The sequence below is a fragment of the Budorcas taxicolor genome, chromosome 3 (assembly GCF_023091745.1).
Source record: "Budorcas taxicolor isolate Tak-1 chromosome 3, Takin1.1, whole genome shotgun sequence".
Taxonomy (NCBI): domain Eukaryota; kingdom Metazoa; phylum Chordata; class Mammalia; order Artiodactyla; family Bovidae; genus Budorcas; species Budorcas taxicolor.
In genome coordinates, this window is record NC_068912.1 from 105,466,575 (window position 1) to 105,608,925 (window position 142,351).

At 50.5% G+C, this 142,351-nt stretch overlaps 3 protein-coding genes across 4 annotated transcripts in view; 1 reads left to right on the plus strand and 2 right to left on the minus strand.

Moving 5' to 3' along the window:
* The first annotated feature begins 8,834 nt into the window (after positions 1 to 8,834).
* On the plus strand, positions 8,835 to 10,154 carry CITED4 (Cbp/p300 interacting transactivator with Glu/Asp rich carboxy-terminal domain 4). The gene has a single exon (XM_052637745.1). The coding sequence runs from the start codon at positions 9,069 to 9,071 to the stop codon at positions 9,624 to 9,626; it is 558 nt and encodes a 185-aa protein (XP_052493705.1). The 5' UTR covers positions 8,835 to 9,068; the 3' UTR covers positions 9,627 to 10,154.
* A 24,496-nt stretch (positions 10,155 to 34,650) lies between these two features.
* On the minus strand, positions 34,651 to 91,897 carry KCNQ4 (potassium voltage-gated channel subfamily Q member 4). Its single transcript, XM_052637073.1, has 14 exons — positions 91,584 to 91,897; positions 60,112 to 60,202; positions 59,261 to 59,387; positions 58,862 to 59,037; positions 58,103 to 58,228; positions 57,628 to 57,738; positions 57,357 to 57,452; positions 54,078 to 54,166; positions 52,236 to 52,397; positions 45,167 to 45,387; positions 42,887 to 42,986; positions 40,603 to 40,734; positions 35,666 to 35,795; positions 34,651 to 35,005 (listed from the first exon to the last, which is right to left on the minus strand). The coding sequence occupies exons 1-14, from the start codon at positions 91,895 to 91,897 to the stop codon at positions 34,793 to 34,795; spliced, it is 2,088 nt and encodes a 695-aa protein (XP_052493033.1). The 3' UTR covers positions 34,651 to 34,792.
* An 11,987-nt stretch (positions 91,898 to 103,884) lies between these two features.
* Positions 103,885 to 142,351, minus strand: part of NFYC (nuclear transcription factor Y subunit gamma) — a 43,709-nt gene continuing 5,242 nt past the window's right edge. The window contains exons 2-10 of one of the 2 annotated variants that reach the window (XM_052636657.1): positions 133,894 to 134,006; positions 126,038 to 126,109; positions 124,569 to 124,784; positions 121,138 to 121,233; positions 115,939 to 116,112; positions 112,440 to 112,598; positions 108,436 to 108,543; positions 105,991 to 106,050; positions 103,885 to 104,734 (exon numbers count right to left, since the gene is read on the minus strand). In XM_052636657.1, the coding sequence (XP_052492617.1) occupies positions 104,618 to 104,734; positions 105,991 to 106,050; positions 108,436 to 108,543; positions 112,440 to 112,598; positions 115,939 to 116,112; positions 121,138 to 121,233; positions 124,569 to 124,784; positions 126,038 to 126,109; positions 133,894 to 134,006 (1,115 nt within the window). In that variant the 3' untranslated portion in view covers positions 103,885 to 104,617. The remainder of the gene's footprint in view (positions 104,735 to 105,990; positions 106,051 to 108,435; positions 108,544 to 112,439; positions 112,599 to 115,938; positions 116,113 to 121,137; positions 121,234 to 124,568; positions 124,785 to 126,037; positions 126,110 to 133,893; positions 134,007 to 142,351) is intronic. The other variant, XM_052636658.1, reaches the window with a different exon arrangement.

The following is a 142,351-nucleotide window of genomic DNA, read 5'->3' on the forward strand; positions in this document are numbered from 1 at the left end:
AGTCAGTTCTTGGCATTAAGTGGCCAAAGTATTGGAGTTTCAGCTTCAGCATCCGTCCTTCCAGTGAACATTCAGGACTGATTTCCTTTAGGATTGACTGGTTGAGTAAGAGCAAGGAACAATTAAAAAAAAAAATCAAAAAATGAGCAGAAGACCTAAACAGGAATTTCTCCAAAGAAGACATACAGATGGCCAACCAACACATGAAAAGATGCTCAATATCACTAATTGTTAGAGAAATGCAAGTCAAAACCACAATGAAATGTCACCTCACACCAGTCAGAATGGCCATCATTACAAAATCTGCAAATAATAAATGCTAGAGAGGATGTGGAGAAAAGGGAACCCTTTTGCACTATTGGTGGGAATGTAAATTGATTGATGCGACCACTGTGGAGAACAGTATGGAAGTTCCTTAAAAAACTAAAAATAAAAAAATATATATAAAAAAATATAAAAAAATAAAATTAAAAAAAAAAAACTAAAAATAGAATTACCATGTGACCCAGCAATTCCACTAGTGAGCATATACTCAGAGAAAAACCTAATTCAAAAAGACACATGTGCCCCAGTGTTCACTGCAGCACTATTTATAACATCCAGGCCATGGAAACAATCTAATTGCTCATCAGCAGAAGAATGGATAAAGAAGATGTGATATATATATCAGTGGGATATTACTCAGCCATAAAAAGGAATGAAATTGGGTCAACTGTAGAGATATGGATGGACCTAGAGATTGTCATATAAAGTAAGCCAGCAGGAGAAAAGCAAATATTGTATATTGACACATATGTGAAAAGAATCTAAAAAAATTGGTAAAGACAATCTTATTTACAAAGCAGGAATAGAGACACCGAGGCAGAGAACAAACATATGGATACCAAAAGGGAAAGGGAGGGAGGTGGAATGAACTGGGAGACTGGGATTGACAGATACACCCTCATGATACTACGTATAAAATAGATAACTAGTGGGAATCTGCTGCATAATACAGAGAACTCTACTCACCGCTCCATGGTGATGTAGATGGAAAGAAAATCCAAAAGGGAAGGAGATATGTGTATATATAAGGCCGATTCACTTTGCTGTACAGAAGAAACTAACACAATATTGTGAAGCAACTCTATTCCAAAAAAAAAAATTTTTTTTTTAAATGAGAACAAGGAGAAACCCACAGTATCTTCTACAACCTAGTCTTGAAAATGACACTGTCACTTCTGCTGGACATTCTAGTCCTTAGGAGTGAGTCATATGTCCATCTCACAACAAGGAGAGGAGAATTTGAGGGCCTATCGAATAATTTGTGGACATTTTTGGAAACCACTACAATGAAATGGAGTTGTAGGAGAAAGGTAGTATTTGAGCAAAGACTCAAAAGGAGGTGACAGAATTAGCAGATTGCTCTGGGCAGAGGAAAGAGCTGGAGCTGTTGGGCAGCTTACCTGGCGTGTTGGTAAAGAAGAGAGAGCGATACTGAAAGGAACCTAGCGGAGCTGTCACACTCCGTTCCTCCAGGACTAGCTGTGTGACCTTGGGCAAGGCACTTCTCTGTGAAATGGGAATGATAGTAGCAGCTCACAAGTTTATCATGAAGCTTAAATAGAATACTCCATGGGGCTTTCCCTGGTGGCTCAGATGGTAAAGAATCTGCCTGCAATGTGGGACACCCAAGTTTGATCCCCGGGTTGAGAAGATCCCCTGGAGAAGGGAATGGTTACCCACTCCAGTATTCTTGCCAGAACAGAGTTAGCCTGACAGGCTACAGTCCATGGGGTCACAAAGAGTCAGACATGACTGAGTGACTAACACACACACACACACGCACACACACGCACACAGAGCATCCAGGCCATGTCTGGTCCATAGTGAATGCTCAGTGTTGTTGTTCAGTTGCCCATTTATACAATCGTGAGGTTCTCATGGCAAGTATACTGGGGTAGTTTGCCATTCCCTCCTCTAGTGAATCACGTTTTGCCAGAACTCTCCACGAGGACCCATCCATCTTGGGTGGCCCCACATGGCGTTGCTCATAGCTTCATTGAGTTATGCAAGCCCCTTCACCACAACATGGCAGTGATCCATGAAGGGGAAATGCTCAATAGATGTTAGCCAGTACAATTCTTGTTAAGATCTGGTGCAGTAGCTTCATTCTCATCATCTGAGCATCAGATACAGAGGTGCAAGTCATCACCCGGGAGCTCTTGGAAGACATGACTTTTAGGGGACCTGGACAAAGGTCTCCCCTGTTCAGCAGCCTTGAGGAAAAGCTGCAGAAGAGATGAACTTTACCTGGAACTTTACCTGCTCTGGAACTCAGGTCTCAGAGCAGTCTCCAGGGTTGAGTGCCAGTCTGCCAAGCTGCTGACTGGGTAAGGCTGGGGGCTCTGCTCAGCCAGGAACTAGGGAGCCAGCTGAACAGTTCTAGAGTGAGGTCTCACCAGGTATCACTCCTGAGCCCTCCAGTCTCAGACAGTCTTTGCCTTGGGTGCTAGAAATGGGCTGTCAGCAAGAATAAAATCCAAAAGGTCTTCCCAACCAGCACCTGGGGTCTTAGGGAGAGCTTCAGTTCAGTTCAGTTCAGCCACTCAGTCGTGTCTGACTCTTTGTGACCCCATGGACTGCAGCACGCCAGGCCTCCCTGTCTATCACCAACTCCCGGAGTTTACTCGAACTCATGTCCATTGAGTTGGTGATGCCATCCAACCATCTCATCCTCTGTCATCCCCTTCTCCTCCTGCCTTCAATCTTTCCCAACATCAGGGGCTATTCCAATGACTCAGTTCTTCACATCAGGTGGCCAAAGTAGGGAGAGGTGGAAGCCACTTGGGCTTTCTATAAGTCCTCAAGAAGAGGGACTGGACACAAGGAAGAAGAGGGAAGAATCACATCCTTACTCGGTGATACAAGATGGTCCCTAGGAGCCAGCAGTTCCCTTCCACTGGTGACCACTGGTCAAGGATTACTGCGGCCCTGTCAACTCTTGCCAGGTGGGCTCAAGAGCTTCTCCTCCTGCTCCCCAGCATGGGCTCTTGAACACATGGCTTGGGGTGAAAGCAGCTTGAATCAGTGGGGATGGCTCTGTTGCAGGACTTCAAAAGTCCCTTCCAGCCCTGGCTCCACCGCACACAGCTTGTGACCTCAGCCAACTTCCTGAGTTATTTTCTGGGCTTCAATCTCCTTCTTTGTAAAAAGGGTAATAACTTCTGCTCTGCCTAAATCATTCATTCAATGAATACTTAAGCCTCTCCGATATACCAAGCACCATTCTAAAGCCTCAGAAATACCATGCAGAACAAGAGAGGCAAGGCCTCTGCTCTTAGGGGGCTGACCTTGTGGTGGGGAGACGTTCTCTGAAACAATGCCACATGGTGGGAGGTCCTGAGAAGCTAAGCGGAAGCCAGTAAGGAAATAGAGAGGGATAGAAGTGGTCAGAGAAGGTCTCGCTGAGCAGGGGAACTTTTAGGAGATCAGAACCAGGAGAAGGAGTGAGTCATGTGGATGTCTGAGGCAAGAGCAGCCAGGCCGAGGGAGCAGCAGGTACCCAGGCAGTCCAAGACAGAGCAAGGAAGCGATTCTTGGAAATGCTGGGAACAAATGAGGTTCAGCTAGTGCAATGCTTTCACAGCATAAATTAGATCACGTCACTCTTCTGCCAAAGCCCTTAAAGGGCCTGTGTGCTGTTCTCTGTCACTCAGTAGTATCTGACTCTTTGTGACCCTATAGACTTGTAGCCCATCAGAGTCTTCTGTCCGTGGGATTTTCCCAGCAAGAATACTAGAATGAGTTGCCATTTCCTCCTCTAGGGGATCTCCTGACCCAGGGATGGAGGCTGTGTCTCCCAAGTCTCCTGCATTGCAGACAGATTCTTTACCACTGAGCCAGCAGGGAAGCCCAAAGTGCCTAACTAGGCCCTTCCAAGGCCCTACGTGATCTTCTTCCCTCTGTCTTCTCTGACCTCCCCCTACCCCAAGCTCCCTCTGCTCTAGCCACCCTCCTTCCAGGCTGTGATTCACACCTGCCTCCAGGCTTTCCCCGACTCAGGAGCTCAGAGTCACCTGCAAGGCTGACTACAATGCAGACGACTGGGCCCCAGCCCAGTTACTAATTCAGGTCTGGGGCGGGGCCCCGGATGTGCATTTCTATCAAGGTCCCTGGTGATGGTGATGCTGAAGACCCAGTCCCCGGTACGACAGCTTTAGCAGGACACTCCAGACGTCTCCTCTGCTGGGACCAGTTGGCCCCAGACACCACTTGGCTACTGCCCTCTCCTCCTGCAAGTCTTTGCTCAGATCTTATGGTCTCCCTGAGGCGCACCTTGACCATTCTATGCAATACTGAACACTGCCACCTGCATCCCCAATCTCCTCTCTACTCTATTTTTTCTTTTTTCTGTAGTATTGACCTGTCTAACATGTGGATAATTATTTTACTTAGTCTGTTGTTAACTATATGTCCCCATGTACCTAAGAGTGATTTTAACCCTGATCCTATGAAGCCGCGTGTGTGTGTATGTTAGTCACTCAGTTGTGTCCGACTCTTTGCGACCCCATGGACTGTAGCTTGCCAGGCTCCTCCATCCATGGGGGTTTTCAGGCAAGGATATGGGAGTAGAGTGCCATTTCCTTCTCCAGGGGATCTGCCCAACCCAGGGACTGAACCTGGGTCTCCCGCATTGCAGGCAGACTCTGCCATCTGAGCCACTGGGAACTGTTATGAAGCCCTGAGGATCCCATAAATCTCCCAGGGATCTGCTAAACTCATCAAATATATATGCAATGGTTTGTGAACCGTGATGTTTACAGTATAAACTAAAACAATAAAACAGCCAGCCATTTTATCAGCAAAACAGGCTTATTCAGGCTCCTTTTGCTTATTCAGCAAAGAATAGCAGTTTAGGACAAACGACTATGGTGAGCCACATGCAAGTCCAGGTGACACAAAGGAGAGGAAACTCTTTTATAGAGGAGAAAGGGAAGTCGGAGGGGTTGTTATACACAACAGGTCCATTGGGGGAAACTGGGAGTTTGAAGTATAGTCACTTTTCATTGGTCTTTCATTGACTGAACTGTTACCAGGCAAGGAGAAAAAAAATCTTCCTCTACGGGAAACTAACGTCACTTCCTGCTGGAGATGGAAGGTGTGTCTCTTCCTGTTGGGAATCTGTACTGATGCCCCAGTGGTGCCTTAGTGAGAGCTCCCCTTCCTGGGCCCCTGACTCCATTTTAGTGAGGTTTCCCTTTATCAATTTTCAGTCAGTAGCTTTCATTAGATTCTCAAAGACTTACTTGATCCCCAAAGCTTAAAAACCACTTGCAGATCAATATCTAGCACAAAATAGGTGCTCAATAAATATTTGTTGACTAAATTAAAGACCCTTTAAAGCATTATTTGCACACACTTTTATAAAAAGTTTTATTGATTGATTGGTTTGGTTGCATCGAATCCTAGTTAACGCTGGATCTTCATTGCACCACGGGGGATCTTTCTTTTTTGATGTGGCACCTGGAGTCTCTAGGTGTGGCACACAGGCTCAGGAGTTGCAGCTCATGGGCTTAACTGCTTCTTGGCATGTGGGATCCTAGTTCCCTGAGCAGGGATCAAACCCACATCCCCTGCATGGGAAAGCAGATAAACCACTGGACCACCAAGGATGTCCCTCACGCACACTTTTTTTATAAAAGGAAAACTGACGGCGCACTGGGTCCCAAATGTTGATGTCCTCAGGCAACTAAGTCAGGACGACAGGGTTCCTTTTTAAAAACACAAATTTATTATTTAAAATACCCTCAGAGAATCTGAGTCAGGGGTTTGGGTGGGGCCAGAAATTTGGGATTTTTCAAAGCCTCCTGCTTCCCCCCACCTCCACTCCTCCAAGTGAGTCTAAGATGCAGCCAGGTGTAGGAATTTCTGTGTGAAATCTTTATTAGAGAGAGACTCAGGAGACTCGATTACCGTTTGCAACTTGTTACTTTTTCAAAAACCGTGATCATACCCATGGTCACTTGTGACCTTCTCACGAGCTCTCAGATGACAGGGGAGGGACTATAATCTCCCTTTCCCTAAGTAGCAAGCTGAGGCCCTGGGGAGCCAAGTGACAGCCCTGACACTCAACGGCCACACTGCCTGCGGGGGTTAGAGATACGGTTAGAACTTGGGCCCCTGGCCTCTCACTCTAGGGCTCTCCTCTCTGTACCAGCTGGATAAACCCAAGTTCCAGGAAATCCCAAGGACACTACCAGGGGAGGGGAGCCAGGGAAGGGAGGGGCAGAGTGGCAAACACGTGGAGGGCAAGGTTCAGGAAGTTGTCTCCTGGCCACCAGGAGAAACTCCAGCTGCTCTAAGGACATAGGCAGTCACATGCTAGCTCTGACTGTGTATGGCCAAAGGACAGTCACTTTCCCTGTTAGTACCTCAGTCTCATCTGAAAAATGGGACTGACGACTGTGGCAAATTCTTAAGGAGATTGAAATACCAGGCTACCTTACCGGTCTCCTGAGAAACCTGTATGCAGGTCAGGAAACAACAGTTAGAACCAGACACAGAACATCGACACTGGGAAAGTAGTACGACAAGGCTGTATATGGTCACCCTGCTTATTTAATTTATATGCAGAGGTGTTGTCGTTCAGTCACTTAGTTGTGCCCGACTCTTTTCGACCCCTTGGATTGCAGCACACCAGGCTTCCCTGTCCTTCACCATCTCTAGGAGTTTGCTCATACTCATGTCCAGTAGGTCTGTGATGCCATCCAGTCATCTCATCCTCTGTCACCCCCTTCTCCTGCTTTCAGTCTTTCCCATCATCAGGGTCTTTTCCAATGAGTCAGCTCTTCATATCAGGGGGCCAAAGTATTGGAGCTTCAGCTTCAACATCAGTCCTTCCAGTGAATATTCAGGGTTGATTTCCTTTAAGATTGACTGGCTTGATCTCCTTGTAGTCCAAGGGACTCTCAAGAGTCTTCTCCAACACCACAAGTCAGTGTATATGCAGAGTACACCGTGAAAAATGGATGCATCACAAGCTAGAATCAAGATTGCCGGGGGAAATATCAACAACCTCAGATTTGCAGAAGAAACCACTCTAATGGCAGAAAGTGAAGAGGAACTAAAGAATCTCTTGATGAGGGTGAAAGAGGAGAGTGAAAAAGTGGGCTTAAAACTAAATATTAAAAAAAGTAAGATCACAGCATCATATCACTTTATAGCAAATAGATGGGAAAAAAGTGGAAACAGTGACAGATTTTATTTTCTTGGGCTCCAAAATCACTGCTAATGGTGACTGCACCCATGAAAATAAAAGACACTTACTCCTTGGAAGAAAAGCTATGACAAACCTAGACAGTGCATTAAAAAGCAGGGACATCACCTTGCTGACAGAAATCCGTATAGTCAAAGCTATGATTTTTCCAGTAGTCATATATGGATGTGAGAGTTGGACCATAAAGAAGGCCAAGTTTTCAAATTGTGGTGCTGGAGAAGACTCTTGAGAGTCCCTTGGACTGCAAGGAGAATAAACCAGTCAATCCTGAAGGAAACCAACCCTGAATATTCATTGGAAGGACTGATGCTGAAGCCGAAGCTCCAACACTTTGCCCACCTGACGTGAAGAGCCAACTCTTCAGACAAGACCCTCATGCTGGGAAAGATTGAGGGCAGAAAAGAAGGGGTCAACAGAGGATGAGATGATTGGATGGCATCACAGACTCAATGGGCATGAGTTTGAGCAAACTTCAGGAGATAGTGAAGGACAGGGAAGCCTGGTGTGCTGTAGTCCATGGGGTCACAAAGAGTGGGACATGACTTAGTGACTAAACCCCAAGTAAAACTATTGTTACCAAGGAAAGATACAACATCCCAGAAGATCACCAGGGATTTACCTCTAGGGACAAAGGTAAATCCAGCCTTTCATTCATTTGAGGCACATTTTCAAGCTACCTAGTATGCACCACGCATTTTGCTGGGCATTGTGCACTCTGCACACATGACCTCATTTAACCCTAACCACATCTCAGTGGGATTGGTGCTGTCGTTATCCCCGTTTTACAGAGGAAAAAAACAAGCTCAGAGGAACCAGTGGCAATTCATTTGATCATTTGTTCATTCACCCAACTTTTACTGAAAACCTGCTCTGCGCCAGGCTCTCGGCCAAGTGCTGAGGACACGAAGCTAAACAAGTCCTTCAGAAGACATGCCTATAAATTACTTTAATAACAACTCAGTACATGCTTCCACAGACAAGTGAGTGGGAGAGAGGGGAAGAGCAATTGACTCTCCTGGGATTATGGGGAGGGGCAACTAATCTTCCCCGGGGCCCTGCTCCACTAAGGCACTCGTGCTGTGTGCAGAGGTGGCAGTTAAAAAGCCTGGGTTCGAGGTTCGCTTCTGTCAAGGCTTTGCTGTGCATTCCTAGGAAACCCTCTCCAGCCACTGAGACTTGGCAGTTCTCTTAATCTGGAAAATTAAGAGGGTAAGAGGTTGGGCTTGTGATACTGAAGTTCTGGGGGGTCTAAACCTCTAGCCCTCCCACCCCACCTTCTGGTCCATTCAAGCTTGGCCCCAGCCAGGCGCAAGACTGGAAGTAGAGCACCCAGAGCTGACGATCATTTGAAAAGTGCCAAACGCCCTGCTCCCAAGACAGAACTCAAAGCCGAAGGCGTGGCCTGAGGTCCAAAGGGCGAATCTCTGACAGGGGCGGGGCTGAGGCCTCCCGGAGGTGCGGCGTGGCCCGCCCAGAAGGGACTCATCCAGCCAATGAGCACCTGGGGGCGGATCAGCCCCGCCTCCGACTTTAAGAGGGCGCCGAGTCCGGGGGCGCGGCGCAGAGGTCTAGCAGCGCGACTGTGTAGGTGTGCAGGGTCTTTGCTGCCCATAGCTGGGGTGGACAAGAGCTCTGAGTTCTGTGTATACTGGGTTGCGCAGGAACCAGGGCCGGCCTCGGTTTTCCCTTGCCCGGCTGGGCTGCGGAGAGAGCACGAGGCTCGTATCGCTCGCCGCAGAGGAACAGCTGGCCGGGACCGGGGGACGCGCGCGCTGACCATCGGTCCGCCGCCGGCAGCCGGACCTCCGTCATGGCTGACCACCTGATGCTCGCCGAGGGCTACAGCCTGGTGCCGAGGCCGCCGCCCGCCGCGCCCGCCCACGGCCCTCACGCGCTCCGGACGCTGCAGCCGTACTCGAGCCCAGGCCTGGACAGCGGGTTGCGGCCGCGGGGGGCTCCGCTGGGCCCGCCGCCGCCTCCACAGGGGACCGTGGCTTACGGGGCCTTCGGGCCGTCGCCCACCTTCCAGCCCTTCCCGGCTGTGCCACCGCCGGCGGCCGGCAACGCGCACCTGCAGCCCGTGGCGACGCTGTACCCAGGACGCGCCACCATGCCCCCCGGCGCCCCAGGAGGCCCCTCAGGCCCGCAGCCCGCACCGGGAGCCCCGGCCCCGCCACTGCAGCCGCCGGCGCACGCCCTGGGCGGCATGGACGCCGAACTCATCGACGAGGAGGCGCTGACGTCGCTGGAGCTGGAGCTCGGGCTGCACCGCGTGCGCGATTTGCCCGAGCTCTTCCTGGGCCAGAGCGAGTTCGACTGCTTCTCGGACTTGGGGTCGGCGCCGCCCGCCGGCTCGGTGAGCTGCTGAGCGAGGCCAGGCGCCTGCCGGGCCTGCTGGAGAGAAGGGGCCCAGCCTGCCTGCCGGACTCCGCCCCCAGCGTCTGGGCCCGGCACGCACCCTCCGTGAGGGTGGAGGCCGCGGTGAGTGCACCGAGCCGACGCCGGCCTGGGACGCCTGGCCTCACTCCAGGCCCTGCCTCCTGCAGGATGACAATTTGAGTTCATCTCTCTGACCCGGAGCCTCAGCGGTAAAATGAAGCGGGAAGGAATCCCCTTTTCGGACTCCCAGTTCTTAGATTCTGTATCCTCTCCTCTAGGACTCTCCCCGGCCCCAGCCCCCAATCTGAGCCAACCCAGGCCTCTGCCTGATTCCCCCTCTCCTTGTGAAGCCCACTGTCGTCATTGGGTCCCTGGAGCCACCCACCCGCCGGGTCCCCAGCCCTGCGGCCTGGGCCCTGAGGTCACTGGGCACTCCGCCCTGGGGAAGGGCAGATGGTCCAGCCCTCACGCCTGTGGAGTGGAGCAATGCCCCATCTGGCCTCCAACACCAAAATAAAACTGGGTCACTTTCCAGTCTGGCGTTTTTATTTCCTCATCACTCCAACTATATTTGGCTTCTAGAGTCCTGAGGCTGCTAGGGGTCCTGGGTGAGATGGAGGCCACAGGCCCTGGCAGTGGCCGGGAGAGGAAACTGACAGTTTCTCGAAGATATCTGTGAGTTGTGCAATGGTTCTGTCATAAGCTGGAAGGCAGAGGCTGCCGCCACCACCGGGTGGCAAGGTAACTGAAGGTGGACTCCCTGCTTCTGGGAGGGATGGGGGAGGTGGAGCTTAGGGGTACTGCCTTCACTGTTCACTCAGCATGGAGGCCAGAGGGTAACCTGAGGGTCCAGGCTCTGGTTTTGAACTGGGACTCTCTTGTTCGTGATGCCATCCATTCAGATTTCTGAAGCTATTTCCTCAGAGACAGATACAGATGGTCCCCATCTTAGGCGGCGGTGAGGCTCACATGCAATGTGAGACCTTTAGCACAGGGCCAGACCCCTAGGCAGCAGTCAAGACATGATAATAATGACTACTCCACAACAATAGCCATGCCTCAAGGAGTCACGGTCCAAGCAGGAGTGGTAGGGGTAACAGGCCTGGAAAGCTGTCAGGATGAGTTGGTGCACAGAAGAGTGGGATGAGGGCTAGGAATTAGCTAGGACGGCCCAGCAGGCAAACCCAGAGAAGGGAGTGGTTTCCGCTGGTGGTAGTGATGGTGGTGGGTGGGGGTGGGCAGGAGTGGTCAGGTCAATACAGGCTTCAGGAAGGTGGTGACATTTGATGTAGTGAGAAGAGCCTTGAAGGATGAGTACATCCTTAGAACTTGGAGAAAATGGCATGCAAGTGGAAAGTCCATTCAGAGGCAGGGGGGGCACACGTGTACAGGGCCTGTATGGGAAGGAATGGGGTCTCTAGAAAGGTCTATTCAAGTTACGGGGATTGGGGAAGTAGTCAGAGCTGCTGTTCTACAGACAGGGATGTGGGGCTGGCCCAAACCTGGCAGATTTGGCCTCAGTCCTGCCCACCAGCACGGGTTCCTGGTCACGCTGCTGCCTCTCTCTGGAAAGGTCCATAGGTGCTTCAAGGGTGTAGGAGAAAGGGATGAAGAGAGGAATGGAAGGCATAGAGGAGAGGCTGGGGACCAGGACAGGACAGGGCAGTGGCGCTGGAGAGGAGAGGATGAGTTCCAGAGACTCTGTGCAGGACGTAACACAGAGCTGTGACGTGTGTCCCATGGTTGACTTTACCTTTGCGCCAAGCTTGACACAACTTTCCCTCCAGCCCGAGCTCACCCAGCACACACTGTAAACACCAACTCAGGAGTCACCAAGGCATGGAGTGGGCCACAGAGGTGTCTGATGAAAAAAATGAAGGTCCCTCCCTAAGATACCAAGGGTGTTCTGGGACAGAATAGGGAGGAAGGCAAAGAGGCTTCTAGGCAGGGACTGGCCTGAGCTCTGAGATGAGAATGGACAATGTTTGCTCTACTTTGGCCAAGATCCCAGGCCAGAGAATAAAAGCAAAGCAAAGGGCTGGATTGGGATAGAAGGGCCTGGCTCTGGTCTAGCCTCAGTTTCTCCACCAATAAAGTAGGGTTAATAACCCTGCCCTACTATTTCACAAGACAATAAGCCTCATGGTGGGTGGGGAGCAGATTCAGGGGTGGGATGATAAGCAGTAGATCAGCTCTGAAGTGCCCGCCGTATGTAAGTGGTTACCGTGAAAACCCAACACCCACCTCTTCCTAGAGTTAAGAAAGAGGAGAAGAGGGAGTCCAGCTCCTGAGCGATTTCCCACCCACTATCCCTCCCAGAGGGACTGCTGACAAGTTGGACAGCAGACAGATGGACAGAGGAGAAGGTAAATCTGGGGCAGCCCACCACATGGATCCCCAAATCACTGATAACTTTGCAGGATTCTGACCCTCCCAGCTGGAGGGGAAGATGGAGTGTCCTTCCTGCCAGGAGGCTTGTAGTCTGATAGCTTTGGGGTCCATTTCCAGAAGCAGCTCCTACTTGCTGTCTGACCTTCTGAATCTTGATTCACCTACAGTTATCTAACCAGCTTCCTGTGGTTCTCACCTCTTCCTGGGGCCACCTCCTAAAATAACCCATGGCCCCCTCCCCCGTCCCCCATCCTGTGAACTTCATTCTCCTACCAGGACTGGCTGTTTGGGATTGGGAGACAGGCTCCCTCAGGGTTGGGAACTGACTCATGGCACTGGCAAGACATTATTTCATCTTTTTTTTTTTTTTCTTTTTCATATGCAAGTTCCCCTAGGCTGAAGTTTGAATCATCTTTTGGTTGCCTGGATTTCATTAGCAAGTAGTTTTTTCCAAGTATGACTTCTCTCAAACTCATCTACAAAATGGAGATGCTAATAGTACCTCTCTCATAGAGCTGCAGTGATTAAACTAGTAAATTCCCATGAGGTGTTTAAAACAGTGTAGCTTGTAGTTTATCATCCCTGAGCCCTGGCTTTCTGGGGATGCCTTCATATATTAGTGTTTAGACAGGCTGTGTGGTAACCAGCTAGGAAGAGAAGGTACTCCAACACTGTTGCTTATTGGAATTCCCAGTAGCCAAACACCAGTAAACAATGGTGTTTATTTATTTTGCTGTTTAAAAAGTCTTTACTGAATTTGTTACAATATTGTTTCTGTTGTTTATGTTCTGGGGTGTGTGTGTGTGTGTGTGTGTGTGTGTGTGTGTGTGTGTGTGTTTGTCTAGCGGGCATGTGGGATCTTAGCTCTTTGACCAGGGATTGAACCCATACCTCTTGACTGGAATGTCAAGTCTTAATCACTGGGCTGCCAGGGAAGTCCCTCAGATGGTGTTTAGCTTGCAAAAATTTTATTAGGGAAGAAAGGGTCCAGAACGGAAGCAAGCAGAGGAAGCTACATGACAGACCCAACAAGGGCCAAACCCACGGGGAGGTTTGGTGCTTGAAGGGCCCTTCAGAGTCCTCCCAATCCTTTTTACTCCCGCCCCCATCAGTCATGCTTCCCAGGTGGCACTAGTGATCAAAGAACCTGCCTACCAGTGCAGGAGACATGAGAGGCGGGTTCAAGCCCTAGGTCAAGAAGATTCCTGGAGGAGGACATGGCAACCCCTTCCAGTATTCTTATCTGGAGAACCTCATGGACAGAGGAGCCTGGCAGGCTACAGTCCATAGGGTCGCATAGAGTCAGACACGACTGAAACAATTTAGCATGCATGGACGCACCATCAGTCATGGGATGTGGCTGCCCCGGGAAGTGGTGTGGCTGTGGGTGGGGTGGGGCAGCTCTCCCCTGCTGAGCCATCCCTGGGGGAGCTGCTGGGGAAAACTCTGCTGGCTGCACTCCTGGGGGCCCAGGGAGAAATCTGATGGAAGCAGGGACTGGACAGGCCATCACAGTGTCCTCCACAAGCACTGGAGTGGGAGCTAGGTGAGGCCAGTGTCATAAGAATGCCTCCTTACCTTTATCTCTGGGCACCTTGTTTGCCTCCGTCTGCTTAATCTCAGACCTGACTAGCACCTTCCCTGTTAGAGGGGGGAATATTCTTTTTAAGGAATATAGCTTCTAGGGTAGATCTGATGAGATTCTACACGACTTCCTGGTACATGGTGGATGCTTGATAGAGAGCTGCCACCATCATCATCCTCACCATCACCACTGGCATCATTCCAGCTCAGCTAAGTGTCCAGCAGACATTTATTGAGTAAATTAAATGAGCAGTCTGAGCCTGGTCTTTTCCCAGGAAGCTTAGGCTGTTTAGCTGATTACTGTGTAATCCTCTTGAATTCCTTAATCCATTCTTGCCTAACTCTTTATCCCACCCTGCTGTTAAAAGTGCTGGGTCAGGATTACTGCTGACTGGGGGACTAAGTCAAACTTATTGAGTGTCTACTGTGAGCAGGCATGGTGGGACCGAACAGCACCCAGTAGGTGCTTTTTCTCTTCTAGCCCCTACTATAAGTATCACCCAAACCCATGGACAGAGGAGCCTGGTGGGCTGGTCCATGGGATTGCAAAGAGTCAAACACGACTTAGCGTCTAAACAACAACGACAACAAAGCCTCTTGATAGCACCGCTGCTGTGTGTGCTAAATACTTCAGTCGTGTCCGACTCTTTGAGACGCTATGGACTGTAGCCCGCCTGGCTCCTGTGTCCATGGGATTCTCTAGGTAAGAATACTGGAGTAGGTTACCATGCCCTCTTCCAGGGGATCTTCCCAACCTAGGGCTCAAACCTGCGTCTCTTATGTCTCCTGCGTTGGCAGGTGGGTTCTTTACCAGTAGCGCCCCCTGGGGAGTGCCAAATAGCACCACTACGTGGTTTTATTCCCGTTCCTGACGTCAGAAAATGGTCTCAGACAGTGAATTCCTCCTCTAAGTTACACCCCAGTACGTGATGGGGGTGAGCATGCCCATTCCCATATATTCAGGGCCCTGTCCCTCCCCAAGCTGGGGCTGACCAAAGACCCAAGCCTGAAGGAAAGAAGAGCAGAGCTTCAGATTTGGGGCTGCTACTCTGTGTCCCTGAGATGTAGAAGTCACGCGGTGCCACTCTCAGCCTCAGTTTCTCCTTCTGTACAATGGGGAGAATAATCCCAGCCTCTGAGGTGTGTGTGTGCGACAATTCAAATGAGACTGGGTTTCTAACAGCACGTTGTAAACAGTGCAGCGCTAACTGGTTGGGTTGAGCTGGGGGTTAACAGTCATGGTCTGGAGGGAGGAGACTGGCAGACACTTTGGGACTTGAGATCCAGGCCAGCTGGGAGTGTGCAATGCAGAAACACACACACGGGGGTTCTGGGCAGATGATACCAAGCAGGTTGGGGTCTGGGAAACCCTGAGAGCTGGTGGTGATGAAAAGGCAAGGTGTGCAGCAACCTGAAGCAGAGGGAGCATCCAGGTAAAGACCCAAGGCCCTCTATGTGGCCTGGCAGATGGAGGGAGTAACAGAAGCTGCTCTCAGCTCAGTCTCCTCATCTGTCAACTGGAGACACCATTGGCTCTCTTTGAGAAAGAACTAACTTGAGGTGAAGTGCCTGCCCCCATGAGAGGCTCAGATGGAAGCTGTTGCTAGGAAACCTGACCATAGGGGTACGGACCAGAGAGCTTGTCTCAGCCGACCTCCAGCCACCACCCGACCCTCCACTCCAGCCACCCAGCTCCCCATACGCAATGCTCCTTATGCCTCACACCTCTGCCTGTGCTGTTTCCTTGGCCTGAAATGCCCTCCCCAGTGTCTTTCCCACCTTTCATCACATACCAGGTTTGATGGTGAATCTTACCCCCTAGACTGTTAGGTTCTCAGGAACAAGAACCTGATCTCATCATCCCCACTTCCAGCCCCTGTGTGGCTCGAAGTGGGTATTAATATTAGCAAGTGCTGGAGTGAAGTGCTGAGCTGGGAGCTGAGGCTGAAAGATGGCCAGGGCTTTTGTTTGAGTTAGCACTGGGAGCTCTGAGCTCTAGTCCCAACTAAACCGTGAATTCGTGACCCTGGGCGTGTGATTTGAGCTCTCCAAGCTCTGTATAATGAGGACTATGTTCCTCGCCCCTCTTCCCTCACAGGTGCTGGGAGGCAGTGAGGCTGGCCTGCAGGAGGAGGGCAAGGAAGTGTGATGCTCCCCTAGCATTGTGATGGGGCAGCAGGCTTGATGGGCACTCTCTCCTTCAGTCCTCTTGACTCCAGAAGGTGGATGTAGTTACTGGCTTCATTTTATTCCGCTGGCCTCATTCTAGGCAGCCGAGGCTCAGAGAGGTCAAGCAACCTGCTTAACCACACACAGCCAGTGCAGTGGATGGACAGGCACGTGGTGAAACAGGCAGGGCTATTTGGAAGAGCTTCTTTTTTGGCAGAGTGGAAGCGGGTTGAACATGAATAAGTGTGCAGTCCAGATACGCGACCAGGAAGCAAGAGTGTGGCTGGGAGGGGACAGAGAGACCTACACAGCTGCTTAGAGGGTGGTCTCCAGAGAGACTTCGCCTCTTCCTGGTAAGCAGCTCTGGCTGAGGGTTCCGCCATAAAATTGGCACATCCATGCAGAGGGCTTTCTCTTGGCACCCCAACCTACGCTGGCTGGGGAATCTGAGACTCTTGAGCCAATCATTGTTTGTTTGTTTTTAAAACAAATACATTGTCTCTAGTCAAAAATAATGCATGCTAGAGGCAAAATACTTTAAAAACAATTTAGAAAATGTAAAGTCAAAAGTCAAAGACCTCCCCCGACTTCCCCCTCCAGACATGTATAATGTGTACATTGTGTTACATGTTATATACATAATATGCATCACTTTCTCACAAAAATGGAATTATGTTTTCTATCATTGGATTTTTTTTTATTTAACATATTTTGGAAATCTTCCATGTCAGTAACTTTTTTTTATTGACTCCTTCTTTTTAATGACTGCACTTTGCATAACCCATTAACCCCAGACCCTAACTGATGGAGATTTAGCTTGTTTCCAAGTTTTCACTGTTACAGATAATGCTACAAGGAGCATCCTTGTATACCTACCCTGGAACACTTATGGGAACATCTCTGTACAGTGGCTTCCTCGAAGGGGAATTACTGAATCAGGAGAGATGAGCAGATAAAATTGCAACAGCCACTGCAAATAGTTCCCTAAGTGGCTGTAAAATTAGTGTAAGGAATCCCCCAAAGTTCTTCTATTTTCCATGACTATTTTGAAACAGCAATGCTTTATCTCCTCCTCTTCCTTTTCTTCAAATCAAAATCATTCAAATTTGCAGCTAGTGCCCTAACCACATGAGCTGTCTGCTGGTTAGGTCACCCAGTGCTGACGCAGAATATCTCACCTGCCTCTCATGGGGATCTGACTTTATTATTTCAGGTCGCATAGAGGTGAGGAAGCAGAGGCTCACAGAGCTGAAATGACTTGCCTACTACCACAAGCTAGTCATTTATTGAGTTAAAATATTTAATGGACTTCAGATGGTGTACGTAGTAAGAGATATTTAAGTGTTGGTTCAGCTTCTTTTACAAAGGGGAAATTTTTTATGTGGCTTAAAAAGCAGAAAATATTTCCTCCTAGTGCCACCCAGTCATTTAGACCCAGATTGCTTCCTTCTTGTTTCTCTGCCTTACCTGACCCCAACCTCCACAAGTGTGATGGCAGCTCAAAGTCCAAGCTCGCTTTCTTTCTGTTTTTTGTTTTTGCTCTTTGTCTGTGAAGTGGAAGCTGGGCCATGCCCAGCTCTCAGGAGGAAGATGGTAAGGAGGTGAGCACAGCAAATATTTGAAGATTCTTTTGACGAGGATTTATTCATGTGATCACCTTTGGCTGCAGGAGAGACTGGGAAATATGACTTCTAGCTGACAAACATGTGTTCACCAGCAACTCAGTTACTCTGGAAGATGGGGAGGATGGATTTTGGTGGGCAACCAACAGTTTCTACCATGGCAAGTGGCTCAGTTGAGAAACATTTCTCAACAGTTGAAAACATTTGAGAACCGCTCTCAATAGTTGAGAACCACTTCTCAACAGTTCTCAATTGCGAACTCAAGTCTCCTCGGCCCCATGGCACTTGGTGGGGGAGGGGGAGATGTAGGAGACCTGGGTCCTATATAAAGAGAACTGAGTTATCAGGTCAGTCATCACTGGGCATGTGAATCCTGGGTAACTCACTTCCCTTCTTTGAGTCTCAGTTTCCTTATCTGTAAAATGGGGATAATAATGGGACTTACTCTCAGATTGCTAATGTGAAAACACTTACCAAGGTTTGTAACATACTAGGTGCTCATGTGGTTGATGAGTTGGGGTAGAATTTGGATTTGATCACGTGAAAGGAAGAAATTCCAGGGAAGATGACAATCTGTGCAATGGCCAAGTGGCATGAATGAATAGGACTTGACTGGGAAAGGGAACAAGTCCAGTGTAGTCACCATGCAGGGTAGTGCTCAGAGCAGCAAGGGATCTACTTCAAGCAGGTAAGAGTCAAACAGGAATGACCCTTGAGTGACAGGCTGAGGAGCTTGAACTTGATCCTGTTGGTAATGGGGAGTCATGGATTTTATGAGCAGAATGGGAAAAGAGCAAGATTGTTGCTTTGGGAAGATCACTGATGAGCACAGAATGGATTTGAGAGGGGCACACTGGGAAAATGGAGAAGGCTGAGAATATGGTCACACTGATTCAGGGAGGGATAAGGGCCCTAGGACGAGTGGTGGCAAGGCAGGGTAGGAGGGAGCAGGGGTAAGGAAAGAAGTCTCAAGCCTTAAGGGAGATTTGGTTTGAAAAAGCATGAAACACAACGTCTGGTATAAACAAACACTCTTATTGAATGGACTTTATACCTTGGTTATTTCGGATTAAGTGTGGGAGGCACAATAAGAACAGCTTAAATGAAATGAACAAGATAGGTGTCTCAAGATTACTGTGGTTATAATATTGTCAATATCCGAGCTTCTACCTTATTGCTTTGTCATTTTTGAGTCAGATCTCATGGTCCAAAAAGGCTGCCCTAGCCACTGTATCAACATTCCAGCCAGAAAGGAGAAGACAAGAGAAGGAGAAGGGCATATTCTGGAAGCTGCTCATACCTGACCTCAAGAGAGCATCGGAAATGTGGTCTTTTTAAAATTTTTGTTTATTTATTAGAGTATAATCACTTTACAATGTGAAATATCTTTGTTTTGGGGGACCCATATGTCTAAATAGAATTTGAAAGTTCTCCCACTAAGGAAGAAGGTGAGGACGGATATCAGGGACAACCTGCAGTCCTAAGAATGGCCTGTTGAAGTGGAGGCTACAGGAAAGAGAAGAGCCAGAGATGACTCTCAAGAGTGTGGATGGAGGACAGGGTGGGTCTTCCCTGAGGGGGTATCCAGGAGGAGGACCAAACTGGGAGAGTGGGATAAGGTCAGGATGGACATATGGGGTCATCCCGGGTTGACATCCAGGTGGAGGAGGCCCAGGTAAATGGGCCACGCCCTCAGTAGTGAGGTCTAGACGGAGAACAAACACCTGTTCTTGAGTTACTAGCGTATCCATGGTTGCCATAGGGATGATAATGGCGAGTAATCGAAGAAAGTGGCCGAGGACAGAACACAGACCCTAAAGGGAAGGGAGGGACGGAGACGGAGAAGAAACAGCTGGGCAGGTAGCAGGAGCGCAGGCAGAAGTGTCCCGAAGGCCGAGGGCGACGTTTCCTGAAGCAGGTGTGGTCAGCAGTGTCGAATGCTGCTAAGAAGTCAGGTGAAATGAAGGCCGAAAAGAGGCTGTTCAGTTTATTAACCAGAAAGTGAAAACTGGCTTTGCCAGAGCCGCTTCAGGGGAGCAGAGCAGCTAGTCAGGCTGCAGGAGGTCAGAAGGAGGTGGGAAAGAGGAAGAAGTGCCAGCAAAGTCCATGACTTGACTAAGTCATCTCCTTGACCTCAGTGTTTTCTCAAGCGACCCAAGTCTGTCTGGGTTTGGCCCATAGGGTTCCAGCTCCTGATGAGGATGTAGTACCCCCTGTGCCCAGGAGGTGGCAGCACCACACCAACTGACACCACCTGAACCAACAACACGGAGCACATACCAATGTATTTTCAGAAAAATAAGGTTAGCTCCCTGAACACTGAAGCTTTGGTGGGAGTGGCGGGGGTGGGGTGACGGAGGTAGCAGGGCTGGGGGGAGGCGGTTCACCGTCTTAGATGAGGGCCTTAAGCAGAGGAAACTGAATGGAACTTTGGGTTCAAATCCTGGCTGTAGCTTACTGGCTGTGTGACCCCGAGGAAGTCCTGTTTCCTGGTTGGCAAGCTGGGGACGCTAACCAGCTTGAATACACCTCTGGGGCCACCAGGGATCACGAAAGGAGTATGGCTGTGTCTGAAGGTCTTGTGGGCAGATCCAGGGCAGGAGGGGGCCAGGGGGAACAGGAGGAGGAGCTGATGGAGGGAATCCAGACTAGATGAACCCAGGGTGGGGGTAGGTGGGTGCAGGGAGGGTAGGCAGCGGTGTGTGTGGTTCTACAAAGACTGTGGTTTTGGAGTCAGGAAAGATGGGTTCATATTTTGCAGTTGGGGTACCAACGCTCATAGAGGAGGGGAAATGACTTTCCCAGGGTCACACCCCTCAAACAGGCAAAGCAGAGGCACCACAACCAAAATCTGGGAAAGAATTTGATGTCTAATATAGTTTTTAAAAGCACTGAAGCTGTATCATGGGAAGAATCAGATCTCTGGGAATCAGATCTCTTTTTTTAACCACAACAATGTGGTTCTGTGTTTCCTACACTAGGAACTTTTGATGGTGTCTCTTCTGATCCCTGTTTGACCCTCACGTTCTGAGAGCACCCCACATCTGCTCCTTCTTCCCAGAGATGACATGAGAGCCGGTTAAAGATTTGAGAGAAGGAAGGCCACCCAAGGACAAGCCTAGAGGTCAAGAGACTCGCGGTCAGCTGTGGGCTCTGCCCTGACCTACCGAGCCTCAGTTTCCCCATCTGCAAGATGCTTCTGTGGGGCCAGCCTAGCAGCTGGAGCTGGAGCTGCCTGGGAGCCTTGGCAGCTCTGATTATTTTCTGAAGGTTCTTGTTCCCACTTTGAGCCTCCCTGCCTGCCCCCTGAAAATCGCTCCCCCTCAGTGTTGTCACTGTCCCACTTCCTTTTCATTTTCTTCATAGCTCTTATCACTCTCTGATATTATCTTCTTTCTTGTTTATTTTCCGTCTAGACAGTAATCTACTGTCTACGCCATGTGAGCAGGGGCTTCGTGAGTTTGGGAGAGCCTCTTTGACCTTGGCACCTCAAATAGTGTTTGGCATGTAGTAGACATGAATAAACAGTTGTAGAATAAATGAGCGAAGGGCAGACAGTGCAACCCATCACTCTCTGAGTCCTGGAGTTCCTGTTCAGCTCTGCCACCCACCTCTCTCTCTCTCCCAGATACTCTGGCCCTAACTACTTGGCCTTACGGTGGGGTGTACTGGTCCCCAAAGTCCAGCCTCCCTCCTGGCCCCAGGCCAACACTGCAACACCAAGCCAGGGTCTTGGTAAACACGCTGTATGGCCATGGGGACACATAACAGGGGCTAGGAGGATTCCCACAGGGAAGATGATTGGTTCCAGGTGACCTGCTTCCCTCCCTTCCTGCCAACCAACATTTCTTAACCACCTTGTATCCAGCCTTGTTCGGGGGCGGAGTGGGGGGGGGAGGGGAGAGGGGAGGGCAGGTGGAATGGTGATGACCATGTTCGGGGGTGGTGGGGGCGGCGGGTGGAATGGTGATGACCGTAGGTGAGAAGCAGGTGTGCTTCTTGCCCTCCAGGAGCTGAAGTGACACCTGGGGAAGGGGCAGCAGGGAAGGGGTCAAGAGATCCAGGAGAGGAGCTGAGGAGCCTAGTGGGAATGAGGGTCAGAGGGAACTGCAGATCCCACTCCAGTTCTGAGCAGGCAGGGAAGCCTGCATTTCAGGCCTTAGGACCCTCCACCCAGCTGTCTGTTCTCCAGCAGTCTTCACCCTTTCTTCCAGGAAATTCTCCATGTGTCCCATCCACTCTATAGTCTGTGTACAAAAAGGAGAAAAAGGGGAGGTGTCTGGCAGCCAGAGAAGCCACTGGGACAAAAACAAAGATATTAGTGTGTGTGTGTGTGTGTGTGTGTGTGTGTGTGTGTGTGTGTGAGTTGCTCAGTAGTGTCCAACTCTGCAATCCAACGGACTATAGCCTGCCAAGTTCCTCTATCAGTGGAATTCTCCCAGCAGGAATACTGCAGTGGGTTGTCATTCCCTTCTCCAGGGCATCTTCCACACCCAGGGGTTGAACCCATCTCTCCTGCACCGCAGGCAGACTCTACTGACTGAGCCAGTAGGAAAGCCCAGAGATGTTGGAGGAGAGTGTTAAGAACATTCTGTTTTGTGATGGATAATGTAAACCTGCCACTAGCTGTATTAGTCAGGTCTTGCTGTGATAATGCTGTGAAACGAGCAAACCCCAATTCTCAGGGGCCCATAGATTCAAAGATTACTTCATACTCCTGGGTGTTAGTTAGATCAACTGCAGTTCAGCTGATACTTGGGCCAGGCTGGACTCTCAGCTCTGAATCTGGCTGAGGTCTGCTCCAGGAGTCTGCATTCTGGACCCGGGAAGAAGGAACAAGAGCTATCCAAGTATTCTCATGCAGGAGGAAGGAAGCACCCGGAGGTCTGGCAGACTTACCATGCCTCTTTTGGCTTTATCTTGGAACAAATACACTGTCCTTTCACCCAACATTCCACTGGCCAGATTAAATCCCATGGCCAAGTCCAAGGTCAGTGGGGTAGTAGAGTGGGAGCTGTGCAGCTCAGATCCCCCCTTAAAAGTCTATACACTCCTTCCCCAGCAGTTGGGAGTCTCCACTGTGGGCTCACAACTGTCAATCCATGGGAACCGCCTCATCTAAACCCACGCCCCTCCCAGGGGCTCTTGACCAGTGACTGGCTGATGCATAGAAACAAAAGCCGGCCTCCTTCCCTCGATTTGGCCCAGTCTGAAGGGCTATCTGAGCTCCCGAGCACCTGAAGATCTGAAGATGCCTTGCTGAGTTCACATTGCACGCCAGCTTCTCCCCATGCCTAGTCCTGCCTTGCTACTTCTGTCAGATGAATCTCCTGAGAACACGCCCTGATAAACCTTCTGCACACCAGTCTCATGAATAGGATGAAAAGGCAAAAAGATATGACACCGGAAGATGAGTCCCACCAGGTGAGTTCAATATGCTACTGGGGAAGAGCAGAGAAATAGCTCCAGAAAAAATAAAGAGGCTGGGCCAAAGGGGAAACAGCGCTTAGCTGTGGATGTGTCTGGTGGTAAGAGTAAAGTCTGATGCTGTAAAGAACAATACTGCAGAGCAATCTGGAATATTAGGTCCATGAACCAGGGTAAATTGGATGTGGTCAAATAAGAGATGGCAAGAGTGAGCATCAACATTTTAGGAATCAGAGAACTAAAGTGATGGGAATGGGCAAATTTAATTCAGATGACCATGATATCTACTACTGTGGGCAAGAATCCCTTAGAAGAAATGGAGCAGCCCTCGTAGTCAACAAAAGAGTCCGAAATGCAGTATTTGGGTGCAATCTCAAAAAACGAAAGAATGATCTCCTTTCATTTCCAAAGCAAACCAGTCAACATTACAGTAATCCAAGTCTATGCCTCAACCACTCATGCCAAAGAAGCTGAAGTTGAATGGTTCTGTGAAGACCTACAAGACCTTCTAGAACTAACACCAAAAATAATAATAATAATAATGTCCTTTTCCTCATAGGAGACTAGAATGCAGAAGTAGAAAATCAGAGATACCTGGAGCAACAGGCAAGTTTGGCCTTGGAGTACAAAATGAAGCAGGGCAAAGGCTAATAGAGTTTTGCCAAGAGAACACACTGGTCATAGCAAATACCCTCTTCCAACAACACAAGAAGACTCTACACATGGACATCACCAGATGGTAAATACTGAAATCAGATTGATTATATTCTTTGCAGGCGAAGATGGAGAAGCTCTTATACAATCAGCAAAAACAAGACCAGGAGCTGACTATGGCTCAGATCATGAATTCCTTATTGCAAAATTCAGACTTAAATTGAAGAAAGTAGGGAAAACCACAGGCTCTTCAGGTATGACCTAAATCAAATCCCTTATGATTATACAGTGGAAGTGATGAATAGATTCAAGGGATTAGACCTGGTAGACAGAGTGCCTGAAGAACATGGGCAGAGGTTCACGACATTTTATAGGAGTCAGCGACCAAAACCATCCCAAAGGAAAAGAAATGCAAGAAGGCAAAGTGGTTGTCTGAGAGGCCTTATAAATAGCTGAGAAAAGAAAAGAAGCAAAAGGCAACAGAGAAAGGGAAAGATATACCCGTTTGAATGCAGAGTTCCAGAGAACAGCAAGGAGAGGGAAGAAGGCCTTCTTAAGTGAACAATGCAAAGAAATGGAGGAAAACAATAGAATGGCAAAGACTAGAGATCTCTTCAAGAAAACTGGAGCTACCAAGGGAACACGTCACGAAAGATGGGCACAGTAAGGACCTAATAGCAGAAGAGTTCAAGAAGACATGGCAAGAATACACAGAAAAACTAAGCAAAAAAGGTCTTAATGACCTGGATAACCATGATAGTGTGGTCATTCACCTAGAACCAGACATCCTGGAGTGTGAAGTCAAGTGGGTCTTAGGAAGCATCACTATGAACAAAGCTAGCAGTGATGATGGAATTCCAGCTGAGCTATGTCAAATCCTAAAAGATGATGCTGTGAAAGTGCTGCACTCAATATGCCAGTGCATTTAGAAAACTCAGCAGTGGCCACAGGACTGGAAAAGGTTCGTTTTCATTCCAATCCCAAAGAAAGGCAATGCCAAAGAATGTTCAAACAGCTATACAATTGCACTTATTTCACACGCTAGCAAGGTAATACTCAAAGTCCTCCAAGCTAGGCTTCAACAGTATGTGAACCAAGAGCTTCCATATGTACAAGCTGAATTTAGAAAAGGCAGAAGAACCAAAGATAAAATTGCCAATATCTGTTGGATCATAGAAGAAGCAAGGAATTCCAAAAAAATCTATTTCTGTTTCATTGACTATGCTAAAGACTTTGACTGTGGAAACTAACTGTGGAAAATTCTTAAAGAGTTAGGAATACCAGACCACCTTACTTGTCCCCTGAGAAACCTATATGCAGGTCAAGAAGCAATAGTTAGAACCAGACATGAAACAATGGACTGGTTCAAACTTGGGAAAGGAGTATGTCAAGATTGTATATTGTCAGCCTGCTTATTTAACTTCTATACAGAATTGTTGTTCAGTCACTTCGTTGTGTCCAACTATTTGTGACCCCATGGACTGCAGCAGTCCATGCCTCCCTGTCCTTCACCATCTCCTGGAGCTTACTCAAACTCATGTCCATTGAGTCAGTGATGCCATCCAACCATCTCATCCTCTGTTGTCCCCTTCTCCTCCTGCCTTCAGTCTTTCCCAGCATCAGGGTCTTTTCCAGTGAGTTTACTCTTCACGTCAGGTGACCAAAGGATTGGAGTTTTAGTATCAGTCCTTTGAATGAATATTTGGAGTTGATTCCCTTCAAGATTGACTGGTTTGATCTCCTTACTGTCCAAGGAACTCTCAAGAGTCTTCTCCAGCACCACAGTTTGAAAGCATCAATTCTTCAGCACTCAGCCTTCTTTGTGGTCCAACTCTCACATCTGTACATGACTGCTGGAAAAACCATAGCTTTGACTATATGGACCTCTGTCGGCAAAGTGATGTCTCTGCTTTTTAACATGTTGTCTAGCAGAGTACATCATGAAAAATGCTGGGCTGGATGAATCAAAAGATTGCCAGGAGAAATATCAACAACCTCAGACTTGCAGATGATACCACTCTAATGGCAGAAAATGAAGAGAAACTAAACAGCCTCTTGATGAAGGTGAAAGAAGAGAGTGAAAAAGCTGGCTTAAAACTCAACATTCAGAAAACTAAGATCATGGCATTCAGTCCCAACACTTCATGCAAATAGATGGGAAAAAAGTGGAAACAGTGACAGATTTTATTTTCCTGGGCTCCAAAATCACTGCAGATGGTGCTGCAGCCACGAAATTAAAAGACGCTTACTCCTTGGAGAAAAGCTATGACAGACCTAGACAGCATATAAAAAGCAGAGGCATCTCTTTGCCAACAATAGTCTGCCTAGTCAAAGCTATGCTTTTTCCAGTAGTCATGTATGGATGTGAGAGTTGGACCATAAAGAAGGCCAAGCACTGAAGAACTGATGCTTCTGAATTGTGGTGCTGAAAAAGACTCTTGAGAGTCCCTTAGACAGCAAGGAGATCAAACCAGCCAGTCAATCCTGAAGGAAATCAACTCTGAATATTCATTGGAAAGACTGATGCTGAAGCTCCAATACTTTGGCCACCTGACGTGAAGAGCCAACTCATTGGAAAAGACCCCAATGCTGGGAAAGATTTAGGGCAGGAGGGGAAGGGGGTGACAGAAGATAAGATGGTTGGATGGCATGATGGACTCGACGGACATAAGTGTGAACAAACTCTGGGAGATGATGAAGGACAGGGGAGCCTGGCATGCTACAGTCCACAGGGTCACAAAGAGTCAGACACAACTTAGCGACTGAACACCAGTCTCAGAATCTGTAGGAAAGCCATTGTAAGACAGGTAGGGTGGTATACTCCACCCAAATGTAGCCACGGTGATGTGAGGAAGGAAGGCAGCCTTTTGGACAAATAATAAATCTGCTGTAACAGTTAACTCATCTTGGAGAAAGATCTGATTCATTTTGGCTGCAACGAAAAGGTGGCCACATGCTCACTGTGTGTGTGGGCAGGGTTTGGGGGTGAGAACTGAGGCCACATTTGAGAGGTCATCATTTTTCAGTTGCATTGATTTTATCTTATGTGTTGTGGTCCCATATAGATTATATTGTAGCAAGGATTCTGGGACTTTAACAGAGGCTTTTGAAAAGGGTTCTGGGGCTTTTTTAAAAAAAGGTTTACAAATCACTGGCTTCCATGATATCTGGATATATGTCTAGATCTGTCCAGCTGGGATAGAGCAAGCCCCAGAGTAGATCCTCAGCTCTGTGCACCTGGAGCAGAAATTTCAGGGGCCAGGTTGGTAGGTCAAACCCCCCCTCCAGGTATTAGGAACTGATTGTGACCCCCATTCCAAATCCATAGATTGAAGTCCTAACTCCCAGTACCTCAAAATGTGACTATATTTGAAAATTCAATTTCTAAAGAGGTTACTAAGTTAAAAGGAGATTGTTAGGGTGGATCTTAGTCCAATATAACCTGTGTCCTTATGGGAAGAGATCAGGGCACACACATGTACAGAGAGGTGATCAAGTAAAGACCCTGGAAGAAGATGTCCATCTACAGGCCAAGGAGAAAGGCCTCAGGAGGAAACCAATCTTCTGATACCTTGATCTTAAACTTTCAGCCTCCAGAACTGTGAGGAAAGAGATTTCTGTTGTTTAAGCCCCCACATCTGCCATCTGCAGCATTTGTGATGGGAGCCCCCAGCAAAGTAATACAGCTTGTAGCAGCCTTCAGGACCCTCTTGCACACAAGAGGTGTGAAAGGAGAGAGATACCCCTCTTGAGGGAAAATAAAGAAGATTTTTTCAACAACTGGAACTGTCCAAAGTCCAGGAAATATTTTATCCAAATTGAGAACTATGCCGCATGATTTTCTTTGATCAGCATAAGTGGTGGTCCAGTGGTTAAGAATCCATCTGCTAATGCAGGGGACACAGCTTTAATCCCTGGTCAGGGAAGATCCCACAGGCTGCCAAACAACTAAACCCCTGCTCCACAACTACTGAGCCTACACTCTAGAGCCTGGGCTCTGCAACAGAAGCCAGGGCAATGGGAAGCCTGCGACTGGAGAGTAGCCCCCGCTTGCCCCAACCAGAGAAAGCCCGTGTGCAGCAGCAAAGACCCAGCACAGCCAAAAATTAATTAATAAATAATTCAAAAAATTGTAACAGATGCCAAGCACCCCGGATCCCAGTGAGCTGAGCCCTTGCAGCATGGCACTCCCAGGCTGCTCGGTACAATTTCTCAGCTGGAGTCCCCTGGGGCTGTTTAATTTCTGCTTTTGTCCTCTTGTCATGTGAAGAAAGTCAATCTAACCTACTAGAGGATGAGAAGCCCCATGGAGCAGAGACAAGACATCCTGCCTGTGGGCCAGCCTGGGCACAGACAGTCAGCACCCAACCCCAGACACATGAATGAGGTCATTTTAGAACAACCACCCCCCATCAAAAGGATGGATGATTGCAATCACATTAATGATCCCAGGTGAGACGAACAGAACTGCTTAGAATTTGAGTCCAACTCAAACTGCTGATCCACAGCATCAAGACAAAATAAAATTGCTGTTTTGAGCTACTGAGGTATAGGGTGAGTTGTTACCTAGTAATAGATAAGTGACGTGCATGCTAAGTTGCTTCAGTTGTGTCTGACTCTGTGCAACGCTATGGACTGTAGCCCACCAGGCTCCTCTGTCCATTGGATTCTCCAGGCAAGAATACTGGAGTGAATTGCCATGCCTTCCTCCAGGGGATCTTTCTCACCCAGGGATTGAACCCGAGTCTCTTGTCTACTGCATTGGCAGGCAGAATGTTTACCACTAGCGGCACCTGGGGAGCCCAGATAAATGACACATCAAGCTAAAACCACCTGCTCTCAAGGCCATATTTGATGACAGTTTGGGCACTCCCATAGCCACCTGAAAACCCTCCTTGCTGAGCCAGGCAAACCTAGAAGAGTGGCGTGTGGGCTGGGTACCTGTACACCTGTTTCCTCCAGGGGCTGGGTGACCTCAGTGCCTTAGCCGGGTCTCCTGTGTCTCATCACCCTGTGCATTGTGCTGAGCCAGGGTCTGACATACAGCAGGTGCTTCAGACGCATTTGTTCAGTTAGTGAAATTCCATGGGACTTGTCCAGGTTACCAGCATCTCCTGCTCAGATTACTGCAGCAGTCTTCTAACCGGCCTCCCTGCAGCCAGGCTTGCTTCCTCAGATTCATCTTCTGCCCTGGGAAGAAAACTGCCTAAAATGCAAGTCTATCCTGGTTTGATCTCTAGTCAGAATTTTTGGCAGACTTCCCACTGCCATCATGGTTAAGTCCTATCTCTTTGAAATGACTTGTGGATCCTATAAACCTTGACTCCCGCCTCATCCTAAAGTGCCATCTTGTGCCTCTCTCTCTCTCTCTGTCTGGGCCCAACCAGGGATCTCATTCTCCCCCACTCATGTATCACTCTTTTTGGCGCCACTGGGCCATTACACATACTATGCTCTCTAGCCAGAACATTCGCGCCTTCCCCGTTCCCATGCCTGGTTAAACTCTACTTACCCTTCAGCACATTGGGTTGCCCATTTTGCCTGGATTGAGAGATGACAAGAAGTGTGGACTGCCAGCAATCCGACTTCTGGGCATATATCCAGGCATACGGATATAATTCAAAAAGATACATGCACCCCTATATTCATAGCAGCACTATTAACAATAGCCAAGACAATCTAAATGTTCACCAGCAGATGAATGGATAAGGAAGATGTGGTTAATATATGCAATGGAATATTACTCGGCCATAAAAAAGTGAAATAATGCCATTTGCAGCTACATGGTTGGATCTAGAGATAACCATACCAAGCAAAGAAGTCAGAAAGAGAAAGACAAATACCATTCAATTAGATGTGGAATCTAAAATATGACACAAATGAATTTATCTACGAAACAGAAACAAACAGACATAGAGAACAAGCTTACGGTTGCCAAGCAGGAGGGAAAGGGGCAGTAATGGATTAGGAGTTTGAAATTAGCAGATGAAAACTATTTTATATACAGGGTGGATAAACGGCAAAGTCCTATTGTATAGCACAGAGAACTATATTCAATATTCTGAGATAAACCATGATGGAAAAGAATATATGTATATGAATCACTTTGCTATATAGCAGAAATTAATACAACATTGTAAATCAACTATACTTCAATTAAAAAAAAAAAGAAGTGTGGATATATACTGGTTTCTGGACAATGGCTCAAGGTTTGGCTAGATGGTCAGGGACTCACAAAGCACAGAATTGGTGGATTGCAGACAAAGAAGGCTTGGAAAGGGGTATTTAGATGGACCTTCGGAAATGGGTAGAGGGTGTGACTGTATTTCTATACCAAGGAAAAGTCTCACCAAAGAGCATCCATGACAAGGACGCTCTAGATAATCTAATGCCTAAGACAGCACATCCCATGGCTGGCAGTCCGTCTCACTCCGGACCCCCTCCAGTGCTTGCTCAACATACCCTTGTATAACTTAGGTGGTCATGGCAGCAAGAATGAAGACTGCTTATGGGTTCAATGATATGGACTTGCCTCACCAAGGCTGGTCTGGCTAATGTCACACTGTATGTCCAACCAAACATCAGCAGGAACAGATGCTGACTACCCAAAATATCACCATTCTGCAGGGACTCATCACGTCACCTGGTGCCAGGCTAATTCTCCTGGATCCTTTCTCTGATGGAGAGGGCAGTGGCTCATCCTCACTGACACAGCCAGCATATACAGCTCCAGGAATCAAAGGAAGGTCAGTGAGAGTGGTATCTCTCACAATCACACCAAGTAACCCTCAGTATTAATTTCCTGTAGTTGTCATAGTGAAAGTGCTGGTCACTCAGTCGTGTGAGTGACTCTTTGTGACCCCATGGGTTGTAGCCCGCCAGGCTCCTCTGTCCAGGGAATTTTCCAGGCAAGAATACTGGAGTGGGTTGCCATTCCCTTCACCAGGGGATCTTCCCAACCCAGGGATCGAACCCTGATCTCCTACATTGCAGGCAGATTCTTTACCATTTGAGCCACCAAGGAAGGCCTGTAGTTGCCCTAACAAATTACTATAAACTTGGTGACCTCATACAACAGAACTTACTCTCTCACAGTTCTGAAGGCCAGAAGTTCAACATCAGCCTCACTGAACCTAAATCGAGGTATAAGCAGGGCTGCAGTCCTCCAAGATTATGGGGAAGAATCCGTTCCTTGACTCTTCCAGCTTTTAGTAACCGCTGGCATTCCTCTGCTGAGGCCACCTTACCCCAGTCTCTACTTCTGCCTCCTGTATGTGTGAGATCTCCATCTGCCTCTTTCTTAAAAGGACACTGGCAATTGGATTTAGGGCCCCTGGATAATCCAGGATAATCTCCCCATGTCAAGATCATTAACTTAATCACATCTGCAAAAATCCTTCTTCCCTTATAAGGTAACATTTTACACATTCCAGAGATTAGGACCTGATATCTTTGGGTGGGCATTAGTCCAGCTACTATACCCACTCATGCAACTTTTGCTTCCTGTCTCCCCAACATTGGCCTCTGTTAGTTTGGAGGCCTCAGTTCTCAAAGCAAAGGAAGCAACACAGTTTTCATTGAATTGGAAGTTGGAACTTCTAACTGGCCATATTGGGCTTCTCATGCCACTCAAATACCAGGCAAAGAAAGAGTCAGCATGCTGGCTGCCTGACTGGTCCTCATTACCAAGGGGAAACAGGGGTGTCACTACACATCAAGGGCAAGGAAGACTATGTCTGGGACCAGGGAGTTCTCAGGGGTCCCTTGCACAAAACTTAACAAAAAGCTATTGCATCCAAAACTGTGCAGGACCACTGAAGCTTCAGACCCTTTAAGAATGATTCTTTGGGATCATTCCACCATCTGACAAATTCCAACTGGCTGAGATCCCGGTCAAGGACAAAGGGAACATAGAAGGAGAGTGGAAGAAAGAATATATTCACTCAATTAGTGAAGTATATTTAATAAAGAGAAACACTTACTTGATTGAACATATCTATGTATCAGCTATGGCACTGTGACCAGCTACCAGAAGGGGTTCCATTGCATTAAGGGGCATGTGTGTGTGTATCTGTGTGTGTGTGTGATATTAAGTGCTTTTCTCCCCTCCCTTCTCCTTGTCCCTTAGGATTTTATTTAAAGTTTGCAGGCAATTGCTAACTTTACAGTATACTCTTTAATTGCAGGTGTGATTGTACTGAATTAGAGTAATTAACATCACCCAAATATGGATTCAGTGACTAAGTTCTGGAGATGGATACATCTATTAGATGGTGGAATTTCTTGTGTTTATCCAGGGAGTGAGTTAGGATCTTCACTTGTATGCAGGATAGTTTCATCTTATGAGGTAGGAAGCTCCTGTTGCTAGATGGAGGTTCAGACAAGTGTGGATGGACATGTATGGATACCGAGTGTCCAAAGGGTTGGGCCGAGCCAGTTATGAAGCTATTGCTTTTTCATTCCAGATGCAGCCTTCTGTACTCTGCTCTGTGAAACTGGAGCTCGGACTCTGCAAACCACATCAACTTTGTCAGCTAGCTTTGATAACTAGGGGCACTGGGGAAACACTGGAAGGCAGGAATGGAGATTTTCCTTCTTCCTTTGCCTTCTCTTCCTTCTCCTGGTAGCCACAGCTGCTCCCAGCCCTCAGCTACTTTTCTGCACTCCCAGACAAGCTTCGCTGTGTCCCCTAAGAGGTCCTAGCACCAGCCAGACAGCAGCCCCTCTCCAGACCTCTGAGCTCTAGCATTACAGGGCTCCCCTAGTCAAGTCCACCGGTTCTGCCAGCCTCAACCTCTTCCCTGCACTCCTGCAGCCTCAGGAGTGGGATCTGCTTCCTGCAGTGGCTTTCATTAGTTTAGCCTGGTGTTCTGTTTGTCCTTCCAGCCCACCTACATCAGTGTAACCCATTCCCTATAGTAAATTCCCTGTGTTGAAAAGCCTAGGGTAATTTCTCTTTTCCTCACTGGACTTTGACTGATACAAACTATTAGGAAAGCAGTACTCATTTTTCACTGGGGCACTGAACCAAAAGAAAGTTAATTTGGAAGTACCGGGGGTCATCGTAAGAGGGCAGCCTGCCTAAGAGGAGGGCTGAGACAGACGAGACAGGTCCCTGACACATTTTAGCACCCAGATCTAGCTTCACATGAAGCCAAATCTATTTCCTGGACTTTTTAGTTATCTGGGCCAATAAACTTTCTTTCTTTTATTTTTGCTTAAAACATATCAGGTTGCGTTTCTGTTGTTTACACCCGAGTCCTGACTAATCCGGATCTCCTCACCCCCAGCCCCAGACCAGGTGCCCCGCTCCACAGACACTGAACAGCCAAGACCAACCACCTCCTACTGAAAACTTTAATGAAATCAATAAGTTAATAAGTTAACAAAGTGAGGTACTTGCATATCCGAGAACCGGGTTGGTGGGGAGCCTCGATCATGAAGGAGGGAGGGCTTCTCCCCAAGTCTCCTTGGATCCCAGCCTCCGGCCCCTCTCCACAGCTCTGTCTCTCAGGGGGCGGAGGTGTGGCTCTCTGGGGACAGTGTAGTGCGGGTGAGGTGAGCCAGGACAGGCTCCATCCAGGGCATGATGGTCACATGCAGAGGGCATGTGGGGGCAGGGGCTGGGCACCTGGGGGCTGAGCAAGGTCCAACCCCAGCCCTGGTGCTGGTGCATGCAGGTCCCCAGTCGTGAGATGCAGGCAGCTGGGCCTGAGCCCCTTATTCCCGGGTGCCCCACAGAGGGTCACCATTGGTCCACTCCCCGTCACCCTCCTGCCACCCGCATTGGCTTTGCAGAAGAGGGACAAAGCGGTAGGGATACCAAAGGGGGCCTGCAGTGGGTGGGGGCTTATGCAGTAAGGGGGCTGCCAACTGAAGGGAAGAGGGTGGGTAAGGAAGGAGGGGGAAGCAGTGCGTGTGAGCGCTGTATGCACAGTTGGTGCCTGATGAATGGTACTTGCTTGACGTATTGTTATTCTCTCCAGGAGTTAGAGCAACTAGGAGCAGGGCAAGCCTAGATAGAAGCGGGCCTGACAACCACCCTGGGGAAGGGCCTGGGGGCTTTCCAGGGCTGTCCAGGCCCCAAGAGGCCTAGCCTTGAGTTGTGCTGTGGGGATACCAAGGAGGGCCCTTAGGGATAGACAGAGGCAGCAGTTAGGGCTCCTGGACCTGTGAGGAATAAATCTTCTTGAGAAAGGGAAGTTGGTAAAGCTCTGGGGTGGGGCCCGGAGAGCCCTGGGGTCATGTGAGAGCTCCCTCTCCTACCTGGATGGGGTTGGTAGGAGTGGACATCACTCCGCAAGACTAGGCTACTGGCCTCAGCTGCAGAGACCCAGCAAATGCTGAGTGGCTCTGTGCTGAAGTCCCCAGGTGTAGGTAATTGTCTTTGTCAGCGTGAATGCTGAGAGGCTACCTGTGTGTCTGGGGAAACTGTAGGGACATGTTTGTCTGACCGTGGGAGCACTGTCTGGGAGATTTGAGGGCAGAACACAGACAGTTATGCTGTCAGAGGTGCCTAGGGCCGGAGGGGAGTGAACATTGGCAGGAAGAGGGAGCCCCTGGGAGTGGACACTTGCAAATGGGAAGAAAGGCCCAGGCACTGCCCTTGGGGAGGCAAGGGAGAAATAGGCCCCATGCTGGGAGGGGAGAAGCGGGGTTGATGAGCCAGAGATCAGGGACGGGGGTCATAGCCAAGCAGCCTGAGACCAGCTACCGCTGGGCGCCCATCTCCCAGGGAGGGAGGGGCAGAGGGACCCCATGGGGGTCCCCAAAGTTGCATATTTCACATGGTTTGCATATATGGTGCCCACCTGCCTAGCGGCAGGCTCCTGTGCTTATGGGTACCTGTGTGGGCACCGTGGGCCCACCCCCAAGTGGAGTGGGGTCTTGGCGGGAAGGCCTCCCTGCTCTGTCCGAAGGGCGGGCCAAAGACCTCACCTTGCATAGCTGGAAGCTGGGTCAGGGCCCAGGGCCCCAGCGCCCTGTTCCCACTCCAGGGGCAGTGCCCCTGCCAGGCAGGCCCTGTCGGGCCTTGATGGAATGGGCAGGGCACTGGGGGACCCAGAGGCCGCCGGGCAGCCGCCTCTGCTGCCCTCCATGCGGCCTGGCATCTCTCGCTCCTGAGGTGGAGCGGGTCGCTGGCACCCACGTCGGGTATTTCGCCCACCCAGACAGCTCAATACTGCATGTGGCCTCTCTCCCCACGAGGGAGCGAGTTCAAGTAAGAGAGGAGTCCGGAGGCCTAGGGGCGGGTCCGCGAGCCAGGCCGAGGGGCTGGCCGTGTGCGGCCCCGCCCCTGAGAAGACCCTCAGTCCATGTTGGTGCCGACAGAGCGAGAGATGCTGAGCATCTGCGCGGAGACGGAGATGTCCTCGTGGTCCGCAGGGCTGTGGCAGTCGGAGGTGATGTCGGGGTCGAAGAGCGGCACTTGCGCGGTGCCCAGGCTGGCCGAGGTGCCCGAGCGCAGGCAGCGCGAGTAGAAGCCCAGCAGCAGGTCCAGCTTGTGCTCGATGGACTGCACCTGGGGGCGGGGCGCGGCTGGAGGCGGGGCCTGGCCGGGACTTGGGGGCGGGGCGCGGCTGGAGGCGGGGCCTGGCCGGGACTTGGGGGCGGGGCGCGGCTGGAGGCGGGGCCTGGCCGGGACTTGGGGGCGGGGCGCGGCCGGGGGCGGGGCTTGCCCTGGGAGGGTCGCATCTGGGTGGCGAGACTCCTCCGGGAGGAGGTGCGACAGGAAAGGTGGAACTCGGCCGGAGGGCGGAACGAAGCTGGGAACCTGGGGTTTATTCCCATCCACCCACCCACCCCCGCAACGAAATTTAGTTGTGACGGGTTGGGATAGTCCAGATGATCAAGAGAGACAAGTGAGGCAGCGTTAAATGAAGTAGGTGGGACTTGGGCTTATCTGAGAGGCTAGCAGCCTAGGGCGGGGCTTGGCCGGAGAGGGTTGGTTTATCGGTGTCGTTTAGCAGGAGCCGGCGGGCCTTCTGGGAGGCAGACCTTCTGTGGGGCGGGGTCCACCTCCCAGCGGATGCGTGGGCCCGGCTCCGGCCTGCAGTTCTGGTGCTCTGGGCTGAAGCTCTGAGAAGCAGACCCTCCCCTTGGGCCTAACCCGGGGGCCTTCCAGAGCTTCTCAGTCGACGGTTAGCTTCCCCACACCAGCGAAACTCCATCCCACACTCACCTGCTTCTCCACCTTGACCACACGTCCCATTATACTGATTTCATCCACCACCTCAGTATCGGAGGGCCCTTTGTCACCCTTCTCCCGGGCTTTCCGGTCCCCAGGGCCCCGGCCGACAATCTGGTCCACCCTGTGGGGAAAGGGAACTGTCAAAGGATCCAGACACTGGCCACCACGCTTTCCTACAAGAATTCGAGCTTGCCTTCTTAAAGGGGAGACATTCACTTGGGTGGGAGGAGGCCATCTGAGAGAGGGGGCCAGTTTGCTCTTCCAGCAACACAAGAGAAGACTCTACACGTGGACATCACCAGATGGTCAAAACGGAAATCAGACTGGTTATATTCTTTGCAGCCAAAGATGGAAAAGCTCTATACAGTCAGCAAAAACAAGACCGGGAGCTGACTGTGGCTGGGATCATGAACTCCTTATTGCCAAATTCAGACTTAAATTGAAGAAAGTAGGGAAAACCACTAGACCATTCAGGTACGACCTAAATCAAATTCCTTATAATTATACAGTGAAAGTGAGAAATAGATTTAAGGGACTAGATCTGATAGACTAGATCTGAGTGCCTGATGAACTATGGACGGAGGTTAGTGACATTGTACAGGAGACAGGGATCAAGACCATCCCCATGGAAAAGAAATGCAAAAACAAGCAAAATGGCTGTCTGAGGAGGCCTTACAAATAGCTGTGAAAAGAAGGGAAGTAAAAAGCAAAGGAGAAAAGGAAAGATATACCCATCTGAATGCAGAGTTCCAAAGAAAAGCAAGAAGAGACAAGAAAGACTTCCTAACTGAACAGTGCAAAGAAATAGAGGAAAACAATATAATGGGAAAGACTAGAGATCTCTTCAAGAAATTAGAGATACCAAGGGAACATTTCATGCAAAGACGGGCTCGATAAAGGACAGAAATGGTATGGACCTAACAGAAGCAGAAGATATTAAGAAGAGGTGGCAAGAATACACAGAAGAACTGTACAAAAAAGATCTTCATGACCAAGATAATCACGATGGTGTGATCACTCAGCTAGAGCCAGACATCCTGGAATGTGAAGTCAAGTGGGACTTAGGAAGCATCACTATGAACAAAGCTAGTGGAGGTGATGGAATTCCAGTTGAGCTATTTCAAATCCTAAAGATGACGCTGTGAAAGTGCTGCACTCAAGATGCCAGCAAATTTGGAAAACTCAGCAGTGGCCACAGGACTGGAAAAGGTCAGATTTCATTCCAATCCCAAAGAAAGGCAATGCCAAAGAATGCTCAAACTACCGCACAATTGCACTCATCTCACATGCTAGTAAAGTAATGCTTAAAATTCTCCAAGCCAGGCTTCAGCAATACGTGAACCGTGAACTCCCCGATGTTCAAGCTGGTTTTAGAAAAGGCAGAGGAACCAGAGATCAAATTGCCAACATCCGCTGGATCATGGAAAAAGCAAGAGAGTTCCAGAAAAACATCTATTTCTGCTTTATTGACTATGCCAAAGCCTTTGACTGTGTGGATCACAATCAACTGTGGAAAATTCTGAAAGAGATGGGAATACCAGACCACCTGACCTGCCTCTTGAGAAACTTGTATGCAGGTCAGGAAGCAACAGTTAGAACTGGACATGGAACAACAGACTGGTTCCAAATAGGAAAAGAAGTACGTCAAGGCTGTATATTGTCACCCTGCTTATTGAACTTCTATGCAGAGTACATCATGAGAAATGCTGGGCTGGAGGAAGCACAAGCTGGAATCAAGATTGCTGGGAGAAATATCAATAACCTCAGATAAGCAGATGACACCACCCTTATGGCAGAAAGTGAAGAACTAAAGAGCCTCTTGATGAAAATGATAGAGGAGAGTGAAAAAGTTGGCTTAAAGCTCAACATTCAAAAAACTAAGATCATGGCATCTGGTCCCATCACTTCATGGGAAATAGATGGGGAAACAGTGGAAACAGCAGCTGACTTTATTTTTCTGGGCTCCCAAATCATTGCAGAAGGTGATTGCAGCCATGAAATTAAAAGACGCTTACTCCTTGGAAGGAAAGTTATGACCAACCTAGATAGCATATTCAAAAGCAGAGACATTACTTTGTCAACAAAGGTCCAGATGGTCAAGGTTAAGGTTTTTCCAGTGGTCATGGATGGATGTGAAAGTTGGACTGTGAAGAAAGCTGAGCGCCGAAGAATTGATGCTTTTGAACTGTGGTGTTGGAGAAGACTCTTGAGAGTCCTTTGGACTGCAAGGAGATCCAACCAGTCCATCCTAAAGGAGATCAGTCCTGGTTGTTCTTTGGAAGGACTGATGTTGAAGCTGAAACTCCAATACTTTGGCCACCTCATGTGAAAAGCTGACTCACTGGAAAAGACTCTGATGCTGGGAGGGATTGGAGGCAGGAGGAGAAGGGGACGACCGAGGATGAGATGAGACAGAGGATGAGATGAGTCGGCATCACCGACTCGACGGACATGGATTTGGGTGAACTCCAGGAGTTGGTGATGGACAGGGAGGCCTGGTGTGCTGCAATTCATGGGGTCACAAAGAGTCGGACACGACTGAGTGACTGAACTGAACTGAACTGAACTGAATGGAGAGACCAAGTTTAATGGAAGTGCCCAGTCGCTGCTTTGACCAGGGGAGCAGAGCCACCACCCACAAACACGACAAGTAAAACAGCTGCCTGATGGAAGCACAGGTAGGAAACGGTGGACTGGGATGAGGGAGAGACACAAGTGGGGATGTGAGTTATAAGGGGGACAAGGCGGAAGCTGGTCCCACGTTACCTTTCTGCTCCCCTTTACAGAGACATGCTTGAAAGTGTTATCCCTACCCTCTATCTTCAATTTCTCTTTTCTGCCTTTCTAAAACCTCTCTAATCAGGCTTTCATTCCCACCATTTCACCAAAACCACAGTTGTCAAGATACCAAAAGACTTCCATGTTGCTAAATTCGATTCTCAGCCCTCACTATGTTAGCTCACTATGTCACCTGTTAGCAGTACCTGGCACATCGGATCCCCCCTTCTTTCTGCAGGTTCTTCATTTGGATTCCCAAACATCACTTTCACCCAGTTCTCCTACGTCACTCACCTCTCCTTCTCAGTCTCCTTTGCTGGTTCCTCCTTTATCTCCACAACGTCTTAACATTTCAGGACCCAGAGCTCACTCCTAGGACGACTTTTTTTTCATCTATTTACTCTCACTCACTAAATGATGTCTTCAGTTCCAGATTTTCCATTCCTCTATACACGGTTGACACCAAATCTATATCTCCAGCCCATACCTCTCCTCCAAACTCCACACTCCTCTGCCAGATCCACACTCCATTTAGCTGTCTGATGGGCATCACAAACCCAGCATATCCCAGCTTTCCTGATCGAAACTTGCTCCACTCATTGACTTTCCCCATGTCAATAAACAGCAACTTTTTCCTCTTGCTTAAGCCAAAAACTTTGGCTTTATCCTTGATTCTCTGTCTCTCTTTTTCCTCTTACACCCTATCTGAAAATACTGTCAGCTCTACTTTCAGAACATATCGACAATCTGACCATTTTGCCTCACCTTAATTGCTGCCACCTGGTCCACACCACCATCATCTCTTGCCTGCACATCTGAATTAGCCCCCTCACTGGTCTCCCTGTTTCCATCCTAGTCCCCTATAGGCCATCCTCAACATAGCACCTAGGATGATCCTTTTAAAATATACCTCAGATTGCGTCTGTCCTTTGTTCAAAGCCCTCCAATGCTTGCATATTCCTCTGGATAAATGCCAACATCTTTGCAGTGGCCCCCAGAGCTTTATACAGTCTAAGTGCTATTAGCCTGCTAACCTCATCTCCTGCTTTCCTCATGCCAGGACAGGCACGCTGGGCTGCTTGCTGTTCCTAAAACATCACCCCAGACACCTGCCCATCTCAAAACCTTTGCACTTGCTATTCCCTCTGGAAACTATTTTAAACAAACCACAATCATGGGACTATTTGCCTCACCTTCAATTTTTTTTTCTCAAATGTCACCTTCTTGCCTATTTAAAAATCACAAATCTGAACACCCTAACCTTATTTTTCTTCTTAGCCTTTATCATCATCTGACATGTTCTGGTTTCACTTACTATCATCTGTTCTTCCACTGGAATGAGAGCTCCATGAAGCAGAGGCCATTTGTTTTCCACCATATCCCCACTGTCTGGCAAGTAACAAATAAATGCCCTGTGACTATTTCTTGAGAGAACAAATGAATGGGCAGTGAAAATGCAGGCCACAAGAGGAAAAGGGCGAGGTGTAGGTGATTGGGTTCTTGGTGTGGGAATCTTCCTACACGCTGGGCAGAGAGAAGAGGTGTTGGAGGAGGATTCCAGAGGCAAGAGGTGAGCAGCACTGAAGACAATTTGCCTATTCTATTAGGAGATGCTGGGGGGCGGTGGACGGGCAGTCACTGATTATTTTGAGCCTATTATTTTAGGACGAGAAAGCAGTCATCTAAAGACGTCCTTGAACCGAGCAGGTCGCTAGGGTTCGCTTCAGGTTCAGTAAGGCTTCCCTGGTGCCTCAGATGGTGAAGAGTCGACCTGCAACGCAGGAGACCCAGGTTCAATCCCTAGGTGGGGAAGATTCCCTGGGGAAAGAAACGGCAACCCACTCCAGCGTTCTTGCCTGGGAAACGCCATGGACAGAGGAGCCTAATGGGCTACAGTCCATGGGGTTGCAGAGTCGGCCACGACTGAGCGACTAACACTACTCTTTCCCTTTCAGGTTCAGTAACAGGTGCGGGTGGCAGGCTCCCGCTGCAATGCGCTGCAAGCGAGAAACGCCAGCTCCCGCCGCGGCCCCTAGGGGGCGCTCAGGACTGCGTTCGGGCACCCGCAGAGGGGCTCCGCGGACCCCCGGCGGGAACTGGCGGCGCGGCGGTCCTGCCCCGCTCCCCCGTCCCCGGCCCGGTTCACCCACCGAGCCTGCAGACTCTTGATCCGGCCCAGCATGTCCAAGTGCCCTGCTGAATACTGTTCAATGACGTCCTTCACGTCGTACGGTCGCAGAGTCTCCTTGAATTTCCTTTTGGCTACCAGGAACTTCAGGATCCTGTGGGGATAGGGAGTCTCAGAGGACATGCATTCTTCTCCAGCCGCCTCGCTGTCCTTTGCTACCTTGTCTGGCAGGAGGCCACCTCCTGCCTGGGCCACCGCAGACAGCCACAGCTGAGTCTTGGGCCTCCCTCCCTCCTCACCATGCTCCTGCCCCAGCCTCCTGAGTTTGTTTGTTCTTCTTTGATAGGCAGTCACTGGGAGGGCCGGGACTGGGCCCCGTTTCTCTCTGCTGGGTGGGACACAAGGGAGGCACCTGTGAACACTGCTGCTAAGGACAGCTTAGGGGAAGACATTTTTGCATATGCCTGTTAGCACTCCTATGCTGGACGCTGGACACCCCAAAGGGCATCAGGTACAATCCCTGGTCTCAGCACTGGTCTGGGGTGGGAGACGAAGAGGACACAGACAATTACGGGGCGATGAGGGCCATGTCAAGGAGTGGAGAAAGAGGACTGGGGACCACGAGAAGGGAGAGCTTGGCTGGGAGGGTCAGGAGATATCTTGAGAAGAGATCCCTTCCAGTCCCCGGGCAAGAGGAGGGGCATGAAGAGAGGCTTTGGGGACACAAACAGGCATGGAGGTGTGTGAGTGAGAGTCTGTCCAAAGTAGCCAGAACAGGATGTGAAGGAAAGGGGTTAATCAATGAGAGGTGGGGTGAGGGGTTATTCTGAAGATCCCAGCATCCCTGGCAGAGATTGGGCAATGGGAGGCTGGGGTTGTAGGGAAGGGGCCGTGCGGTTTACTCTTGCTTTAGCATGACCACCCTCTGTCCACCTGTGTGGGTAGAGGATGTCCTGGAGGGGCAGAGTGCCAGGCAGGAAGACCCACTCCAGGGGATGAGCCTGAGCTGGGGGGGCGGGGGTGGGCAGTGGGGTGGAGATACAGAACAGCTGTGAGCAGTGCGGGAGAGGGGCCTGAAAGGCTTCCGAGTCTGAGTCCAGGATGACCCCCATGGCCTGGGGCACAGGGTGGATGATGGTGTCACTGCCTGACATGGGGTCATGGGAGGAGGAGCAGGACTGGGGCGTGCTGGGTGTGAGGGGCCAAGGAGAGCTGACTTGGGCCAGGGGGACACTCAGGTGCTGTGTTGCAGAAGCTGGTCCCTTGGAGGGGAGAGACAGGATGCATAAAAGAGGGGTGGGGAGAGAGGCCTTAGACTCTCTGGGAGACGGGGTGTCCAGATGACTGATTTAAAAGAAACACAGAGGAAAGAGGCTTGCAGACAGGTGAATCAGCCATGGAAGAGAGGGGGGCGGTGAGTCTGGAAGGCCTAGGGGTGAAACTGGAGCTACAGAGATTAGGCTGGAACTCCATTCCAAGGAGTTTGGGAGCCAGATCCGTGGCTACATGGCTAAAGAGCTCAGGGACTCTGGTCCCCACTGAACTGTTAAGGGAGACAGCCAGTGAAGCCAGGAGGACAGGGGCTTTCAAACTTTTTGACCAAGAACTACGATAAGAAATAGTTCATAGAAACTAGTATAAACACACACACATAACTGAAATAGAAGTTTCATAAACATTAATTCTTACTATGAAGGATGTACTCTGATACTTTCTTTTTTCTTTTTTGAATGCTGACCACTAAATTGATTTCACTAAGTTGACTTCAAACTGTTGTGACCTGTGGTTTGAACAGTATGGCTCTAGAGGAAATCCTGGGGGAAACAGACAGGCTGAGGTCAAGACTCCCGAGGGAAGACAGTAAGTTTGAGTCACAGAGGCAAGAGGGGCATAAGACTTAGACACAGAGATGGGGTGAAACTGCCTCTAAGACAGAGACCTAGGGAGAGCCAGGCAAATGCTGATACACAGCTGGAGGGAGAGAGAGAGAAAGAGGAGGCAGCCTGACATACAGGGAGAGAAGCAGGGAGAAGACTGTAGTGTGAGTAGAGGGACTGTGGTGGGCAGCCATGCCCACTGCCCCACCTGACCAGCCCTCCCGACATGATGAGTCTGCACCAACCCAGCCGGGAGCCATATGCCACCTCCCCACCCCACCTACTCTCCAGGGACCCCACCAGCCAGCATTGTTGAGGGTGCCAGGCAGGCAGCAGCTGGTATGCCAGGAATTAGGCCAAGCCTGGCCACAAAGGCAGACCCCAGATGGGGAGCAGCAGTGGGTGGCCCACCTCCTGCTTCAGTCTCACCTGACAGAGCGGATGACCATCTTCACAGCAGGCATGACGTCATCCACAGTGAGTTCGCACTGGTAGCTCTTCTCCTCCACCATTTCCTCCGAGGGGCCCTCTGAAAAGTCAGGAGCAAGGGGCCCAGGTGGCGGTGGCAGAAGGGAGTGCTTGCAACCCCTACCACCACCCTGAGGGGTACAGAGAGGAAGACAGAGCCCCAGGAAGGGCCCAGAGCCTTCCTGGGGGCACAAGCAGACCAGGTTCTCACCTCCTAGCTGCCCTACCCAGGGGGAACGCCTGCAGGCCCATCTCCCCTGTGTACACATCTGCCTGGTGGCCGGTGAGTAGGAGCCACTTTAGGGCGCATCTGGTCTGGCCTGGGGCAAGTTGCACACAGCCCTGGAGGAAGTCCCACTGGCTCCACCATGCAGGACAGTGACACAGGGTTTGAGGCGTCTGTGCATTCTCGCACATCAGCCTTTTCCTTCACCCAAGAGGGAATCAAAGGGCGGGCTCCCAGCCCCAGCTCTGCTATGGAGGAAGCCTCTAAAGCAAGTCGTTCTCCCGGGATGAGAGAAACGGCTTCTCCAAGGCTGGTGCCCAGCACTGCACAGACAGGTGATGCTGTCCTGGCCCCACTGGGGCCAAAGGGTGGGGAGGTCAGGCAGTTTCTTGGCAGGAAAGAGGAGGCCCTGGGTACCAACCAGGGCCCAGGTACCAGCACCCCCAAAAGACTGGTTTGTGGAGTTCCGTAACTTTCCAAGAAAGGGCCAAGAGAGTGGTCAGCCAGCAGCATGGTGGGGGATTGATACAGCACAGACAGAGGCAGTATGGCTGGGGCCCCTCCCTCCAAAGTTCCTGTCCCTAACCTCCATCCTTGTCCACCCCCCTCTACACCCCCGCCCCCACCACCACCCAGGGGCCTGAAGCATGTCAGAGCTGGGAGAAGTCTTCCAGGGAATCTGGTCCAATCCTCTGTTTTTCAGAAGAGGACACCGAGGCACAGGAAAGGGCAGTAGCTTACCCAGGTCACAGTGGAAGTCAGGAACAGAGCTGGAACTCCAAAAAGCCACCTCTCTAAATGCAGCCCCCACCAGGCTCACAGCCTCATACCCACAGGCTGGGCCAGCAAACGGGCAGGGTGGGGAGCATGGGCTACGGAGTTGGACAGACCTGCTTAGGGATATCAGCTCTGCCATTTCCTTGCTGAGAGAGCTCAGTCTGCCCATCCGTACAATGGGGATAGACACAACCCTGCTATTGCTAAGAGAAGTACACAAGATAATCCAGAGTGGGGCTGTGCACAGTCAGGGCTCTCTTCAGCACGGATGGCCTCCCGCTCCTTTCAGAGCATGTTTGTAAGGCTGCTAGCTTTTGATGAGCACTTACTATATTCCCGAACTCTTCTGTTCACCTACTGTGGATAATCTTATATAATCCTCACAACAATCCTAGGAAGTAGATGTGATCACTGTCCCCATTTTATAGACGTGGAAAATGAAGCCCAGGGAGATTAGGTTACCTGCCCAAGATAAATGATAAAGCCAGGATTCAAACCCAGGCAGCCTGGCTCCAAAGCCTGTGCTCTTTTTTCTTTTTTTTTCTTTTGTTCTTGTCACGTTTTTTTATTTTTTTTAATTAATTTTACTTTACAATATTGTCTTGGTTTTGCCATACATTGACTTGAATCTGCCACGAGTGTACATGTGTTCCCCAATCTTTTTGCTTTTTCTCTCTTTCTAAATATTGGCGTTTTCCTAGGTGGTGCTGGTGGTAAAGAACACCTGCCAGAGCAGGAGACGTAAGAGACTCTGGTTCGATCGCTGGGTCAGGAAGATCCCCTGGAGGAGGGCATGGCAGCTCACTCCAGTATTCTTGCCTGGAGAACGCTATGGACAGAGGAGCCTGGCTGGCTACAGTCCATAGGGTTACAAAGAGTCAGACATGACTGAAGCAACTTCATATAGCCAGTTAACAATGTTGTGATAGTTTCAAACAACTCAGCCATATATATACTTGTATCCATTCTGTCCCAAACTCCCCTCCTATCCAGCAAAGCCTATGCTCTTAACCACTACCAAATGCCACCTCTATATTCTTCTCTGATTCTCAAAGAGCCTGGAGCCCAGCAAAGCAAGTATTATGATGCCCATTTTACAGACCAGAAGACTGGTGCCCAAAGATGCTCAATCTGCTGCAAAGCTGGGACTAGAACCAAGTGTTCCCACCCCCAGCCCAGACTCCAGGCCCGCCCTGCCATCCTCAGCGGGTCCTGGCCCCACACCCGCAGGGGCTCACCCTCAGCCGAGGTGCGGGGTTTGAGTCTCAGGGAGGCCCGGAAGCGGGTGCGGTCATTGAAGCTCCAGCTCTTCTGTACCTTGGTGGGACTGCTGGCCTCACCCACCTGCTCGCTACTCGGGGAAGTGGGCGTCGGCGGAGGTGCCAGGTGCTGCTTGGAGGGGCCCGTCCGCCGCTGGGAGCTGCCCATGCGGATGCGGTCTTTGATGCCCATCCGGCTGCTGGCAGGGCAGGTCGGATGGGGGAGAGAGTCAAGTTAGCTGCAGCTGGGGGTAGGTGTCAGTGGGGACACAGCTGACTTGGGACTTGGGGGCAGCTACTGGGGCTGACTCTCCTCCAAGAGGAGACTTCCTAGGATGGGACATGGGTGTGGTAAGGGGGGCCCTGACTCCTATGAGAAGCCAATCCAGGGTCAGTCTGAACAACTCCGCTCGCCACCCCCACCTCCCACCCGTCACTGCCCGGGCAGATAAGGGTGCACAGGAGACAGATGCAGAGTGGAGAGAGTGACAGAAACCCAAGAAGGGGGTCAGAGGCAGACAGAGGACTGGGAGCTGGGCCTGGCCCGGCTGGGGGCGGGGAGCGGAGGCAGAGACCCCTCCGGGACAGACAAGCTGCTGAGGGACGGGGAAGCTCACCCGGCCATGCACGCTGGGTTAGGCCCCCAGCTCCTCTCTGTACACGCGGGCCGGCTGTGTGGAGCTGAGGGTGTGTGCGTGTATGCGTGTCGTGTCTGTGCTTCTATGCACACAGGTGCCAGTGTGTGTACCTATTTTCCTCCTTTGCCCACCGCTGGAGCTATCTGACCTCACCTGGTCAGCTCAGGGCCTTAGGACTTGGTACAGTTGTACAGGCAGTGCACTGCAAAATTCCAAAGGTCTCCATCATTCAGATTTCTGTGTGAATGAAATCACAGCCTGGAGCTGTGCAATGTCCTGGCCTGCTGGGGGTCTTAGCCCTGTGGGTCTAGCTGCTGGGCCCACATGTATGCCCAGGCCATGCCGGTGGGCCCCACCCACAAACCAGTGAAGGTCTATAACCTGTTCTTCTCTGTCCACCCAGACTGACATCCTGCCCACATGACCTCCCACTGCCTCCTGAGCCTGCAGTTCAACAGCACCTACACGTCTGTGTACATGTGAAGACACGTGCATGTATCTGTGTATGCCCTTAGACTCCCCTTCCCACACCCAAACTCCTCACCTATCCTCCAAATCTTGGAAGCAACAGGTGAAGGGAGGCCTTGGGTGCCCCAGGACAGGCCCAGCGTACCCAGTGCCTGCTAGAGTAACTCTGTCCAAAAGGTTCAAGGACCGTGTTATCGCTGTCTGAATGGGACCTGTCCAAACGTCCCCATCCGAGGCCTCCTGGAGATGTCACCACCACCACCCTGCATGTTTGCCACTTGAAAGGCCCCCTTCAGACAGCTTTGGGGCCCTTGCACCTCGAATGTCCGGGGCCCCAGCTCAGGAGAACACCAGCCAGTCTTGGGGGAATTCTGATGTGGGCCGGGGGCAGGGACCAGGCGGGGACACTGTGTCACCAGGTTTCAGAGACTTTCAGATCAAGGGTTGAGCAGGAGACAGATTCTAGTTTCAGAGCTGAGTGGGGACCGGGGTCCTCCATGCCCGGGCATAGGGGATGGAGTATATAGAGCAAGGTGCTGAGGGGAGGGAGGCCCCAGAAGGTGCTATTGGGAAGGCAGCTGGGATGTATGTAGGGCCATCCTTAGGAGGAGGGACCTCTGCCCAGAGGGGAAAGGGAATAGGACAAGGATGGGGGCCCTGAGGATATCAGAAGGGAAGGATGGGGTGGCTCCCCGCAACCCATCATGCTGTTGGCTGGCCAGGATTTCCTCAGCACATACCAAAGATTCCAACTGAAGTTTGAGGTTGGCTCTCCCAAACTTTCCTCTGCAGAGCAGTTCCTTCAGGCTCTTCTCATGCTGGCAAGCACCCACCACCCCACCCAGTCCGTGCGACCACCCCGTCTGTCCTCCGCTCCTTCAAGGGGCAGAGGAAGAGAGAGGGGCAGAGAAGGCCCTGCAGTCAGGCAAGGGCCCAGAAGCCTGGATCTCTGCGCCTGGCACATCACTCCAGTGCTGTTCTGGGGAAAGGGGCTGACCTCCCTGTCATGAGAAGTGTGCGAGCCATACTGAGCTTGCACTCAGTAGTACTCATGAAGGAAGGGGTGTGGGCACTTGCCCTAGAGGTCTTGAAAGGTCTCTCTCCAGCTCTGATTCTGTGATGGTTGCAGGAGCTTTTAGCCTGACTTGTGGGATTCTGTAACTTTCCAGCCAGCCAGAGACCCTGGGCTCCTTTGCAGTATAAGAAGGCGCTGTTTCCCCAGCGGCGGCCCTGGATTCCAGCTCCTTGGGCAGGGCCCAGAAAATGGCTCACATCAGTCTCTCTGGAGCCTAAAAGCTCAAAGAAAATGGAAAGGAACCTGGCACACAGTGGACATCAGAAGAGCACACAAGGTCCGGGCCGACTGCCTGAGCCTTTTCGGCTCTCAGCCACGTTGGGTGGCGGGTTCCATAGTTACCACCCCTGTTTTACAGATATGGAAGGGGGTGCCTAAGCTTCCAAGGTCACAGAGCTCCTCTGCATGGAACAAGGACTGGAACCCAGTTTTCTGTGACTTCAGAGGCTGTGTTCTTTCTCTGGGAGGAGCCAACAGGAGAGGGTCTCTGGCAGTAATTCTCAGCGGGGGGTTATTTTGCTCACTAGGGGACATCTGGCTGGAGACATTTTTGGTTGTCTCCCTGGGACGAGGAGGGAGGAGCTCCTAGCATCTAGGTAGAGGCCAAGGATGCAGTTAATCATGCTGAACAATGCACGGGGCAACCTCCAACAGTAGGGAATTCTCTGGCCCCAAACATCAGTGCTGCCAGTGATTTCAGCTCATTGGTGGCTGGGGGACAGGTGTGTGAACGTAACTGGGGCATCCCTGTAAGAGAGGGCAAGCTCAGGGCACATGCTGCCTTCTGACTGCTTGGCTGGACCCAACCCCTCTGCTCACTTCCACAGGGATTTCTTTAAGCACTCCATCTGCCCGCCAAACACCAGGCTCGCAGAGGTCGGAGGCAGCGTACCTGTTCTGATGCTGAATATAGCTCCTCTCTTGGAGACTGTGGAAACAGCCCTGGCCTTGCCCTTCCTGCCCATCACACCCACAGAGCCCAGGGAATCTTGCAAAGGGGGACAGCTGACCCAGAGTTTCCTCGGCTTTACCCTGCAGCGTGTTCCCTCCAGCGGTGGTTCCCAAGCGCATACCATAACAGTAAGTCGCGTGAGGCCAACATTTATCTAGCACTTCCTCTAAGCCAGGCACAGTTTGAGTGGAAACAGATCCTAGTATCACCCTCATTTTACATCTGAGGAAGTGGAGGCACAGAAGGCTTGCACCCAAGGCCCCCAGCCAGATTCAGAACGGAGCCACATTTCTGAGAAACTCTGCTTCTGGAGAGCCCACCCCTCTCCTCCTCATGGCCCAGCCCCCCACCCTCCCGCCCCAATCCACAAGGCTGCCAAGGCACTCTGGGATGCGCAGGACTCTTAAGCCCCAGCTGCCAGGCAGTGCCAACAGAATGAGGTTCTCACGAGGCTTCTGTGAGCCAGCTCTAGCTCCCGACCTCCACGACGGGCTGCAGCAGCCGAGCTCTCTCACCTCCCCCCTTGGTGTTTGCCACCGCCTGCTTCCTCCTTGAGCTGTGTCGCTCACACCGCATGGTGGTTACTCCTTGCAACTCTCTAGGCACCATGTTTTATGCTCCTAGTGCAGGGCCTGGCACAGGGCAGGTACCAAGGAATGTAGTGGTGAGGCGGCTAAAGAACTGGGCTCTGGAGTTGGTGAAGGAGGCACCAACCCCAGCCCCTTCAGGCATCTGCTAGGACCTCAGTGGGCAGTACGGAGCCAGGAAGCTAAAGGCCTGGAAAAAGTCAGAGTGGGAAGGACCCTCCGAGAGCCTCTAGTTGAATCTGCCCATTCCACAGATGGGAAACTGAGGTCCAGAAAAGGAAAGCAATCTGGCCAAGATCACACGAGGCTGGGGTGGGGGAGCATCAGCAGCAGAGCCAGAACTCATCCCAAGGCTCCTGTAGGTGTCCCTCCTGATAGACTGGGGACCAAGCCCAGGTCCTCAGACCTGACAGAAGCATCCCCAGGAAGGCGAGGGGCTCATCAGGGCCCCAAGGCAGACGGCAGGCGGCAGGCACATGCACCTTGTCCTTGGCCCATCCTGTCTCCCTCTCCAGCCCCAGAACTGGGTGGGGCCAGGAGAAGTGGGGACAGGAGGAGCAGGCGAGGGGGTACCTCGGTCTCCAGCTGGCGTGGATCCGAAAGAAACTCCGTTTATTACTAAACATCTGGCTGGAAAGTGGAGAACAAGACACAACAGAGGTTAGTGGGAAGGAGGCAGGTGGGCAGAGCATGGGCAGCTGCCAGGATGGGGCCAGCCTCCTGTGGCTGGTGGGAGAGAAGGACCCCCCTCGAATCATCCTCTAGCCCACATGCCTAGAAGGCAGAGGTTCTCCAGCTTTGCATAAGGATCTCATGGGGAGCATGTTAAATATGCAGAATTCTGTGCCTCTTTTCTAGAGATGCTCATTCCGTGGCTTGGGGAGAGGTCCAGGTATCTCTGCATGATGAACAAATGTCCCATGGGATGCCGACACAGAGAAAGTTGGGGACCATGCTCTGAAAACCACTGTCTTAGCGTCTCATTGCAAAACCCACAGAGAGAGGTGCTGACTCTGGCACAGCCACCCCTCAGGAAGTCCTTGTCATCCTGGGAACATGCTCAGCCTAGGTCCATCCACAAGCACCACTAAGGCTGTGGCCAACCGTGTGTGTGTGTGTGTGTGTGTGTGTGTGTGTGTTTGTGTGTGTGTGTGTGTGTGTGTGTGTGTTGGGGGTGGTCCTGTCTTGGGCACCCAGCCCACAGGGCCAGACAGCCAAGATTAAGGATCTGGCCATTTGGTCTGCTGTCTAATCTCCTAGGGGGCTTCCCACGTGGTGCTAGTGGTAAAGAACCCACCTGCCAATAGAGGAGACATAAGAGACGTGGGTTCGATCCCTAGGTCAGGAAGATTCTCCTGGAGGCAGGCATGGCAACCCACTCCAATATTCTTGCCTGGAGAATCCCATGGACAGAGGAGCCTAGCAGGCTATAATCCATGGGGTCGCAAAGAGTCGGGCATGACTGAAGTGACTTAGCACACACACACTAATCTCCTAGAAGTCACAGTTCAGCCCCCTGGGGTCTGGGGAATAAGGAATACTCCACCACCATCACCATGAGCCCCAGCCACATAGACACTGCAGGGCAGACACACACAGGCTGGGAGTCAGTGATGGCCGAGTCCTCAGTGGTCATCTGTTCCTAGGCCTTGGGGGGCCCAGAGACCCAGAGCAGCTGTGGGAGGTGGTACAGATGCTGGGGTCCAGGATAATCTCCATTTCTGGTACCTTCCTACTCAGGCAAAGTGACACCAGAGTGAACTGAAGCTGCAAAGAGCCCTGGCTCAGGCTGTGGGCAGGGTTGCTCAAATGCCAAAACTTCTGAGCTTCTGCCTGTCTGCTGTGGTTGGGTTGGGGCAGGGATAACACTGGGACATTCAGATAGTGACAGACAGTATGCATGGGCTGCACCGTGGACCCTCTTCCAGGGACCTCCAGCCTGGCCTGGTCAATCACACGTCCCCTCCTCCCAGAGACCTAGAGGGGTCTCCCTCTTCACCCACTTCTTATTCAGCCCCTGGCCAGAACTGCCCTCGCTGAGACCAGGAAAGGAATTCTGCTCCCTGCAATCTCTGCACCAGAACCCCCTCTTCCCTGTTCCTTGAGCCTTTTCAGCCCAGAAATCCAGATCAGCCCCTGAGCAGCCTTCACACTGCTAATTTTCTGCCCAGAACCCTGAGGCTCAGAGTGGCTTGATGACTTTCTCAAGGACACACAGCACCAAGCAGCAGAGGCTTTCATAGCGTCTCCTTCTGATCCCCGAGTGGTATACCTCTTTTCCCCTCCCTTGTTCTAGGCATGGGGCTCAGAATCACACTTGAGGCTCAAGGTCCAAATGTCCACCTGACTGATTCAGGGGTGATATGCAAAGATGAAATAAAACGAACCAATGGGCAGAGGACAGGGGATGATGACGGGTGTGGGTGGGATTGAACCCTTGGCCTCAAAGCTACACCTCTGTAGGAATAGTCACTTTCCCATATACAGTGAGTTAGTGGGCTTCCCTTATCCAAGTATGCCTGAAATTCTACTATTTATGAACATTTATGTGGGGTAAGCGTTGTTCTTTCGTTGTTCTTTTAAGATGCAAAAGCTCCAGGAGAGGCAGGTCAAGGGGAGAGAGATTGTCAGGACAGCAAAATGTCCTTCCGTAAGAAAGAAAGGCATTGTGGGAGAATCCCAGGAGGAGGCTCTGGGATTAGCAAAGCTGCGGACGAGGCTTGCACAAGACAAGAGCATTAGTCACTGGTTGAGTTTACATAGGCCCTTCAGCAGTTCCTAGTCAAGAGCTCTCTTTCCAGCTGGCATCTCATTCCCAAGAGGCGAGTTCAGGGTCAAGCCCCTTCTCGAGGAACATGCTGGGGAGGTGGGGCCCCGGCCCTCATACCCCGGGACGGTGCCCACGATTACCTGAGCCGTAAGCACCTGTGGCCAGCGGCCTCCTCCTCTCTCCAGCTTCCCAGGAGGGATAGGGGTGCAGGGATTGGAAGAGTGAGGGGGATGTGGAAACAGAGAAAGAAAGAGGACAATGGAATGAATGGAGGAGGTGATGGGAAAGGATGGTGTGGACATCTCCCCGACTCAGGCCCCTGGAGTCCCAGGTGATAAAACGGTGAGTCAACTCTGGCCTTTCCAGAGAGACCGTCAGTCTGTACCTGTCAGGCCATCTGATGACAACTGCCCAGGCCTCCTGACAAGGCCTGGGAGTCCCCAGCACAGGCCCAGACACCCACACAGTGGCTGGAGACAGGTCCGAGAGAGGATGAGACAGAGAATGGAAGAGGAGGAGGAGAAGCAAGAGGAGGTGGCAGCCCCGGGGGGCCCCTACCTTTCCCCAGGGCAGAAGGAGGCGCTGCCCGGCCGGTGGCAGGTGGCAACGGGCGGGTAACGGGAGGGCGCTCCGTCGGGTACCGGCGCCCGCCGTACCTCCAGGGGCCGTAGGCCCCCGTTGCGGGCCCGTTGCACGTGCTCAAACAAGAGGGCCAGCTCTCTGCAGGAGAGGGCGCCATCAGCGGCAGGCAGGGCCCTGGCACCGCCCCCAACCTGAGGACTCTGAGCTCCTGATGGATTACCCCCGGGCCCGGCCTGTCTGGAGATGCTCAGCGAACACACCAGGCCCACATGGGCAAGGGTGGGAATGGGAGAGTAGCCTTCCTCTGTCTTTCTCTCTTCTCAGCTCCTGGGAAACCCTCAAGGATGCCGGGTATGATTGTGCTGAATGGGATCCACTAGGGGGCACCCTCCCAAGGGGGAAGGTGGGGACCTCAAATCCACCTCACTCTCTGCTCAGCAAGCAGAGCGTCTGTAGGAGGAGCCTTGCCCTTGCCCACCTGGAGGCCAGCAGCAGCCCTGAAATCCTGCCCTCCAGATCTGACTGGATTTTAGGGGAAACTGAGGCTGAGGAGGGAGACTTGATAGGCAGCCCACTTCCTTCTGCAGCCCTCACGCTGGGTCCTCAGAGACTAGACTGAGGGCTCAGCTTCTTCTGAACTCTCCAGGCCATCTCCTGTTTCTCTAACCCAAGAAAGAGTTCTTGCCTCTCTTTGCCTTCCCATTGCACGGATGAGGAAACTGAGGTCCAGGGAGCAGAAGGATCACTGGACCCAGAATTTGCCAACCAAGCTCTGACTCTCTCCCCAGAGGACCCAAGACCATCTCTCCCAAATCATTCCTTCCCATCTCACACATATTTCTAACCAACTAGCCCCTGCCCTACTCCCCAGGGCCTGGCCTTGAGTCCTGAGGACTGCTTCTAGAAAGAAGGGCTCTTTCTATTAATAGTCTAACCACCATCCCTGTCTTTGGGGTGGGCACTTGCCTCTGCCAGGTGGAGAGGTGGGGGAGCCAGTGTGATTCTGGGAGGCCCCCTTCCCAGCCCCTTCTCTCCTGCTCCTCCCCTAAGAAGCCCCCTAAGGCTGAGGAAGCACGGAGGGGGCAGCCAGGTGTGGGGGTGAGTGGGATCATGCAACAGCTGCTCTGCGAGAACTAATGCGGCAAAAAGGCAGCCGCAGAAATGCTGAGCACTGCAGCCTGGCCCCGCCTCCCTCGCAGCCCCCAGGGCTGAGCCGCTCTCCAAGGTCTTCATTCCTGCCCCAGGGTGTGGCCACGCACCTGGCCACATGAACCATGGTGATGCTATTAATGACCTCCTGTGTGGAGCCACCCCATGCAGTCTTACCCCAGCTTGGGCCAGTGGGACAAACCCGCCTTTGGGCCCTAAGGCTGCTGCTTGGTACAGTAAAAGCAGGCATGTTGTAGGGGTGCTGGGGTGGGTCTTAGTACCTGACTCTGGCACATACATTCTTGCCCACACCAGTGTCTCTATCCACTGCAAGGGCTAACGCTGACCCCGACTCAGACTGAGGGGAGCGAGCTGGCTGGGCTCTGTCCCAAGGGGCAACTGCCCGGGAGGGGCATGTAGACTGCCAGGACCAGGGCTTAGCCCTGAGTCCAATGTCCCCACCTTCCCTGGCAGAACAGAGTGGGAGAGAGGACCCTCCAGGCTCTGGGTTACACAGGCTCTGCAGAGCCAGCCCCAGAGGAAGCCATGACCCCCTCCCATGGGAGCCATGACCCCCTTCCCAGCCTCCAGGACTCTGTCCCAGCCATCTGTCCTCAGGGGCATTACTGTCAGCCACCCACCTCCCCGTCCCCCCACGGGAGGGTCTACCTGAAGGATGGGAGGATGCTGTCATAGTAGTACCAGGTGGCCGTCAGGTAGGCCCGGCTCGCGTCGGTGGAGTAGAGGCGCCATGCCGCCTGGTGGTGTGGGAGGAAGCGGAAGGAGGTGTTGGGGGACCCGGCATTGGAGAGGCCTCTCAGCCCCCAACCAGCCCTCTGCCCCCCAAAGAACCCAGGCCTCAGGCCAGTTGAAGGGTACTCAGAGCCAGAGGCTTGTTCCAACTCCACAGCCACCAGCAAGGTCAGAAGGAGGCCTGGGGAGAAGACTCCCAAGGTGACACGCAGTCAGCCTCAGAGCCAGAGGCTCTGTGGGAGTTAAGAGCTGGGGTTTTGCCATCAGGCAGAAGTGAGTTTCCAATTCCAGCTTTGCCACCTACTTGGGTGGACAATTAAATAAAGCTGCAGAGCCTTAAGTTTCTCATCTGTGAAATGGACACAGTACGACTTGCCTAACAGGGTGGTGGGGGCCTCCCAAGTGGCACTTGTGGTAAAGAACCCACCTGCCAATGCAGGAGACATAAGAGACGTGGGTTTGATCCCTGGGTCAGGAAGATCCCCTGGAGGAGGGCATGGCTACCCACTCCAGTATTCTTGCCTGGAGAATCCCCGTGGACAGAGAAGCCTGGCAGGCTACAGTCCACAGGGTCTCAAAGAGTTGGACATGACGGAAGCGACTTAGCATGCATGCAACAAGGCTGTGAGGACTAAATGGGGAAATGTTCATTAAATGCCAAGCACAGTGCATGGCACGTAGTAGGCACTTAATACCAAGTTTCCCTATTAATCACTCCTGTTATATCCAGTTCCCACAGCTGATATATATTTATTCACTGTGTATTTGATTAATGTACTTCTCTCTTCTTAGTCTGTAAGCTGTGTCTTGGTCAGCACTGTATCCTCTGGCACATGGTGGGTGCTCTGCAATGTCTGAGGAATGAATACTGACTAAATGAATTATTATTACTAAAAATAACCCTACCCCATTCTTCCCAGCTGCCTGCCACTGCCCATGGGATTGAGGAGGGGAGGAAAGAACATCAACTACCAGGCCCTTAGCATCCATGAAGTTGCTGGGTCTCCTCTGCAGCAGCAGGGATGAGGGTCAGACAAGAGGAAGGACTATCCCTCTCCCTCCAGGTAAAGAGAGGAGTCAGTAGGGACTTGGGGTGAATGGGGTGATCAGCAACGGCAGGTGCTGGGCAGGAGGAAGCAGAACTGGATCCTTCTTTAGATGCATCTTGTCCTTAAGGGCCAGCCCACTGCTGACCTCACTGGCCAGGCACCCTCCTAGGACAAGAATATTTTTACTTCCTGCTTGCCTAGTCCCTTGGATTGGGCTGGGGAGCAGCTGCCAAAGCTGTCTCATTAATTATGGGCACCACAATACCAGCTGTCTCTCGGCACAGCCAGTGCCAGCCACCTGCCCCTACAATGCCCCTTGGAAGGCCAGTTCCCAGGGGACAGCAGCCATTGTGCCCCAAGGGATGCTGAGAAGGCAAAGTTGGGCTGGTGGCTGGCGATAACAGAGATGGGGGAGGGGTTCAACCCTGGGGAGGAGAGATAAGGGGGTGTTAAGCCAGACCTGGGCTGAGGGGGTCAGAGCAGGAGAGGTGAGCTGTGCCAGTGTTCCTGGAACTATTGGGTTGGCCGAAAAGTTCGTTCGGGTTTTCTGCACCATCGGCTGGAAAACCCGAATGAACTTTTTGGCGAGCCCGATAATTCTCGCAGGAGTTTCTCTTGCACAAGGCTGTTACAGGGTCCCCAAAATTCAGAGCACTTGCCTCATCCCATGTCCCACGGGAATGCCTCAGACAGTGGAGCAAACAGCCTACATACTCCTGCTTTTTTCCCACCCCTCTGGGTGTTCCTTCTCTGCCTCCTTGGCTGGCTCAGCTCTGCCCTCCCAGTCACTAAATGCTCAGGTTCCGTAAAGCTCAGCTCTAAACCATCTCTTCTTCTTTCCTCTGCCTGCTGGGCAAGCACCTCCACGCCCAGGGCTTCATTACCGTCTGCACACACGGCCGAGCATATTACTCACCACAGGTGCACACCACTACATCAGCTGCCTCCTCCACAGCCCCCACCTACCCAGGGGCTCAGAGGCTCCACAGACTCTTCACGTTCCAGCCAAACTCACTCTTCATGCCCCAAGTCTAGTCACCCTTTAGTGAGGAGGGGCATCAGCCCTCCAGTTGGGCAAGCCAGAAACCTAGAAGTCACCCTGACATCTGCCTCTCCCTCACTCCTGATACCACTAATTTCACCTTCTAAACATGCAGAATCTGCCCATTTCTTTCCATCTCATCTGTTGCTACCCTTGTCCAAGTCACCTGCCACCCCATTTCACCCAAACTGTTGCTGGATCTTCTCTGATCTCTCCACTCACACAGGTCACCCTCCAATCCACTCAATACTTTTCAAAACACAGATTTGATCATTATCACCCTCTCTTCCTCCTGCTTCACCCCCTCTTCCTCCTGCTTCATACCTGTCAATGGATCCTCACTGTTGTTAGGAAGATGTTAAATTTCTCTCTCTGACCTCAGATCTGGGCTTCACCCACTGAGCCAAACCCTTCCACTGTACACTCCTACTTGAGCTTTCTGTTCCAGCCTCATTAGATTCTTTCCTATTCATCAAACACACCCTGCTCCCTTTCATCACAGGACCTTTGCACATGCCATTCCCTTACCTCAAAGGCTCCCTCCTTCACCTCTTCACCTAGCTGACTACCCATCCTCCAGCTCTCTGCTCAAGTGTCAGTTTCCCAGGGCAGTCATCCCTGAGTTTCCCTTCGAGGTCAGATCAGGCCAAGCCCCAGCTAAATGCTCTTCAAAGAACCATTTCTTTCTTTCAAGGTGTTTTTCTTGGTTGCAGTTATAACATTCATCTGTGGAGATGCTGGTGGGATGAATTAAGGTGTTGGGAGTAGAGCAGGCTTCCTGATGACTGCACTGCTGATGGGGGGCAGGACTGGGTCCCCCCCTGGGGCCTAGGATCTCTTTTCCAGTCTCTACTCCACTTCAGGCCATGCAGAGCTGGGGCTGCAGCTGGGCAGTGGGCCAGCTCTGGCTAGCCCTGAACTGGGCATGCAGAAGTGGGAGAAGTTTCTGACAATCTTAGCCAGCCTCCTAGCTCTGTCCCTAACCTGGCATGTGGCTCCAGAAAATTCTCTCTGAGTGGAGCCATAGTTGTGAAGTGAGACACAGGGTGAGCATACAGATTTGACACACCAGTTCAGTTCAGGGGCTTCCTGGGGCCCCTGTACCTGGATGAGGTTGGCTGCTGGCATCCTCCGCTTCTCAAAGTGCTTCTGTCGGTGCTGCTCCTGCACCTTCAGGGCAAAGCCAGAGCCGAGGATGCCCTAGGGCCATAGGCATGGTTGGAGGTGGGACAGCCAAAGGCTTTAAAGGTACCCCTACTGCTGCCCATCTGAGGTGTCTCCCCCACCCATGCAAATGCTGGACAGGGGCTCAGCAGGCTCTCTCCCCAGGACCCCCTCCCCTAGGCTGGGCCATCTTAAGTGAAGGGGGACTCACGGCGGGCAAGGCAAAGAAGGAGATGCCCAGTAAGGCGAAGCCAGCAGCCAGGACCCTGCCCAGCCACGTGTGTGGCGTCTTGTCACCATAGCCGATGGTTGTCAGTGTAATCTGGGGACACAAACAAATTACCTGCAGGGCTGGTCGAGGGGTCCACCCACAGGAGATTTCTGGGGCACAGGGAGGTGGGAGCCTGATCATGAGGGGGCTCTATAGTTGCCCACAGGAACTGGTCATAAGGACTTGTCACAGGGGCTGGTTCCTAATCAATAGATTCTCCCCCTCCCCCTTGCTGATGGGGAGAGGGGTAGAGGTCACAAGGGCTTGATGTAGGGAACTAGAAGGGGTCACAAGCGGGTCCACTGGGGGAAGCTGAGGGACTAACACAGGGGCTGGTCACGGGATTTGGGGTCACAATGATCAGGCCAGGGAGGGTCCCAGGGAGAAGCTCGGCCCTACACAGACCCTCACGCACCGTCCCCCACCAGAGCGAGTCGGCGTAGGAGGAGAAGTCGGAGTTGGCGTCCTTCTCGGCCAGATAGACCAGGAAGGAGGCGAAGATGAGCACCAGGAACCCGATGTACCAGGCGGTGATCAGCTCCTGTGGGGGCAGCAAGGGATGAGACCACCCACCCGGCACAGGTGGGGAGGCTGACGGCTCCCAGAATGGCCTATGGGAGGTGTTCGGAACGGGGTAAGAGTACCCACCTCTCGGAAGTCCCTGGTGGCCGCTCTGCCGGCCTTTGTTTCTCAGTAACTCCCTTCCAGGAGACCCTGCCCGCCTTTCGGGCACAGCCAGGTCCTCACAGAACCTCAGAGCACGCCCCGCCCCGGCCCTGCCCTTGACCCTCCAGCTTCCAGGCTCAGGTCTTCGCCCACGAGCCCACCTTGCACTGCCCCCCTCTTTCAGGCTTCCATCCGACCCCACATCCGGTCCCACCGCAGCTCCACCCTCAGACCCCGCTCCAGGTCACCACTTCGCTATTAAGCGTAGACCCCTAAACCCAAAAGCTTCTGCCTTTCAGGCCCCGCCTCCTGGTCTGGGACCGAACGCCCCCTGACCCCGCCCCTGCCCGGCCCGCCCTAGCCCCTGTGAGCTCGCTGGCGCTGAGTCCCTAGTCACCCCTCAATCCCCAATTCCGCCCCCCGCTCCGCCAGGCCCCGCCCCCTGCCGCTCCAGCTCCGCCCTGGACACGCCCCTCTCCCTCACCCCCGCATCCCCGCCCGGCCTCACCTTGCTGTGCGCGTAAACCACCGAGCCCAGCAGCTTCCAGGTGCCGCCGCGGCGGTCCATGCGCACCATACGCAGGATCTGCAGGAAGCGCATGCTGCGCAGCGCGGACGTGGCAAAGATGTTGCCCTGCGTGCCCGCGGCGATGACGGCCACCGAGGCCACGAACACGATGAAGTCTGCAGAGGCGGGGAGTGGGGCGAGGTCACGGCCAGCGCCAGAGAGCCCACCTACCCCGTGCCTGGACCCGAGGCAGGGGGTGGAGGGGGGTTGTTCCTGGGGTCCGAGGGGGCGACTGGGAAGGTCCGTTGAGTCTGTGTCACTAGCCAGGGTCCTGGGGTCAGGGTGTCAACCCTGCGGTTTGGGGTCAAAGATCAGGTGCGGGAGGCATGGGACCATTACCGATGACACAGAAGGGTTTTCTGGCAAAGCGGAAGCGGCCCTGCCATCCTCGGTAGCGGCAGCAGCATCCAGCAGACCAGACGCGGATGATGTACTCCAGACCAAACACGACGATCATCACGAATTCCTGTGGGACCGGGGGCCTGAGTTCTGGTCCCACTCTTCAGGCCCCGGGCCTAGATCACGCAGCACCCACCCAGCCCCGAGTCCCTGGGTTAGGGATATTAGAGTTTCCTCAGCCTGCCTCTCCTGGAGGTTCCTCCGCCTGGATGGACCTGGGGAGACTTCAGGAAGGCAAGTGGCTTCTTCCATGTCTTCCAGAGAGACTGAAAGCTCAAATCTGTCCCCTGTTGCTGTGCCCATGAATTGTCTGAGTTTTTCTGCTCCTCATCCCCCTCCCAGCCATCTCATCCCCATCCCAGCCTAAACCTGACCAGGTGACACAAGGGGTATTTGTCGGTCACAGTGCCCCTCTGAAGTGCTTCTGTTTAGGGGTTAAAACCAGATCCCATGGGGGTGGCATTAGCAGTTTTGATCCTGAAAAGGAGTGGGCCTCCTCTCCCCTTCTCTGGGCCCATCATAAGCCCTAGTATAGAGACTAGGAGCTCTATACTAGGAGCTCTCCCAACACCTGCTTTAAAGCAGGGGAGCCCTGTGGACTTTTATGGCAACCCATAAAGCCCTCTGGGCTTTTATGAAGCGCAGAGAAGTACAGCCACCATGTCAGGGAACACAGCACAGAAAGCCACTCTCTGAAACATGTTATGTGCAGCCTCACTTGCCCTTCACCCTCAGCCCAGAGGTGCTACCTACACACACAGCCTCCCTCAGACCCAGACTCCAGCACTCACTAAGATGAGGAGACACTCGTTGGCAAGTTCCTGGTGCTCCTGGATAGTGGACAGCACGGACAGCACCAGGCAGCTGAAGACCAGCAAAAATCTACAATAGCAGCATGACGGAGAGGGTTAGATGCTGGATGGACAGGGCAGCTGAGGAGCCTCTGGCAAGGGGTTGCAGAGGAGGAGGAGGAGGGGGAGAAAGAGGAAGGGGAGAGGAGGGAAGAGTTACTGGGGAGTAATCTGGAAAGTGGACTAAGAATCAAAGTTCCCTGGAGTTGTGGCTCTGTGCTGGACCTCAAAGGGAGAAGCCCCCGAGGTCCAGGTGGCTGGGCTCACAGATAACTTATAATCCTCTCAATTGCCCTTAATGTACCCACAGCTCCCAGAGGTGGACACTGAGCTGTGGCAGGCAGGTCTGTCTGGGCTGGCCGAGAGAGGAACCCAGGAACCCTTCCTTATGAAGCATAGCTTCATCTGCAGAATGAAGACAACTGCTTCTGCCTTCGTGGGATCTTATGAAATTAAATACTGAGACAGCTATGGAAGGAAAGGGCATCGGGGAAGACAGATAGGGAGGGGAGGATGCAGAGGGGGAGAGGGTGTCGGGAGGGCAATCGGGCATCGGGGAGCCATGTCACCGAGGCCTGGAAATCCCCACAGGGCAGTGGGAAGCTACTGAGTGGCCCAGAACCAGACATTTAGAAATGGAAGGAACTAGGGAATCCAGCTCATCTGATTCATGATGAGCTCATGAATTAACCTCAATTGCACACATGAGGAAACTGAGGCTCAGAGTGGGAAAGGGAGTCACCCAAGGTCACCAGGCTATCCAGGACAGAGATGAGATGACAGTCAGAGTTCCTAACTTCCCAGTGGATGGGAAGAGGGGAAAGGACATGAGGAGTGAACATTTAAGGGAAGATAGGATGTGGGGGCACAGGCTGCAGGTGCAGCAAAAGGCAACGAGGCTGGTCTCCCGGAAGCACTTCTCCTTTGGATGGGGGTGTTGCGCCTGGAAGAGACTCCTGAGGGAATGCAGAAACGCTTGACCCACAGCCTGCCCGAAATGTTCCCAGAGTGCCCCCACCTGGGACTGCTGCCACTGCACTCTGCCTGAAACGCCTCACCATCAGAGCCTGAGGAAATGCTCCCCTCGAGCTTCCCTCACCCCAAAGCTCCTGCTGGGGGAGCCCCCATCCCACCGTCAGCTCAGAACACTGAGCTGCCTGCCTCCCAATCACTGTCTACGTGTGTGCGTGTAAAGTCGCTTCGGTCGTGTCTGACTCTTTGCAACCCCATGGACTGTAGCCTGCCAGGCTCCTCTGTCCATGGGATTCTCCAGGCAAGAATACGGAGTGGGTTGCCGTGCCCTCCTCCAGGGGATCTTCCCAACACAGGGATAGACGCCTCTTATGTCTCCTGCACTGGCAGGCAGGCTCTTCACCACTAGTGCCAGCTAGGAAGCCCCAGGTCACAGTCAACAGCATTTTATTTCTGTTCCTCTTTCATCAGCGTCTGCCCGCAATGAAGGAGGCCAGGGTTCGAAATCTGGGTGGGGAAGATCCCCTGCAGAAGAAAATGGCAACCCACTCCAGTACTCTTGCCTGAAAAATTCCATGGACGGAGGAGCCTGGTAGGCTATAGTCCATGGGGTCGCAGAGTCAGACACGACTGAGTGACTTCACTTTACTTTTTCATCACAGCAGGAGCATGGGCTCCGAGTCAGAGACCCAGGTTCAAATTCCAGTCCTACAGTGTGTGTGACCCTGAGAAAGTCACCTTCTCTGAGCCAGTCTCATCATCTGTGAAGTCAGGGCAGATGGGGTGGGGTGCAGAGACATAGAAGGAGCAGGGCTCCACCTGGCCCACTCACACCTCCACGGGCCAGGCTCCCAGCCTGCTCGGAGGGCGGGGACAGGGCCTCAGCCCAGCGCCCACCCGGGGAGGAGGTAGGTGGCAGATGTCAGTAAAAGGTTTTGGATGAATGAGTGAGGAAGAGGCCTCCTTGGTCAGTTCCAGGCAGAAGCTGAGTCAGCGAAGACGTAAGGCACAGTGAGAGGTGGGGGAGAGCCCCAGCTCCTCGTGTTCAATAATTAACCACAGAAAACGCAGGTGAACTCAGTGCTACATCCACCAGGAATGGGCTGAGGGGCAGAAGGTCCTCCGGAAGTCATCGTATCCCATCCCCTCCTCTGGGAAGGGGTGCAGCCAAATCTTGATGGGCTTTCACCCCAGCCCTGGAGAGAAATCCTTCAGTCACATCGCTTGGCTGATCTCAGAGCCTCAGGTAATAAACGGGTCATGTTTGGGGTTTCACACTGAGTGTTTCAATAGTTTTTTTTCCCTCAACATTATGTTTTCCATGTCGAGAGTTACACATCTCTAAAATGTCCACTTCACCATAGGTTAAGTGAAAAAAGCAGATTATAAAACCTTAAAGCAATGTGATTCCAACTGTTTAAGTATAGATGTTTTTTAATATATTAATACAAACCAAGAGTCAGCAGGGCTGGTCTCCGGATGGCAAAATTAAGAGTGATTTGGCTTTTGTTTTGCTTTCTGCTTATCTTCATTTCCTGATATTTTTAAAGAATAAACATGACTGTTCAGGTAACAAATTAATATCAGTTTTTAAATGCAGCAACTTCCCTTGTGATTCAGTGGCTAAGACTCTGTGTTCCCAATGCAGGGGGGGCCTGGATTCGATCCCTGGTAGGGGAACTAGATCCCACCTGCTATAACTGAGAGTTCACATGCCACAGCTAAGACCTGGCTCAGCCAAATAAATAAATAAATATAAACATTAAATATTTAATTCATTTCTTTAAACATACCAACGGGGGCAGGGGAGAACCCTTTAAATTCTGTCCCCACCCCTTTACCACAACAGCCTTGGCCATTTAGCAGGTGTGGGGGTGTGGCAGCCTCTCCCCCGAGTCCAGCTCGCCTGCCAACAGCCTGCTCAGCGTCTCTTCTCGGATGTCTAGAGGCTTTTCAAACCCAACATAATGTCCAAAAACAAACTCTCAATTTGCCCTAAAATCTCCCCATCTCAGGAATGGCACCACCTCCCATCCAGGGGCTCAGGCCAACGATCTAAGAGCAACCCTTGACTCTTCCTTTCCCTCACCCTCCACATCCCATCCTGTAGCAATTTCTAGTGGCTCTAGCTACAGAGTTGTAGCCCTGGACTCACTAACCCCCATCATCTCACCCTTGACAGGTCTCCCTGCCTCCCCTCTGACCCAACTGGAACCCTCCTCGGAGCAATCAGTATGATTTTCCTACAAAGCAAAGCCGGAAACTAGAACCCTCCTCAGAACTCTCCCCTGACTTCCCATGGCACTTAGAGGGCGGCAGTCACATTCCTCAGCGTGTCCAGCAAGGCTCTGCGAGATCCGGTCCCACCCGGCCTTGAACTTGATGTGCCTCTCTCCAGTTCCTCCATCAGGCACTCTACCTCCCTGCCATTCCTGGAACACATCAAAGGTTTCTCCATCTCCAGGCTTTGCACTTGCTCTGCTATTTCCTCTGCCTATTTATCGCTCCCATTCTCATGTAGATCTCTACTCAAACCTCTCCTCCAAGGAGAGGTCTTCTCCAACTACCCCCTCCCCAGAGTAATGGCCCCATCCCCCCTCTCTCTCACCTGACTCTGCTTTATTCATTTTTTCATAGACTGAATAAATGCACAGCAAAAATTCAGCTTAAACAAATATCAAAACATTGTGTCACCAAAGTCCCCAGTTTGCACCCGCTGAAGAGGCTCCCAAAGCCCTAAGCACATCTATCGCCACCACACTGGGCTCCCCAGCAGCCTTCCTGAAAAGGAAAGAGAAAGTGAGTCTCCATCCTTGACCAGCTCCATTTAGTAGACGCTGTTTTAAAACCCCGTGAACTTCACCTCTCCAGCCTTCACACACTGGCAGGGGATTAGATGCTCAATACAGTTGAACAGATACATTTAGTCTGACAGCGAACATCTTGTATTCCAGGCAGCTAAATAATTATCCCCATCTCCCAGATGAGGAAATGGGGCCCAGGGAAGGACATACTTACACAAGATTGCTCAGTGAAGTCATGGCAGAGCTAGGGCCCTAGCTGCCGTGGGCTTCCTGAGGGGTCCTCACACAGACACCCACACTTGGGTCAGCAGAGGGATATCATGTCTGGAGCTTAGGGGTGGAGGAGGCAGAGAGAAGTCACCCTGAGCTGGAGTCTGATTGTATCTGCCAGAACCAGTCTGTGACTTCATTCATACAACAAAGGACCGTCTAAGGATCGTCTCTGGCCCCCTTCTGAGGCTTCAGTTTCCCCATCTACAGAGTATAGATGGTACACAGGAGCTAGCTGGCTGGGACTCTCTACAGTCTCCCCAGCAGAGAGGCCAGACTGGCAGCTACATACTGCAGCATCTTTGTCCAGCACGCCTAGCTGCAGCTCGGGCCCCCATTCTCCCAGCCAGTCAGGCAGAGCTGAGACTGGTGGGTGCTGCCAGATTGGTCCTCCCTGAAATGGTGATGTGAAAGTCACTCAGTCGTGTCCAACTCTTTGCGTACAACCCCATGGACTATACAGTCCATGGAATTCTCCAGGCCAGAATCCTGGAGTGGGTAGACTTTCCCTTCTCCAGGGGATCTTCCCGACCTGGGAATCAAACCAGGGTCTGCAGCATTGCAGGCAGATTCTTTACCAACTGAGCTATCAGGGAAGTCCTCGCTGGGGCTTATTGTGAGACCTATCGAAAGACTTTCTCCCTGACCCACCCATTCTGTGACTATGCCATTCATTCAAGAGGGCAGCAAGGAGATCAGGGATGAATTAGTGAATGTTTTCCTTAGATATATTGTTCTCAAAGTAGAGTGGGCAGCAGAATTACCTGGAGGGCTTATTCAAATACTGATTTCTGGGCCCCATTTCTAGAGCATCTGATTCAGTATGAAGTGGGGCCTGAAAGTATGCTTTCTACAAAATTCCTGGGTGTTCTAATGCTGCTCCCCCAGGGACCACACTTAGAGAGTCGCTAGGTTAGTGAATGGGAGGGGATACGGCTGACTCAATTACCAGCCAACTCAAGGCTTTTAATTATTTTTTAAATATTTATTTATTTATTTGGCTGCACTGAGTCTTAGTGGCGGCATATGGAATCCTCAATCTTCATTGCACATGTGGAATCTTTAGTTGCAGCATGTAGGATCTAATTCCCTGACCAGAGGTGGAATCTGGGAACATGGTGCTTAGCCACTGAACCACCAGGGAAGTCCCAAGGCCTTTTAAACAACTGTAATTGTTGCCTTTTCCCCTCACTCCAACACCCCTGTTTCCCTGGCCTTCCTCAAATTACTGCCAGGGAAACAGCCACAGAGCAAGGAGGAGGGGTAGGAAAATCCTTCTGGGGAGGTGGGTTTCACACTAACCTCATTTAACCCCAGTTCGCTGTATGACCCCATAACTGTGCTTCCTAGCCAAGGCTTCCTATCGGCCAGACACTGAGCGGAGCCCTCCACGTGCATATTCCTAACCCCTCCTCCCAGCCCCACAGTCATCACAGCTCATTAGCGAGGAGGAAACAGGCTCAGAGAGGTGTACAGTGATGGCTATACACCTCTGTGACTACATTAGAAACGACTGAATTGGGCACTTTTAAAGGGGACAGGTGGATGTGGTATGTGAATTACATCTCAATAAAACTGTTGTTTAAAAGGAAAAGGGGACTTTCCCGGCAGTCCAGTGGTTAAGACTTTGCCTTCCAATGCAGGGGATGAGAGTTTGATCCCTAGTCAAGGAGCTAAGATTCCACATGCCTTGTAGCTGAAAAACCAAGACATAAAAGAAAACAGAAGCAATATTGTAACAAGCTCAATAAAGCCTTCAATAAAAAATAAATAAAAGGAAAAATGATTTTAAAAAAAGAAGAAGAAAGAAAGGCATACTAGGTTGTCCAAGACCATAAGGCTGGGACCTGAACGCAAGTCCCCTTGGACACCACACCATAGCACCTCTCTGGGCCCCAGGCACCCTGTCTGCAGTATGAGGTGAGGAGTGTCAGTCTTAGGACTTCCCAGTGGTGGGGCAGAAGGGAAGGGTCAGCCGTGAACTCAGTTCCAGACTCTCTGGGGATGTCCCCGGAGAGGCAGATCCTCGGAGGCTGGAAAGACAGGGATGCAGAAGGTGGGAGGGCTGAGAGGGTAGAGTCAAGCAGCAGAAAAGATGCTAGCGCCTAACCTCTCAGAGCCACGTTCACTTAAGAAATGTTCTTTGCCATCTACACCCAATCAGGTTGATTGTAAAGCCTGAAATGAATCATATAGGACTCTTCCCCCACCCAAGAAATTAACAACTGTAACATAGTGGTGACAAGATAGACAAGGGGATAACATGGTCTGAAGCTCAGGATGGCTTGAGCAGAGCCAAAGTGGAGGGATCCGTGAAGACTTGGAGGAGGTGACGAGGCCAGCTGGCAGTGCAGCAAGCAGAGAAAGCAGGATTTGTGTGCAGCAAGAGAGATGTGGGAGCCCGTAGGCAGGCCAGGGTAGCCAGTACTGCCGGCAGGTAGGGGCCTCAAATGAAAGGGCAGAGGACAAGCCAGAGAGGGCCAGATCCAGGCACCCTCAGGCCCTATGAACGTGACCTGAAGGCAGTGGGGAACCACTGAAAAGGTCTTTGCTTTTTAAACACTTTCTTTACAAAAAGATTTATTTGGTTGGCTGTGCCAGGTCTTAGTTGGGGCATTTAGGATCTTTAGTTGGGCACTGGGAACTAGTTCCCTGACTAGGAATCAAACCCAGGTCCCCTGCATTGAAAGTGTGAAGTCTTAGCCACCGGATCACCAGAGAAGTCCCTGAAGAATTTTAAGAGGGAATGACATGGTCTGATTTGTGTTTTTAGGACCACCACTCAGGGGCAGTAGGGAGCACAGATTACAAGAGGTGAGATTGATCAGGAAGAGCAAGTAGGAAGCGCCACAATCATTCAGGTAAGAGATGCTGGTGGCAGCATGCAAGCGGATGGACTGGAGAATGTAAGTAACACTTGGTGATTGGTTGGAAATGGGACAATGAAAGAGAATGACTTATATTTCTGGTTTGGGGACTGAGTGGACGAAGGTGCCATGACAGAACTGAGATAGGAGAGCCTCACGGAGGAGTAGATATGGGGGTGATGAATTCTGTGTTGGACATGTTGAGATGCAGAAGGCTGGGTAAACACTCTGGGTATGAAGCCAGAGACCTGAGCCGGAAATGTGGATTTGGAGTACATCAAGGGAGAGATGGTGACCGAAGACAAGAGGCAAGATTGAGACAGTCCAGAGGGCATGTGGAAAAAGGTACAGGAGGACCCAGTGGATCCCCAGCAACTCAGAGGGAGGAGGGACCCTCCACCAGACTGGAAAGGAGCAGCGGGTGAAATGGGGGGGAAACCAAAAGACAGAGATGTCAAGCCAAGAGAAGAAAGTGTTTCAAGGAGGGAGTGGACAGCAGTGTCCAATGCTGCCAAAGAGGTCAAACAAGATAAGATCCGAAAAATGTCACTGGATTTGGTGACAAGTTGGTCACTGGGTACCTTGGCAAGGGCAGCCACAGACGGAGGGGAGCGCCAGAGCAGGTCTCAATGGGTTAAGAAAGGGAGAGGAACAGTGACAAAGTAGAGACAGTGGAGGTTTAGCTATTTAAAGAAGTTTAACTGCAAAGTGTAGAAGCTGCAATCGGTAGCTGGAGAAACACACAGAGCACAGGGAATACGCCAGTGCTCTTTTCGCTGTTGCTGTTTTAAGATGAGAGAGGCAGAGTGGAAGGAGCCAGGAGAGAGGGAGAAGTTAAAGATGTGAGAGAGACGGAGTGATCAATGGAATGACGTCTGCAGGGCGACTGGGAGGCTGGGATACAGAGCAGAAGCGCTGGTGCTGAGCAGAAAGGACCCAGCCAGTTTCTAAGGTGACAGGCGAGAAGGGGGAGAGGCCAGTTGGGAGAGGAGATCAGGGGTCAGATGGGGGAAGCCCAGAGATCCCTCATCAGGGGATTTGACTTTCTCTGGGAAGAGGAGGCCAGATCAACTTCTCAGTAGGGAGCAGGGTCTGTGGGGGTCTGAAGAGGTGGAGGAGGCTTGAAACCCCAGGTGTGGGGGATGGGAAAGGGAGCTGCCCAGGCCCTGGAGAGGGCTCCAATGGGAACACAGGACCATCGTCCCCAAAGGTGAGGATGGGAGAAAAGACCCTGAACGTCGCAGGTGCTCTACACATGCATTTTTGGTTTGGGTTGGGTTGGGCCTTTTTTGATTTTCAGAGCTTGATGATCCTGAGGGAAGAAGGAGCCTGTGTGGGATAATGGACCCCCACCCCCGCCCCCCGACCTCTCACAAGGCCAAAGTAAATGCAGTTCCAGGCCCCAGTCCTCCCTTCCCCTAGGGCCTCCTTCCCTCCTTTCCCCTCTCCAGTGTCCCTCCTCCCAGACTGAGCCCTGCCAGGGTCTGGCACCTGCCTGGCCACCAACTGGCTCTCTCCTTTCTTCACCTGGCTTGGGGAGGGGCCGGGGTGTCACCCTTCCCTTGTCCTCCAGACCAGGATCTCAGAGGCAAGGTTCTGTCCTCCCTGGGCTGGGGGACGCTGGGGCCAGTCTGTCCCCATTTATCCAAGGTTCCTGGAAGGCAGAGGTCATGTCCCCCACCACCTTCCAACAGAAAAGGGCTTCTTAAACCCCAAACCAGAGCTGATACTGCAAAAGGAACTTCAACTAGGCCTGAGAGGCACTTCCTGACGGGGGTGCAGTGTGGTCCAGTGGCCCCAGCTCCTCTGGGGAGAACAGGCTCGACCTTTCTCTTGCAAGGGGATAAAGGGGAGGGGCAGTCAGCCAGGACCCAGAGCGAGGCTCTTTCCAAGAATCCTCAGGGGCTGGGACGAGAAGAAGTTTCCCTGATCCAGCGATTCTAAATATGGCAAAGGGAGCAAAAGCACGTGACCCACACCAAGGCTGCTGCTGCGGCCACCACTTCTCTGGGCCAGAGGCCTGCGCTGGGGTTCAGGGCTAGGGGTGAAGCCTCCATGGGGCCTCAGTTTCCCCGTCTGCAGGGGAAGGTAGGGGACATCTCAGTGACAGCTAAAGTCCCTTCAGCCCCATAACTCTCCAGCCGTGGGGCAGAAGGGAAAAGGCCGGTCTTCAGCTAGTTCCAGAGTCTCTGAGGCTGTCCCTGGAGGGACAACAGCCGCCAGCGCATAGTACAAACTATGAAAAGCATGCGCCCTCTTGGAGGATCAATTAGAAAAGGCATTCCCTTCAGCCTAAAAAAATGATGAAAAGTTGACCCTTCCAAAATGACCTCATAAGAACCAGGCATCCCTTGCTCTGGGCTGATCCACCTTTGAGCACAGGCTGGGTTCAGCACCACTCTCCCTCTCAGAACGTGGGGCAGCCTTGGAGATGGCCCTGGAGGGGCCAACCCCATGTGGTACCACACGGCTCCGTGCCCCTCTCCTGGCCACCAGGAGATGGACACTGGCCCAAGAAAGTCTTACCCCCAACCCCCGCCCCCATCTAGGTTGGGCTGAGCCAATCAGATTATTTCTCTCAGGAATGGAATTAGGAACCACAGAAGCACATTGGCAGAGGTGCAGAGAGAAGTAGAGATGAGACTGCCCCTCCAGAGTCTCATCTCCCCCTCCCGACTGACTCTGCAAAACCCAGATCTGCTGCCTGCCATGAAGCCTCTACGGATTCTTCCCTGTCCTTCTGGTAGGTGTTCTCCACCTCCACATGCCAATTTTTCTTGAGCCAGTGTGAAAAGTCTTGGTCCCATTGTGAGATGGCAGGTGGTGTCTTCTGGACAGGGTGTTTTAATGAGTCACAGCTTCATCCTCTCCCACCTGGACCGGCTCCACATCTCCTGTGTGTGTATGTGTGTGCTCAATCGTGTCCGACTCTTCACGACCCCATGGACTGTAGCCTGCCAGGCTCCTCTGTCTATAGGATCTTCCAGGTAAGAATGCCGGAGTGGGTTGTCATTTCCTACTCCAGGGGATCTTCCCACCCATGGATTGAACCTGTGTCTTTTGCATCTCCTGCACTGGAGGGTGGATTCTTTACCACTGGGCCACCTGGGAATCTCCTACTTGTTCTCCTGCTTCCCTCTCCCGTGCCAGCCAGACGACTTGGCGCACCAGGTAAGTGCACTGAGCAACACATCAAGCAAGGGTGGGAACGAGGAGGGAAGAGGGGCTATCCATCTGTTCAGGGCTGGCCAGGCAGTGCAGACAACCCAAATAAACAGGGAGCATGGGCTCCCGAGCAGGAGGCCAGCGAAGTGAAAGCAAACTAAGGGGTGGAACACAGGCAGCCTGAATTTGGGAAATGAAAACAAGATGGTCAGTGGGAACATCCCCCTGGTTTCACCTGAGCCATTCGTGTGAATTTGGGTGACTCAGTTTTACATGCTTAGCTTGGCATAAGATTTCATTTGAACAAAGGGCTTTCCTGCTTTTTTTAAAAGTGTGAAATCCATCAACTTGCAGGCTCAGGCCTGAGCACCTTAGCATGGTTGCAAGGCAAGCCCTTCCCCACCTGACTTTCCACACTCAGTGCCCTACCTGGCACATGATATTCCATTGTTGCGGCTCATTGTTCCTCCACATCAGCAAGCAGAGCCTTCTCCCATCCTCACCTTTGCTCCTGCTGTATTTATCCCTCCTCCAACCTGGCTGGGTGAGTGGAAACCCCACCCTATGCTCCCTTAACCCCCCATTCCCACCTCTACACTCACCTCCATCATGGCTCAACATGTGAAAAGCACTCTTTGAGTCCCTATCTCCTCCTACAGACCGAGGGCTGGTGGAAACCCCTGTCCTTCTCACCTTGAATGCCATGCTCCCAACTCAGAATGAGAGCTGGGTAAAAGGCTCCTGAAAGAGGGGACGAACCCCACACTGGACCTCTGACTGGTACCACCCACCTCCTCTGTGTGGCTGCTTCCATCTCCACACCTCAACCTTCCCTGCAGCAGATAGGATTCAGAGGGAACCTGAGCAGGCAGCAACACCCAGGAACCACGAAGTCCAGAGCCACAGAGCATTCACTCACTCACTCACTATTTACTGAGTGCTCGCCACATGCCAGGCACAAAGATCAATAATGTCCTTGCCTTCTTGGAGCTTACATTCTCATGGGAAAGAGACAGATAATAAATAAACAAGACAGTGTTAAAAATGTCAGATGATGCTGGAGAAAAATGAAGCCGGAAAGGGGGACAAAGAACATGGGTGTGGGAGTCGGGAGCTGCTGTACAGAGGGTGGTCAGGGAGAGCAGCATTGAGAAGGTGACATTAGGGCAGAAGCCTGGAGGGAATGAGGTGGTGAGCTATTCAGGTAGGTGTCAGAGGAGAAGGTTCTGAGCAGAAGGAAAGGCAAGTGTAAAAGACCCACCAGAGGATGCCTGGTGTGCTCCAGAACCATCAGGAGGGGAGTGCTCCCAGAGAGGAGTGAGGAAGTGGGGAGTGGTAGGCGGGGGAGGCGGGAAGCAGAGCATCCACTAGCTGTCGTGAGGTTTGGGGCTTCTAGTCCAAGTGAGATGGGGAATTCTGAGCCGAAAATAGCGTCGTCTGACTTAGGTTTGCAAAAGACCACACAGGCTGTTGAGTGGAGAACAGACTATGGCAAGGTAAGGGGATGGGGGAGTGGGCTATGGCATTTGCCCCTGCCTTGCGTTGAGAAGCTAATGGTATATAATCCAAGCAAGACATGATGGTGACTTGTACAAGGGGGAGTAAAGGTGACAAGAGGCAAGCTGATACTGACTATATTTTGTCACCAAAAGATCCCTTCAGTTCAGTTCGGTCACTCAGTCGTGTCTGGCTCTTTGCGACCCCATGAATCGCAGCACGCCAGGCCTCCCTGTCCTCTCTTTAGAAATGGGAAACTGGGTCGTAAGGTAATGTTTTTTCTTCTGTTTCCGTGGAAGGACCCAGGCACCTACCCCTCATCCCCACCTTAAAATTTCCTTCCTCCGGGTGGCAGGCTGGCACCTGCCCCTGCCCTTCCTACTGTATGTGTCAGGGTGGCACTGGATTCAAGGATTACACAGGCTTCCAGCTGCTTGAGCCTGGCAGGGGTCAGGGTCACCTCTAAGAAGCTTCTGTCCTCTGAATCAGCAGAACTTGTGCAAAGGGGGAAGAGGGGAGGGAGGGAATAGTCAAAAGTGGGGAGAGAGCTGAGTCCCCGCCACTTGGTTCTCAGCACTCCCAGAGCAGAGGGCACCAAGAGCTGACAGGGTGGAACAGGAGCTTCGGGGAGGGCTGGGCCCCCTGGGGAGGATGACCTGGGGAGTCCTGCAGACTCAGCCACTGAGGATCTCATCCAGTGGGAGGCTGAGGGAGAATGATGGGAGAGGAGCATTTGGATGCCTTTGCTGCTAACAAGCAAAGCAGCATGCAAACTCGCAGGCCACACCTGGGGCTGTTGGTTACAGCTGCTGCTCGGAGAGCCATGCTCAGGGTGGGAACCCCAAATCCAGGGCCAGCCAGACCGAATCCAGCAAGACTCTCTCCAATGGGCTCGGACAGCTGGGAAAGGCTTGCTGAGTGACATTGGCCTGTTCCACAGTCAAGATGGAGGGATGGCGAGGAGGGTCTTAGGCTTTAGGCTGGAAGCTCGGGTTTTAAGGGGAGAGGTTCTGACTGATTCAGAATCTCCTAAAAGACAAGGGCCTGCACAGTGGCTCCGAGAAAGGGGTCAGGGTTGGGGGCAGCAGAAGGGGAGGCACAGGCTGTGGGCACAGCTAGAAACCTGGATTAACAGGCTCTCCATCCGGGCTCTGCCCCACTCGGCTGAGGGAGTGAGAAGCTGTATCTGAGTTTCAGTTACTCCTCAGGGAGAGGAGGGGGTTGAGGAAAGGTCTTCAAGAGCCCCCATTTTCTGCTGACCTATCTGGGACTGGTGATCTTGGCTTCGCAATGGGAAATGAATGAAGCTGCCCATCTTAAGGGACTTATAGAGTCGCTGGAAGTGGAGGGTCTTTCACATTTCATTTGCAGGGCGCTCCTGTGTGTGGAAAGTCTAGAGCGACCTCCTTCAACCTCCAAAGTGTGTTAGCCGCTTTGCTGCTGCTGCTGCTGCTGCTGCTGAGTCGCTTCAGTCGTGTCCAACTCTGTGTGACCCCATAGACGGCAGCCCACCAGGCTCCGCCATCCCTGGGATTCTCCAGGCAAGAACACTGGAGTGGGTTGCCATTTCCTTCTCCAATGCATGAAAGTGAAAAGGGAAAGTGAAGTCACTGAGTCGTGTCCAACTCTTAGCGACCCCATGGACTGCAGCCTACCAGGTTCCTCCGTCCATGGGATTTTCCAGGCAAGAGTACTGGAGTGGGATGCCATCGCCTTCTCCGGTTAGTCGCTCAGTGATGTCTAACTCTTTGTGACTCCATGGACTGTAGCCCACCAGGTTCCTCTGTCCACGGGATTCTTCAGGCAATAATACTGGAGTGAGTAGTCATTCCCCTCTCCAGAGCATCTTCCCAACCCAGGGATCTAACCTGGGTCTCCCGCATTACAGGCAGATTCTTTACCATCTGAGCCACCAGGGAAGCCCTTCAACCTCCTAAACTCCTCTATAATTGAATAATGATAGCAAGGAGGAGTCAGGGTAGATCAAAGCAGGACTTCCAAAAGCTCATTAACCACAGAAAGAGGGAAGAGGTTGGGGGAAGGGGACAGATTGCACCTCTAGTCCTGGCGCCCCCTCCTCTCCTGAGGAGGACAGAACTCTACACGTTTGAGAACCAAAAGAAACGAACCCCTACCAGGCTCAAGAACTCAGCCTTGGCTGCATGACCTTGAACAAGTGAACTGTCTCTCTCTGGGACTCAGTTTCTCCGTCTGTCTAATGGGGCCAATGATCCCTATTGCGGCAGCTTGGAGGCAGGAATCTGGCTCCCTTGAATCCCGCCCTGAGGGGTTGCAGAAAGACTTGGGTTCACTTCGGGACACGGAGGAGGCTGACAGCAGGCGGGGCTCCTTGGGAGAAGGAGGGGTTCCTGGCAAGGAGGGTTCCGGAGGGACTCCGCCCTCGCCACGACCTCCCTCCCTTCCTTCCCGCTCCGGGGTCCGCGGGGCTGACCCGGCCTTGTCGGTGCGGGGAGGAGCTACAGGAAGGGGCGGGGCGAGGTGGTGGGCGGGGCTCCAGCGGTCCCTGGAAGGGGCGGGGCGTCGCCGACACCCAGCACCGCTCGCGGGAGGGGCGCGGGCGGCGCTCAGGCTCAGGTTACCTCCCTGCGGCCTCCCCCGCCCCGCCGGCTTCTTTTTCCGTTTCCAAATTAACAATTGAAAACGCTGCGGCCTGAAAGGCGAGCAGCGGGCCAAGCGGAAAGTGTGAAGGTGCCGCCGCATCCCCGTGGACGGGGGCCGGGGGCCGAAAAGGGGGCGCGACACCCTGACTGCCCACGGCTAGCCCACCCACTAAGGCCGCTTGCTGGGCACTGAGAGCCCCGGGACCCAGAGGTGCCAAGGCCCCTAAATCGGGTCCTGGACTGATCGGGCCCCTGGTACTGCTCTGGCCAGTGTTGTCGGACCCAGTGCCCAGACTCAGGGTGGTGCCAGCCCCCGAGGAGGGTGGGGGGAGGCACTAGGGCTGGGTTACTACTCTCGAGGCTGAGTGCCCAGGAGGGGCAGCCCGGTGCCAAGCAGCACCCTCATCGCGCCGTCCTTAAGGGCTCCCAGAGTCAGATAGGTTCGCGGGTGAACTGATCAAACCAGGCATGTCACCTTACAGAGACTCAGTTTCCTCATCTGGCAAATGGGGAGGGAAGATACACGGACCATAGGGAGCTGGTCGTGAGGACTAAATTAAATGAGAGGAATCATGAGGCTGGTTGATAATGATGATGATATTGAGCCCTTGGCCCTCCTCCACCTCTACCCACAGCCAGAGGAGCTGTCTACCAATGGGGAACATTGGAGCTGACAGGTCTTTCCCTCCCCTCGATTCCTTGGGACTTCTCAAAGCCCCATGATAAAGAACTGAGGCCAGGAAGTTTCTTGTGAGGGGCTCAAAGTCACAGGTAAGTGAAAAAGACTAGGGCCTGAGCCCGGATGCTGCCCCCAGGCCCCGGGTTCATCATGGAGATGGGTGGTCCCTGGGGCTGGGACCATGGTTATTGAACCCCCCTCCTCAATGTTCTGAAGATGGGTGCCAGGTCAGCTGGAATGAATGAGTGGGTAATGGAGAGAGGCCCCACTCCTGGGCATCCAAGGGCATGGGCCAAACAGCCAGAGGGGGAACATCAGGGAAAGATACAGTTTCTAGGCCCCAGCTCCCCATGATGTAAGCTCCATGAATGAAGCAACGTCTCTATCTTGTTCACCACTCTTTCCCACACCTCACACAGGACTTGGTGCATGAGCAGATTAGCAATAAACATTGGCTGAGTGAATGAATGAATGAACAGGTTCCCTCTTACACAGCTGTGGGCTTCCACTTGCCACCTATCTGGGGAGATGGGTATAGGAAGAGGTGCTCCTCTCCCCAGCAGAATGGTGAGAGAAAGAGGCAGGACCCAAGGCAGGGCAAAGGAGGACACAGGAGAGGAGGTTCCAGAAGGCAAAGTTGAGACCAACTCTTTCTTCCCAGCCCCTCACTTCTGTCCTGCCAAGCACTCACCCCATTCCTCCTCCCTTCTGCCCTCTTCACTGACCCCCACGACTCTACTCCATCCCCATCCTCACCCCAGTTCATTTAACCTTGCAGTCTGAGTACCCCTCCCCTGATTTACAGTCCTACAATGACTCCTCATGGTTCACCACCTGAGGTTCTCAGCCCAGAGTTTGAGGCTGTACACACACTAGGCATTGCCTGCGCTCCTCTCTTCCATACCCTGTCTATTTCCACCTTGGTGACTTTCATGTTCTCTCCTCTCCTCCGGATGGTCCCTCTTTTCCCCCAAGAATCCCTGATCTGCTTTGAGGAATGCTAGCTCAGCCCCTGATTGGGATTCCTGGCCCCCTCTGAGGATCCCAGGACCCCCTTTGTGCAGAGACAGTTTCTACCTCTGTCCGCTCCCAACCTACCAACAACAGCTCGTTAGGATCCATCCATCAAGGGTAAAGCCTGTTCTGACTCCTCCACATCTCCCAGGCTGGCCAAGAAGAAGCTTAGACAGTATCTGGGGAGGAAACAAGAAGACCCAGGTCTCCAGGGCCTTGAGCATCCGTGAGTCAGGAGTTTCCCACTGTCCTCTGCAGCCTGAGATTTCTGGGTAAGGGCACCTTGGGGTTCCAACAGAGGTGGGTGGATGGTGGGAGAGCCAATGCAAGTCCATCTTGAACACTGGTGGGACTGGGAAACAGTACAAATGGAGACCCACACACTATAAGCCAACAAGCTGTTAAATAAAATACGTTCTATCCTTCCTGACATATTCACCTTCATACCGATCTGGAAGGCTAGGTTCGAGTTTAAAATCTTTGACTCCTTGGTGTCCCATGCTAGAATCTGGCAAAGAGGGGACAGCCAGCCCCTGCTCCCCTCCAGTGCCCAGCCCCTGGTGTGCCCTCTTCTCCACCCACACTGGGCTCATTCCTCACTGGAAGGGCCTTGGGTACATTCCTGTGGCAGCTCCAGCCTGCTCTGATCTACACTGGCTGCAAACATTTGCTCTTGATCCTAGGAGCACTCACACAACACTGGACCTTGGGCTGGTGAACCAGTAAAGAGGCCTGTGCTAGCCCTGAAATGGGAACTCCAGGGTCCCCTGGAGTGTGTTCTAGAATAAGGAGGGTCATGCATAGACTCCAGGTTGGTGGCATGCAGGGCCATAGCGGCTGAGTGGGCAGAAGTCTGGACCCCCACCCTTGATTTCACCCGGAGCAGCTCAGCTTTAATGTATTTATATATTGTACTCCTGTGTCACATTTCCTTTAAAGAACCAGATCTACTGCTTAAAAGTTTGCACCATCAGGACGCTTTCCCCCTGCTGAACTGTGGGGAAGCTGAGGTTACAGGGACCACAGTCATACAGCAGTTTAGAGCCAAGGCAGAGCTCAATCCCAGGATTCCCGCTTCCTCCCCAGGCCCTGGCCTTCATGAGCACGTTTCTGATCAGTAAGACCCAGTGCCTCTAGCAGACAGGCCACTGGGAGGTAGTGAGTGCCCAGTCCGTAGTGGGGTTTAAGCAGGCCTGCTGCTGGGGACTCCTGCCTTGACAGGGGCTGGACCCTCCACTCAGGACGCTCAGCTCAGGAGTGGATTGAGAGGCCAGAACAGGCCTGAGAAGGAGAGGGAGTCCTGGTATAAATAACCGTGGGGGGCCGAGATGTTTGGGCCCGTCTCCTGGGAGACGGCTGTGTTTACCGCCCAGCGAGGGGGAGCGCGGCCCACACATTTGCCTCCCTGACTTGTAGCCAAATTTCTCCAGGAAGGGGGTGGCCCAGCATTAGCCCCAAATGCTCAAAACTCGGCACCCTATCAGGTCCTCTCCCTAACTCTGCCCCAGCCTGGGCCCCAAACCTCCCTGCCATTGCCCCATCCTTGAGCCCCAAATGCTGCAGGGCACTGCATCTCCACCAATCACAGACGGCCCAGCATCTGCCCCCATAGGTCCCAACGGCCTCAGCTGGTGTGGGGGTGGGGCGGGGAGCACAGGCAGGGCAAGGGGAGGCCCCAAGCAGAGGAGCCGGGTGCTTGCCAGGGATTTGAGCTGGGGCTGCTGGGCATGGAGGGGTGGCAGCCAGGGACAAACCTCTCCCACGGCCCTGGCCAAGAGAGAAGAGGGCTGCAGCCCCTGGATTAAAAAAGTACAAATCCGTCTCCCCACCCCGTGCCCACCCCATGCCTGTCATGTGCAGGGCATTAGATGGCTGGACTCCAACGTGGGAGAGGCTGGCAGGTGCCCTGTTAGTCACGCCATGACCAGCTCTTCTCTCCAGCTAGGCAGGCCACGAGAAAAAAACCTTGATGCGGGAGGGCAAGTGGAAAGGTCCCTTCCCCATGGGGCAGCAGCTGCAGCCTGGCCCAAGCACAGAAGCATAGGGGCTGATGTGAGCTGAGTTCCAGCCTGCCAGCCAGCCTAACCTCACACACACACACACACACACACACACACACACACACACTTTGGCCAACCAACGGATGGAGCTTGCTTGGGACACCAGCTGCTTTTCACTGAGAGCTCAAAATAGGAGCCGTGTCGATCAGGGGTCCTAGACAGGTGCCCAGACACCTGGGCTCCAGCCCTACATCAGCTACTTCTCAGCTGAATGCCCTTGGGCAAGTCACTTCTTCCTGAGCCTCAGTATAAAAATAGTGTAATAAATATCTTCCTCCAGCATTGTGAGAATTCAGTGAGATTCACTGAGTAAACATTGATTAAGCCCCATGATGGGTCAGGCAGGCCTTAAAGCCTCAAATGGGAGAGGTGATGCTCTTCCCAGTATGAGGTAGCATTTTGGACCCCGAGGCCGAAGCTCAGAGATATGAAGAGACCTGCCCAAGACCACACAGAGGGGACCTGAGCCCAGGCCAGCGCTGCAGAGAGGTTTGCTCTGGGTCTTTGTTGTTGATGGGGACAATTGGGACTGTTGGGCTGAGCCTGGGCTCTGCCACTAGCCGAAGTTTGTCGCATGCCCTCTTCTGGGCCCCAGTTTCTGCATCAGGGGGACTGAGGGGGCTGGGTGGGGTCAGTGATTTCCACACCCTAACTGGCAGACAGGGAGGGAGCAAGGAGTTCAACAGGCTAAGCCTTGTGGGCTCTGCCCCTTTCCCCCAGGTACCCCACCATCCACTGGGCCAAACCCAGGTGCTCTTGTGGGGCTGTTCTAAGATCACTGTTCTGGGGACCCCCACAGACCCCAGAGCCCCATCCGAGCCTGCACCTACCCACTCTGCTTCCAAGGCCTCCCTCAGCTCATTCACACACACCTTCCCCCAGGCCAGGCTTTGCATAAGCAGCTGAACTTTCCATACAGGCAAAAACCTAGGGCTTCAGGCCAGGTCCAGCCCGGCCCTGGCAGGGTTAGTGGGCAGCTCCAGAGGAGCCACTCAGATGGCTGGGCCGTGAAGGGAAGGCAGAGGGAAAGAAAGGCCAGGCCAGTGGCAGCCCCAGAGCTCCCCACAGGAGTCTGCCCCCCTTGCTAGACCCAGAGGGGCGTTTCTCAGACACCAATTCACCCATGGCACTCCTGTCCCCAATTCTTTCCTGAACCCAGTCTCCTCCAGGAAGTCTCCACTCCTCAGCCTGCAGTTCTCAGCCTGGCCTCACTCACGCTCCAGCCTCTCGTCAGCACACCTCCCGCCCCATCCAGGCTCCCACTCTCCTGCCCTCTCTCAGTTCTTTGCAAGACGTTCAGCCCCACCTCAGGGCTTTGCCCACGCTGGTCCCTCGGCCCAGAATGCTGTTCCCTCCTCCTCTTTGCCTGGTTGACTCTGTCCTCACGTTTCAGGTCTCCGCTGAAACCTCTTCCTCTGGGAAGCCTTCCCAGTCACCGCCAGTTTGGGGCTGGGCTCGGCTCCTCTGAGCCGGGCCCCCACAGGATTCCACCCAGACAGCTGCCAGCCGCCTGGCACATCTCCCGCCAGGGAGCAGGGGGGAGTCTGATTCATTGCTCTGTCCCCAGCTCTTGGGATAGGGCCTAGCCCCTCAAGGACTGCCAGGCAAGGCTTCCCAAATGAGACAGCAAGAAAGTGTAGAACTGCGATAGGGACAGAACCTGAACCTTAAGGCTCAGCTGGTCCTCGCAGCAGCCTCCCCGCAGGCAGGCCCATCGGGGCCAGTTAGATATGCATGTGTGTGCTCAGTCGTGGCTGACTCTTTGCGGCCCCAGGGACTGTAGCCCGCCATGGGATTCTCCAGGCAAAAATACTGGAGTGGGTTGCCTGAGCCATCAGGGAAGCCCCCAGTTAGGAATAATCTTGTGGGAAAGATGACGGCCTCTAGAGCTAGACTCTGGGCTTTGACTGACTCCTGGCCCCACAACCTATACTCATGCAAGTTACTCAACCTCTCTGTACCTCGGCCTCCTCATCTGAAAAATGGGCATAACCATAGAATCTACCTCCTCTGGTCACTGAGAGGAAAAAGTGAAAGGAAAAATGGCAAGTCCTCAGAGCAGTGTCAGCACACAGCAGGTCCTCCATAAGCATGGGCTCTTATTACCTTTATTATTATTGAGAGGCCCAGCAACAGGGGAGGCTGAACCTCAGAGAGGGAGGCAACTGTCTGAAGTCACCCAGCGAGAAGGTGTGCCTTGCTTTCCCAGCCCAGACCACACTCCCTCTGTATACGGCAAGTGTGGCCCACCCTGGCTCGCCCACTGGAGCCCAGTGAACCTGCTTCCACCTTCTCATATCACAGAGGCCCTCCCACTCAGGCTTCAGGGCGGTCCTCCTGGATCCTCACCGCTTAGTGGCTGCATGACAGGGCACATGCTGACCATTTAAGCTTCAGTGTCCTCTCCTATGGACTTCCCTGGTGGCTCAGCTGGTAAAGAATCTGTCTGCAATGCAGGAGACCCTGGTTCGATTCCTGGGTTGGGAAGATCCCCTGGAGGAGGGCGTGGCAACCCACTCCAGTATTCTTGCCTGGAGAATCCCATGGACAGAGAAGCCTGGCGGGTACAGTCCATGGGGTCACAAAGAGTCGGACATGACATGACTGAGCCACTAAGCACAGCACAGCATCCTCCTCTATACAACAGAGTGATGACAGTGCCTACCTCCTAGGGCTCTGAAAAGGATTAAATGAAGTGCAATAGCATGTGGAAAATACCCCATATCTGGCACCATACCCCATACAGGTTAGACTAGGGAACTCATTAGTATATGAAAACTGTTAGAACTCTGGGCCTCTCAGCCTGGCCCCAGTAAGGTTGTCACAGAGACCCCACCCCCACCCCGCCCCAGGCCCCCAGCCACTCTGCAGGGGCTCCTGAGGAACTGCCAGTCTGGAATACATGCTCTTCAGGCCAGGGTGAGAAGAGGGAGCGTGCGCTGGGGAGCAGGGAGGGCAGAAGCACAGGAGGCCCTGTTCCTCACAGCACTTTGTAGTCCGTGAGCCACCTGATGCTGGGGGCAGGCAGAGATGATAACTGTCCTTCTCCATGGATGATGGGAAGCAAGAGCCTGGGCGAGGCTGAGTCACCTGCCTGAGGTTACACAGCCTTTAAGAAGCAGAGGTGGGCACCGATCCCCAACCTGCTGACTCTGGGTTCAGTGTTCCTTTAACTGAGGGGCAAGCCCTGATCCTGGGTGACCTGCCCCATCCTCCATGCAGACCAGTCTTGGCAAGAGCCCTGGGCTGGTCCTCGCTGCACTCCAGGGCAGGCTGGCCCAGAGGCCCAGGAGAAATAGGGCAGACTGGCAGCTCCGCCAGCCCTCTAATCCTTCCTTTCCTACCTGGACGTCTCTGACTTCTGGTCCCAATGCTCAGGCGGGAGGAGGCAGGATGGCGCCCAGACTCAGGGATTTCACGCAAGGGTAGAATTTTCAAAAACAATTTAGGGACTGCATGAGGTTGTCAACTTTTTTATTTCACCAAGTAAGGACATTCTTTAAAAAATTCCCAGGCCCATCATTTCATAAGAGAAAGGACATAATCTCAGACTAAATGACAGTCCTTTAAATGGAATAAGTTTAGCTTTATGAAAAAGTCACCACGTTGTCCTTAGTTCTCTCAGCTTTGCCTTAGGTCACTGAAAAAAAGCCCGGGTCTGCTGACGCACGTGAGACCCCTCTGGAGCCTGGGCTTGGGAGTCACACAAACACGGGCTTGAATCCTGACTCCACCAGGTCATGTCACTTGGTGCACATGATTCCCGCCTTCTGAGCCGCAGTTTCCTATCTGCAAAATGGGAACATGAGTAGTGCTGCCACATAGCAGTACCTGGGGAGCTAAGTGGTCTAGTTTGCAGAGCCCTAGTTCTGATAAGAGATCAATCAAGCCCGGGCTCCCAGCCAGTGGTGCCTCCCTGATCTGCCACTGCCTAAGGCTCTCCATCATGCACAGGGTAAAGCCCACCTTTATAGCCTGACCCTCGGGGCCTTGGACACATCAGACTGCGGATCCTAGGGCGAAGAGGGTAGAGGAGCAGAGTACCACCTCAAAGCCTTTTCTCTAGCTTTTGCCGCCACCTGAAGCGCGTTCAGGACAAAAATCACAAGCGTTTCCAGCTCACTGCCTGCACCCAGAGGACCTAGGGGTCCTTTTTCCACTCCTCTCTAATCAGCAAAACCCTTCTCATCCTTACAGCCTGCTTCAATGTCACCTTCATTCCCTGGCTCAGCAAACATTCACTGATTACCAACCAAGAACTGTGCTCAACCCCCACCACCGAGAGGAGCCCAGAACACACAGAGTGGGTGAGTAGAGCTCAGGGGTCTCTGAAGGGCCCCCAGTCAAGCTTCAGGTGGAGCGTGCAGTGATTCCAAGAAGATGTGGTGGTTCAAACTGGGATTTGAAGGAAAGATAGGAGTTCTCGAGATGATGGGGTGGGCAGGAGAGGCGAGGGAGTTTGAGGCAGAAGGGAAAGCATCTGGAGTATGAAAGGCACACCTGGGCGCACTCCAAGCTGTTTCTTAGGCGAGGAGCCAAGGATGCTTGAGAAAGGGCTTCCTGACTTGGGCCCTAGGGGTAGAGAAGTCACTGCTGGGGAGGGGAGGGTAGATCTGGAGACAAATGCCAAGCCTGAGGTTCCTTGCGGATGAAGAGGCAAGGGGTCCACAGGAAGCTTAGGGATGAAACTGCAGAGTGGGAGGCTGTCATCACAGAGGTGACCCTCCTCCCAACCAAGGCAGAGGAGTATGTGAGACACACCCTCACCCACACAGAAATTGTACATGGAGAAGAGGACCCAGGACAGAGCCCCAGGAGCCCCAATATTCAAGAAGGAGGAGGCAGCTGACAGAACCCTGGTAAGAGCCCAAGGGAAGGGCCTGTGCGAGCAAGGAGGCAGCAGGGCAACATCCCAGGAGCCACATCCTGGGTTCAAATCCTGTTTCAACAGCTTATTAGCTATGTTGACTTTGGGCCTTACTTTCCCTATCTGTAAAATGGGGCTAATTTATTTTTCAACAGAAAGGAAGACAAAGGACATGAGGTAGCGGGGAGAGGCATGGTTCACATGTTCCTCCCCCATCCTGTGTCTCTCCCACCAGATGGTTGCCAGTCCCCAGAGGCTGGAAGATTAGATGAGCAAATGAAACCAGGGACTGCCCCCAACTCTCAGAGGACAGGGTGGAACTGGCAGGCAGCTTCCCTCTGTTCTCAGCGACTCTAGCACAACTCTCACCTATTGCGGAGGGGAGGTGGAGAAGGCCCCAGGTGTGCTGGATTTTTCCTCCTGGCCTCAGTTTCCCCAACTTTAAAGTGAAGCCATGACCTGCTTGAGCTCAGAGGCCCTTCTGCTTTTGATGCTCTGCGGCAGGAGGAAGGGTGAGGGGAGAAAGGCCTGTTCCAGACCTGCTGGTCTTGCCCCAGGGAAGGTGGTCCCACACGGGTCTGGGCCCCATTGTCCCCAGGGCCGGGTCCTTCCAGAAGAGGGTGGCAGCCGGGCCAAGCAGGGCAGGAGCAGAGGCGCCGGGATTGTGCTGACAGAGCATTTCCTTCTCCCTTTTTCTCTCCCTACCCCTCCCCTCCCAGGGGACAGCCGAGCCCAGCAAAAAATAAACCCAAAGACAGTGACCTGGACGGGCCTGAGGCTCCCAGGGAGGAGCAGCAGGGAAGCAAGGATGGAAGAGAGGTAGCCTGTGCCCACCCTCCCTGAAAGCTCAAGGGTGCCTGATCTGTTCCTCCCCTGCCCCCAACAGAGGGGCTCAAGCAGCTCCATCCACTCTCCTTCCATCACATTGTGAGGGGCCACTTGCTTGATAGGGACAATGAGCAGAGTAAATCTTGTCCAACCCAGGCAGAGATGGGTTCCCCAGCATTGGAAAGGGTACCCCAGGGAATCTCACTCTGCCTCCTGGTGTGGAGCAGTCAGTCCTTCCTGCTGTCTGACCTCCATCTCACCTGCTTCAGTGGGTCCCTTTATCTCCAGCTCCCCACCACTTCCCCAGCTGCCTGGCCTGAATGTCTGAGGAGTCTCAGGAGAAAGCGTTCCCCAGATTTCCCTGCAGGGATTAGGGAGGGCCCCTGGGCTGGAGACCCCATTCCAACCATCGCTCCCCAAATCTCAGAAGGGAAGGAATTGCTGAATCCCTGCCCCCTTGCCTCCCTCCCTCAGGCACTGCCCACGGATTCCCAGCTCAATTAGTCTGCTGCCTGGGGCTGCCCCTCCCATGCTCACTAGGTGCCAACCCCAGGTGCCAACCCCCCGGGCAAGCAGATCTTGCCCGAGGGACAAAAGTTGCCCAGAAAACCTGGAGTCCAGCAGTGGGGGCTTTATAGGGGCCCCAGAAGCCTGATCAGCACCCTCTCCCCAGCCCCTCAGGGTCCCCGCTAGAAGGCAGGCAGTCTTTTGAGTGCCCTTGTCAGTGCTGCCCACTCCTGGGGGTGGGGCTCAGGGAAAATGTGCTGGAGAACTCCCACCACCCTGCACCCTACAAGGCTGAAGGTCTGAGACAGCGGCTCCTCCCATTCATCCAGAGTCCCACTGTGCCAGGCAGCCCTTACCAGCCCACTTTCCCGTTTAGCCCCATTTTACAGAGGGGGACAGTGAGGCTCAGGGGCTGGGGTGGAGTAGGGGGCAGGCATCTTCCCAGCAAGTGCTGGGACCAAGACCTCTCAATCTCCTTGGGGATGCCCTGTGCCTATCCACAGAAGAGCATGCTCAGAAGAGTGGGGGGTGGCCCTCCCCTCCCTGCCCGTGCCCTTAGGTCCACAACTCCACTTCTACCTGCCTGGGGCCAGGCTAGCTGCAGGGTTTGACCTCAGCTGTGCAGTAACACTCTCATGGATGCCCTCCTCTTTGTACACACGCGGACACGCACACACCTCCATCCTCTCAGGGAGCCCCCGGGAGAGGAGGCAGGAAAGCCCAGTGGTCCAGACAGACTTTACAGCCTCCTCACTGGACAGCCCCCACCCACCACCGCCAGGCTGGGGCAGACACGCCAGGCTGGGGCAGACATGCCTGTCTCCCTCTGCCTCCCCAGACCTGGTACAGAGTTAATGCTCTTTAATGCTATTTGTAAGTGAAGGAAGGAACTGTCAGTGAGATGCTAGGCACCCAGCTTGGCGTCCTGGAGCCACCATCTCACTCGCTGCGGGACCCTGGGCAGGTGTGTGACATCCCCTCACCAGCCCCACTTTCCTCGAGTGGGCATGAGCATAACAACAGGGCCCAGCTGATGTAATGGCTGCAAGGGTTAACAGAGAGAGTGCCACGGAGCATTCCTCAGACGCCTACAGAGACACGTCCTCAGGCTCCCCGTGCGAGCTGCTCACCCCGCAACCCAGGGGAATGCAGCTCCTGCTCTGTCCTGGGGAAGACCCAGATACACTCACGGTGCTGACAAGGACATCCATCAAACCTCTCCCCGGGGAGGAGCGCGATGACAACAACAACAACAACATAATAATGGTGATACTCAGGTGCTTCCCCTCACTTGGCCCTGACAGTTCTAGAGGCAGGTATTATGAGTCCTATTTTTTTCTGATGAGAAAACAGAAGCTCAGAGAGGTTAAGGAACTTGCCCAAGGACACGTAACTGCCAAGAGTCGAACCAGAAATGAACCCGAATCTGGCAGACCCGGATCCCATACTCTTAACCCGCGGTGGGGCAACCTCTGGGGAAATGAAAAGTACCCCCGTTCATCCATCTCAGCCCCACAACTGTCAGACACTCAGAATTCCCTGCCGGGCCCGTAGCCCGTAAGAAGGTCAGCCCTGGCCAAAGGCCCACAGGTGTGCATGTGGGCGGAGGAAGGGAGCTGCGAAAACCTCCAGCTGGCTTCTCCAAGTCTGGAGAAGTTCCCCACACGGGCTCCTCTGGGTCTGCAGAGCCTTCCTCCCTCCCTGTTCCCCAGGCCACTTCAGCTCCCTTGACTGGCTCTGAGAACCTTAAATTCATCACCCACTCAAAGTGCTGCCATCAGCCTAAGAAGAATCACCTCTTGAAACTCTCCTGGCTCCAACATTCTGAAAATATAGATTTCTGCAGTAACAGACACTGAAGTTAGACATCCAGCAGGGCTTCCTCAATGGAAGGAACGAAGGTACCATGGAACTGGGATGGGGCCATAGACAATAAGAGATCCAACATGCTCCAGTGACCTCCCCCCAAGGAGAATGTGGGAAGGAGGGAGCAAAGGAGTGAAAGGGGAAAGGAGAGAGAGAGAAGAAGGGCTCGAAGGCTGGCAGGACAGCCTCTCCACTTCCCTTCTTACAAAGGCCAACCTAAAGGACTGACACTGAAAAACAGCAGAACAAACCCGTGGGTCACACCCCAAGACTCTCACCATCACAAGACCAAGTTCCTGGAGCAATCTTCCTCATCAGCTGAGCGATGAAAAATCGTATCTAAAACCCTGATCTGGGACTTCCCTGGTGGTCCAGTTGCTAAGAACCTGTGCCCCCGATACAGGGGTCTAGGTTCAATCCTTAGGCAGGGAACTAGATCCCATATGCTGCAGCTAAACTAAAGATCCCGCATGCTGCAGTGAATATCCTGGGTGCTGCTGCTGCTGCTGCTAAGTCGCTTCAGTCGTGTCCGACTCTGTGTGACCCCATAGACGGCAGGCCGCCAGGCTCCGCCGTCCCTGGGATTCTCCAGGCAAGAACACTGGAGTGGGTTGCCATTTCCTTCTCCAATGCATGAAAGTGAAAAGGGAAAGTGAAGTCACTGAGTCGTGTCCAACTCTTAGCGACCCCATGGACTGCAGCCTACCAGGCTCCTCCATCCATGGGATTATCCAGGCAAGAGTACTGGAGTGGGGTGCCATTGCCTTCTCCGTATCCTGTGTGAGGTGCAGCCAAATAAACAAAAACATTCAAGTCCTGATCTGAGAGGCAGAAGGCCTCGGTTCCAGGCACAGTTCTACCACCAACGCATCAGATGTGATCTTGGGCAAGTACCTGCCCCTTTCGGTGTCTTAGTGAACTCAGCAGTGCACCACAGGGCCCTTCAGGAGAAGCAAAGGCTGGCAAAGTGCTAGGAAGTCAGCCACCCACTCCCACATGGGTCTGGGGCTGCCCAAGGCAGATGAAGAAACACACACAGACCCATAAGGGCACTCCTGCAGCTGTGGACAGGCAGGGGCAGAAAACTCAAGAGATGGGACCGACTCTGCCCTGTCCTAGAGGTTTAGGCTGGGGCGCGGACCCAAGTGTGTGTCTGTGAAGACAGAGAAAAGGTGGGAGCAGCTGTGCAGTAGACTTCTTTCCCTTGGATGTGTGCTAGTCTGTGCTCTTATGACATCCATGGGCAGGTGTGTCCAAGTTGCCAAGAGTGCGTGCGTAAGACAGACTGATGGGCATATAGTGGGGATGTGTGTGTGCAGAACCATCGCCATGCACAACCAAAGTGTGACTGCATATGTGAGGCTGGGCAATTGCCATCCAGTTTCACAAAATCCTGCCACTGCCCACCTCCCTACCCCCCACTGCCTGTGTGCTAGGGACACAGGGACAAAGGCGCGGGAGCACAGCTCCTGAGCAACCCCGGGCTGGGGTGCAGGCTGGAGGCAAGGTGCAGGAGGAAGACAGTGCGGGCAGCCCCAGCTCTGGGCTGAGGCTCCCCAACGCTGATTGCGAGACCTCTCCTGAGCCTCAGTTTCCTCACCAGCATGAGGAGGACACCAGCACCCACCTTGCCGGGCTGCTGAAGGACACAGCAACTGTGGTTTATAGAGGATGCTTAGCTCAGTGCTCGGCACATAGCTGATGATCCACATGTGATCAGCAATTTCAGTTCAAACTTCAAGAGCCAACCCAGGCAGCCTCAGGGAGCATCAGGGAGGCCCTGCACAGGCAGTCAGGAGTCTTCAGCTCCAGCCCTTGCACCTGCCACTGATCTCCTGTGTGATGGGTCTCCAGAGCCTCAGTTTTCTCATCAACAAAATGGGGCTGTCAAAATGTGTGGCCCCTTCCCTGGGGTCTCTGGGCACCCTTTGCTGGTCATGTTCTTTCTCAGACAGTCAGGGTGGGAGGTGGGGGGACGCCAGGGTTGGGAGGCTGAGGGCTTCGGGAGCTGCCGCTGCCTCCTTCCCTCCCCATTCCCACAGCTTCTGACCCCAGGGACAAGGCTGCCGGAGGATGTTTACAGAGTGTAAACCTTCACTTAGAGAAAGTTCTCGGGGCAGCTGGGGGCTGGGAGCTGCAAGAGTCCCACAGCAGCGCAGCAGAGCGGGGAAGACGAGGGGAGATGGTGCTTTGCTCGGACTTGCCCCTTCCAGCCTCTGACTTCAAAAGGGAGGCCGGCATGGCCCTTGGCAGGGGGCAGCAAGGAGCAAATATCACTTCCAAGGGCTCGGAAGCAGGATAGGCAGTGATGTGGTGTTTCTCAAAATTCAAAGAGCAGGGCCTGTTAAGAGTTGAGGGCTGAAATCAAGGACTGGGGCCCAGGGGAGGAGAGTGGGGGCTTGGTGACAGGACCAAGGGCCTGGAGGGAGGCGGGAGAGCTCGCAGGGCCAGCAGTCCCTCTTTCTGGATCTCAATGAGAAGACAGGAGTCAGCGGGTTCCCACTTCCCAGCAGCTGTAGCCGCTGGCAGGAGAGGCAGAACTAGGGCTGGTCCTCTGGGCAATCGCCCACACCTCGGGGCCAGAGACGGTGTGGGTTCTGGGTGGAGCCCAGAGGGACCTGGCTGGCAGGTGCGAGGAAGGTGTGCCCTGGGGTGAAAGGGCCGGCTCACCTCCATTCCCTCCTCTCTGAGTCCTTCTCCCAGAGGCTTCCCTGCTGGGGCCCCTCCCACCAGGGCCCACATCTCCCGAAAGGGGCTCCTAGCTACCTGTGTACCCTGGACTCCCCTCATTGGGCTGCCTGTGAGGGTCACTGGGGATGGGGAAAGGATTTTTACCAAAAGTGGAACAATGGGGGTCGAAGTCCAATGGTAGGAAGCACTTCCTGGCTCGCCCAAGACCCTGCAGGGAGTGACCCTGCATCTGGATGGAGCTCCTCAAGAGTAGGAGAGGCCTCCCAAGCAGCCCCCTCCCCTGAGCCCAATAATACCATCCATCCCTCACGCTCCCGCAGGCCCCTGCAGCTCACCAAAGTCTTTCCCACCCATTGCTCATCCAAGTCGAAGGCCCACAAGGCTGGGGTTTCTCCCCACTCTGATGGCCCAGAGATCTAAAGTTCAGAGAGCTGTGGCGATCAGCCCAAGACTGCACAGCATGCAGGAGGTGGGGTTCCTGACCTCTAAGATGAATGACCAGTTCCCCGAGATCCCCAAACATCCAGACATTTTCATGCCGTGTTTCATCTCCCAGAGTTCCCGAGAGATGCCTCAGCCTTGGGCTCCTGGGGACAAGTGGTCAGAACTAGCCTGGCCCTGGCCAGGGCATTCCTGGCATCCAGAAAGGGCAGGATGTGGGGCAAAGGTACCAGCAGATTTAGCTCCTGGAGAGGAAGGAGCGGCCCCTCCAGAGGAGGGGAAGACAGTGTTGGCCAGAAGACACAAGGCGGGTCCTTCACCCCCAGTGACCTTTACAGGGGCTGAGAGGCCAGGACTGGGGATGAAGGACCCCCACCTCAGAGCCCTAGTGCTTTCCCAGGCCCAGCCTTGCCTTGGAAAAGTCATGTCCCAAGTGGAGCCCGCAGATTGTCTCAGACTCCGCGAGCACCCAGGCTGTAGGGTGGGCAAGGGCATCTCAACGCAGAGGCTCTTAATTAGCAGTCCCCTGCCCCTCATGCCCGATGCCACTGTCCCTGCTACCCCAGCACAGAACCCGTAGCACTCCGACAGCACTCTCTGCAGCGAAAAATTCACCCAGGCCCTCCCAATGGGCACTGGGGATTGGGCTGCTCCTAACCACTGACCCTGACCCTAAGTCTGGCCTCATGTCTAGAGCAATCTCAACTCTCTGCCCCACCCCTACCTGGCCCACCTGAGGTCCCTGCACCAAGCCATGGCTGTCATCCCCGGCAGGCTGGCACCGAGGTGCAAAACAGGGAACATGCAGGCTGAAAGAGCTCCCTTCCTCTACCCTCCATGTGGTCAGGGGTCTCCTTTGCCAGCATTTCCTCCCCTCCCGTCGGAAATTCTGTGGGCCAGTTAGGACTCGGCAGAGGCAGGCAGCAGTGGGTCAGGCAGAAAGACAGACCAAAGACAGGTGGAAACAGACAAGCAGAAGAGTGAGAGTCAGGTGGATAGGGAGATGGACAGACAGGCACACAGATAACTGGACAGGTCAACCGAGGGGTGAAAACAGACGAGCAGGAGAGATGGAGGCACAGGACAACTCACACACAGACAGAAACTCACTCTGGCAGAAGGACAGTCAGACAGGCAGAAGGACTGTAGGGTAGTCCAGTGGACAGGCAAGGGGACCACCCAGGAGACCCTAAGACCAGAAGGCCCTCTCTGGGGACAGCAATAAGGGATTCATATCGGCACAGTTTCCAGGGACCAGAGGTCTCTCTCTCGGGCACCTTTGAGCGTCTGAGCGCCAGGCCCAGTCTTTCAACTGATATCTGCCGGGCCTCTCATGTTCCCGGCTGGGCCAGGCAGTCCCCCAAGACAGAACTCTGAGCTGCCAAAATTCACTCTTTACATCCAAGAAGGGTCAGTGTTTTTGAAAGTTGTAGGAGCCTGGTGAGGGGGAGGAGGGGGCCCGCAGCCTGGGTGTTTCCAAACCTACCCCTCTTCTCTTTCTTTTCCCCTGGGGGTGCTCAGAGCCAGGCCTGGTGCTCCCTGGTGCGGCCCGGGAGCTGGGCAGGCTAGCTGGCCGAGCCCACAAGGCAGGCGGCATGGCCCACTGCTGCCACGGGGAAGTTGAGGGTGGAAGGGAAGACTGCGTGAAGACTCACAGAAGTCAGCACACGCCAGTGTCAGAACCCTGGTGGCTCAAGGGGACTCCCAAACACCTATAATTGGGGGCCAGTCCTGGGCTGGGGTGGAGGTCGTCCCTGGAGAGGGACGTCTCTGAGGGGAGCCCAGGTAGGAACCTACTGCAGCTACAGAGCTGTGGAGAGGGTGACAGTGTGGGAGGGCCAAAGGGTCCTCTGTGTCTGGGACACGGGGAGACAGAAGTGAGGAAGAGTGAAAAGGGAGCCACACTTTAGTGGCTCCAGATTGAAGAGAGATGGGGGACAAGAAGCAGGCGTGGGAGTACCTGGAACAGAGGAGCAGGGGTTGGAGAAAGGGTGGAAATAAGGAGTTGAGGTGGGGGAGGTCAGAAGCCAGGTCAGGCAAGGGTCAGGACTTGGAGAGCGGGGATTAGGAGCAGGCTGAGGGGGATCAGAAAGCGGGCTCAGATCTGGGGGCAGAGCGATGAGGGTCGGCCGGCCTCGGGGCTGGGGGACAGGAGGCGGAGCTAGGGCGGGGCGGCCGTTCCCCCCTGGGCCCAGGCTCCAGCAGGGGCCGCGCGGGACGGCAGCGCGAGGGCGCGGCTGGGGACTCGGGGTCGCAAACTCACATAAAGACGTGGTAGACGAAGGCCCAGCCGCGGGGTCGCTCCAGCACGTTGTAGACCCAGTTCTGCAGGCGGCGGTAGCGCTTGTGCGCGGCGGAGGAGCGCTGGCCACAGGCGGAGCCCGAGCCCGAGCCTGGTCCTGGGAGGGGTGCGCCCGGCGGCAGGGGGCTGCCCAGGAGGCCCAGGCGACGCGGGGAGCCGCCCCCGCCCGCCTCGCCCCGCTCGCTCTGCACCGCCGTGAGCGCCACCAGCTCGGCGCGGGGGGCGTCCCCGGGCGGGGGGGCCAGGCCGAGCCGGCGCGGGGGGACCTCGGCCATGGGCGGCGCCGGGCGGGAGGGGGCCGGGGCCCGGGTCCGATCCGGAGTCGGGGCGCGCGCGGGGCGCTCAGCGGCGCATGGCTCGGACCCGGGGCCGGCGGGGCGGCCCGGGGCGGGCGCGGTCGGCGGGGGTTAGGGGTCGGGCCGGGGCCGCTCCGGGGCCGGGGGCGGGCGCTCGGAGTCGGGGGGCCGACTGAGCCCGCGCTGACCGCCCGCTTCCCCGGCGACTGGGGCGGCTCTTTCCGACTCCAACTCTCTTATTACGCGCTCCATGCCGCTCGCCTTTCCACCTGCCGCCGGCGCGCCGCTCACATGTCAGCCTCCCCCGCCCCGCCCCGCCCCCGCCGCCCCCGCCCGCCCCGAGGCCGCCTTCCCAAATCGGGAGGGAGCGAGCGAGCCGGCGAGGCCGGGCGGAGGGAGGGGGCGCGCGGGGAGGCGGCGGGAGGACGCCCCCGCCGCGCAGGCCGCCGAGGCGGGGCGGGGACCGGACCGCGTGGTGGCGGCCCCCGGGGGCAGCGCCGGGGCCGGCCGGCCTGCGGGCGCGAGCCGCGCGCCGGGCTTCGCGGAGCTGCGTGGACCTGAAGGCCGGGCTGGGGGCAGGCGGGACACCTCCGGTGTGGCCGCCGGAACGAGGAGTCGCTGCCGCGGTGGCGGAGGGGACGCGCGTCCCGCGGAGTTTGGGTGCGAGTGGATGCAGACGTGCCCGCTGTGTGTGCCAAGTGGGCGGCTGTGGCTCCTCGAGGTGGTGGGGTTGAGTCAGGAGGGGCGGGGCGGGGGCACGAGGTGGATGGGTGTGCAAGGTCCCGCCCGCTGAGGGTGGCAGTGTCCCCGAGGTGTGACCCGTCGGCTTGCGCCGGTGCGCGTGGTGCGAGGTGTGTTAAGCGTGCCCGCGCAGTGTGTGGCGGCGCGCGCTCCTGCCTGGACGGCCTGCGCGCGTAGCACTGTGGGGCTCAGGTGTGTCTGCTCTCCCTCCCACCCACCGCACCTCTGCCCTTCCCTTCTTTAGGCTGCGGGAAGAGCCTCGCTTAGGCCACGCTGCCCCCAAAGTCTCCTCGGATCAGAGGGGCCTGCTCCGCGCCAAGCCGGTCTGAAGCGCAACCTTGCCTCTCCTCCGGGTCAGGGCACGGTTCAGGGCACACGGGTGCTAGGAGGTGGGCTCTGAACCTGCACGGAGGCCAGACGGTCTCCCCCCGACCCCCTCGCAAAGGTTCACAGAATCCCACCCCCAAACGGCGAGACTTTTCCCCGCTAGAAAGTTCTTGGTGCCTGACCTACTCTCTCTAGCTTTGGGGGAGGCCCTTTCATTCCCGTTAGCCCCCCTTGGTCCCGCCCGCGGTGGTCCTTTGTGTTTCCCCATCCTCCTCCCCTCTTCCCCCGACCAAAGCTTCGGCCCCACCAGCCGCTCCCTCCGCAGGCCCTGCCCCAGGGTGAAGCGCTTCCGCAGCCAACTCTTCCCGGTTCCTCCGGGAGGATCTCGGGGGACGGAGCCGAGCGGGAGGGGCGGCAGAGGGGGCGGGAAGGAGAGCTCGATTCTCAGCTGTCAGCAAAGGCAGCATTGATCTGCTGAGCGCCAGTGGGGGAAGGAGAGAGAGGGAGAGAGGCAGAGCTGCTGGCGGGCAAAGAGGGGGCTGCAGGGAACTGGGGGTCCCCGACTGGGCTTGGCAGTCGGCTTGTACCCCTTCCCCAACAGTGACCCTTTTCCCTCTGCAAGACAGGGCCTGCCTTTGGGGTCTAACCTGAATCTCTCTGGCTGTCCCTGGGGCCAGAGCCTGGTGCCCCCAGGGCAGGTTATGCCTCTTCCTCCCTGGTAGCTGGGGAAGGTTTCTGGACCCCAGGGCCCAGCTATGGCTGCATTGCAAAAGCTGGGTTAACCCCTCCTCTCTCCATGAGCTGAAGCTAGCATCCCTTAGATACGCAGCACTACCTTTACGGTCGCTAGGGGACCTCCTGACTGTGCTTCCCCAATCAGGGGCCCTGGGGGGAAGACTAAGGTCTGGGGACTTGAATGGTGGGAAGGAAAGCAGTTTTAAGGGACCTAGGGGGTTTCCTGGGGTCTTTTTGAGGCTCTTCTTCTGTGGCAGAAATGGCACTTAAACACACACTCATCAACACCCCTTCCTTTGTGCTTCCCTTGTGGCTCAGCTGGTAAAGAATCCAGCCGCAATGCGGGAGACCTGGGTTCAATCCCTGCGTTGGGAAGATCCCCTGGAGAAGAGAAAGACTACCCACTCCAGTGTTCCGGCCTGGAGAATTCCATGGACTGTACAGTCCATGGGGTTGCAAAGAGTGGAATACAACTGAGCGACTTTCACTTCACTTCTTCATCAACATCCAGAAGGGCTGAAACTGAGTCTGATTTGGGAAAGCCGAGCATCAAGTGTGGCATCACCTCTGGATGCCACGGCTTTCTTCCAATTTGTGAGGAGCCCTCACTTTCGGGAGAGGTCTCCCATCCTCTCCCAACTCCAGCTCCAGATGAGCCTCTGAGGCAGCAAGAGGAAAAGAGAGACTGTGACTGTAGCTGGAGGGATGGAAGGTGGATCTCGGGAAGAAGTTTCTTGGGCCCAGAGGCCTGTGTCTCCTGCAGAAGCACGTGTAGTGGGACAGGCCCGCCGCTTTTTAAAGTGCAGAGTCATGTGAGAGTTTCCTGGTGGCCTAGTGGCTAGGATTTTGGACTTTTACTGTCATGGCCTGGTTCAGCCTCTGGTTGGGGAAGTGAGATCCCACATGCTGTGTGGCAAGGACAAATAATAATACTAATAAATAAAGTGGAGAGTCATGGAACTTTTCCTAAGGAGTGGGGGATGAGGATGATGGTTCCAGAAGGACGTAAGCAAAGCTTAGTGTGTGTGTGTAGGTGTGTGTGCACGCGTGCATGCGTGCACATGCATATTCACCGACACATGGGAAAGTGAAGGAGGCAGAGGAGATAGTCCACTGCAGAGAGGACAGGTGGCCACTCTGAGGGTCACCCAGTGGCCTTCCTGCCCTGTCAGGATTCCAGGACATGAGTATGACCGGAAGGAGGGCCTTTCCCCAGCGCAGCCTTTAGTGACTAAGACACTTTTCCGAGCCCACAGCTGTCTCAGGTGCTCTCGGTCAGCCTCCCTGCTGGAGGTGAGGGAGGGGGCAGGCTGTGGTTCCCTACCCTCCTCCTGCCCTCTCTCCCACCTGCTCCCTTCACCCCATCCTCAGCAGCTTCCTTCCCACTCACCCCCGCCAAACCCGCACATCTCTTCCCGGTAACACTGCCCAGAAGACATTCCGCTCTGCCCTGACTCACTCACTGTCCCACCTGGGCAAGTCCATGCCTGGCTCTGGGCTTCAGGTTCCCCATCTGTCCACAAGAAGGGGCAGGGCTCCAGGATCTTCTGTAATTCATCATTGTCACTTTCATCCATCAATGGAGCAAGTATTGATTGAGAGGAAGATTGGGCAGGGAGAGAGCTCCTATTTGCTGAGCACTGACTGTGCCAGGCCTTGCTTCTGCTGGGACCAGAACAGCCCCTTGCATGTGAGAAAGCTGAGGCTCAGAGAGGTGCAGGGACTCACCTCAGGACACACAGCCAGTATCCAGAGCTGCCTGTGAGCTGTTCTCTCCCCTGGCCAGCACCACCCACTGTGCCCTGGGTACTGAGATCAGTGCTGAGAGGAGCCACAGATGCCCCAATCTCTGTTCTTTAGGACTTATTTCTGCCAGGGGTTGAGACTCCCAGGTCTGAAAAGGTTGAGGTCTAGAAGTGGTAGGGACCTTCATTACAGGGCCAGGTTCAAGCCTGTCCTTGACTGACAACTTCAGGTCAACCCAAGGGTACAGATTCGTTTCTGGAGTAGGAAGAGGGTTTTAAGCCAGTGGGTCTCAGGCTTTATTAACAATAGAATCCTTTTTTTACAGACAGAATCTTAAGGTAGCACCCCAGTGTGTAAAGAGCATTCAAGCAAAGGTGTTTGGGTTGAGTCGGGGAGAAGGGGGTAGAGGTCTCACCCACCAGACCTCCTCCTCTTCTCTCTCCACAGCCCAGAAACTATTTGGGTTTTCTTATATATCTAAGTGTTGCTAGAAGTCAGATAAGGAGTGGTCTCCACTGGCAATGGCAGAGTTGGAACCTTCTTGGGGATGGGGTTGGGAGGACTTGGAAAGGTGCTGAGAAGTGCAACAAGTAATGCCTGCAGGTCACATGAAGGAGGCCCAGAACTTCACGTAGGATGCCTTACCTGTATCGTCTATTTCAGTATCCCAGCAGCCCTCTGAGGTAATACTATTCACACCCCCATTTTACAGACAAGGAGACTGAGACTTGGTGAAGAGTCTTGCCTAGTAAATACCCCTGTGCTGTAGTGAATGTGTGTGTGTGTGCGAGTATGTGTACATGAGAGGTGGAGTGGGAAAGGGGAGGATTTACAGAACATGGGGGAGGAAGAGCAAGCTTGATGAGGGGGACACAAGGGCCCTTGAATGCGGGGCTGAAGGGTCTGATTCGGCCTGATAAGAAACAGGGAGCCTGGCGGGGGCTGAGCCTAGGCTTGCTGCAGAGGCTGGGGCTCTGTAGGAGAGAGCTCAGGAAGGGGAGTTGGAGGCATTAGTACTGAGGTTGGCAGTGGGGGGCTGTGGGGAGCGGTAGAAAGAGCACTGAGCAACAGGTCAAGTCTGGGCTCCTGATTCTACTTTTGGACTAGCTGGTACCCTGGGGCACTTCACCTCTGCCCCAATTTCTCTGGCTATCAGGAAGACTAAATGCAACAATACATGAAAAAGTCACAGCTGTGCGGGGAGCAGTACAACTGTGAACCACGGATCTTAGCACTTTCCAGGCGTGTGTTCGGATGGGGCCAGGAGATGCTGTGAGAATTCCCTTCTAGCAGCCCTCCTCCTCGTGGGAAGTCTTTCTAGTAGGAATGGGGGGTTCTCACGGGGTGACCCTGCTGACGTCCAGGGATCCACGCCCACTGACAGTGGGAGGAGGAAGTGAGAGAAAGATCAGGCTTGCTTCCTCTTCCCAGAGAGGACAAGAGACCGAGGCCACCTGGCAGAGGTGCTGGAGGGGTCTGGGGAGTTTCTCTCCCAGCTCTGGGTGTGCCACTGAGCTGTCCCTGGCCCAGACCCTGCTGGTCTTCTGGGCCAGTCAGCTCAGAGCCACGGGGATTGGGGAGGGAGCAGTGTCGCTGAGCTCAGCGAAAGTGAACCCCCACTGATCCTCAGGGCTGGAGGGGGGCCCACCAGGAGGAGACACTGAGGGAGAAGGGGTGCGAATGAAGGTCAAAGCCATCCCTACTGTGCTACTGCTCCTCGGCCTTCAGGATTCTTCCTCCGCGACCCCACCTCCAAGAAGACCATGCGGGAGGACACCACCACCATAGCCCTGTGGGCAGGCTCCGTGTTCTTAGTGAGAGCCACCGGGACGGAGGAGTTCATTGGAAAATGAGGGGGAAGGATTTTTCTGAGTTGCTGAGAATGCAGTGGGGAAAGCTTTCCTTCTCTCCTCTCCCAAGGTCAGGAAACTTGAAGGAGGATTTAGGGAGGAAGAGGACATGAACAGTAGGGATGGCAGACGGAGTGTCAGGGAAGGGGGCTCCGAAAAGGGACGAGACTGGGTGAGAGATGTGGAGGTTCAGAGAGGAGAACGGGGGCTCAGTGATGGGGATGGGTCAAACTTGATGGAACACTTTATTAAAGTCCCTCCCCCTTAAAGAAGTAGATGTACAAGATTAATGCTGGATAACTAAAAACAAAAACACATATCCATGTTTAAAAGCAAGAATGCGATATCTCTAAGGCCAGTAAATGAGAGGAGAGTCCAGTGGTGGGCAGGAGTTGACGCTGTACCTCCAAGGAGGGATTCAGCATTCCAATGGGGTGGGACGCACACCTGTAGACCCCACTAGTGTCAGGCTCCCTACTTAATGCTTGGCCTGGGAAAGTGCTGCCTGCCATAAACAGGACTAAATTATCTCTGCCTGTTAGCCACCTGACCTGGCTTTGGGAGGAAGAAAGAATGCCCACAGGATTAGGATACCTTAAGGCCATCCACATGGATATGGACTCAGGATCTGATATTCATGCCATGCGAAAATCCAAAAAGACACATATAAAGGCTAGTTTGGGGCTAGTGTACTTCTACAAGGCTTGGGCAGACACAGCTGAGCAGTAATACCACAGTGAAAGTGAAAGTGGCTCAGTCGTGTCTGACTCTTTGCGACCCCATGGACTGTACAGTCCGTGGAATTCTCCAGGCCAGAATACTGGAGTGGGTAGCTTTTCACTTCTCCAGGGAATCTTCCCAACCCAGGGATTGAACCCAGGTCTCCTGCATTGCAGGTGGATTCTTTACCAGCTGAGCCACAAGGGATATCATAGCATGGCCTCCAAATCCCAGGGTACAGTCAGGAAAATGTGCTAAAAATCACTATCTCAAGGATAAACCACAACATATAAGAAATACACTATCTTGAGAGACACCTCTCTCATGGGAGGATTCATATTTAAAGACCTAGAGATAATGGAACAATCTGAAAAGAAGTTTAATATAGTTAAGATCATTAAGAAGATAAAGGAAGATAATAAGAATAAAATAAGATAATAATAATAAAATAAGAATAGGAAGATATCAGACAGAAACATGTAGCAGTTATGAATAGTTATCTAGAAATTTTAGAAACAAATTAAATTCACCAACATTCAATAGATGGGTTAGAGTAAATACAGCTGAAGAGAGAATAAGTGAATTAGAAGCTAGAACTGAAGAAATCCTCCAGAATGAAGCACAAAACAATAAAACAATTAGACATATGAAAGAAATGAGACAAAGAAAATTGAATGAGAAACTCTAGCATATATATTATTGCTTCCAGAAAAAGATACTGGAAAGAGTGACTAAGTTCTTTCCAGAAATAAGACATGAATTTCTAGATTTAAAAGTCCCAGACTGCCTCATAAGATATCTTTAAAAACAAAACTATATCTAGACACCTTGTCACCAAAGTGTAGAATAACAAGAATAATAATGAAATTCTAAAAGCCACCAGAAAGAAAAGATAGCTTATCTACAAAGGTCCAATAATTGACTTGACAATAAGCATCTCATCAGCAACAACAGACGCCAAAAGACAATGGAATAGTATCTTCAGAGTGCTGAAGGCAAGTAATTGTGAACCTAGAATCCCACACACTGCCAAATGGTCATTTAAACAAAGGCCAAAATAAAGACATTTCGACACATTCAATATCTTAGAAAGCTTCTGTCCTGTAGACCTTCACTGGAAGAGAAGGGCACAGGGCTTGGGAGCCCAAGAGGTGATGGGGCTGAGCACCATTTCAGACCTCTCCTCAGCACCAGCCAGCCTGAGGAGCTCAGCCCAGCCTGGCACAGCTGGGGCCCAGCTCAGGTTCTCCCCTCCTGAATGCCAGCCTGCTGTCCTCTTATCCCCTCGTGGTAGTGGCCCAGGACCCAAGCTGGGTACCACTGCCAGTCTGGCTCTGAGGGCCTTGCAGAGGCCAGGCCCAAGTTGCTCATAGGACCAGGTACTTGCCTGGCCCTCCACCCTGGGGTCCTCTCCTCCTGCAAGGTCAGCGCCACCTTACAGAGGCCAATAGATGGCTGGAGCAGTGGGATAGAGGCTAGGTCCCAACACAGGAATTGGGAGGCAGGGACTTCCATTCTCTGTAGGAAAAGAATCACTATCAGAGGGGATGACTGGTGGGGCTGAGCCCACTGGGATGAGAGGCTTCACGGAGCATCTGGCTCCACTCAGCCAGTTGGTGCTCTTGGATAATTTCTTAACTTCTCTGAGCCTCAGTTTCTCACTAATGAGAGTATCTACCTAATGAGGATGTGTGAAGATGAAATGAGATTTAATTCATCTAAATACCAAGCTTTAGATGTATTTTCCTACACAAAATTTTCTTAGAAGAATAATCTCCATCAAATACCCCTGCCTAGCATATCATCTGGAGAAGGCAATGGCACCCCACTCCAGTACCCTTGCCTGGCAAATCCCATGGACGGAGGAGCCGGGAAGGCTGCAGTCCATGGGGTCGCTAAGAGTCGGACTCGACTGAGCGACTTCACTTTCACTTTTCACTTTCATGCCTTGAAGTAGGAAATGACAACCCACTCCAGTGATCTTGCCTGGAGAATCCCAGGGACGGGGGAGCCTGGTGGGCTGCTGTCTATGGGGTCGCACAGAGTCAGACACGACTGAAGCGACTTAGCAGCAGCAGCAGCAGCAGCATATCATCAGTGCTCAGCAGAAAACTGCCAGCAAGTGAAAAGGTGAAGTGAGAGCCAATGAGCAGAGGGAAGAATGTGTGCAGTGCTGGAGGCCTCATTTTCAGGGAAGGGTTTGTGTTCATTCGCTCACTCTTCAGTTGCTGCCATTCTGTTGGTACCAGGCCCTAAGTTGCACTCTGGAGACACAGAAACGGCCTTGAACTGGAGAAGGACCATTGGTGAGGAAGACAGCCCAAACCAGAAAGTTCTAACAGACTGTTCAGAGCCTAACTGGTCTTGTGTTTGTCTCCCCACTCATTCCTCTTCCCCAGCCCCCAACCCAATGTAAGCTCCATGATAGCACAAGGCTCATCTGGCTTGTTTTCAGATATCTTCACAATGTCCAAACTATGTCTGAAACACAGAAAGTGCCAAAGAAATATTTGTCGAACGACTGTGTGTCTGAGCACTGATAACAGAGGCTGTAGAGGTTGCTATGACAGCATCAAAGAGCTCTTTGCAAACTCTGCCCTTTGAGTTGGAAGTTTCTCAGCAAGGGTTATTTAAATTGGGCCTTTATGGATGTATAGGAGTTCATTAAGTGGAAAAAGAAGTAAAAGGACAACCAGGGGACATCCCTGGTGGTCCAGTGGTTTGGAGTTCATCTGTCAATGCAAGGGTTTGATCCCTGGTCTGGAAAGATGCCACATGCCAAGGAGCAGCTAAGCCCGTGCTCAACTGCTGAGCACATGCACCCTAGAGCCCACGCTCTGCAACGAGAAGCCACCACAGTGAGGAGCCCACGCCCTGCAGCTAGAGAGTGGCCCCTGGTCGCCGAACCAGAGCCAGCCCATGCGCAGCAACAAAGCCCGGAGCAGCCAATCAATGAATAAATATATTTTTAAAAAAGGACAGCCATGGGGGTCAGTACTTCTGAAAACATGGAGATGAGTTCAGGGAACAGCAAGTAATTTGAGTGTGACAGGAATATAGAGTGCAGGGGAGAAAAGAATGAGAAGATACAAGGATGGGGAGATAAAAAGGGCTGTCAAAAAGTCATTATTAAAATCTGACCATAAAGAAGGTTGAACAATGAAGATGAAAACTCTTCAGAGTCCCTGGGACAGCAAGGAGATCAAACTAGTCAATCCTAAAGGAAATCAACCCTGAATATTCACTGGAAGGACTGATGCTGAAGCTCCAATACTCTGGCCACCTGAAGTGAAGAGCTGACTCATTGGAAAAGACTCTGATGCTGGGAAAGACTGAGGGCAGAAGGGGGTGACAGAGGATGAGATGGTTGGATTGCATCACTGACTCCAAATGGACTTGAGTTTGAGCAAACTGTGGGAGATAGTGAAGGACAGGGAAGCTTGGCGTGCTGCAGTCCATGAGGTCACAAAGAGTTGGACACTCTAACCACCTGCCTGGATGTGATATTCTGGAGAGGATAGTGTCTCCAGCCCTCACTGTTGCCCTAGGAAGGTCCCTCCCTGCAAAAATTAAGGGTCTTATCCAAAAGGGAGTTAAGGGTCTAGTACCCCTTGAGAAAGGGGACAGTCACGCCTCATAGTTCCTATAGTTGTCTCAAGTTGGGATAAGGGTGGGACAAGACACCTCCTTGTCTTGGGTGAGTGCTACCTGCTGCCCCCTTGTGGCCTCAGTAGAATTGAGCAGCAAGGAGGCTGGCCAGGTAGTCTTTTTTTTTTTTCATAATCCCAGGGGTCCCTGGTCTCCAGCATCAACCTCTGGGAGGTATCCCAACCACCAGCTGTCCACCGATCCGATCTAACTGCTCTGTTTATTCCATGCATACTCAAGGCTGCACCAATGGGTTTGGGGAGACAGAGCAAAAGGAGACCATTCATTTTTAGTAAAGTCTTGTTCTTTCTTACTCACACACACACCCCACCCTTGGCCAGAAAGCAACCATGTATGCAGGGGGTCAGGAGACTAATGTTTTGGTTTCAGCTCCACCCTATTCATTCAGTGACCTTGGGCAAGTCACTGCACTTCACTGGGCCTCCTATGTCTTCATCTATAATACAGGGATCACCATCCCTCTTCCTGTCTCCCCTGCAGGGTCACTGTGAAGATCATTGGGAGGACAGAAGCTGCAAGTGCTAGGAAAAATGTCTTAAGAGTGCTCCGGATGTAAGGGGATCGTGCTGGGTATTAGATAGGGGCTCTCTTGGGCTGTACCAAAGTGTTTGTTTACACCCCGCATGGGCGCTGCTGGCAGGGAAATTTAAAGGGAACGTGCTCAGTAAGGCAACTGGTCAAAATATCTCCAAATTAAGAATGAAGTTTGTGGGAAAATGGGGCCTCACTCGTCTGAGATTCCAATTGTGCTTGGGTTTGGGGGAATGAGTGGAAGAGCAGCAAGGTGTGACAGTGCAGTGGCCTCAATACAGGAGTTAGCCAGGAAATAAGAGCTGAGCTTCTGCCCTTTCTCTGAGCCCAGAACCCCTTCTGGGAGCTCCTCCTTCTCATGAGCCCTCTCCTGGAGCCTCTCCATGTGGGGCTGGGCACAGGCTATCAGCAAATTACCTGCATGACTCACTGAGACATGTCTGGGTACAGGATGGTGGGAAAGTCAGACAATCCCCTTCAGACAAATCCAGGGCTAGAATGAAGGGGGCAGACCAGACCTATGGTGACAGCATCCCCTGCTTTGTCTGCCTTGATGACACCGGAGGCGGACCATGGATCCAAAACCTTGCGGCGAGGAACATCTGCTTTTGCCAAAGAATGTTTTCTTTCTCTTATAGCGTGAATCTCTCACCTGGTCGCAGCTCTCTTTTTGCTCTGGTGGTCAGGAAGCTCAGGATCAAATGAGAAACCTCATTTTAAGAACTCTGTCTCCGTCATCGCAACCAGAACATTTGTTCTTGTTTTCAGTGATTCAGATTTCCTACTCAGTGATAGCCTTCCTAATTCTGTCATGTTTTATCATTTCACTGTGTATGTTTTCAATGCAAGACATATCGTCTTTTCTTGTGGCATAAGGTAAGGTCCATTTAGGTAAATAACTGAAAATGAAATAGATGTCCAAGGGCTTACCATGGTTGACAATGGGAGATATTTGGTGAGGGAATTATGTGGGTCTGAGAGTCAGACTTGAAATCATCTATTAAAGCCTGTTCCCCAGCCTGGCCTCCGCCCCTTAAGAGAGTCCTGGAAAGAAGCTGCCCAAGGTTTTATGACATATTACTACTTGAGAAAACAAGAGGTCCTCTCCTGGCATGCAGCTCTCTGCTCTTCCCATGACATCAGGCCTCATTCTAGCTGTAAATGGCATGGTGAAGGTAAGGAAGACAGCTCACCACTGCCTCTGTGCCCAGTGAAGAAGTGGCATGCTCTTTCTCTGCTCCCTGCTTCAGTTGATTGGCAGCAAGTCCTGGCTGTAGACGCCTTCTGACCTGCTGGCTGACAAAGGGCCTGGGCTGCCCTCCATGGCAGATGCCAGGCCCCTGGTAATGGGCATGCCATAGCAGGCAGCTCAGAGTGCCAGCACGTGCCAAGGCCAGAGTGGAGGGACTTACTCAAGGCCTTGCTTGAAGGAGAGAGAGAGCTTCCTCTGTGAGCGATGCTCTCTTGACCCTCCATCAAGAAGGACACAGGCTGAATCTGGCCCACGTGCCACACACAGCCCAGGAAGTAAGGCAGGCAGGCAGGCAGTCCCAAGCAAGGGTCCCATGAATGTCCTCAGACACAGAAACCCAGACTCCAAATTATCTAAAATGAGATTTATTGCATTTCATGCAGTTTGAAGTCCATGCAGCAAAGGAGACTAGCACAATTTTTAATGCATTTAAAAATAAAATAAAGTTGAAAACGGGGGGTGGAGGGGTATGCACAAAGTTCTAGTCTCCTTGGGTCCCTGGAAAAGAAGGGTTTGGGAATGAAACCATCCACTCTCCATGGCAAATGAGTCTTATAAATGCAAGGAATGTTCCCACGGCCTCTGGAGGAAAATCCACAGAGCTCTGGGGCAGGAGCAGGGCCCAGGGAGAAGAGCACTAGTGGAAAGGAAGCTACACACGTCACCTAATTTCACCTGAGGGCAGAACACGGTGGCGAATCCTGGGGCAGCGGCTGTTCTGAGAGGCAGGAGATACACACACCCCTGGGGAAATCTGCTCCTAAAAGAAGTGGCGGTAAGAACCCAAAAAAGTAAAACAAAAGAAATATTTCTTAACCACATTCTTTGAGAAAATGCCATAAATATGTTATTTAATATTTTCATTTCATAGCATTGGACACACAGCTCAACATATTGAAATATTGATTCCTTGGAGAAAATAAAAATGAGAAAAAAGGAAATAAAAAATATTGCATCTTTCTGTTGGAGAATCTCGGCCCCCAGGCTCAGGGCGTTGTGCACCAGTGTCCTAGCCTGCAGGAGGCACGGAGGTCAGCGGGGTCCTCTGGGGAGGGAGGTGGTGCCCATCACCTGGGGCTGTATGGCAAAAATTGTGTTGGGTGTCCTTGGCCTTGCCAGCTCAGGCCCTCAGTCACCGGTCACCTGGGGGGCCTGCCCGTCGGAGGGCTGGTTGGCTGACTGGATGAACATGGGCTGGGCGAGGTCCTGGCCAGCAGGCATGGTGACTTGCTGGATCTGGTAGAGCTGCTGAGAGGAGTGGAGAGGAGAGAGGAGAGAGTGAGGTCACCCCTGGGAGAGGTGCATGCAGCTCCCTACGGGCCTTGAGTTGGCTGGGGGCCCCCGGATGCCTCAACCACCACCCACTGCACAGCATTTGAAGGGGGAGGGGAAGCAGCAGTCTGCTGGGTTGGGGGCAGCAGACCCAGGAGGCGCCAGCCGGTGGGAGGGGGGTGGGCAGGGAGGTGAGGGGGGTTGCATTTCCTGTGGCTTTCACTTCTCTGGGCTCTGCCTATCCCATTAGCTCAGAGCCTCGAGCTTGCTGCATGCTGTTCCTCTGTGACAAACACAAACAATCTGAACCACTGTACCAGCAGCCTGGAAGTCAGCATCTCCCCAACTCTTGGTAATCTTCACTGGCAGGGGCAGTAGGGATTATCCCCTCTCTTTTTCCTTAGAGTGTCTGGTTCAGGCCGAGGCCCCTGCACAGGCCCTGATGGGCATGCAGGTCACCTGGGATTAGTCGCTTCCTACAGCCAAGACCCGTGAGGGGTGGAGAAGATGCTCACGGAGCCACCAAGAAAGGTTAGAGTCAACTGGACACAACTTCTCAGGTGTTTCCACAGAAACCCCACAGCTAAGACCCCCTGACACAGGAGACCTGAGTGTGAGCCTAGCACCTGGTGCTGGGAGAAGTCAGAGCTGGGTCCAGATGCCAGCTCCTCCCGTCTCTGGGCAGCAGAGAGCATAGGCTTACGCATGCCATCCTGCCATGTCCTCAGCGGTCTCCGGGGCCAGAGCACGGAGAGAAAGGCGGAGGGAAAAGGGAAGATTCCTTCCTCACGTGGGTTTAGAATTACTGAATTCCAGGCACAGAGAGAGCGGAGAGGTCACGTGTTCTCTGCATTTCAACTAATCCATGAGATTAGAAAGAGCACAGCTTAGAGAAAAGCTGTTCTTAAAGAAGGAGACTGGAGACCTGCACGCTAGTCCTGGCTCTGCAATGAACAGCCAGGCAAGCACAGACAAGGCACTTCCCACCTCTAGGGCTCAGTTTACTCATCTGTAAAATGGGCACGGGGGGCTATATAAAGTCTAGGGTGATTTTAAACTCCCACAAGTCTATAAACCTAGAGGACAGGCAAGACTTGTTTTTAACAACTTCTGTCCACTTATTGTTAGAAGATGATGGGACAGCTCCCCCAAGCACCAAACCCACAGATAGCACCTGCTGCCCTCCAACAACTCCCCATCCTCTGTGCCTGCCTTGGCTGGCGTCCTACCTGTCCATCCGTGAACTGGCTGAACTGCTGTTGTCCTTGCTGGACCTCTGTCTGAGTGATCTGTAGGAATCAAGAAGGCAAAGTAGGCAGATGAGCTGCAGGGTCTGGTCCAGCAGTCCACCAGCTTACCAGCCAAGAGAGGGTCATGAAGATCAAATGGACAGTGCATACGAGGTGCCCAGAATGAGGCCTGGCACAGCACAGCGGCTTGACGAGTAGCAGGAAAGCAAGGGTCCCTCCCCACGCCCAAACACTGATGGCTACTCAGAGTTGGCATCACAGACAGGCCCATGGAGATGCCAATATACAACTTCTGCAATCATCTCTCTTAATGTCCACCCAAACTCCACCCCCACCCAAAACTACCCCTCACTACAAGGTCCTTCTGAGGGCTGAGGCTAAAGTCAAAACAAAAACACCTAGCTCTTAGATGCTGACAGGACAGGGCACAACATTTACAGTTTAGGCAGAAACCCTAAGAGTCTGTCTTTCAACCTGTGATGGCAGACTGCAAACACTTGGCAAAGTGGTGAGTGGTCGGTGGGCTCCAAACCAAACCCTTATCACTTAGATTATCTCACTGGAATATGAAACACCCTGGCAAGCAGGTGGCCTTGGCCCTAGAAGGCCTTGTGGCAAACCTATGAAGTACTTTTTCCGAGACAGGCCACACACAACCCTCTGGGCCAAGGGTGGGGGCGGGGGACAGTAAGGAAACAATTTGTCACATGTACTTAAAATCTTATGTGGGCATTTTAAATACATTCTAAAAGGAATTTACTGGCATGGAGAACTGCCATCATCTAATGCCAGCTGCTAGAGACAGCTTGGTAGACTTCAAAAAAGACTGAAGAATGTTTGTGTGTGTGTGTGTTATCTATGGAGCATTTGACTAGCTCACGTTTTCTGTGTACCTTCTCCTGGAATCATCACAGCCACCCTACAAGGTAAGGGCTGTCTTCTCGAGTGTCCTCACAATGGCCAAAAACAAGCCATCAGGCCTACCCATGGGGCTGTGAGAACAACAAGGGGACAGGTGTGAAAGGGGTTTCTGAACTACTGTTCTTTGTTTTGAATCTTTCTCCTCCCATGAGGGCAGCAGTTAAGTTTTGTCTTTCCATCTCCCAGTGCAAAGGAAGTACTGAAGAAATGCCTGCAGGATAAAAGGAGTGATCCTGAAACAAATGGAAAATATACCTCATAGATGAGGTTTTCATTGTGCCCTGTGGTCAGCAGGACTGCCCTTCACATCAGTTGAACAGAGTTTCATTTACCTTTAAATTCTATTTACATATAATTTATTCAACAGTCATTCAGCAAACATTTACTGAGCACCTACTAAGTGCCAAACTGTTACAATCCATCAATCGGTTGTTATGAAGACTCTTGACTGTCCTTGGGTGCCTCTTCCTGCTTCTTTCTTCCTCTCTGTAACACCCAATCTCCCCACTTTCTGGCTTTAGTTCCTGGTCCCAAAATTGACCTCTGGGGAACCAAGAACTCTTCCTTCTCATTTCTTCCCATCCTCTGCCACAGAAAGTTTCTGGATCCTAGGCTAGAATCTTAGAAGTTTAAAGGGGGCGGGTACACTAAAGGGTGGGGCAGTCTTCAGATCTGATTCCCTGTCAGTGAGCAAGCCAAGAAGTCTGGATTTGGAGGCTTTTCCCTTTAACCATCCCAGAGACCACACGGAACTCAGAAGCCCTGCTTTTGGCTCATTCCTCATATTTTCCCAAATGAGATCTTTGGAGACCTGCTCCACAAACTCAGCTCTGTCACCACTGTCAACAGATACATCGCCAGAAATGCAACTGGGCCAGACAAGTCCAGCTCTTAAACGATCACTGCTTTTTTGGGTCTGAGGCAAAAGAATTGATTAACAATGCCTCCCTGTCCAGCATCCATGTCCCCTGCAAATAATGCCCACACCTGCAATCCCCACGCCCAGGGAGGTGGCCCCCTCAGCACCTGTGGCTCACAGTATTCAATATCTTGGGGTGTGAGGGGAGAGGGGGGGGCACAAGAAGGTATGGCAGGGGGGGAACCTAAGTAGCTTTCCAAAGGGCACAGAATATGCCAGTACACAACCGTCATTCGGGTTTAAACATGGAAACTGAGCCTGACGATGAGGCAGCCTGTGAAAACGTTTCCTTCAGTCAGACCTGCGCATTTACACACATTGGGCTCTCCTCAGGTATCCTGAGACTTCCCCTGCCTTGTGTTTCCTTGTCCCTCGAGAACAAGACAGTGAAGAGACACACTTTGAATCCAATCCTCTGATAAACCCCATCTGTCCCCTGGGGTGCAGAACACATATGCAGAATGTGGAGGTGGCTCTTGCTGAAGATGAGGTGGCCAGAGAGTTGTGTGCTGAGCCCTCCTTTGCAGTCAGAAGCCAGCTCCTGCTGGTCCCCAACTCAAGCCCTGCATCACTGGGGTACATACCTGTTGAGCATTGGTGGCAAGCGTCTGGATCTGTCCTTGTACGACTTGGGTGCCTGATACAGGCTGGGCTAAGCGGATATACTGCAGCTGGCCGGCATTCAGCTGCACCTATGGCAAGGGCAGAGACAAGCAGACCATAGGGGACTGAATGCAACCTCGAACAGGCAAACTTTCCACAACAAGAAATGCTGATTGTCCCCTACCCACCACCCAAAGAAGCCAACTCTGAAAAGCTCCTTTTAAACAGAGACCCTAACAAGCAAAACCGTAACATCCCAACCCCATTAGTCACACAAAAGAGCATGCTCCTTGAATGGACTCAGGGGAAATTCCCAGAGGGTGCTGTCACACACGAGAGCCACACAGCTGGACCCTCAGCATTCACTGGCTCTTAGCTGTCTGCTCACAGTTTATGCTAGGAGTTTATGCCCAACTGTCTGACATTGGAATGCTTGTACCTTAAGTGTGGGCCTTTCTCTCCTCCATCTCCACCCTTCACTACCCCAGTTCCTGGCTAATCTAACACTGAGAAGAGCCCCACCATCCACCAGGAGCCCAGAGCAGATGGCCATCATTCAGGACCACAGCCCGAGAACTACCCAGCCCCATGCTGCACATCTTGGAAGAGAAAGCTGGCCTGCTTAACTATCTCTGTCCCCAAGAGCCAGGACCAATGCGGGTCTGTGGGACTTTTAGGATCCTTGGTATTCAGCCCTAGCCTCTGGCCAAACACCTCCCAAGGGGAAGCTGAATCAATAAACCTTTCAGAGAATACTCCATCATGGGAAACTAAAGCTACAAAAATGCCCTTAGAGTCCCTCAGGCTTACGATTAAGTCTCAGATAATACAATAATACCACACGCTGCATTTAATTGCATGCTAAAAGCCTTAACTCGGCCTCTTAATGCTCCAGCATACCATGAAAGTATTAGTGCTTTGAGCGTGAGGATGAGCAGAGGACCGAGGCAGCCACACTGTGAGGGGAACTGTGGCTCAGCAGAGAAAACAGTCGGCAAAGGAAGACTATGGACAGTCATGCTTGGGATATGGGAGATGAAAGAGGCTCCAGGAAGACCGGCAGATATGGTCTCCCTCCATCTGGGGGCCTAGATACCTCCCTCCAGAAAAAAAGCTGTCTGGCCTGCTCTTCTTTTAAGGGTGAGCTTCTTGAGGGTAATAGGCAAGTCATGCCTCTGTCCTGGAGATAATTTTCCTCTTGCCTTCAAGAGCTAACTTCATTATATGGGCTTTTACTTCCATGAGTAAATGCCGATAGGATGAAACTCCTGCATACAAGTGTTAAATCAAACTGCTTCTCTGAAACTTCAGCTTCAAAGAGGATTTGAACCATCAAGAAAAGATGAACACTGAACCAAGAAAAGAGGAACACTGAAGTTCCTGGTAGAACATTCCAGAATTGTCTAAGGCAAGATGGAGGGACACAAAATCTAAACCCACTAAGAGTCCGCTTTAAAGGAGACAGGGCAAGATACTGTGACCTACCGTCATTTCTCTCCTGAGAACTTGCCAAGAGTTGCTGGGAAGTTGTGATGCCAAGCCTAACCCCCCACTACATCGCACAATGCAGCTTCCAGGCCAACGTTAAATTGCTTACGAGGAGAAAGACAGCTGCATGGAGGCTTGGGAAACCTCATGTGCCGAGATTGATGTTGGTTGGTCCCAGGAGTCTCCAGAACTCCAGCCAAGGACATGGGATGAAAGACTGCAAGAAGCCTGGTCCCAGGAGTGGGGGAAGGTATACTGCTGGCCATAGGGCTTTTACATTTCCCTGCTGGAAAGAGCACTTTGCAGAAACTCAAATGTGACTGAAAACTTGTGAGCCGAACAGTTCTAAGCAGTTCTTAGAAGCAAGCTCTTCTTTTAGGCTTGGGCTTAGATATCTGGGGACGCTCTGCTCTTCAATCCTCTACCACAGGGATAATCCTGGGGACCCTCACACCCTTTTAACATTAACCACAGAGCAAAGAAGCCCACCCCCCTGGATGGAAATCAACCCTGAATATTCACTGGAAGGCCTGATGGTGAAACTGAAGCTCCAACACTCAGGCCACCTGATGAGAAGAGCCGACGCACTGGAAAAGACCCTGACGCCAGGAAAGACTGAGGGCAGGAGAAGGGGGCAAAAGAAGATGAGATGGTTGGATGGCATCACTGACTCAATGGACATGAATTTGAACAAACTCTGGGAGATAGCGAAGGACAGAGAAGCCTGGTGTGCTACAGTTCATGAGATCGCAAAGAGTTGGACATAACTTAGCAACTGAACAGCAACAGAGCAAAGAAGCCCACTCCCTGGGCTTTCCAAAGAGGAGCACAGTTCCCTTCCTGGGAACCAGCACTCCGCTAAGTCTAGAAATGCAGACTCCTGCAGAAGCATACAGTGAAGACTAAGTCCTAAACTCTGCAACAAGTCTTCTGTGCCCCCAAGTCTGTAAAAGACTCAGGTTAAAGTTACTATGAAGTGGGAACTCTACTCTGGTTTAAATGATCTTATTTTGGTGCTCTCACATGCAAAATTGAGAACCATTTATGAGAGAAGTCATGGGTTGGTGGCTGCAAGGAATCTGAAATCGATGCATGCTTGTGTGCATGTGGTCACCCCACCCCAACCCCGCCCTATTTAAGACGGAAGGGTGGGGGAAGGAGATGGAGAGAAGGGGGTGGGGAGAAAGACAGACAGAGAGAGGTGACAGAGAAAGAGAGAGAGTGATGCACATAGCCCCCTTTCCTCAGCTGTCTCTTGGCCTATTACTCTGTTAATTAAGAAGAGCTACCCGAAATAGAGCTAAGGATACTTTTCAAGTTTCCTTCAAAGAGGAAGTGGTTAGCCAAGTCCCAGTGAGGCTCTGCCTGCCAACGTTTCATTAACAACAGAAAGGTGAGTGGCAGGAACAGACCTGCTCTATGTCACGCCTTTTCCACATTTTTGTGGCAAGCTGACCAATGACTAGGTGGCACATGTTACAACGAGGACTTTCTTCATTTTTTTTAAACAAAAAAACAAGTACAAGTGAAAAAGCCAACAAATATTAGAAATGAAATCCCTCAAGGCACACAGGAAGTAGTAGTCCACAGTGAAGCAATGGATAAGTTAAATGAAAGCCAAAAATACACTTTGTTGCAGGCTCCACTGGGAACTGACTCATGAATATGCAACAAGTGTATTTATGGCCTTCTCTATACACTTCCCTCTTATTCTCTGCAAATCAAGACAGAACTGCCTCACAGGGCCTTTGGGCCTTGGCATGGAATAGTGGCTACAATGACCTCTCTGCACAGGCGGCAGGAGGGGAACTCTAGAAGCGCTGCCCCATAGCGGCGAGTCTGAACCCAGATTAAAGGAAAGCAGGGAGTACGCAGTGAAGCCAGTTGTGGTCTAGGGTAATGCAAATACAGGTTTACAACAAAGAGTGTGTGTGTGTGTGTTGTGTCTCTGTGTGTGTTGTGTCTCTGTGTTGTGTCTCTGTGTGTGTTGTGTGTCTGTATGTGTGTGTGCGCATGTGTTTTGTGTGTTGTGTCTGTCTTGTGTGTGTGTCTGTGTTGTGTGTGTTATGTGTGTTGTATGTGTGTGTCTGTGTCTGTGTATGTGTGTGTGTGCGCGTGCGTGTGTGTTGTGTGTGTTGTCTCTGTGTGTCTGTTGTATGTGTGTCTCTGTGTTGTGTGTGTTATGTGTGTTGTATGTGTGTCTGTGTATGTGTGTGCACGCGCGCATGCGTGTGTTGTGTGTGTTGTCTCTGTGTGTCTGTTGTGTGTTGTGTGTGTGTCGTGTGTGTGCTGTCTGTGTTGTCTGTGTCTCTGTGTGTGTGTTGTGTGTGTTACGTGTTGTGTGTCTCTGTGTGTGTGTCGTCTGTGTGTGTCTGTGTGTGTGTGCGCGTGCGTGTGTGTGTACTGAAACCTCTAACCGTTCCTGATCACACTGTCGCGCACAGCGCCGCACAGACCCGAGGGCAGGGCAGGGCAGGGCAGGGCAGGGCAGGCTTACCGGGATCTGCTGGATCTCTCCCGTGTTCGTGATGATCTGCTGCATCACCTGCATGGTCTGCCCAGCGCCGCTCTGGGCCTGCTGGGCTTGGCCTTGTGGCTGGGCCTGGACAATTTGCACCTGCTGACCTTCTCCAACTTGCATGGTTACAGGTGTGGTCTGGAAGCAAGAGTCATGAAAACGCTGACTGAGTTCTAGCCCAGAGCCCAAGCCTACCAAGGGGTTAATGCTGAGCAGTTAACCAGGAGCAAACCCTCCTGAACGCCTGACCTCATCTCAATACCAACAATACTCAACCTACAGAGTCCCCTGGGACTATGCACACTCAGAGCACTGATAAAATCATTCTCCAAAGTAAAAGACAGGAAAGCCGAATGGATTTTTTTGGCTCAGAGTGCAAAGTATTTGCCTCAACCCCAATACCTCTCTCTATGCTTCAAATGTTACAACTTTTCACAGCCCCTTCAGTGACAGAAAGGCACGTATAGTAAAAAAGAATTAAAAGCAACTATGATAATTCTCCCAAGACATGGCTGAAGTCAAGCCTGGAGCAGGTGAGTTTGGAGGGCAAACCAAACGGGAAGTGGGGTCAGTTTAGGACCCTGGGCTGCTTCCCCGGCATGCAAGGCCCTGGAAAAAACAAAGGGCACACCGGCTGTCATCCCCACTTAGTCAGAGTGACTCCAGCCCACACTGGCCAGCTGGCTGCTCCAGATCACAGCATGGCTTCCCACAGGAGAGGCAAACACCCTTAAGACCTGGACACAGTTAAGACCTGGATCTTAATTGAGGCTATGTAAGTAATAGAATTTAACACTTTAACAGAATTTACCAAGAATTTTAACTTTCTAGAAATAGGAATCTCAGATTTAAGGAATTTCTGTCTAATGTATACAAAGATTCTGTGTCTCACACACTTAGAGGATTATCCAACCCATCGAAACTTGCTCCTTCAAGAGACAGTGGATTCAAACTGTCAAGAGAGTCAGTTATTTCTTTAAATCTCACGTCTTTACCCCTGTAAAGATGCGACCTTTACAGCTTCCAGTGTAAGTTGCTCATCTGGTGGTGGTGCTAGGAGAGCCTTTAACTACACCTGCACCCCAAGCCCTTACTTTGGGTACAACTTCTCCCCACTTGAAATCAAGAATCACCTCCTAAGATGACTCAGAGTCTTAATGAATTCTGGTCTTCAGTCGATGTTGTTATCCCGATTGCACTTACATTCTGACCGCACAGGTCTACTCTGCAGTAATGTTACCTAGGAAGGGGAAGGTGTTCTGGGAACTGTAGATGAGAAATGACTACGAACTGTAGGAGGGTAGGGAGAAAGATGACAGAGGGTACTGCATGCACGCAGTGGGCCAAGTCAACAGGGAACATCTCCCATTGTGACACCATGATCTCCAACTTAGCCTGCTCCCCAAACCTCCATAAAATGTTTCCAATTTTATGACAGGAAACACAGGATTCACTTGACCAAAATATACTTTCTTCCCAATTTTAATATGTGTTGGTCCTATAAGGGTATCTGAGCTCAACCTGAAAGAGCCACTCCTATAGACCTAGGGAGGTGTGACAAAGCATAGCCACAAGGCCTTCCCGAACCAGTCAGACAGGGGAACAAGAGTTGGGAGATGCCGGGAGGAACCAAGTTCACCATCCTCACAAGCCTTATCAGCTCCAAGCTGAGCAAGTTCAGTGTGGTAGAGAAGAGGTAGATAAAATTCTCGCTGACCAAAAAAAAAAAAAAAAAAAAAGCATACTGCCAAGTCATCACTGTACTACCAACTCAATTTTCCCAAGAGGATTTCTGAGGTATTTCTAAATCATTTCAGGAAAATGAGGGCTCATGTTAGCCTGGCAGATGTCAAATCACATACTGCGTGCCCTGCATTCGGGGCGCAATAGTCATGAACTTTTCAGAATGATTAGCCAATCAGGGCCAGCTCTTGGCAGACTCCCTTGAAGTTTGCTGGTGCGGGGATAAAGCCTTAGGCAGGCAAAGTGCTCACCACTGCGGAGGCACAAGCACCGGCCAAAGAAGGTCCCTGAGGCATCATGCTGCAGTGAATGCCTCGAGGCAGGGACTGGGATGCGGTCATCTTTAAACCCTCCTGCCTAGCAATGTGTCTGGCAAAGAGCAAGCACCTCCACAAACTTTCAAATTATGGATAAAAAAGTGAGCAGGGAATAAATTCTAAAACCATAATAATTTGAATCTAGCTCTGCCCCAATGTTTTTTCTTTAGGCAGGCCTAGCTCCTTACTAGAGAAGGCAATGGCACCCCACTCCAGTACTCTTGCCTGGAAAATCCCGTGGATGGAGGAGCCTGGTAGGCTACAGTCCAAGGGGTTGCAAAGAGTCGGACATGGCTGAAGCGACTTAGCAGCAACAGCAGCAGCAGCAGCTCCTTACTGGATACACATGGCTGTTTAGGATGTGTCCTCTGCCTGCCTTTTCAAGCTGCCTAGATGCTCCCCTGTGCTCACTCTACCCTCCCCTCCTACCACTTCTGGTGCTGTTTCTCCCCACCTTTGCTCATGCTGTGCCCTCTCCTGGGAAAGCCCTCCTTCCCCACATTATTTGATTCACTTCCATTATTCCCTCTAAGCCTCACACTGTTCCTTTCAGAGAACTTTTCTCTGGCATTCTCTGCTACCACCTCCCTCACATCTTTTGTCAGGTACCCCATGTGAAGCACTTCCATAACACCCTCTACACAATCCTAAGAATATCTTACACTTCCCACATGGCAAGTGGTATAATCTCTAAGTATTTGTAGCCCCAACTAGATTCTTAAATTCTTAAAAATAGGGGCTTGTTGATTCCTCCTTGTATCCTCAACACAGCTTTGGACTTTAGCTAAGAGGACACTCAGCGTCTGATGGATATACAATGACTGATAGGGAGTCAGGGCTCAGGAAACATAGTTCTCTTCAGCCTTTCATGATCCCCAACAATGTGGATATTAACTCCTTTCACAACAATACTACCGGGAGAGAAGGAATCTTCTGATTACTGTTATAAAAAGAGAGGTCAGCGGACACATCCAGTGGGAGACAGAAATGAGGAAAAGGAGAGGAAATGTATGTTATCTGGCAATGATGCCTGATCGCCCCCTTAAAGATACTAATTCCAATTCTGGTGGGGAGACGCAGACCGCAGGCATGGAGTCCACCTAAAAGACCTTATACGAATATGTCACTCTCTTCAAGGGGGCATCTAGAGATGTTTTTCCTCCTAAAATGTTCTGTCTAGACCCCAGAGAATGTCCTGTTCACCGCACTTTCCTCATTTGACCCATGAGGATGCCAGGGTCTAGACAGACTAGGTGACCCATCTCAGCGGCCGGGTCTGGGGGCAAGTCCAGGTCTTCAGAATCCAAACCCAGTGCCCTACAATGATCTGACTGCCCATCTGCCCCAGCCCCACTTTGCCCATCCCAAATCTAAGGGGTGCTATCTTGCTGGGCCGGCACCCTCTGCTGCTCACAGACCTGGCCCTGCTGAGGCTGTGCGATGATGATCTGCCCAGGCTGGATGGTGGTCGTGGAGCTGGTGGTCTGCTGGCCTTGCTGCTGCCCCTGGACTTGAACAGCAGTAGGCTGCTGAGCCAGCGTGAAGTAGTACTGGACGGGCTCGGCAGGAGTCACAGACTGGCGCACCTCCTCCTGTGGGGCAGAAGGAGAGGCAGGTAAGAGGAAAAGAACCAACTCAGCAGCCACCGCAGTGAATTTCCATTCTTCCCCCAAACCGGCTCTGCGCAGTTGCCAGCTGAATGCTGAGTTCTCCACATTTGAAGCCAAGGGAAAGTGGAATTTGAAGAGACCAGTTGTGCTAAATCGAACTAAAAATAACAGATTCCATAGGCTTCACAAAACAAACATACAGCCAATTTTCTGAAGTACAGAGTAATCACCCATTGCGTGATGAGTTGCAAATAGGCAAATAATTACCGTAACTAAAAACCACGCACTGGCAGTGCTTGTCAGTAAATGCTGTCAAGGCCCGTGATCTGAGAACAGTGCTAATTGCAAGTACCCCAAACACTCAGGCTGGCTCCCAAACTCCCAAATAAGCAGCACTCTCCTTATTTCATTCCCGCACCACCTCTGGAGGAAAAGAGCAGGGGAAAGGGACACAGGGCTTTTTCTGGGTTGGAATTTCAGAAGCAAATGTCAGGACCAAGAACGCTGGTAGGCAAGAGCCCAGCTTTTCAAAGCATGTTGAGAGCTCAGTGGTCACTAAGGTCGTGTCTATCCAGCAACCCAGGGGGCCCAAGGGACAGCTCTCCACTGGGGTGCTGCCTTGGCTGACTAGGGAGGTTGCATTCTGGCCGACCCGCTGGGTGAAGAGACTGTTCCTTCTTCAGCAGACGTTTTCCATGGCAGAAGGAGTAAACAACCCTCTCCCAGCCACCTCGAGCTCACAGCTGAGAGTGTAGGATGTTTACACACACTACGGCATGGTTACAGTCTGAGGGTCCGGGGTTGGTCGGCCCCTGACCACTGACAGAGATCGGCGTCTGCTCCGGACGGCCCTGCGACACACAGAATCCCTGCCTGGGACAACAGAAACAGTACAAACATACAGCCACTCGGCTGGCTGAGCAAAATATCAGCTACATTTACTCACTTCTGTGCCCTGAACTAAGTTTCTCAGGCTCAAGGAAAGAGGAAAAGACTTCTCCAAGGCAGAGACCTTGTGGATTGCCTCAAAGCTCCCCAAAGGGACATACACGGTTGGTACTGACCCTATCTCCAATCTGTGCTTCCACGGTTCTTTTCTCATGAAACCTTTTTGTACTTGCTGGTCAAATTCACTACCCTCCCTGCTAGAATGACAAGCCTATGAAGGCAAAGCCTCGATCTCTCTTGCCCTCTACTGTCCCTATTACCATTCTCCTTTCAGGCACTCAATAAGCAGGTACTAAATGATAAATGAATTCATAGGGCCGGGCAGACAATTGGAGGTAGGAAAGTATTTTTTTTTTAAACCCAAGCTGCGTGCATGCTTAAGTCGCTCGGTCACGTCTGACTCTTTGTGACCTCATGATCTGCAGCCCACCAGGTTCCTCTGTCCATGGGATTTTCCAAGCGAGAATAGTGGAGTGGGTTGCCCTTCTCTTCTCCACGGGATCTTCCTGACTAAGGGATTGAACCCAGGTCTCCTGCACTGCAGGTGGATTCTTTACTGGCTGAGCCACCAGGGAAGCCCTAACCCAAGCTGGGAGTATGACAAACACTCCTGAACCCAACAACTGTCAGCAATAGACAAGAACCCCTAAACTCTTGTTCCCTCTAGGATTCGGCAGCCCCCGTGTGGGGATACACTTTTGTCCACTGTAGGATGGGGCTGGGTACTCTTTTGTTTCCGGGGAACTAGGGGCCCAGGATACTAAAACTAGGACTGCGGAGATCTAGCTTCTGAGAAACTTGGATCTCAGCATGCAAGGTTCCCTGATGGCTATTCACCCAGTCTAGGCAGACACTTTGAACACTCTGGGTTTCTAAGCCAGCCCTTCAACAGGAACCAACTTTCTAAGTTAACGTACTCTGTGCTTCAGGCCCAAACAGTATGAACCCTGGACATGATCATGCTGAGGGAGAAGAAAAAGGAAGCCCCCTTTTATTTGCATCTAGGTCTTAGATTCCAGAACAACTTAACTGTGACATTATCTCCATTTCAACTCTAATTTCTCACCATTATAAATAAAGCTCCACCAGTCAACTAGATCTTGGCTATGACAGGGGTAATACTGATACCCTCCCTAGCCAAGAAACAAAGGCCAACTATTCTTTTCAAGGCTCCTGAAATACGTTCAATGAATTTATCTTCCCACTCAGAACTCCCTTCCCATTTTATAAAAAACATTAACCATTAAAGTCCAAACGTAACTTGAAAAAGCTCTTGGGTGATGAATGAGCATAGGGGACTAAGAACTCCAGAACTAACCTGTAGGAAGTCTTGGGGAGTAGGGAGCCCCTGGCCTTCACCAGCCCTTGGCCTGTGACTGTTCTGTCTCCAGTCATCCTTGACTACAGCGAATCTGCAAGTGAATACTGTCCTTTTGCCAGAAAAATAGCAAACACTTTACCACTTTCAGAAGCTAAAATATCCTTTGCCAAAAGCTGTGAGAACATGTAAAGAGCTTCTCCTCTGCTGCCTACTGTACCCTCTTAAGCTGTTTATGAACTAGGCAATGTCTGGGACACTCTGTGAGTATCAAATAGGGGCACCAAGGTTTGCCTTATGAGGACAGGCACGTCAGCTCTCAAATCACTGGAATGGAAGGAAGCATATCCAAGCTGCTTCTGCATTAGAAGACTTATTCTGCCAATGGAGGTCAAGCTAGAAAGGGAGTGATTATGCTTGGTTTAAAGAAATGGGTGAAGAGGAAATGACATTTTAATGAGCAGGAACTTTCAACTCATAGCTTTACGGGGTAAAAGTCAGGCCTCAACTCTCTCCTGCTTGAGTAGTCTTTACTTGCTTCACCAAAGAACAAGAGACATCCCCAGGCATCTTTGAGAAGTCAAGGACCTTAGATCAACAACTCAGTATTTCTGGCTCGTTTCTTTCCCCAGCAGCGGGAAGCCACCCCCTGTGCTAGAACAATCTCTGAATGACTGGATCAATCCAGGATGGGGCACTTGCCCAGCTTAGCAGTGGCCTCCCCAAGCAGAGTGCTTGCTCTTGGAATCTCTTCAGCAGTGGAGTCTGATAAACAACGCCAGCGCATGAGCAGCATCGCCTCCTAGGGCCATCACCACAGTGCTGCGCAGCCAGCCCAAAAGCACATGTGCTTCAGTAGCAAGAATGAATTGCTGCTTCCTTCAGAAAGGGTGAGTTCTGGAGAGTAGGCGCTTTTAAAAGACTTAAGGAAGCTTCCAGCCAATTTGGAGCTTGGGAAAACTTCAGGTCTACAGAGGATTAAAAGTGCTATCTTAGAACTTCAGGCCAGCTTTCGGCAATCTCAACCTTTCAAAAAAGGCCAGGCAGCAGCTGTCCTGAACAGGATGCCAATCAATGGCCTGAATGCCTGCAAAGAACTGAACCCAGGGAGCAAGGAGCTGTCTCAGCTAGACACACTTTAAAGGAGATGGATCATGGCATTCAGAGTCAGGCTAGGATGTAACAAGGAGCTCTCTGACACCCTAGGAGCGTCAAGCACTGAGGACACTGGAGGAACGGAGAGGACACGACCATTCTCTCTGGCCAGTTGGCTTGGCAGGCAGCCCACCGGAAACAAGCAGGAGCTGATGCAAGGAGCCTGAGCAAGGCCTGATTCTGTCACAGAGCTCACCACCTTGTTTTTAAAGGGGGCTTCTGAAACAAATTCCCACAGAGAGAGTGGGTGAGTGGTATCAACTGTTTTGAAGGAAGAGAAGTGGTCTGAGTTCTTCTTGTAGTGACTTCTCAGAGAGGAGGGAAGCACCCAGAGGAGGAACTGAGCCGTGGGCACAAACCTGCAATGTTTCAAAGGCCATGTGCAGCGGGATGACCGTGGCAGCCTGCCGCTGTAAACATCCGACTGAAAGCTCCTTGCAACGCCTTACAGCTTCCAGTCAAGGATGTTTACAGTAGCAAAGACTGCCCAGAAGAACGGAGACGCAGTGAGGTACCCCGTGCTAGGGAGGAGGTACAGAGGGCTTGCTAACCCAAAGGTCCCCAGGCAGGGTCGTAATTACAAAGGTCGTTAAAGATGCCCACTTCTTCTACACTCTCTTATTGGTTATTAACATGAGACAGCACAGGAGAATGGTCATTACTGAATGACTCCTATTTTTAAGGATAATATACTATGAAATAATTCATTAAAAACACTGAAAATTTTATTAACAAAAACAAAGCAAGCAGATCAAGGCTCAGCTTTGCTCCTGCCAGACGCTGCCACTATTCCAAGTATCTCTACTATATCCAGTGATATCATGATATCATGCAATCTGCATGCCTAAAATGATGAGCAACACAGGACAGGGATCTATCGAAATTGCAATTAAGAGCTTTATGCACCCAAAGTGCTGAAAAACAATGGTGTGACCTCTGGAGAGGAGCAGAGAGAAGAGCAGGAAAGGCAGACACATTCCTTCTCGTCACTGCTTAGAGAAAGTTTAAGTGGAGGTTCTCAAATCTGGTTGCACATTAAAAGCATCTGGAGAGCTTTAAAAAGGACTGATGCCTGAGCCTCCCCCTTGCAGATTCTGTTTCAGCCAGTGTAGGGGGCAGAGCCTGGGCACTGGTACTTTTAAAAACTCTAACAGGTGATTCTAATGTGCAGCCAGCACGCTGCATAGAGAACCACAATCCAGAGCAAGAGAAAACCAAGTCCACTCCCTTCAGACACAACTATGCACACACAGAAGCTGCTTCCTGGAAATCTAAAATCTTTAACCTGTTCTCCCATCCCAGATTAAGAACTCTGATAGACTTCCTAGGATACTCCGAAATGAGCTACACTTTACTGTTGTAACTCGTCTTTACTTCTCGTTTTGTCTATTTTCACTGAGACACCACCTCAGAGGCACTGAGTTAAAAGTATCCCTAAATGAGTAACAGGAGATGTTAAGGATGGATCTGGTCTAGAGAAAGAGAAGCAAAAGAAGAGCAAATGTTTTGTGCTGACAGAGGAAATGGAGATCGTCTGATACCAGGATGCAAGGCACCCTCTCGTCGGCAATGCCTTCCCAGCTCACCTGACGCTTCGGTGGTTTCAGCTCATCTCTTGGAACAATATCGATGAGAAAGTCAAACTGATCAAATTTTGTAATCGCCATGGCGATATCATTTCTCTGTAACAAAGAAAAGCAGGGTGAAAAATTAACTTGGGGAGAAGCTAGTTTACCTGGCTTTCTACTCTCCAAGTTACAAGTAAGGTTAAGATGATGACTTCTAAGGCAAACTAAAGACCAATGGCCAAGCCTAGAGCCAAAAAGAGCACACCCAAACTCTTACAAACTTCAAATGATGGATAAACACTGACCAAAAAAGAGATTCATATAGCTCATGCTCCACAGACTAGACATTTGAGCCTCCAACTATTGATACCTCTGCTAGATCCTGCCCCAAGGTCTTCCCCACAACTGTTAAGATTATCACCCTCCAGACACATTCATGCAAATCTAGCCGCATCAACCGACAGGTTTCTTGTCATTCTGTGGTTAGCAAAGTTAGGCTATTACTCAACCTTATAACCTTTTAAGCCCCTAAATAATATCTTGACTCTTTGGTTCACATGTAGTTTATAATCTATTTTGAATCTCTCAGCTGAAATCCTATTTCAGTAATTTTTTACAATATTTTTCTAGTCATTGGATCTATATATGTTAGTTTCTACAAGATTACAATTTTTATTTTGAAATTCAAAATGACAATGTCAGATTCACAGTTTAAATATTGTTTAACATGATACGAATACTGGAAATCTGAAGCCACTAGAGTAGGGGCTGGGGGGAAGAGAACATGAGTCAGCTGACTAACGCTACTGAAACCAAGGCCTGCTCTGATGAGGTTCTTTCTAAGAGCGACATTCCCTTTCTTTAAGTAATAAAATTAAAACATTTTAAAATTAAGAACCAACAAGCTATATATACTTAAGGTTTGTGTACTTCATTGTAGGACAATTATAAAGCAAAAGAAAAAAAATAGAGAACACTAATAAGTGATACACATATTAAGTGTTCAGGGGAATGTAAAGTTTTAAATGCATTTAAAACCAGATGATTTGGTGGACAGAGGGAAGGACAAATATGGGACTAGAAAAAGTAAAGTGTCAATGGTAGGATCTAGGTGGTGAGTTACACAGATGTTCACTGTAAACTTTGCTTATGGTTAAATTTTTTCATAATAAAATGTTGGAGGGAAAAGTCAACATGCTAACAGAAATCCTCAGCAAGCTCTATATATCACAGTTAAAAGGCGACTCATCAGGTAAAATAGGAGGGGATGGAAATTTTCTGTTTTCTTTTTTTTCTTTTTCCCCTTCCCTTGTCTTTGTGATGGCCCCGAGCCACTGAAATGCAAAACTCCAGTCCGACCTTCTTGCCAACCACCCGCCTGATAATAAACCCTCCCAACAGAGGCAGGGCACATATTAAGGGTGCCAGGTCTCATTTAAGATTAGTACAATATAGTATTACATTCATGATGATGTCACCTACTCAAGCTACCCAGATGGCTCATCTATGGACAGAATGAGGGGAAGAAAAAAATAAATGATCAATCACTTTTAGACATATACTAAAGCATTCTACAGAATTCTGGAAACAGATATACTTAAATGGGTCTTTTAAACATTTTTATTATGCCTTTTTTAATGCTAATATTTTACCAATTATCATATTTAGTAAAAAAACAAAACAAAAAAGCCAGAGAAACTTTAAGTACCCAGCTTAATGAATCTGAATAAATATATACACCTGGTAGCTATTACCCATATAAGAACATACAAAGTTTCCTTCTATTCCTTTCCAGTCACCTTCCTTCCCTTACCAATCTGAGGCAACCACAACTCTGATTCTTCTCTCCATAGATGATGATAGTATATGATATCATGTGCTGTGTAATTTTTTCCTCTTTTGCTTAAATATGATTGAGATTCATCCACATTGCTGCATGAATAAATAGTTTGCTTCTCTGACTGTTGAGTAGTCATCCATTTTAAGAATAAATCTATTTGTTAATAGATTTACATCTTGATGGATATTTGAGCTATTTCCAGGTTTTGGCTATTATAAACAAGGTTGTTACTAACAGTCTTATACAAGAATGTCCACACTTTGGGGAGTACATGAAGAGTGGAATGGCTGGGTCTGAGATTAAGGAATAGCATTTTATTAGAAAGTGCTAAATAGTTTTCCAAGGTGATAATACCACTTTACATTCTAACCAGCAATAAATGAGTTTCAGTCATTTCACTTTCTTGTCAACACTCGGTATTGTCAGTCTTTTTTATTTTAGCCATTCTAGTGGGTACAACGGAGAAGGCAATGGCACCCCACTCCAGTACTCTTCCCTGGAAAACCCCAGGGATGGGGGAGCCTGGTGGGCTGCTGTCTATGGGGTCGCACAGAGTCGGACATGACTGAAGCGACTTAGCAGCAGCAGCAGTGGGTACAAACCAGTATCTCACTGTGGTTTTAATTTGTATTTCCCAGATGACAAATGATGTTGCATACCTTTTTGTGCTTGGTCATTTAGGTGTCTTCCTTTTTGAAGGCCCTGTTCAAGTGCTTTGCCCATTTTACTTTTCAATCTGAATTGATCCTGCAGGTAGCTTTAATTAGATCTGTCTAGATCCATTGTCCTCCTCCAAGATAACATAAAATAAGTTTTCAATATCTACCTGTACGAGACTATAGAATTTCTAAGGGTAGGAATCTCTGTCTGTTTTGTATATTAATTCCCAGGGCTTAGAACAGTGCTTGGCACACTGTGGGTATTCATTTAATATCTGCAGAATAAATGAACACAAGCATGCATTTTCAATTTTGGAGATAAAGAGGAACGAAGAAAACATAATGTAGTTCCTTGACTTTGCTGTTAAAATACTGGTACTCCTGTATCTGCCATATCTTTCCTCCTATGTCTGGGAAATCTCTCCTCTAAGAAAGGGCCTGGGTGTTGAGTGGAGGGTCTGTACACCCAATGACTAAGGGGTCGTCATACAATAAGAAAGTGATTTGCTGGATTAAAACAAAAAAAGAAACAAGAAAGAAGGAAAGGATTCCCAGGAAAACAGAGAAGGAACAAAAATGCTAAAGAGGTTAGTGAGACTATTCTTCCTGGGACTGTTCTTTCCTGCAGACTCTCAAGGCTTCCAAGTGGAAGCTGTTTAGATCTGGAGATAGATAAATAATCACTTTAGCCTCTGTTTACAGTGAGAGCTCACCAAGTACAAAGTTCAGTCACTGAACGGTAACAAATAGGGAAGTTGGAAATTAACATTCCTGGTTGCGAAATACATACTATCTTGGCCATAAGGTCTGCCTGCCTCCCACCAGTAGAGGAAGATGCCAGTTAAAACACATCAGCTTGAGAGAGGTCTAGGAAAGAACAATCTCTGGTCCAAAGCCATGCAAGAGAAGAAGGCAAAGGCAGCTGCTTGCCTAATTTTCTACAATATTACCTGAAGAGTCCGGCGCTTGTTATCCTCTGTGTGGATCCAGGCTCGAAGAGTCAACTCTGTGATAAAAATCTGGGCTGCCTTGGCAAACAACACAGGGGCTTCAGCACTGATCATCTGCAACAGACGTAGGCCCTCCCTGTCAATCACCAGCAAGTCATTCAAACCAGTCCGTTTGTCCCTTATCTCATGTCCTGCCAATGGGCTATGGGGCAAGGCCTAGAGAACAAGAAGGGGGGCGCCTCAAGAGATTCCAAGACAAAGCAGGGACAAAGCAGGCAGCACACAGAAGAAGGGAAGAGGGAGAAAGGTTATTTATCTAGTACCTTCCATGTACTTTCTTTCTCTCATAAAAGCCTTTCAGAGAAACTTGGATTTAGGAGAGGTGAAGTGACTTGCCTATAGACACAGAGCCAGTAAGTGGACGGATTTAGGTTCTAATCCAAAAGGAGATAATGTGGGGAAAGAGTGCCAATGGATTCAGAGAAAATCTCCAGCTTCTCATCCTTCTTGGCTTTATTTTTTACATAGTGAAAAAGAGGTAACAACTTTCCAGGGTTGCTGTGGGAATCAAATGAGATAATGTATGTACAAGTGCCTGGCACATAGTAAGTCCTTAAGTAATGGAAGCTGCCTTGCCGAATCTGAATTCAAAGTTCAAACAAAGCTCTGGACCCTGTGCAGCCTTCGAGAGGTGGTCAGAGGTAGTCTGGGACAGAGTTAAGGAAGCAGGAGGTGAGAATTGGGATCTTGGTTCTCCAACTCTAGGTGAGTCGCTTTTAACCTCTTTGTGTCTATTCACATATCTACAGGATGGTGAAACTAGTCACTCTTATCCTGTGAACTCTCACATGGTTACTATGAGGAAGTAAGCCAATAAAAAGGAAAACTGCTGCAAACTGTTAGCTTTCTATACAAATACAGAAAACTATTAATTCGGAGTGGAGAGAGTCGCTCTCTTCTTGAGACAACTGTAATAGGAGGCGGACTCCTAGGAATACAGAAATGGTCAACCCAAGTAAACCCTCTCACAAGCATAAGCTGTGTAAAACAACTCACAGACTGAAAAGTCAGAACAAGTGCAATATCATTGTCAGACATTTCTTAGCGCTCGGATCAACTAACTAGAGACTGCAATAAGATGCCAGGAAGACGTCACTGTTCTGCTGACATGATGATACACGTTTACGCTACACAGTGGAAAGAATCAGGCAATTCAAAAAACAAATACTCAGTAGCTTGGATTTCAACAGCTAGCAAACAGGATACTCCCAATTTTCAGAAAAGTACCATACAAGAATTAAAACTGTTCAATTTCAGCTCACTTAACAATTTTAGAGAGGAACCAAATACAAAACCAACAGACAATAATACTTTTATTTTTAATTAAACTTTGAGCTCTAGAGAAATAAGCAATAATCTTCCCATTGCTTTACTTTCAATATGAATAATAAAAATGAATGTGAATTCACCTTCACATCTTCATCCAGTTTCATAATCTTCTTAATACGAGCCAGTGGGAGTTCCTGTACTCGGAAATCTTTCTGAAATGAGTAACAAGAGGTACGTAAATGGTAGGAATAATTAATAGGATGTGACAGGCAGCATGAAACCCCCTGGTTGATTTAGTCCCTCCTTTCAGAAAATACGGCAGGAGAGAAATCACAAATGAACTTAAGAAAACACAAGCTCTAGAGCAAAATGCTTCTTAACCAATGCAGAGCTTCCAACAAAGAGTTTTAGGATAAACTTACGATGCCTTCTAACAGGGCCCTCATGAAAAGTAACCCCAAACAATACCCGGTTCTTTGCCAGAACAATATAAAGATGCATTATGAATGCATTTCCCCCCCTAAGAAAGTTTACCAGTCTGCAATATGCAGATTAAAATGAGATTTCTGGCCTTAGGGGTTTTTCTCCAAGTTGCCAGTTTTTCCTTCTAATCAAGGACTACAAGGGCAAGTGCCAGCAATACCCGACCACAGTGACCACTCTCTTCAGCCAATGTGACACTGGCTATTTCTGACCTTTGCACCAACATGACACCAGAAACCAGGAAAGAGCTCCTTACCCATCACAGCACCGAAGGCCCTATCTTCAAAAACTGCTGGGGGTGGGGGTAGCAGTAGAAGAGTATGGAAAAAGGGTAAGGGTGAATTTATCAGCTGCTGTTTAGGAGTAGTCCTGTCAATTTTTTCTTAACAAACAAGACTAAGTTGGGAAGAAACCATTTAACTTTACTGTGGAAAGGATTTAGGAAAGGAATTTTCAATCAGCCCTACTCAATTACTTGTGATTTAAGTGCTTTTTCATTTTATTTTGATACTACTGGTATTTAAATACACAGCCAATAACGGATGCAATTCTAGAAATAAAAATCAACTTTGGGTTTCAAAGCTGCAAAGAAAACTGAAAAGGCAGAGATTAGCTAAAATCAGCAAAGTCCCTACTGGCACTAGGTGTCAAATGATTGATACTATAAGTGGTCTGAAATGTGATTCACCAAATCCAATATGCTCACCTGGGAATTTACATCATCACATTACGGAGGAAGCAGCTCTTATTTGAGATTTGGTGTAATTAACACGCATTAGTGAATTTTCTTTTCGAAGACCAATAAAAAAATCAACTATACGTCAAAGAAGGCAGTGGAGCATTTTGGAAAAACATTATCAGCCTTCCCAGAATCTATTTTATGAATACAGAAGAACAGGAACTATTAAGATAAAATGTACACCAAGGCATCTGATTTTTTTTGGCCGCACCTTGTGGCATGCAGGGTCTTAGTTCCCCAACCAAGGATGGAACCCATTACCCCCTGCAGTGGAAGCGTGGCGTTCCAACCACTGGACCGCCAGGGAAATCCCAAGACATCTAATTTCTCCATCCAAATGCAACAAGCTGCTTGGCTACCACTGACGTCTACAAAACCCCAACATCATTTTTTTAATCTTTTCCTTTTCCAAATTAAGTATCAGCATTTTCCACGAAGCCTCTAAAAATCTGACTCTGGAGTGGTAGAGGCTTAGAAGTCCAGTTTACTAAAATTTCACCAGAAGGAGAAAGCATGACACATTCTAACTTTTTCTCCTCCTCTTTCATCTGTTCCTTCATGCAGCTCAACTGATGGCAAATGTATGATGCCTACTACTATGTGGAAGACGCAAATATACTTTTCTTTGAACAGCTGGGCTTCCCTGGTGGCTCAGATGGTAAAGCGTCTGCACGCAATGCAGGAGACCTGGGTTCAATCCCTGGGTTGGGAAGATCCCCTGGAGAAGGAAATGGCAACCCACTCCAGTGTTCTTGCCTGGAAAATCCCACGGACTAGAGGAGCCTGGTAGGCTACAGTCCATGGGGTCGCAGAGAGTCAGACACAACTGAGCGACTTCACTTTCTTTGAACAGTCAAACAGTTTAGAGACTATCACTTAAAAAATGTTATAATCCCCTAAGCTATACTAGAATGGAGGTGTAAAATCCCATAGGGAAGAGAAAGAAATGACCAACTGGCAGTGGTGGGCGGCGGGGAGGTGTTGGAGTAAGCAAGTGGAGTTGGCAAATGTTCCACACAGGGGCTGACACCTGAATGGTGTCTTGGGGTCCTGCAAATCTGCTTGCTGGAAAAGTATGTGAATGTTATTCAGACAAAGGACACAGCACACACAGAAGCACAGAGACAAAAAACCTGGCCTATTTAAGTTTTAGATGTATGACCTCATACAGAGGGGAGCAGCAGGAAAGGGAATGCTGGCTTAGGGCCAGACCCTAAAGGGATTTAAAAACAAACAACATTTATTTAACTATAGAAATTAATCACTGGTCCTCCTTCTTGTGTGGTGTATCACACAAAATGATGCTAAACAGAAATGCCAAAGAAAACGCTAGGGATGACAGTTTCTTTGGAAGGCCTCCCAGGATGATACACACAGCACAAGATTACGACCACGAGATTTAGGTCTCTTACAAGTGTGTTCTCATTTGGCTTTGTCATTTAATATAATTCCCACAACACTGTTCTAAGATTACTGAACTAAAGCCCAGAGCTGATAAAAAGATCTCCTTCCCCAACTTGAAAGAATAAATATTACTTTCAGAATGTTTATGAGACTACAATTTAAAAAAAAAAAAAACAAGGAAAAGTCAAGATATAGTCCCACCGTGAAGAGAGGAAGAAACTTACAAAAAACTCTGTTCTAAATCCCATACATCTTTTTTTTTTGTGAGAAATTTTCTCATGATCTCTAAACCTTGAGATCTTAAAGGATCTTCAGATGTGCGTGTGTGGCTCATTCTCGCTGACAATAGCCCAGCTTTCTATAATCTCAGCCCAGCTTTCCAGTCACATGTAAGGCTTTATGACAAGCTTATTGGAGAGAGGCACCCCTTCACGATCGGTAAACTGGCTTTCAATTCAATGCTCCCCTTGTCACTGGCAACCATGCAACTGACATGAGTAACATTTAACTTCTTATCCTGATGCGAATGCAAGTGGAATAACAACTGACACATTTTATTCTTGGGCGTGACATCAGAAAGGTGGGAGAGTGGATTCTCCCTCAGAACATCTTTGTGCTCCTGATCACAACCAAAGAAGTGTTTGAAAATGCTGCCACCTGAAACTGCTGAACTTCAAGAAGTCTGAATTCACTCAATGAGAGTTTAAAGCCAAATTACAGTCAATAGGTCTCAAGCTGAACTAAACAACATCTGGAGTTTCAAATAATGATGAGGAATCTTTTGCAGGCCTACCTAGTCAGGCACTCACTCTAAAAAATCAAGATTCTACCTTCTCAAAAGCAGTGATTCTCAACATGGACAGCATGTTAGGATCACCTTGGGGAGCTTCTGAAACACAAGATGCCTGGGCTCTACCTCAGACTAACTGAATCAGGAACTCTAGGGAGTGGAGTCCTGGCATCACATTTTTTGAAAACTACCCTGGTGACTATAATCCACAGTGAGGGTAAAGGACCACTGCTTTAAAGCCTTGCCGCTCAAAGTGAGGTCCCTAGACCCACAATGGCATCATCTGGGAACATGAATGAAGTGCAGAATCTCAGGTTCCTCTCCAAACCTGCTAAATCAAAATCTGTTATTTCAACATGACCCTCATGTGGTTCACATATAGACAATAAAGTCTGTGAAGCGCTGTTCCACAGGAAGGGCTCAAACAGCACAGGGCCTATTTTTTAGCAGTCCACCAAACTTCACCTCCAAGTTCTTGTTTAAATGGTTATCTAATTTGATTATAATGGTGGAAATGTCATCTTCCAATCTGGAGACACTGAAGAATGAAAAGATGTAACAGGCAATTAAAAGAAGGTGACCAAAGCATTAAATTATGGCTAACTTGAAGGCTAAATGGGGTGGAGGGAGGGAGTTTGAAGGAGGATTAGAGTTTTCTTTAAGATTCAGCATTACTACCTCCCCACCTGCCCCGCAAAGGACAGAAGTTAGCTCTTTCTTCCCCACTTTCAAAGAGGTCTAGAGAGTAAAATTTAAAGCCAAGAAGTCTATTAATATTGCTCCCAGAGCTCTGCTAAGCAGGAATACAGTATCTAACACGATCATCCTGGTATATAATCATTTTGGTATGATTTTTAATCAACTCCAGTTTCAGGTGAGCACCACCTGGGTTTATGGACAATGCAGAGCTTTCAAGAATGAGGAGAGCAAGATGGCCAAGCTGAGACGAAAGACAAATTGTTTTTGCTGAACCGAGACCGAGACAACTGGGGCCAAAGTCTCCAATATGTCATGCACTATATCACCTGTGCTTAGCCGCTCAGTTGTGTCCAACTCTTTGCGACCCCACGGACTAGCAAACTCAAATTGCTTATTTTTGGAACACCTCTGTCACAGTCTTAGAGAGACCACAACACCTTATGAGTGTTCTCATAAACTTCATTTACATTTGGATAGTTTGAACATAGATTTTTTTAAAAAAATCTGGTAGACATTTTGAGATATCAGCCTAAGAGGCTCTGCCATATCTGAGGAAGTCTGGTTGTAAGTGCTGCTTGAGCTCTACAAAGGCACACACTAAACACTAAAATATCAGCCACGTCACACAGGCAGAGGTTCAGTCAGAGATGCAGATGCCTTCATGCCATCGGCAGAGGGAAAATAAAAGTTTTGCAAAGGGACTTTACCGGATTCATTCTCACTCAAACCTGGCACTATGTTGCTTCACACTAAATCTGAAGTGGAGGAGTCTATGATTTATTTGAACATTTACTGTGCACCTATTACATGCCGGGGCTTCCCTTGTGGCTCAGCTGGTAAAGAATCCACCTGCAATGCAGGAGACCTGGGTTTGACCCCTGGGTTGGGAAGATCCCCTGGAGAAGGGAAAAGCTACCCACTCCAGTATTCTGGCCTGGAGAATTCCATGGACTGTATAGTCCACGGGGTTGCAAAGAGTAGGACACGACTGAGCGATTTTCACTCATTCACTCACTGCTGCTGCTGCTGCTAAGTCACTTCAGTCATGTCCGACTCTGCACGACCCCATAGACGGCAGCCCAACAGACTCCCCTGTCCCTGGGATTCTCCAGGCAAGAACAATGGAGTGGGCTGCCATTTCCTTCTCCAATGCATGAAAGTGAAAAGTGAAAGCGAAGTTGCTCAGTCGTGTCTGACTCTTCGCGACCCCATGGACTGTAGCCCACCAGGCTCCTCCATCCATGGGATTCTCCAGGCAAGAGTACTGGAGTAGGGTGCCATTGCCTTCTCCGAGTCACTCACTATTACAAGCCAAACATCATTCTAAGCATTTAAGAGATACCATGGTAGCATTCTGACTTCCCTGGTGGCTCAGACAGTAAAGCATCTGTCTACAATGTGGGAGACCCAGGTTCGATCCCTGGGTCGGGAAGTTCCCTGGAGAAGGAAATGGCAACCCACTCCAGTACTCTTGCCTACAAAATCCCATTGATGGAGGAGCCTGGTGTCCACGGGGTCGCAACGAGCTAGACACGACTGAGCAACTTCACTTTCACTTATGGTAGCATTCTAGGATTCTTTTCTTGAGAGTATGTGGAAGGAAAATTTTAGCCATCAACAGGAGAATGATTATAAATGACTTTCCCCCTTGGTCTTTCTCCTTACTCATAAAACTTGAACTAAAAGTGAATCCCTCGAAGTAATCCACTTTTAACCTCTGAAGGACTAGCTGTCTAGCTACAAAAAGTTGGTCAACACCACTATCTTCCCTGATGTCAATCAAACTTGAAAAGTAAATCCAGCAGGGTAACATCAAAGCCCATGTTCCTCTGCATTGCAGCATTATTCACTATAAGAAACAGAAGCAGCCCAAATGCCCACTGACAGATGACTAGATTAAATGTGGTATATAGAAGGACACATTATTCAGCCTAAACAAAGAAATCCTGTCATATGCTACAACATGGATGAACCTTGAAAACATCATGCTAAGTAAGTGAGACGAGCCAGGCACAAAAAGACAAATACTGTATGAGTCTACTTATATGAGGTACTTAGAGCAGCCAAACTCACAGAAACGAAGCAGAACAGTGATCACCAAGGGCTGGAGAGTGGGGAAAGTGGACAGTTGTTTCATGAGTGCAAAGCTCCAATTCCGCAGGATAAAAAAGTCCTGGAGATCTGTTTTACAACAATGTGAATATACCACTGAACTGTACATTTTAAATGGTCAAAATGGTAAATTTTGTTGTGTTTTACCACAATCAAAAAAAAGAAAAAACTCAAAGTCCAACAGAATACAGAAAAGCTAGGTGCTGAGTTTGAACTTCTAAAGTTCATTCACCTGGTCACTTGTCTGATTCTGAATCTGTTTCTGCATTCAAGCTGGGACATGCTTGCTGCACTGCCTGGTCCCACTAGAACTCAGGAAGGCACTAGTTTTACACCAGGCTGACCCCAGCACTTAAACCTGAAAACTTAACCATGACATTATCCCCTCGGAACATACAAAATACCCCACTTCTGACTTTATAATTCCATTTTTTCCCTCCCTTCCGCTTTATATCTAAGATACTATTGATAACGACCACCTTTAGACTGCAGAAGAATGATTTTTCAGTGGAAATCCACCGGGGAACACAGGCCACTCAGAGAAAGCCCAAACCAAGGTCAAATGTGGAAAATCCCCCATATAAACAAACATGACCCACAAGGATACCCAGAATATAAGGGGTTTTTTTGACGTTTATCACAATGAGAAGTTATTGTTTATTCTACTCATTCATTACCTGTTTCTGTCTCTCCCAGCAGAATACATGTTCTGTGAGGGCACTAGTTTCGCCTGTGTGGTTCACAATAACTAGCCTAGCCATAGGAGGTGTGTAAGTATTCATCGACCAAATGAAAGCTGATCATGTATGTCAGAGATTAAAGACCAGAACTCTACGAAATCGCAGCATGAGTTCTACATCAGGAAAGAATCCAGTATTTGCTCTGCCAGGATGCTAAAACCGCTGGGGCAGGAATGACATATCTCAGAGTGCTCCTTCAGCCATTTGCTGAAATGGCACCAAACACAACATTCTTCATTATGGATATAACATCATACTCTCCCTTTTAATGCTTCAGATTCATCACTGTGCCTGACTCAGTAACTACTTAATAAATACTTATTGAACAAATGACCTGGGTGTAATTATTACACTGTAAGCTCCTCAAGGGCCAGGGTTTTGCTTCTTCTGTCAGTGGGTCTCAACAGGGATGATTTCAGCCCCCAGGGGACATTTGCCAGTGTCTAGCCACAGTTTTGGTTGTCAGAACCAGAAGTGCAGTGCTACCGGCTACAGTGATTAAAGACCAGAGACGCTGCTAAACAGCATACATGCACAGAAGAGCCCCTCACAACAAGGAATGATCTGGCCCGAAGTGTCAATAATACTGCTCTTAAGAAACCCCAATCTAAGTGTATCTTTTAATACCTGGAAAGAGTGCTGGCTTACAATAGATTTGTTGTCGAATAAATTGCCCAGCAGTTTTCACCAGGTCCTAGAAACCTAGCAGGGCCACTAACTCAGGCCACAGAAATGAGCTACAGCTTCTGGAGGAAAGGAAGCCCTGCTTTTCTGCATTCTCTAAAAGATCTGCCTCACATTAAACAATCTCCAAGTCAAAGCATCCACAGGCCTAAAGAAAGCCACTAAAATTAAAAAAAAAAAAAAATCCATGTAGTTACCTCACCTAAAGTAAATTATATCTTCACCTTCTTACCCACAGGTCAGAAATGAACTATACCTTCGTAAATGTGCTTGAGATTAAACATGCTTTAGCCTAAGTTTTGATTATTCATCTCAAAGCTCGTTAAGTCTCTCAGTCTTCCTTACCACTGTTAAATTCCGGATTTCTTCCATGACGCGAGGCCAGAAGGACTGCAGGCTCTGCTGGGCGTCGCTGCTGCCAGCACCACCAAACCCTCCTTCTGTGGACATTCCGACAGCTAAAACACACATGCGTGACACATGTTACACAGAAGGAAGCCAGGCTTTGTATCTATTTATACCTTTCCTTGTGGATGTTTTCACTCATTCATTCAGGTTTTCAGTCTGAGAAGATAATACAATTGTGCTGAAGAGGTTTTTCACACCAACTTAAGTCGGCAAAAAATGAGGAACGTTTTCCCTTTCATCCAGCTTATCTCACAGAGACTAACAAGAAGCTGAAATCAGAAAATCTAAAATTCCTAGAAGAAAAAAAAAAAAAAAATATATATATATACACACACACACAAAACTGCTAGAAACCCAAACTCAAATCCTAATGTGAATCAAGGACTTTTAATGTCTTATTTTGGAGAGAAGGAAAAAAAAAATGTACTTGGTTGCCCTAGTGTTGTCCATAATTTTCAATGCCATCCTCTCCAATGTTCTTCAAGTTCTATGTGGCTTCTCATACTCCATGCCACAGCCTGCAGCACATATATTAAGAGTCCCCAGTGATTAATACTGCACATAAATGTAAACCCAGAGTCTTAAAAACTAAGAGCCAAGTTTACTCTGCTGTTTTAGTCACTGTGGTCCCATTTCTTTGGGGCTGACTATTATTATTCTTTCTAATCTCAAACAGATCTTCCTCAAAGGACACAAAATCTGTACAGCCAGGCCAGTAACTGAGTGGGTGGCACAAAGTCCTTGAAATCACTTCCAGTTCTTTGCTTACCTGAACCCTGTTGTCAGGCACAAAGTCAAACAAAGCACACCATTAACTGGAAGCTTTAAAGATGGTTGAAAAACAATGGGGAATTAAATTCAGTACAGAGAGAAGAGGACCAAAGTTTGGTCAATTGCTTTGTCATGAAGGAGGGAAGATGAATAAGGACCCCTGCACCAGCTATATCTATACCATAAATATAGATAATACTGTAATGTTTGAAAAGATTTACGGGGGGAAAGTAAAAAACTCCAGATGGCTTAAAATGTTTATCTGTCAAATACTTAAATCTAAGAAACACTTTAATTAAACACAAAGAACAAGAAACTTCAGTGATATCCCAAGAATTTCTATTCTGGGAAATTATTCAAAAAGATTCAATATGCCAGTGACAGGATGCCGGCGGAGAGCTATCTAAGTCATTAAGAACTAATTCTGAAGGGCTGAAAGAAAAGCAGCAAGTCCAGGTGTCACATGACCAAACTGCTACTTTCCAGGGTCCATGTGGATGCATGCTGGGCTGATCACTCTCTATCGGCAGAGTGGATGGTGGCTGATAAATCTAAGTTTAGACTGTGAGGATGTCTGATTCACTCCTAAATGTCTGCCTGGGATTGTCCTAGAAATCTCTGATTTTTTTTTTTCCTTTTACTTCTAAAGGAAATGATGAGAGGAAAGAACAGAAGGAAAACAAGAACACAATCTTCAAAGCAGATTTCACTCTGGTGTAATGACATTGGTGGGCGATGATGTAATGGGAAAAGGTTTGGAGCCAATTTCTGGTGCTGGAGGCCCACAGGCAGCTCTATACATCAGCAGGAACTCTAAGTCCTAGGAAGCAATATGATCCTGGAGTTTCTGGAGGGAAATAAAGTGAAGAGTGTTGAATCACAGTTGGAAACGACTAGATTAAGATCCTGAGGCCTAAAAAACCAAGTAAGAACATTTCCGCTCAGCTCCCATGACATCTTCACTTATCACCATATGCACATGACCTATACACTATTCTCTCAGATGTACTGAGAACAAAGAAGTCAAGGTAATCTAGAGAAGTTTAGTTATTTATTTTTATTAACAGATTCTTATGAGGTACTCACGACAATAATGAGAGCAAGAATCTAACCTTTTTAAAAAGGGCAAAAAAAACCTTTCCAGAAATGAAATTAATTATCAAAGAACTTTAAAAACGAATCTAACCTTTTAGTGTACGGACCCAAGGAGAGGCCTGATCTTACAGAATCTGCCATGTAAGCTGCTAAAGTCAAAGAAGGAAGAGGCACAAAGTTGCCAGTGTGATACTCTGTACAACTTGCTAATGAGAAGCAGGATTCCTGAGTGCAAAGGTCTTTAAGATTTACAAAGCTGGTAACCAGTTTTGACTGTCCTCTGATCTCTTCCCACAAATGTTATCAAGGTACATAATTCACAAAGCATTTTTAAAACCATCTGTGTATATAGTCTGCTTTTAAATCTTGAATGGCCCCAACTAAGCATGTGCTGGCACAATCAGTTCCCAAACATCTGTGCAGTCAATAGATTATGAATGAATCTTTGGCTGGCTCAGAGCCACACACTGTCGGAGTGGGGGTGCGCACAAAACAAACGTTAAAAAAATCTTTCTGGAACTGACAAACGTATTAAAGAGTATTACGTTTTTAACTTGAGAGACCCATTTTGAATTAGAAAACCATAAATGGATAATGGCAAAAAAATCCAAATCAATAATAATGTTCTTTACATTTTACTGCCTCACAGAACTTTAAAATGGGGTGGGGGGTGCTTTAAGAACCATCCAGGTCCAGCTCCTCTAAAAGATGCTCACAGCTCTACTTCAACCTCTGCCCCTCCCTCAATGCACCCTACGAGGTCACTGAAACATGAGCTCCTCCCTCTACAGTTCTAGGAAACTGGTGCACTGGCTAGGCATTCTTTTCCATCTTTGGACAGCTCTCACTGCTCTTCTTTACATTAAGTTGAATTTACAAACAAAGGATCATTTCAGCTTTAGATGTAGTTACAACTTTCATGATTTTTCCATCCAGAAACCTCTTTTCATAAATTCCTGACTTCAAAACACAAAGGAACTGTACTCTCCGCATCAGGGACAGAAGATCTTCTCATGAGGAAAAAGAGAAAATGGTTTGGAGCATGTTTTCCAGCATCTTTGCACAGAAATAATTTGTAGATAATTCTCAGTATCTCTTGGAAGACCATAAATTGTTACTATAAATTCCTAGAAAAGGTGAATATTTTTATTCAAAAGGCTTTCCTTAAAGCAAATCCAGTCTTCACAAGGGGCTTTTCAAATTAAATCAAATCTCAAGCAACAGATTTCATGAAAATAAGCTAGTATTCTCAATATTTTCTGACCATGGCACAACTTAAAATTAAAATAATAAAACCTAATCATAAAAAAATTTTGCTCACTAAACACCTAAGTTAAAAAACATAAAGTAACTTCTCACTTATTTTAATATTACATTAATTGCAACTAAATTGATTTTGCTACAGAGGTAGCCTATTTGTAGCATCTACAACCCATGGAAAATATGCCAGGTTCATCTTCTAGAATGATGAGAAAGAAATGGATTTAAAAGTGAGAAAGAGATTTATATTCCAGGATCCTTTTTACTCCATGTTAAATTGCTATTGCTATCATGAGATAAAGCTATTTACATACAGTAAGACCAAGCCGCATTAGCTTAGATGACTCTTTTGAAAAATGCACAACAGAATTTCCCAGATTTAATTCATGATTAATATTAGATTTATCATTCATGTTCATTAATTAATTTATAAATACCTGAATAAGACCGCCTGCTTAATTATTTAATAAAGACTTAAGAATCAGATGAAGTATTGAACGTTATTGCTATCAGAAATCTCAACTCCCATTATCTTTTAATTTATTTGGTTTTAAACAGTTTCCTTTCCAAAACTAAAATGGGAAGAATCAAAGTACACCAGGAAAAGGCCATTTCTCCAATGCTCAAATCAACTGCCATCTCTCCACAAGTCTCTAAATCACCACAAGTGATCACTCCTTCCGTGAACCTTCAGAGCTCTTAATCTGTACTTCTTCTTGCCCTCATCGCATTACCTTGTATGATCATTATTTATGTATTTCTTACCACATTTCCCCTTCTGGTTTATAAGCTTCTTGTGGGTAGGACGTGAGTATGATTCATCTCTGGATTCCCTCACAGCACCTAGCACAAAGTCTGATAAATAATTACTTCTGAATGAAGGAGAGTTGTTGCATATGTACTTTCTGAGAAAAAAGAGGCCTCCTAGAAAGCCTGGCTCTGAAATAAGATTTATTGGGATGGCAAACTATTTTAGGAAGTTAAAGTGTTAGTAGGACTACAATCAGAAATCCAGACACACACACACACACACAGAGAGAGAGGACACACACACACACACACACAGAGAGAGAGAGAGAGAGAGAGAGAGAGAGAGGTCCTGGAAGTTACAAGGCAGACCAGAAGGCTGGAAAACATCGGTGTGTACTATCCATAGCATAAAGCTCTTGAAAAGTCAGAATCTTCTCAGAAAGGTGACCAGGACAGATGAGCAAAGTTTAAAAAATTAATGACAAGTAAGCAGGAGGAGAAAGGGGGTGGGGAATACCTCTGTTTGGCCATCCACTGCAAGGAAGATAAGGAGAAAATCATGCAGAAAATGAGATGATTCAATCAGATCACTCAAGGGTACACAGTCTAACTGTCATTCAAATACCCAGTTACTCTTTATCATTCTTAAAAAAAGAAGACCTAAGCAGTTTTCAAAACATCTCAAAAGCAGAGTGCTCCTCCTTTGAGATTTTCTTGGAAGTCTTTCAAGCTCTTGGTTTTGACCAGGTACCATTCTTACCAAATCCTCCCTGAGTGATATGCTGGACATGGAACAGGACGTATCAAAATGATCAAGCTCATAAAATACAAAGAAACATAAGATTTTACTACAACATCCTCTAGTCTCTAAAACTCTGTACCTTTAGAGCTAAAGCCTATTTCTTAGCATATACCTCGCTCTCTCCACAAAAATCCTTTGTAATATGTCTAAACCCACATATAGGTCTCTAAAGTAACTAAAACCAAACAAATGTTGTTGGGAGACAATACCTAAATCCCTATCATCACAACAACTTGAATAGGAAAAAAGACCACAGGAAAATCCCCTAAAATGAAGACCAATCTTTGATCAACGCTGCTTCCTATTAAAATACTAGAGCTGCCCCGTTCCAGGCAGTCAAATTTTACTTAAAAATAATGTTCTCACTGTTAAATGTAAGCAAATATGCCTTAGCCCAGTTGTGACTGAAGAACAAATCTAAACACTGGTACCATCTTTCACCTTAATGCCCCTCGCCATCCAACTTGCAGCCTTTAGGCACTTCAGGCTGAGAATGTCCCTAATAGTTCCCATATGTCTCCAACTTAACATATATCAAGCATCTCCCTATGTTCAAAGCACATTAACTTCTTCACTTCTTCTCTTGACTTGCATCTTGATCATGTCTGTCATTAGATGACATGATTTTCCTTTTGCCCAATTAGTAGCTCTATCACACACATTTTATGTTCCAGTGCTACTCAGGTATTTATTGAAGGTATTCTTTACCTTCAGGTATTCTTTACTTGAACTGGCTAAAACTGTTGGGATACTGTATTTCAAATGGGGAATGAGAGACAAAGAGAGATAAAGAAAGAATATTAATATGAATGAATGAATAAGAGGAAAGCTAACTTGTGCTTGCTATTTTAGATATTCTCCCAAACTACAAAGAAGAGTGAAAACTAAATTTGAGAACTGAAATTTCTGCAACAAAACAATTTCACCAACATCAAGTTGGTTCTCATGATTAATACAGATGGACCTAAAACCATTATCAATCACAATGGCTAAAAAGGATTCAAGCATTAAGGAGTCATATGGTTTATTTCCACAATAAAACCAATCTTAAATTGACAATTTCAGAAGAAAAATAACACTGATCTAGAAATAAAAAGACCTTTGTTTGTGAACTGGCCTGCTGCCGACTAGCTAGTGGCCTTGGGCCAGTCACTGCCCTAAGACACTGCAGATGCAATGTACACTGAACACACACACCAAAGGGCAAAGGGGTGGTCTGGTATGGATGGCCCCACACTTCACTGCTTGAGGATGCAATAAATGAATGAATACAAGGCAGGCTAACTACAGAGAAAAGAGGGTTCAATTGTCTTTATTTAAGCTCATCTGAGGCTTCTACCGAAGCAAGAAAGCACTAAGCCTGGTGCCAGAAACCTTACTACTCAAGTTCTAAACATAACTGGATACCAGATGGTCATACTTCTGACAGGTTATTATACAGTACCCCACTACTGTAATAATGAATAATGTAGTCTTACTGGAGACCCCTTTCCCTAATTCTGAACGCCAAGTTCAGTGTTTGAGGGTCTGTCTGTCTTGAACTCCAAATGGCTAAGTAAGTCTGAAGCCCCTTTTCTAACTGCATACAGAAGAAACTGTGCTTTCCAAAAGACTATAGGTTGGAACTGGCTGCACACTACTCTTCCTAAAGATCTGTTCACAAAGATACATTTTCAAACTGGCAGCAGAGACACTTCCTTCAAAAACAAAAATATGCTTCTGTTTGCTGTCTACTACAACATAATCTTTCAAACAAGGGCTAGATCATAATACAGTGTGTCTGGGGAAAAAGGAAGATAGAGCAACTTTTGGTATGAAACTTAACAGGAAGGCATGACCAGAACATTAAAAAAAAAACAAAAACCTGTTTCTGTGGAATAGAAACGGTATGTAAACATATCACTTCACACATTTGCTTCCTCATCCCTTCACTGATGTCCAACTTACACGATATATGTTATACACAGGCATACATGGCAGCAACAAAACACTATCAGTATTGTGTGTGGCGGAGAACAAAGCCCAGCAGGTATTCTAAAGGCAAGGGCCACAAACCACAGCCCCCAAGCCAAATCTGGCCTGCAGCCTCTTTCTGTAAATTCACTTGTACTGGAAGACTGCAGCCCCATTCATATATGTTGTCTATGGTTGTTTTCATGCGGAAACAGTAGAGTTCAAAGTGTTACAAAAGAAAGTATATGACCAACAAGCTAAAAATATTACCTAGCCCTCTACCAAAAAAGCGGATTTGCTAACGTAACAATGGGGAAACTGAGGGCCGGAGACTGGAAAGCTAGCAGTAGATCACACAACTGCGACGGCTTCCTCACCCATTCAATCTCCAGCCCGCTCTGTGCCCCAAACATCTGTTCATCTCTCCTGACACTCCAACCTAATGAAAGTCAATACATTTCTGAAGGAAGCATGACAAGTAACTGGTTTTTTTCAGACTCTTGAGCCTCCAAGAAAACCCTAACATGAGCTGGAGAAAGGAGAGTGCTATGTGTGTTCAGCCATGTCCGACTCTTTGCGACCCCGTGGACTGAAGCCCACCAGGCTCCTCTGTCCATGGGGATTCTCCAGGCAGGAATACTGGAGTGGGTTGCCATGTCCTCCCCAAGGGGATCTTCCCGACCGAGGGATCAAACCCAGGTTTCCAGCATTGCAGGTGGGTTCTTTACCTTCTGAGCCTCCAGGGAAGTCCATAGTGCCTGTTGGCTAAGCTAAATCATGTTCTAAAACAAAGAATCATTTTGTTTCCTGGATCCCTCTGAAACTCAGAAACTCTAAGAACAACCTTTCGCCTAGTCTCTAGCAGGATCCTGAGTTGACGTATGCCCAGAAGTGAAAAATGTGATTCTGAAGAATGTTTCAAAAGTACCAACTTAAGAGCTTTAGAGTTTTACATAATACTTGTTTCATACATTATCCTCAGTTGATCTTCACTCAGCTCAGTGCCAAAGATATCAGTATCATTCCAGTTTCACAGATAAGAAAGCCAAGGGTTGGGTATCTTTGTGCTCAAGGTTGCATGTAGTAAATGCAGAAGCTGGAAATACAAAAGCTCTAAAATTCTGTTCTTGGTTTAGTATAGCTTGTTCGCTCTCACTTCATGTTGCTTTAAGGTGTGTGTGTATATGCAAACTATTCAGAGATAGGAGCAATCTCAGCTTTGATCACTGACTCAAATCCTTAACCCAAAAGATCATTTTAATCCACTTGCTCCCAAAATCTCTGTGGCAAACATGGAAGAGAAGATGCTCATGGAAGAGAAGATAGCTCGCTGCCATCTCCTATCATATAAACATCCTTCTCTTACTTCTCTGTGTCTCCTTCCTTGCTCCCTCACTCTCTCTTCTATTTTTTCATTCCCTCTTGCTTGTCTCTAGGACAGTCAGAAGCACCTATGAATACTCAGCTGCAAGCAGTGGGGGGCAGTAAAGTACAGGCTAAGTAAATAAAGAAAATCTATTGGACCTGGAGGTTCTTGTTCTCTGGCTACTAACTGGTCACTTAACTTCTGGAGGCCTCTGGTCACCTCACAGGGCAGCTGCAGCACACAAACAGGGAACACATGTAAGAAGGCCTTGAAAAATACCAAGCAACATATAAATGTCATATGGCATGTCAGAATCACTGCTCAGAGCTAGACAAGTCATCCCTCCTGGTCTGGCCAGTCTCAAACACAGTACCACACCAAAAGACCAATCTCCCTTA

Coding starts and splice junctions, on each gene's coding strand:
- CITED4 (XM_052637745.1), top strand. CDS start 9,069: ATGGCTGACCACCTGATGCTCGCCGAGGGCTACAGCCTGGTGCCGAGG.
- KCNQ4 (XM_052637073.1), bottom strand. CDS start 91,897: ATGGCCGAGGTCCCCCCGCGCCGGCTCGGCCTGGCCCCCCCGCCCGGG. Junction 59,388..60,111: donor ACGAGTGTCTCCTCATCTTA/GTGAGTGCTGGA, acceptor CCGGTCCCACAG/GAATTCGTGATGATCGTCGT. Junction 58,229..58,861: donor TGGTTTACGCGCACAGCAAG/GTGAGGCCGGGC, acceptor CTGCCCCCACAG/GAGCTGATCACCGCCTGGTA.